At 43.1% G+C, this 144,179-nt stretch overlaps 2 protein-coding genes across 3 annotated transcripts; one reads left to right on the top strand and one right to left on the bottom strand.

Annotated features, from left to right (window-relative positions):
- Window positions 1-25,003: 25,003 nt before the first annotated feature.
- Window positions 25,004-74,023, top strand: SPATA7 (spermatogenesis associated 7; the record flags this gene model as incomplete). Its single annotated transcript, XM_056851838.1, has 11 exons — window positions 25,004-25,085; window positions 27,017-27,112; window positions 32,876-32,923; window positions 41,068-41,201; window positions 59,505-59,983; window positions 62,428-62,494; window positions 65,861-65,934; window positions 68,224-68,277; window positions 70,700-70,777; window positions 72,022-72,079; window positions 73,556-74,023. Coding segments are annotated over 11 exons (1,638 nt in total), but the record flags the coding sequence as incomplete, so codon positions are not given.
- Window positions 74,024-84,839: 10,816 nt separating this feature from the next.
- PTPN21 (protein tyrosine phosphatase non-receptor type 21) lies at window positions 84,840-143,936 on the bottom strand. 2 transcript variants are annotated; one of them, XM_056851639.1, is made up of 19 exons: window positions 143,625-143,936; window positions 121,314-121,483; window positions 119,538-119,635; window positions 116,033-116,100; window positions 112,777-112,847; window positions 111,979-112,066; window positions 110,284-110,372; window positions 109,585-109,672; window positions 106,627-106,706; window positions 103,297-103,398; window positions 101,886-101,946; window positions 99,723-99,810; window positions 96,484-97,937; window positions 92,712-92,849; window positions 91,342-91,563; window positions 89,418-89,546; window positions 88,862-89,096; window positions 87,621-87,781; window positions 84,840-84,977 (listed from the first exon to the last, which is right to left on the bottom strand). In XM_056851639.1, the coding sequence occupies exons 1-19, from the start codon at window positions 143,802-143,804 to the stop codon at window positions 84,849-84,851; spliced, it is 3,651 nt and encodes a 1,216-aa protein (XP_056707617.1). In that variant the 5' UTR covers window positions 143,805-143,936; the 3' UTR covers window positions 84,840-84,848. The 2 variants fall into 2 exon arrangements, with proteins under 2 accessions (XP_056707617.1, XP_056707619.1); XM_056851641.1 differs by lacking the exon at window positions 103,297-103,398 and having other exon boundaries at window positions 99,723-99,807.
- Window positions 143,937-144,179: the final 243 nt, after the last annotated feature.

The raw sequence follows: 144,179 nt of genomic DNA, 5'->3' as shown, positions 1-144,179 counted from the left end.
AGGCTTAATATGTGCAAGTAGGCAGCTGAAGCTGTGCATGGTATTGAGGTAAATAATATTCCATTAAGCCTCTATTAAAGGAACAGGACATTTTTCTCCAGGCTTGTTGGAAACCCTAATCTGATGAGCCTGTATTGAATTTGTATCCCCTGATGTAGCTTGTTTATTTTAAAAGGTTTATATCATTTTGCTAGTGTATATGTAGTTCTGAAAAATATTAAAATTATAGTATTTTAGAGCTAAATTGTATGATACAGTGAAAAATATAGACATTTGGGATACTTTAACTATAAAAATGTGTTCTTGTGGTAGAAGCAGCAACAAAGCTTGCTTTTGGTTGTAGAGTGGCTCAAACCATTAGGTGAGGAGCTGAGCTTCTAGCTCATTTCTCAACCCCTCAAGCTGGACTCCATTCCTGCTCCATGGATAGCAGGGGTGTTTGGATGGGCAGGCTCCTATAAGACAGCAGTGGCAAGACAGGATATATTATTTATGATTGTGTCTCCTTATCTTTCACTCTCACATCCCTTCCCAATTCAAGGTGCCCCCATTGTTTCTGCTGGCGGGGGAGAAGAGTGCTATTCAATTCTCTCAAACCCAGATTCCTACCTGCAAAGGCTTGATCATATTTTGATGCTCTTGAGGAGTTCTTTTGGTCCTTTGAGTAGGAAAATACTGACTTGGAAGTAGGGTTGTCAGCTGGCTTGGTTCTGGGACTGAAACAGCCGTGGTCGCTCTGGTAGATGACCTGCCAGGAGGGAGTGTGACTGTTGGACTTCTCAGCCGCTTTCGATACCATCAATCAGGGTATCCTTCTGGACCACGTTTTCTGGTTGGGACTGGGAGGCACTGTTTTGTAGTGGTTCCAGTTCTACCTAGAGGTAGGAAGATTTTGCCAGGGGACTGCTGCTCAGTACCTTAGTCTTTGGCCTGTGGGGTCCTGCAAGACTCCCTCTTGTCCCCTATGTTTTTCAACATATCCATGAAACCTCTGGGAGAGGTCATCTGAAGATTTGGGCTGAGGTGTCACCAGTATGCAGATGCCACTCAGCTCCATCTCGTGCTTCTGGCTGATCCCATGGAGGCTGTAGAAACCCTGAACTAGTGCCTGAAGGCAGTTTTAGCATGGATACAGGCTTATAAACTGGAATTTATGTTGTTGCTGCTTTGGACTATTAAGGTACCTCGCAGGAATTTGTATTCAAAGAGGAGAGGGGTCTAGCTATGGTGTTTGCCCTGAAAATGGAAAGGTGTTGGGAGAACATCCCTTATCTGGGGGGCAGCCCAAGGCGGCTTTATAGAAAACTAGAGTTCTGTGGTTGGTCTGTCACTCCTGGAGATCCAATGCCTGTTGTAATTCGGACCCCCCTTCTGTGCTGGGGTTTATGTTCAGTCCAGATTTCCCGCCCCCCTTTTTAACAGTGCCTGTGTGACAACTGAGAAGTAGAAAAAAGTAAAAATAAACCCACAAGTTTGTAGTAAACAAAAGTAGATATTTTCCACTAATTTTTGGATTATTATTTTTTTGCAATTTTTTTTATAAGAAACATGCAAGAAATTTTAAAAAAATTCCAAAATGATGACTATTTTTTGGGGTGCCTGTTGAATTAAAATCATGATATTTTGGGATGCCACCAAAAAGTTTGGGAAACCCTGCCTTAATATGTTTCCAGGGAACCTCTGGAACACAGTGTGAATGTGCGGACTGTATCTTGCCTCAGTTGGAATGCAGCTAAAGATATGAAAGGAATAAAGTTTCTGAAGTGCAGATGAGTTAATTTTTCCTTCTTCTCCGGGACAAGTTTTAACATATGCATGATTCAGAATGGTTTTCCACAGAAGGAAGCTCAAACACTCCACTGAAACCAATCGCATTATCGACAGACCCATTTTATTGATGTTTATGCACTAAGATAATTTATGTAAACCACCTTTATTATTCAGAGTTAGTGGTGTGCACTGGGCTGTTATCTCCAGATGACTGCGCTTGGCAAAAATGGAAAGAGTAATAAAATAGCAGCCTTATTGCTAATCATTGACACACAAATGTGATCTCACGGTGGCAAAGGAGTCTGTTCACTTATTGGCTGATTACCTGTGATATTTATGGTGTGAATAGGGGACATACGTAGCTCTCAGTTATACAATAAAAACCCTGTTGATATTTACATTTTAAAAAATACTGATTACATTTTCAATAGTGGTACTGCTCAGCAAGATTTTTGCAGTAACACAGCTATAAAGCTCCTGTTAAAAACATACACGATTACCATCTCCCAAATAAAATCATTCATTGCAAAGTAAAAATAAAGTGTGAGCTAAGACTAACAGTGAAATCCTGAAGTGGGGGAAACGGAGCGCCATAGGAGCCAACATAAATCCTCACTGGCATGCGTGCCACTTTGCACTGTGATAAGTGGCACAGGCACATGGGGCACTTATGCTGGCGCTGGTGAGCAACGCAGCAGTGTAGGCCTTGGCCACTGGTGCTAACGTGTGGGCAGTGTGTGCTCACATCGGTATGGGGGCGGGGGCTTCCCAGGGGCAGAGCTTACATTAGTCAGCTCCCAAACCCCTTTCAGCCTGGGAATACCCCTCTATGCTGCAGAATTGCTACGCCAGCAAAATAGCTGGCATAGCCCCATGAAACTCACTGGCAGACTTTAATGGGGTTTTTGGGCATTTTACATTATTATTTTTTTCCTCTCAGGAGGCAGTGCGGCTGCGCTGTTCCCGGCCGGCAACTATCTACCCTCCCCCTTCAGGAATGGGCTGCCCATCTTATTATCAGCTTAAAGAAAATTCTTCCATTTAAAATAATACACAGAAGGGCTTAGATAGGCTTCTGCTAATGGAAGCCACACAGAAATCCCTTTCCATGTCCAAGACAGTATAACCCGCCAAACAGATGGATTCTGGCCATCCTTGAAGGTAAAAGAGAATATGTGTTCCTAAAGATAATGCTGGATCTGAGTTCAGGGCTGTGTAAACCATACAAAACATCTTTACAGTGCAATCCTGTGCAGAGTCTAGTTTACATAAACCTAGTGGAGTAACTCTGCATAGGATTGCACTGTTAATCATACCCAGAAGCCCAAAGAGAAGTACTTACATCTGCCTAGGCAATTTTTACCAGACACTCCAAATCTGGCACCATCCAAACTTTTGCACTGGAGAAAATTCTGCGTTTTGTATTCTTTTGAATTGTGCTCCTCCTCAAGATTAAACTGATCACTGTAGTCAGATCAAGAAGAAAGGTACTCAGGGACAAATTGCCTACTTGTGTGGTTTTGTTTGTTTGTTTGTTTGCCTCCCTAGTCAGCTTGTGGCTTGCCTTTCGTGTTTGATTTCTCTGCAGGTATTTGCTGTTCAAATATTAGCTTTCTGGTTGAAGAGAACCTGCTGTTTGTGTCGTCCTGTGGTTTGAAGTGGGAAGGTTGATGGGAAGAATAGGGCGGTTTAAACTAAAGCAATATTATGTCTTCAGATCAGTTTTCTACCTTTTAACAGATTTATATATTGACTCTGTTGGTGTTGGAATTGTGCAAGTGGATAGGCAGTTTTGCTGGATGTTTTGTGTATGTGAATGTGTATTTTTGGTCAGTGACCATAATAATAATAATAAAGTTTCTATCTTTTATGCTCTTAAGACCAATATTCAGAGTAAACATCAGGTGTTTTAGGATAAGCTATGTTCTCTATAGTCCAGAACTGCATCAGCTTGGCAGTCAAGTGATCAAGGAGAGACATCTCCTCTTCCTGAGAGATTATTTTAATGCATGTACCTGAGAAGACATTAAATTGCCCTGCTGAATTTAGTAAACTATTCCTTGTCCTGTTTCCTCCCCCCCCCCCCCCCGGCTATCTATATATCTCCCATAATTGCTTCTTGGTCTATTCTACAGCACGTCCATTCCAGCTCTCACCTGTCCTGGTTTAAATTATATGGACTGTGATTAGGATATGGTTCAGATGAGAACAAGCCTGAATGATCCTTCCTCCCTTTCTCCTCCCCTCACACACAGTAATCCAGTGAAAGATGGTTTTTGCAGCCAACTAGCTTGTCATTATGTTTGAAACATAAACTATGGTTTATGCTCTTTCCTGAAAACTAGGACACTAAACTTTGCTATAATTCTGGTTTGAAATCCTAGTTTGTGGAAAAGAAGCAAACCCTAGACCAGGGGTGTTGAGCTCATTTGTTACAAGGGCTGGATATGACATAAATGTTACTTGGTCGGGCCGGGGCATGCCTTGACAGCCCAGATTGGGACTGGAGGGGGTGGCTGCCTAAGCTGGCTCGCAGGCCGGATAAGAGCTCTCAGGGGGCTGGATCCGGCCTGCGAGCCTTATGTTTGATACCCCTGCCCTAGACTATAGTCCTTTTCAGATATTATGTCCACGCATACCAAGAGCCTTGAAACCACGCATATCAGGAGCATGTGCTACCTGCAATGCTCCCAATACACGTGGTCACCATGGTTGACATGTGCATTTTGCATGGATGTACAACTTTCGTATGTGGAAACCAGAACCCTGGAAGATCCAGTGATTGGTTTGCACATACCAAAGCTGTATGCTCATGCAAATTACACATCATTCTGTTCAGATAATGTGGTGACTGCATTATTGTGTGTGCAGTTGCTAGGCTCCTGATACACATGATAGACATTACACCTGACAAGGGCTTAAGAGCCAGGCAAAACATCCTATGGCTTGTGATAAAAAAGTCTTTGATTAGATCACCACACATAGTAGAAGAGGAGAGAGTGTATTAGCCCAAGGATCCGATTGATTCATTCACATAAAGATAGGCCATAGTTTTACATGTGAAAGATGTATTTGGCTCTTTGCCTGCAGAATGAACTCTGTGCTGGTCTGCTGTCTTGACTCTGGCCATCTGTAACTTTTCCAGCTGCCAGAATCCAACCCTGACACCCTGCAAGGACCAAAGCATTTGCCTGAATGTTTTAGTTTTAGGAAACGTTATCCAAATAGTCTCCCACTATTGTGAAGTATCCTCTATCACTTCTGTAGTAACTTTCACCCAGATCTTGATGCCTTATTTGTGCCACTGAGTCTTGCACTTACTTTGGCTCAGAGAGTCATGCTGTTCTTATGCGTCATTAATTTCACCTTTGTCCAGCAGAGTACTTGTCTGCCCTTCCGTACAGGACTGCCCTTCCTGACCTCCAGCAGACTCATTTATCTGTAGCTAATAAATCTGCCTCCAGGACTGTGTTCTACTACTACTAGACTACTGTGAGTTGTCTCAGCCTGCTCTGTGCTTCTAACTACACATGTGCTTAACACCAGCTGCTGATTCAGCTACTGCCTGAACTAACAACTGTGCTGCCTTCTGGACTTTTGTGCAGGCCTCAGCAAGTACATCTGTGGGCCAAACTAGAGGATAGCGTGACCCCGAATTTACCACAAGGCTGCTGTGCCATTTTAGAGCCTTCCTGATGCTACCTTGGCAGAGGGCAGCCAAGCTGGTCTGCAGTGGAACAGCTAGATTTGTGTCCAGTAGCACCTCAGAGCCCAATAAGATTTTGGGGGTATGAGCTTTCAAGAGCGAAGAAGAAGAAGAGTTAGTTTTGACATGCCGACTTTCTCTACCACTTATGGAAGAATCAAACCAACTTACAATCACCTTACCTTCCCCTCCCCACAACAGACACCCTGTGAGGTAGGTGGGGCTGAGAGAGTGTGACTAGCCCAAGGTCACCCAGCTGGTTTCGTGTGTAGGAGTGGGGAAACAAATCCATTTCACCAGATTAGCCTCCGCCGCTCATGTGGAGGAGCGGGGAATCAAACCCTGTTCTCCAGATCAGAGTCCACCACTCCAAACCACCGCTCTTAACCACTACACCACGCTGGCTCTCTGACAAAGCTCTCTGAAAGCTCTCTGACAAAGGGAACTTTGTCTCTTGAAAGCTTATACCCCCCCCCCCATCTTGTTGGTCCCTAAGGTGCTACTGGACTCAAATCTAGCTATTTTAGAGGCTGTGTTTTTAACTTTTAAAATCTCTGTGGGGGCCCAATCCTGTTGGGGACTGCAGCATAGGGGTATGAGGGGCTCCTGTCTCCCCCTGCCAGACCATTTGGAGCCCTTCATCCTCCCATGCCAGTCTCTGGCAGGATCAGGCCCTCACAGCGATTTTAAAAGTAAAACAAACAAAACAGGCTCTAAAATTGCGCTGCAGCCCCATGGCGGACTTGGGGATGTGGTGTCGTCTTGTTTGGTCCTGAGACATACCTCAGAAGGGGTATTTTGATGGGGATGACTCTTGTCCCAGCATGATCGATGCATGTGGTATCGTGTTGGACCTGTTCCAGAGAAACCCGAGCTCAAATCTGTTAGCAGTGAACTTCACTGAGTAGCCTTGGTCAAGTCATTCCCCATCAGCCAAACTCAACTTACAGAGTTATTGTGAGGATAAAAATTAGAGAGTTACATTTATAGCCATGTTGAGCTCCCTGACAGAAGGGTGTGTGATAAATATATGATACATGATTATGAAAAAGGAAGCACAGCTTGCCTATTGGTGCCTTACAAAGGGAGGTAAAGCCCTATAAAAAGTGGAAGGTCAGTCCTTTGTCCTGACACTGGCCCTCAACAAATCATTGCATGGATTTGAAAGAGCTGGCCAAGTAAGCCTGCTTGGCGCAGTGGTTAGAGTATCGACCTAGGATCTAGGACACTCAGGTTTGAATCCCCACTCTGCCATGGAAGCTTGCTAGGTAACCTTGGGTCACTCACTCTGTCTCAGTTTAACCTGCCTCACTGGGTGGTGGTGGTTGTGAGGATAAAATGGGAGAGAGGGAGCAGTGTTGTAAGCCACTTTGGAGAGAAAAGTAGGCCATCACACACATGAATAAATAAATAAATAAATAAATGTTGCCTCCTAAATCATTCTACACACACATATTTTTCAAAAGAAATTTAAAGGAGACATTTTTTCTTTTTCTAAGAATTACAAATAATTCCAAAAGACAACATCCCATTTTGAGAATTCTGGTTCTAAGGAGCCCTTTTCTAATACTCAGAACTTTGGAATTACAAATAAAAATGGTGAACATTTGAAAGGTCATGTATATTCATTCGGCCAGTTATAGACTTGAATTAGGTTTTGGTGCTTTGCAAATGGCTTACCTTGCATTTTACAACATCTGTTAGCTTGTTGCTTTAGATAAATGAGAGAACGTATAATCCTCTTTGATAAACATATTAGTAGTCAGCAGTCCTTATCTATATAATGGATTATAAAGATTTTTAATGCGTGGCAAAAACTGATACCTACCCTCTTAAAACTTTTTTTTCATAGTATTGCAGTTTTTCTAATGACATATAGCTAAACTGAAAGCATAGCAAGATTAAGATTTCATTTTTGTAACTCTGAATACAGTTTGTTGAATAAATTGGACTGCGTGATATTCTTGAGGAAATAACTGAATCCTAATTCTGCAAAAGCACTTGATGCACTGAAGATAATTATGCACATTATGCTGGTTATGGTGCAGCCAAATGGCATCTTCTGCACTGCTGGTTGTGTAATGTGTGTGGAGGATGAAAGTGCACAAAGAGGAATGATAGTGGCTATATAGTAAAAAGAGGGAAGGTGGCATGCTATAGCCTGATATTATCAGATCTCAGAAGCAAAGCAGGGTCAGCCCTGGTTAGTATTTGGATGGGAGACCACCAAGGAATACCAGGGTTGCTGTGCAGAGGAAGGTACTGGCAAGCCAAATCTGTTAGTCTCTTCCCTTGAAAACTCCATAAGAGGCCACTATAAGTCAGCTGCTACTTGATGGCATTGGGGAGAGGCTGTGGCTCAGTGGAAGAGCATCTGCTTGGCATGCAGAAGGTCCCAGGTTCAGTCCCCGGCATCTCCAGTTAAAGGGACTTGGCAAGTAGGTGATGTGAAAGACCTCTGCCTGAGACCATGAAGAGCTGCTACCAGTTGGAGTAGACAATACTGACTTTGATGGACCAAGAGTCTGATTCAGTATAAGGCAGCTTCATGTGTTCTTGTGTTCACTTTACACACATACATGGTAAAACAAAAGCTTTGCATGCCGAAGGGCCTGGGTTCAGTCCCAGGCACTTCCAGTTTAAGGTTTTCAAATAGTGTGTTTTAGGAAAAATCTTTCTTCTTGAGACTTGGATAAACTGAACACCAGAATTTGTTCCAGAAAATAGGCATGTTGTGGACAAGGCTTGGCTAGAATCTTTCTTCGTGATGTTTAGTATGGGGAATCATTCAGTCACATGTCTCTCTCCGTACCTGCAATAGAATTGGTCCATCCCTCCCCCACTTGATGTCTGAATTGGTATGACCCAGAAACAAGTTTGCTTCCTAAAAACTGGACATAAAAAGAGCCCTGGTGAATCAGACCACTGGTCTCTGACTACTGGTCCACCATCTTCTTTCCTACAATGGCCAAAGAGATGCCCTGGAAGGCTCAGAACAGAGGTCAAAGCCTTCTGATGTTGTTGCCTCATTACTATAACTCAGGGGTCCTCAAACTTTTTAAACGGGCCTAGTTCACTGTCCCTCAAACACTGTTGGGGGCCGGACTATAGTTTGAAAAAAATATGAACAAATTCCCCGTGTGTGTGGGGGAGGAGGCGGCGGCGCCAGGGGGCTCTCCTGAAAAGCATCCTCCTCCCGAGCCCGGACCTTCCCCCTTCGCTCTGCGGCTGGGGCTCGGCCTTCCCTCGGCAGACGCGGCCTCGCCCCTGCCCCGGCCTCCCTTGTGCTCTCCGCACGCACGCACAGAGGCGAGTTAATGGGGAATAAAGAGGCTGGAGTCTGCAGCAAGTGCCTGCACCTTACAAATGTAGTGGTTAAGAGTGGCGGTTTGGAGCGGTGGACTCTGATCTAGAGAACCGGGTTTGTTCTCGCTCAGAGGGAGAAGGGCATCTTCATTATGGGTGTTTCCTTTTCCTCTTATCTCGGGAGGCAGGAACCAAATATTTAAATTTTTCTGACCTCTGAGGGTAAACGCCCCCTTGTGATCAGTTCTATTTCCTGCCTTGAACGGGAGAGCAGCCTTCTAGCAGCTCTCTGCTACAGAAATAATAGAGAAACCTTAACCTTACTTATTAGACCTAAAAATATTCTTATTTTAACAAACCTAAACTTAACCTAACTAATCTACTACTCAATTCTATTTACTGTCTTAATTTTCTGCCTATTCTCCTCAGAAGGGTCTTTTCCCGCCAAAAAAAAAAAAAATGGCGGATCGGCATCAGGACAGCTATATAGCGCCTGCCAATTTAGACCCTAGCCTGCTAGTGGCCTTACCACTACAATTAGATGAACCCTCGGACAGTCACTCTGGTGACCTGAGGACCAAAACTCAAAAGGGAAAGGCAAAAGCGGCAAGAACGGCGCAGGCAAGTACAAACAGCTTTGCTCGACCGCTAACAAGCGCGCCAAATGCCTGCTGCAAAACGCACGCTGCTCTGCCGCGCCTGAAAGACGCGACTGCCAGATCGCAACAGAAAGCGGCCGGGAGAAAACAGCGGCGGTAGCCGCTCCTCCCACACAGCATGAACGGGGGAAATGAAGGAGGCTGGCGGCTCGCCTTTTTGCCTCGCCCGCCGTGCTCCGTCCTTAGGCGGCTCGCCTATTGTTATTCAAGGACGGGAAGCAGCGGGAAGCAGCCAGGAGAACACAGCGGCTATAGCCACTTTTCCCACACTGCACAAACGGGGAAAATGAAGGAGGCTGGCGGCTCGCCTTTTTGCCTCGCAATGCTCCGTCCTCAGGCGGCTCGCCTATTATTATTCAAGGACGGGAAGCATCAACGGAGACATCGACTGCCGGTAAGGTGACTTCGCCCCCCCCCTCATAGATGCAGCCTGTTTTACTCCTGTAAGAGCAGAGCTCTCCGCCCTGATTAAAAACGCCTTCTCAGATGGCTTAAGGGCAGTACAACCTCCTTATCCTGCCCCATCCATACAGGGATTGTAGGGATCACACCCTCCAGCACCACAAACAGTAATCTGATTGCTAAAAGGGCAGAATATCAGCCAAAGCAGGGGAACGGCTGTGGCTCAGTGGCAGAGCGTCGGATTGGCATGCAGAGGGCCAATTCTGGTAGTAGGTGATGTGGAAGACCTCTGCCTGAGATCCTGGTGAGCCGATCACCAGTCCAAGTAGTACCAAGAGAGTACGTGCTGGCCAGCCTAAGCAGCGCTGAAAGCTAATTCACGGTCACAAAATTGCCAATTGGTACCCAGACTGTCTATAGTATTTAACGCAGAAGATTTCCTTCTGCATTGGCATAAAAACCTAGCTACTCTTGATCTCTCAGAGGACTCAGAGTGGGAGAAAAGACTCCAGATAGGTTTGTGCCAGCGCTTGATTATTTCTAACTCTGTTGAAAGCAGAGCGGGAGAAACCAATGGCACCCATACAATGCTCCACAGCCTCTAGGAAGCCTTTATATTTGGTTTATCGGTGCTTCTAAAATTCTAAAAGTGCCTTCAGTAGAATCACCTGTCACTGCCTTCACTCCTTCATCCTTGTTACATGGCCTTGCCATGATTAGGGACCCTACAGATAGGAAGGCAGAGTTAGCAGGCATAAATGCTCAGAGACCTTGGCACTCACTATCAAGCGCTTCTATCACATCTGCCCTAGTATACAGAGTGGCAATAATTTGGACTAGGAAGTTATATCAACTTTTTCCACAGGAAGAAAGAAACGCCTTTACAGGAGTACCCATGTTTTTTGAGAGTGGTATTCTTTCTAACTGATTCGAACTTCGATACCATGCCATATGCAGCTAGGACACTAGCCGCAGCATCAGATGCCAGAAGGGCATCCATGTTTTTTTGAGAGTGGTATCCTTCCAGCTGATTCTACCTTAGATACCATGTCATCCATGTTTTCGAGAGTGGTATTCTTTCTAGCTGATTCCGATGGAGACACTAAAGTCAGTCACACAGGTCCTCAGGGAAAAGCATTTTCTTACATTCTAATACACCCGGCACATTGTTGTTTCCTTCGGTTCCCGTACAAGGGACACCTCTTCCAATTCAGGGCCTTACGATTCGGGTTATCATCGCCCCTCCTCGAGTATTCACCAAAGTTCTGGACACACCAGTCACATCTCTGCGCGAGGAGGGCGTGAGAATGCACCCTTCTCAGACATTCTGATTTGCGCAAGCTCAAACTAGCAGAGCATAGATCATTCAGAGAGAGTTCTGAAGAGGTTAACAGAACACGGGTCATAATCAACTTCAGAAAGACCCACTTAGTTCCATCCCAACGATTGAGAGAGATGGGGGATGGACATAGACACACTGACAAACTCCTTATACCTTCCAGTGGACAAAAATCCACAACATTTCATCTCTAGCAAAGAAAGCGATTAATTCCCGGTCGCCTTCTCTAATGTCCCTGACCAAACTGAAGGGTCACATGTCTGCATGCATTCCCGCAGTTCAAGGGGCACGCTTACGAGCAAGACCTCTTCAATGGTTCTTAAGGCCGTACCAAAGAGACATACCAAGGAAGAAGTGACAGAAATCTCATCCTGACCGATGAAGTCAGATCAAGACTAGTATGATGGTTTCAGTCTCAGAATTTGACGAAAGGAAGTTGGTATCTCCGTCCAACACCAATTCAAATCTTCACGGACGCGTGTCTATCAGGTTGGGAAGCCACACTCAAGGGACAATGGCTCAAGCAACATGGACTATCAAGAACAGAATCTTCACATCAGTGCCCTAGAAATCAGGACGATCCTCAGAAGCGACTACATTTTTCCTTGGGCCGAGTCCAACCTCTCATCAAAATCAGCAGAACATATTCAGGGCACAGTCAACATACAAGCAGACTGGCTCAGCAGACAGGACATCAGCGAGGCAGAATGGTCTCTACATCCAGAGGTCTTTCAACTTATTACTCAGAGATTCGGCACGCCACAGATTCATCTGTTTGCATCCAGCATCATCCACCAGCTGCCAAGGTACTATTCCATGTACCGTCAACAGGGGGCGGAACAAATGGACCTCTTAATGTCACCAGGGCCACACGAACTACTGTACTGGTTTCCCCCCTCCCTCCAAGGGTATTGAGAAAGGTACGACTTCAAAAAGCATCAGTCAGATTCATAGCTCCATATTGGCTGCGACGACCGTGGTTCCCATCTATAATTCAGATGTCCATACAGAACCATTGGAGACTTCCAGACAGACAAGATCTCCCTCTACAAGACCCAATATGCCATCCCAATCCAGGGTGGTACAAACTGACCGCATGGGCACTGAAAGGAGATGACTTATAGCCCTAGGTTATAGCCCGGTGGCCGTCACTACCATATTGACAACAAGGAAGCCATCAGGAGGGACAGAGCTTAGGGCTAGCTACCTGCACTCTACAAAGGCAACTGGCATCTATAGCTACCATAGTACCCAAGGTATCTGGATACCGCTTAACCAAACACCATCACATAAAAGCCTTTTTAAGGGGCGTCAGTTATTTAGCTCCTCCTGTTAGACACAGGTTCACAACTAGAGCCTGCACACAGCTTTGACAGCACTCACACAACTACCATTCGAACCAATCACTGAGATAGGACAAAATGTAGCTGCAAGTTTCACAGGGAGCAGGACATAGTGCTTACATCTTCTGCACTAACCCCAAGAATCCTAAGGAGAAGGCCTGGCACTAGCTAGACCTAAGAAGGGCACTACCTGTTTACATTTATCTTACTAAAATTATTAGGAACTCTGACTCCTTATTCGTTCATATCTCACCACCTGACAAGGGCAAGCATATGTCCAAGGCATCCATTAGTAGGACCATCACCTTATACATAACACAGGCTTATAGAATAAGTAACCTACCTGCTCCTGCGGGCGTTACTGCCCACTTGGGAAGAAGTGCGGCTACTTCAGCAGCCTTCGACTGCCGTGCTTTATGGAAGAGATATGTAAGGCTGCAACTTGGTCCTCAGTGTCCACATTTGTGAGACACTACAAATTAGATCTATACTTGTCAGCAGATGCCGCCTTAGGCAGACGAGTACTGCAAAGTATACTTCAGGACGTCTAACCCTCCCAAGGGCGGGGGACAGCTCTTGTATGTCCCATAATGAAGATGCCCTTCTCCCTCTGAGCGAGAAAGAGCCTTGGCTACTTACCGTGAAGGCTTCTTCTGCTCAGAGGGACGAAGGGCATCTTGCCCGCCCAGACGTCAGTAAAATATAAATAAAACAAATAAAATAAAATTACAGGTAATCATGGTTACATCTAACTTCCAGTTGACATTCAATTCAAGTTAAACGCTGTTTGTTGGTTCATGACTTATAGTTATCCTAAAGGTTCATCGTTAATGTTTATTAGGAACTTATTTCTTGTATAGAATTATAACTAACATGTTTCTTCAGTCTATCTTAAATATATAAGGCTCGGAAAGTCTTTAACTGATCACAAGGGGGCGTTTACCCTCAGAGGTCAGAAAAATTTAAATATTTGGTTCCTGCCTCCCGAGATAAGAGGAAAAGGAAACACCCATAATGAAGATGCCCTTCGTCCCTCTGAGCAGAAGAAGCCTTCACGGTAAGTAGCCAAGGCTCTATTCCCCACTCCTCCACGTGAGAAGCGGAGGCTAATCTGGAGATATGCCCAGCTCCCCTCCCAAGGGGCCCCTACAATTACCTCCAGGCCACAAGGATACCCCCGGGAGGAGAGAGAGCCCCGAGCCATGAGAACGCTGCCTGACTGCAGCCAAAACAGGAACGCCAGGGCCACGTTGGGCTGCATCGTGGAGGGCCCGAAGGACTAGGTGCAGCTGCATGGAGCTCGAGGAGGCCAGGCCCAGCCAGGCCACAAAGCTAGGCAATGGGAGAAGTCTCCCGGTGGGGCGTGCTGCGGAAGAGAAGAGGGGTCAGAGCCCAGGAAAGGGGGTTTGGGGCCTGGGAGGAAGAGGCAAAGGGGGCGACTGGGCGGCGCGCGAGGTGGCAAGACGCCGCGTGCACCCAGGAAAGGGGGTTTTTGGCCGGGGAGGGTGGGAAGGGGGCGACTGGGCGGCGCGCGAGGCGGCAAGTCGCCTCGTGCTCTCAGGAAAGGGGGTTTTGGGCTGGAGAGGGAGCAGGGAAGGGGGCGACTGGGGCGGGAGGGAGGCTTCCGGCTGGGCGCACGCGGCCAGGAAGCCCAGAAAAGCTCTGGGGAGGGGGGCAAGGGGGGACTGACTTTCTCGGTCCCCGGGCTAAACAAAAGCCCTCCGGGGGCCGGATCCAGCCCGCGGGCTGTAGTTTGAAGACCCCTGCTATAACTGGTATTTACAGAAGTACTGTCTCTAACACGGAGGTTCCATTTAACTATCAAGTTTAGCAGCCATTGATTAACCAATGAATCTTTCTCATCTGCTCTTTGGAAGATGATTTTGTGGCCAAGCCATCCCTCCTTCAGAAGTTCTAAATTGGAAATGCAAACTGTGTCTTGCTTCATTAAGCAAATATCCAAGGAACATGTTAAGTTACAAGCCAACAGTTTCCTTTGGCTTTGTCCCCATAGACTTTCTTTTTAGTGTTCCTTCCAGGAATCAGATTTGTTGGCAAGATTCTTAAAATTTTTCTTGTCATTAAGTCTGTTCAAGCCTCTTTTGCTATATGAGATTTTAGCCAAAATAAACTGCTCTTCAGTAAAGGTTCTTTGCCAGGCATACAAAGCCCTGGAGAAGCAGATGTGCTGAACTGGTAGAACAAAGAAGTCTGAGTGTTAGACAGGTGTGGACTCATTTTATGTATTAATTGAAATATTTATAACCCACCTTTCCTCATGGGTCAAAGCAGCCAATTAACCTCACATTGAGGAAGGTGCGCGCGCGCACACACACACATCTCTGCTTAAGATTGCACTGAAAGTCGGGGGGAAAGCCAGTTATTCAAGGGATAATAGTGACACAAAATGCATCCTAAATTTCTCTATCTCGGTTGTTTCACACCTAGGGTTGCCAGGTCCCTCTTCGCCACTGGTGGGAGGTTTTTGGGGTGGAGCCTGAGGAGGGCAATGTTTGGGGAGGGAAGGGACTTCAATGCCATAGAGTCCAATTTCCAAAGCAGCCATTTTCTCCAGGTGAACTGATCTCTATCAGCTGGAGATCAGTTGTAATAGCAGGAGATCTCAATCTAGTACCTGGTGGTTGGCAACCCTATTGACACCTGAAATTAGTTTCTCCCCCTTGAAGCTTTTCAAATTTTATTTATTTTATCTATTCAAAATGTCTTACAAGTAAAACAGTTTTTAAAAGCTCTTATAAAATCCTTGCATAGTAAAGGCCACATGTGATTCATTCACAAAAATACTATTCAGAAAAAGAGAAAGGTTATTTATTTTACATAATTTATGTACCACCTTTCTCTCCAATAAGGACCCAAAATGGCTTCCGCTATTCTTGTCTCCACTGTTATATTCTCACAGCATTCCTGTGAGGTATGTCAGACTGACAGTGTAATTGGCCCAAGGAGACCCATCAAGCTTCCAATGCTGAGTGGGTTTTCAAACCTGGGTCTCCTAGATCCTACTCCAACATTTTGACCACTACATCAAGCTGGAAGCTGAGAAATCTTTTGCTATAGACTAACTAATAGAGCGAGGCCTAGTCCCTACTATCCTGAGCAGACGTCTGCTTGTGGAATGGGACTCTACTGTGCCTCCATGTCCCACTCCAGCCCCTAAAAAGTCAATCCTGAAGGTGTTTGCTTTTCCTCTGTTCCCTGATTTTCCTGATCAAGGCAAAAAGCATGTGCGTATTTAATGTGCTGTCAAGTCACAAGCGACTTATAGCGACCCCTGGTGGAGTTTTCTAGGCAAGTGAGAAGCAGAGGTGTGGTTTGCCATTGCCTTCCTCAGCAGAGTCTTCCTTGGAGGACTCTCTTCCAGGTACCGACTAACAACCCAGCTTAGCTTTCGAGAGCTGATGAGATCAGGCTATACAATACCATTCTACATCCCTCAGAAAGCATAAGAGGTGAGTAATTAATAGACAGTGTAATACATCGTATAAACTGGATTTCACAATTACAGAACCCTGCGCTACTGACAGTATAATGCATTCCTTAAGCTACAGTATGGAGGAGTAGGAAAATAATGTTGCCTAAGAATTCAGATGCAATGAAAATTAAAACTTAACTTTTTTTTCTTTTGCCGTCAAGTCACAGCTGACTTACGGCGACCCCATAGGGTTTTCAAGGCAAGAGACGTTTAGAGGTGGATTGCCATTGCTTGCCTCTGCGTGGGCTGGGGGAGTTCTGAGAGAACTGTGACTTGCCCAAGGTCGCCAAGCAGGCTTCATGTGAAGAAGTGAGGAATCAAACACAATTCTCCAGATTAGAGTCCCGCTGCTGTTAACCACAACCACAACAGCATGCTGGCTCTCAAGCAGAGTTACACCCTTCTAAGAAGAAGAGTTGGTTTTTATATGCCGACTTCCTCTACCACTTAAGGGAGTCTCAAACTGGCTTACAATCACCTTCCCCTCCCCTCCCCACAACAGACACCCTGTGAGGTAGGTGGGGTTGAGAGAGTGTGACTAGCCCAAGGTCACCCAGCTAGCTTTGTGTGTAGGAGTGGGGAAACAAATCCAGTTCACCATATTAGCCTCCGCCGCTCATGTGGAGGAGTGGGGAATCAAACCCGGTTCTCCAGATCAGACTCCATCATTCCAAACCATCGTTGTTAACCACTACACCACTCTGGCTCTCTAAATCAATTTAAATCCATGGGCTTGGAAGAGTAAAACTATACTTTGGCTGCACTGTTGGATTGCACCTTAGGTTGGGGTGGGGCTCATTTGGAAGTACAGACAAAATTGCAAACGGTCCGCAAATCCATCCAGCTTGGGCAGGTGTCTGCCTTTCTCTCACCTGTGCCTTTTTCTGGGCTCATCTCCATGGCAGCCATCCCCCCTCCACTTCTGTGTTGGGTCCTCTGGGCTTACCACTGGGAAGCAGGGTTAAAATCAAAATACAAAACCATCCAGTAGTAGTCTGTGAAGGACTGAGAGCTAATTGTGCATCTAAGTGAATTCCTTCTTCATTTCTGTTAGCAAACAGATCATTCTTGGCCATGACACCAGTAACTCCAAACTACGCAAATATATGAAGCGTTCTTATACTTTGGGTACCCAAAAGGTTGGGTGAAATAAAATGCAATTAAACAATTAAATGTATTTAGTACAAAGGGTTCATGTATATATTAAAAACAAGCCCTTGGCAGCAAATACAGGATTGATAATCTAAAACTGGGTGCTTATTCAAGTTATTGGTATGTACTATCTGCCCTTTAGCCAGACTTCCAATCTCTGAAAGCTGCATCACAGCCATCACATTAAATGACACAGTGTAATAAATAAGCAAACATACCTTCTGTAGACTGAATGAATAATGTCTTGCACATATATGTGTTACTACTTTTCCAATGTATGCAGATGTTGTGATAAATAAAATACAAACCCATTTAAAAGTGTTAGTGAATTCATAGTCGCTTATTGTCATTACGTATTTTCTCAGTCAATGGATTCTAATAGTACACTATTATCATGTGGGCCGGTGAATTTTTTTTATATTAAAAAGGGTCCTTGTCCTCAAAAAAGTTGGGGACCACAGGTGGGGTTCTGCCACAAAGCTGAAACACAAATAGGTAGTGCATATGTTAATATGGCACACAGAAAATTGTTCCTGCCTTTTACCGAAAGGCAAATTTGTATTAAAGTTTATAGTCAGCATTGTGCATGCAACAAAACAATTGGAGCAGCACCTTTGTTGAAAACGCACAACGAGAAGGCAGATGGAAGGAGGTATATAGGATACCAGAAGTATGTAAATTGTAAAAAGAACTGCAAAGTAAATAGCACAAAAATGTGTATGTGTACGTATGTGTGTACATCCAAATATTAAAGTTAATATGTAAAAAATAAAGGTAAATTCGCCTTTTTAAATGTATCAGTGGAGTGTATGAGAAGTGAAACTTCAAGTAAATAAATAAATTTTATTTGCGGCGAATATGCCAGATAAAACAGAAACTGACCATACAGAGTAGATGTTTACAACCAAGGCCAACAAAATTAGGAATCACCCAATTTTACACTTCCACAGATTAGGGAACATTGAGGCAACATAGCATCATTGCTACAGCACAATATTTTGCAACCTGGGTGGTGATTGGTGAGCTGTCTCCCAGCAGAAACCTTTTGGCCCATTCACCCTCATCAACAGAGCCCATTTCCCTAATCATAGGGTCAAGAAACATCAAGTAATAGTTGTGGGTACAGGAAGGACTTGAGCCGTCACCAAAAAAGGTACTTCTGCTGTTTTAATGTTAGCCAGATCCCACCATGTCCATGAAGACATTAACATTTGGAAACACATTTGCTGTCACAGCAAGGTAATTGTTATTTATATTAATGAGTGGGATAAATCCCTGCCAGAATAGTTTGCAACAACATAAGAAGAGCGAGGGATATTGAAGAAGCAAATTCAGAGTTCAGGAATGTTCCCTTTACAGATATGCAGCCAAGTGGAAAGAATGAGCCTGTAAATTTTCAAAGGAAAAATTTCAGTACGGGTGCTAAGAATGTAGAGTGTGGGGGGGGGGGCAGGAATTCACACTGTACTTCATACTCTATTTGTATCATGCTGAATTTTCAAATCTCATAAAGGAAAATTATATGGAAGGCATCAGTAAATTCCCCTCCCCATATGTATTGATGTAGCTTTGTTTTTACTGCACTCTGTTTTAAGTTGTCCGATCGCCAGGAAAATAAAGCAGATGCATGAACTGTACCCATTGTGTGGCAGCTGGGTCCCGTTTTTTGAGAGCCCAGTGAATTCATTTTTCATGACTTGTGGTAACGAAACAATGCTTGGACATATGGATCTGATGCCAAATTATGTGTTTTTTCCTGATTTTGTAAACCACCTGAAACATGGTTAGAGGCACATGCTACTTCCTCTCAAGTCTAAGCAATTCCAGAGCTTAAGGTTAAAATGTGTCAGCACTGCTTTTCTTGTGTCCATCATCTTGAAAATGTTCGGCCAGTGTACCTCTGCTGAAATCTGCCCACAGGCATAACCAGAACCTCAAATGAAGAAACTTGCACAGTTCAGATACAAACATTGTTTCTCAATGTGCTTCCAGAGGAGAGCCTAAGGGCTGCTTCCTGTAAAATACACTTGCACCTTTGAGGTGATAGCAGAGTACAAAATACATGCATGCTATGCAAGTTATAAAATTCACGCACATGGCCGTTTGGTGCTGGTCCCAAATGCAGGGTCCCCGTCTTTTCCTTATTATAGCTTACATGTTTCAAAGAAAACAGTAGAATGTACAAAAATGCATACTTTGGAAGTTTTATTTCATGTTATACCTTCAAATCAATGGCACAGCCATGGGCATCTGCATGGCTCCACAGTATGCCAGCATTTTCATGGTGGATCTAGAACAGTGTTTTCTGAACTCCTACCCATTGGTACCTCTCCTTTACTTGAGATTAACTGACAATGTTTTCTTTGGACTCATGGCAAAGAAGCCCTTTAAAGATTTCACCAGGCTTTCAACAACTTCTACTCCACCATCCATCTAACTATGGATTACTCTGAATAAGAAATATACTTCCTAGACGCCACAGTACTGACACACAAGGGACACACAAGCACTGCATTATACTGGAAACTGACAGATCAGCAAACATATCTACATGTCTTCAGTTACCACCCCAACCATATCAAACAGTCCATTGTCTATAGCCAAGCACTATGCTATTGTCGCATCTGCTCCAACCCCTCAGACAGTGATACTCACTTGAAGGATCTACAGCAAGCATTTTTGCAACTACAACATCCTGCTGATATGGAGGAAAAGATTATTGGAAAGGCCAGAATGATACCCAAGCACAGCTTGCTACAAGACAAGCCCAAAGAAAATGACAATGGAATTCATTTCAATCTGGCTTCAGACCAGGATTTGGAACATAGACTGCTTTGGTCTCCTTCGTTGATGACCAATATTGAGAGCTAGACGGAGAATGTGACCCTGCTGATTCTGCTGGATCTTTCCACAGCCTTCAGTATTATCACCCATTTTATCCTACTGAGCTGCCTCTCAGCACTGGGACTGGGGGCACCGTGTTACACTGGTTCAAGGCATATCTGAGGGGGTTGCTCTCCAGAGATGGTGCTAGGGGATTCTGAGGGATTTTGGTCTGTCAGGTTCCTCATGGTTCAGTCTTTTTCCCATGCTATTTAATATCTATGTGAAGCCACTGGATAAGTTCTGAAAATAAAAGGGGGAGAGATGAATGTGTATGTGAGTTAGAAAAATGAGGAGTGAGAGAGCCCCACAGGGCATTCCTCAACTCTTACTCATGATTTGGAAAGAAAGTACCATGTTGATCTCTCTATCACACCTTTATTCTGCCCTTCAAGGAGCTCAGAGTGGTGTATGTGATTCTCCTCTCCTTCATTTTTTTTACTCAAAACAACCCTGTGAGATGGAATGGTCTGAGAGCGACTGGCCCAAGTTCACCTGGTGGGTTTCATAGAGAAAGGGGATTTGAATCAGGGTCTCCCAGTCTTTTCTCTAACACTGTTCATGGTGCCATCAGTGCAGCCACTGATGGAAGATGTGCACACACACCCTACTTGGTAAATTCCCTGAAGAGTCAGTTGAGCTTTTGGCAAAGAAGCTCCTATTAGGAGAAGACCCTCAGCTTATGCTCCAAACTGCCAAGTTCTGCACTGTTGCTATTACAATACGCAGAACTTTATTAGAAAATGATTGTTAGAATATTTTACAATTTTATCAATTTTAAGATGATAATTTTAACTAGGGGTTGCTTTTATTGATCTTATACCTTTATATGTATGGACAGTCTGATTCTGCGGTGCAAAAATACTGAGTCCGGAATTTTTGATATGTTGGCACGTGATTGATCAGTCGACCGTATTAATCCATTTGAAGTTGTATTTGATGGAAGATGTGCAGATAAAACTTCTACAACTGTGAGGGTTCAGACTGGGAAAACATTAACTGGTTAATCTCAAGGATTTTTAGTGTTGGTTCTCAAAAGTCTGAGAAACCAGCTGTAAATTATTAGTGATTTAGTGCACTCTGTACAGCAATTTCCCATACACGGAAAGCAATATGTTTCTCCTAAGTTACCCTTACAACAATATGTGGTGCAGGTTACTGGGGGCTGTAATATGTATAATTTTATATCAGCAAAAAACATATTTTATATGGGTTCAGTATTACTCCTGAAGTTAACAATTCTGATGTCTGTGTATGCAGAATATGAAAATTGTGTCTTCATGTAAAAGAGATGAGATGCTGCTCAGGATTGTAAACAGAAAGGAGACAATGTGGTCAAAGGCCAAGATTACAGAGTATCTCCTTGGGGAGTTGATTGCCTTCTCAGGGACTCGTTTTAGAAGAGCCACTTCATACCTAACCGGTCAGCAGGAATTGGAAAGAGGACCTTGGTCATCCTTGCCAGGAATGTTACATTCAAAAGAGGGGTTTTTTTGTTTTTGTTTTTAGGATCTAGGTCTTGATCTATATGTTAATGGACAAATGGCAGTCAGACAAAATGGGTTGTTGGAGTTAAACTTCCACTAAGGGAAGTCCACAGAAACAGATCTTCCCAAACACTGTTTTCTTCCAGCAGCCAATTGTCCCCTCCAAGCCACTGTTAAGAGTCTGGAAACCTTCCTTCGCAAATGCCATCTGGCATGGGGGAATGGCGCTGCAGAAAGGCCAGCAAATTGGGCAAAATTGTCTTTCCGCTCTTGGGCAAGCAGACTCAAGCTCACGGACCTTCACACAGGAGGGAGGGAGTGATTTCCCTGTTTTCCTGCATACCCCTTCCCCATGGTGGTAATTTCTTTTGATGGCAATTTGGATGTAACCCATAAAATAAATAATAAATAAGACTGTCAGCAAGACCTGGTTTAAATTGGACAGAGAATCAGATGGTGAATTGTCAGAAGGCTCCAAACACTGGGGGGGAAACCAAGCAAGATTCTGATAATAGCTCTCAGTATATCCAAAGGAAGTTGGGGGATCTAGCAAAGAGGATGCTCACAAACAGGCAAGGTGATCATACCAGTAACACAAGACTGCCAGTCAAAATGCAGAACTATTCTTTAAGATAGTTACAGCAACAGGGTGGATTTGGCACCTAATATTTCCTTAGTAAGAGCAAGTAATATAAATGCAGTTGAATTCTAGTGTGGTAGAATTCAACTATGCACAGTACTTGTTGCAGTATATGAAGCAGCTCAGCCAGTGGTATAGCATGCAGCCTAATTAATAAATGCATAACAACTAACGGGTGCGATAATTCTTTCCGACTTTGGTTGAAACTTCCTAGGGAATAGATGGAAGCTTTCTATAGCCTTTTTATTTTTGGCTTTGTTGATGTAAAATGGAACCTGCGTGCTTTTTGTGAACAGTAAAAACCTGTGAAAGGGCTCTCATAATGGAGTATCTCATCTTTAAGTAGTTATTAAGATCTCACAGAGTATCTAAAGAGGTAGCCAACGTGCAGTGCAATCCTATGCAAGTAAGCCCGTCGAAGTCAGCGGGCTTAGAGTGGAAGGAACTCTACACGGTATTGTACTGTTAAGTCTTTTTACAGCAACAAATGAAATGGGAGTCTTGCAGTACCTTAAAGGTTTTAGTGTGGAGTACATTTTTTCTTGATTTGATACCAAGGGAGAGGGAAGTTCTTCCTCTTGTGGAGGTGATGAAGAGTGATCAGACAGGTAGGAAGAGAACAAGCTGAGCACACAGCTATCTAGGCTGTGAATGTAGTCAAGCAGGGTCTAGTGACTGATTGCACTGAATGCAGAAAAGAGATAAAGAAGAATGAAGACGGAGAAGGGTCTTTTGATTTGGCAGTGAGAATATTATCAGTGATTTTTGCAAGGGCACCTCCAATGAAGAACAAAGAAGCTTCGTTGTAGGTTGAGAGAGCATAAGAAAACAAGAAAAGCCATGCTGGATCAGATCAAGGCCCATCAAGTCCAGCAGTCTGTTCACACAGTGGCCAACCAGGTGCCTCTAGGAAGCCCACAAACAAGACGACTGCAGCAGCATCCTGCTTCTGTCCCACAGCACCTAATATAATAGGCATGGTCCTCTGATCCTGAAGAGAGTAGGTATGCATAATAACTACCCTCTCCTCCATGAACATGTCCGCTCCGCTCTTAAAGCCTTTCAGGTTGGCAGCCATCACCACATCCTGAGGCAGGTAGTTCCACAATTTAACTATGCGTTGTGTGAAGAAATGCTTCCTTTTATCTGTTTTGAATCTCTCAAGAGTCAAGTTTCAGTGAGGACAGATAGTTGAGAAGAAAAGACCATAGATGGTGACTGTTACTAGGGTGATGGAGTGGCATTTAAAGACAAGGGAAGGTGGTCTTCATTGTGCATTTTTGTTTTGGTTTTTACATTGTCCTATACTTTTGTAATCCAGACGTATATCTCTCTTTGTTGTTTGCAGGGTGAAGAAAAATCCATGATTTAAAAAAAATATATTTAAATTTAAATCAGATTTTTAAAAAATAAAATGCTTTTAGAGGAAAAAATCTATCTAAAGATAGCTTAAATAGTTTTCTATTTAAGATACATTATAGTCCAAAGATTATTCATCATGAAATAAGGATTCGTTTTTAATTATGTAGCATGAGGCTGTAAATTCATGCAATATTTAAATTTTGTGGCAAATGAATTCAATTAATCCAGTCACAATGTCATGCTCTTCCAGAGGTTTCTGTAAAATTATTTTGGGCAATTTTTCTATCTAGAAGATATCACAGATGCTTGGTTTTGCAGTTCTCAAAACTATGAAATTTGTATATGTAGAGATAACATGCCTCTTCTTCACAGCAAAAACATTACAAAATAAAATACAGAGTTGAGAAAAAGACCTTAATCCCACTGTTCTTTTGCAAATCTATGTACACAGAATCAACCCCTTACCCCTTAAATGCTAAATTTCAAGAAGTTAAATGAATTGAAAATTCATTGATTGTTTGGAGTGTTTGAAAATTGATTGTTTGGAATAGATCTGCACAAGGAGCTAAGTGTGAGGAGGGAGGGGCAAGCAGTAAAAATGAAAGTAAACCTTTTGAGCAAAATATTCCACAAGTCTTGGGATCTTTGTGTGTATAGCGTGAGGGGGAAAATCATATTATTATCATATTCTCTACCTGGAGGAGAAAATCAGTAATGGCAGCAGGCTGTAAAAGAGACCCAGTTTGGCTGGCAACTGGCAGGAGATGGAGTCAGGGAAATGGGGTGTGCTGGCACTGCACATAGCATGATGTCACTTCTGGGGGGGGGACCGGAAGTAACATCACATCACTCTAGTAATCGCTGGAAGTTACGGTATGCCATGCCCAACGCCTGTTTTTTCCCCCACTGCCACCACTCAGAGAGGTGGTAAGAAGAAAGGGTTGCCAGCAGGAGATCTTCCGCCATGGTGGGGGACCTAGCAATGCTACTCGTAGCCTAACTTCATTGAGATGCTGTGAGGATAAAATGGAAGAGACCAGTATTTGTAGCCCTGAACTCCTTGGAGGAAGTGTGAGATAAAATGTTCTTAAATAAATATGAAAATCCTGCCTTTCAGATAGCTCATTAGAAACAGATTAAATCTGACCCCTGCTAAAGACGGTTTTTTTATAGTGGTTTGAGGCCTCCAGTTCATGCTAGTACATGCCAACAATTAATGAAAACAGCTATATTAGCAGAAGAGGTTCCTACATATTCATCTGTCCTGTTCTGTGAATATAATAGCATTAAATTAAGGTCACCTCTCATGTAATTTGATGATCTTCCCACAAACTCATGTTTCTCACAATCAGGCAACCATAATAAAAATAGAATTGGTTTTAAAGACCTACGTCTTGGCTTCCTGCCCTTGTTGAAAGCTGTGTTTTTTTCTTTCTAACTGCTTATTTTTTTATTATTATTATTAAAGTGATCGAATACCAAGCCATTCCTAGGTATGGACCTGCAAGCCCATTCAAGGGACATTTAAGTACTAAAAGTAATGGTAAGTAAATTGCATACTGTTCAAAATAAACAGATTTCATAAAATAGCTTCCCACTAAAAATATTCATTCTGTGGACTACAAAAACATTGTCTGTTACTGTGATAAGACCTCAGTTAATATCTTTCAGTACGAGGATGTTAGTCAAGTTAAAACTTAATCCATTGACTAGCATTTAAATAATTAATTAATTAACCAATTACATAAATAATATAATATCACAATTCATAAGATAGCTGATGATGAACATGGCCACCTGCTAAACCTCTGGGCCTTGAAAGATGACAAACATACAGCCTCTTGTTTGAGAAAGAAGAAATTCAGGTATTGCTGTCCCACACCATTTAGGGCAGGGGTGTCAAACTCAATTGTTACGAGGGCCAGATATGACATAAATGTCACTTGGTCGAGCTGTGCCATGTCGTGCCAACACATATTGAGAATGGGAGGGGATGGCTGCCTTGGCTGGCTCGCGAGCTGGATAAGAGCTATCAAGGGGCCTTATGTTTGACACCCCTGATTTAGGGGTTTATAGGTGAAACCCAGCATTTTAAATCATTCCCAGAAGCTAATTGGGAGCCAGTGAAGCTGTGCTAAACCTGGTGTAATGTGGTCAAAGCGGATAGCGATTCCACCATCTTACCAGTTAGGTGATCGGTGTTTGCAGTCCTAGTTATCATGAAGTGTGTTACCAGCATTTCCAGGTTACAGTCCTTTAACCTCTTTCCTCCAAGGTGGTCACATTGACTTCATAATGGGGCTATTCTGGAGTAGGTGCACTGAGGACCTCAGTGTCATATGCAAGGCTGTGTTTTGCTGCTTCAGCTGTTTAGAGCTAGACATCTCCCCAGTGTTGATCAAATGGCTCTGTAATTACTGCTTTGCTCGTTCATGGCTTGATAACTGAAGGACTGCATTCCAATGTGAGTGTTGAGTTAGTTAATGTGTCTGTTTTAAGCATTTCCATAGCTTTTCTACTGTCTGCTAGGGCTGGTCTGCTGGGCCTTTGTGGACTCAGAGAATTAAAAAAATCATTGTAAAAGTCTGGAAACGGGCGGAATCTGTAGAGATGGACTCTAAAGTAATGGTGGCTTTTAAGAAGGCTTGCTGTTGGTTTTGTGGAACCCTGGAGGACAGCTGAAATCTGTCTACTTACCATTCAGATTCTGAAGTCTTGGCGACCACAGTTAAAACTAATACTTGAAACACTGAGGACATTGAAGAAAGAATTATCCTAAGTTGAATTAAGTGTTAAAAAATAAGTCAGGTCTTAGCTGAGACTGACATGATGGCCTCCTCATCAAATACCCCATTACTTGAGAAGAATTCTCTACTGGAGCTCTAAATGTTGTTGGCCAAACCAATTATTTAATAGTTCTGTTTTAATTGCCATTGAGCTATTCTCCTTTCTTAAGACGCTGCTTCTGCAGAAAGGCAAAACTGATGTAAAGAGGGCTCTAATTCTGGAATGCAGTCCACCAGGGTGTTCTTCTGTACAGGCCCCAATGGCATGAATGGAAGCTATGCCAAGAGCTGGTGGTGAAAAGTGCCATCAAGTCACAGCCAACTTATGGCGACCCTGTAGGGTTTTCAAAGCAAGAGATGTTCAGAGGTGGTTTGCCAATTGCTTGCCTCTGGACTTTCTTGGTGGTCTCCCATCCAAATACTAATCAGAGCCGACCCTGGTTAGCTTCCAGGATCTGACAAGATCAGGCTAACATGGGCCATCCGGGTCAGGGCATACCAAGGCTTACTTACAGTTTATTCCCATCATGCCACTTACTAATTTTGGTGCAGGACAACTTCCTGCCCTTTGTGGTCTTTTCAGTGCCCACTTGTCATCTTTGTACTTCCTTGTTCCTGCCCGCTTGTTCTGCTGCCGCAGGTCAGTACTTCTGACTTTGTAATAATCATGTGTATTTTAATTTTGCAGCTTTCTGCATTGACTCCTCCTCCCGCAGACTAAGTAACCAGTACCTGATCAGGGATCATATGGCTGTTCACTACAATAAAATCCTTTCAGCCAAAGGTAAAAACGTACATAGATGAACTCTGTGCAGACAGTTCAAGTTCTATTGTTTATTAGTATGTGCTTGTTTTTCTGGAATGCACATGTAGAAAGGCCCTGAGATACTCCTTTTGGATTATGTGCCAAGGCTGTTTAGCAGAGATGGCTAACCTTTCGGACAAGTATATTGCAAATTAAATCCTAAGTAGGAGAGAGTGCCACTCTAGAACCGCCTGCGCTACACGTCAGCTATGCTACTGTATTGTTCAGGCTGTTCAATACTGTGTTTGTACTGAAAGTTTAGCCCTTCCCTTATTCTCCCCTATCCAACTTATCTCCTCCTTGCATGCAACTGTTAGCCATGAGTGCAGTTTTGCTTTAAAAATGAGAGATTAAAAATAATCACTGACATTTAAAACCTGCCATTTCAGAATTTAAAGTGTCCACACTCACCAACATTTGCCAACATTTGGTAAACTTAACCAGTAGTTCTGATATTTATGCATTTTGAGGATACCCCTCCAAATAAAAGCAAAAATAAAAGTGCCAGACTGAATGCAGCTTGTACTAATATATCAGCCTAAAGATCTAGTATCATTAAACTACATCATTTGCCATTTCTTGGACTGGTGAGCAGATATTCATTCTTGCACTGCTCCAAAGACGGTGATGTATCCTAATTAATAACTAGCACAAATTTGCTGCCGTTAATTATCCTCTTTTTAAATTGCTTCAGTGCTGTTTCATTTTTACTCTGTTCAATTCTCTCTGTTTATAATCTCTTATTCCAAGTTGTCCCTCTCATAATTAGGAACAAGAGGAAAACAAGTGCATTGTCAGAAAAAAGAGAACTTTAAAATATATATTATCAGTTTTATGTCTGTGTATATTTATTCATCGGATTTAGTAGGGCTGCTTTATAGCTAAATCATTCTGATTTTAATCTGTAATAGAGAGATAAATAATTGTACTTGATTTGTTTAGTACAGTTTGTTTAGTCCTTCCTTCAAGGAGCTAAGGGCAGTATACATTAGTCTCTCCTCCTCCATTTTACCCTCATGAAAGCTCTGTGAGGTAAGTCTACCTGCCCCAAGGTCACCCAGCAAGTTCCCATAACAGAGTGGGGATTTAAACCCAGGTCTTGCCCAGCACTCTGACCGCTACATGCACCCTGCTGACTTATTCACAAGTCTGCCTTCTGTGGTATAGTTAATACATTTTCCATTAACGTAAAATTCAGCACTGAGTTGTTTCATTCAAGTTACTAGTTTTAGCAGTCACTCCAAACTACCGGTAGTATCCGAATCAGTTAATTTCCCCACATAAACCATATACATTAACTTTGTAATCCTCCTGCTACTGCCTGCTTTACAAATTTATGAAAGCCTTTGAGCGCATGAACACATGAAGCTGCCTTACACTGAATCAGCCCCTCAAGGTCAGTATTGTTTACTCAGACTGGCAGCAGCTTTCCAGGGTCTCAGACAGAGATCTTTCACATTAGATGCTGCCTAGTCCTTTTAACTGGAGGAGCTGGGGGATTGAGCCTGGGACCCTCTGCATGCAAGGAGAGGCATTTCCTTTGATCCACAGCCCCCCACCAAAAAAACAAGATTGGCAGCAGCTCTCCAAAATCTTTGGTAGATGCCCTTCACATCATATACCACCTGATCCTTTTAACTGGAAACACTGAGAATTGAACCTGGGACCCGCTGCATAGCAAGCTGATATTCACTGAGCCAGAGCCCCTGGCCCCTGAGTACTCTGCTTTTATTTAATTTCTATGACCAAGTGTATCACATTTCTACTTTTTAAAAACACAACTGGATTAAATAGCAGTGCACATTATCATTGTTATTCATTTGATTCGTTATAGTCCTGAAATCAATCTTGCTCACCACAGCTTCTCTATAGTAGATTGCTCAAGGCCAGTCAGTAAGTTCACTATGAATTTCAACCCAGTTTCCCCATACCCAGTCTTAACAAAGTGGATCACACACCTATCAAGCGTATGTATACAAGATTTTTATAGCTCATTGAACATCACGGTAAAATAAACCAGCAGATGGTTTTATTGGTTCTTGAGAGTTCACCATCCATCTGCATGCTTCACGGCTCTCATTTAATTCCAGGCTCTTGATGAACATAAACAAACATTAGCTTGCGGTAGACCTAATGCCAAGCCACCGTTTGCTGCCGTGTGAACGAGCTACGGGGATCCTCTTGCTCGCATGCTCCCTCCTTCCTCTCTTTCTCTTCTACTGGTGTGCCATGAGCTAATTAGTATTTTCCTCTTTCATGCCAGACTGTGGTTTGCCCTTAGATTTCATCCAGGAAGCTATGGCTTGTGTTTTTTCTGGCTCCCAATGTACTATCTATTTTGTAGGTCCAACACAGACCATCCTTGGCCAGCTCTGATATAACAGCAAGCTGTGGTTTGCTGGAAAAGTGCAAATGACTAATTAAATTCCAGCACAAGAGGGAGAGGGAAGTGTGAGCACACAACTCGAAGATAATCTCAGGCATGTTTATGTAGGATCAGATTATTTTCTAGCATTATGTCTGCCCTTGTAGAAGTTACGCCTGATGTAAGTTCGTGCTATTATGTGACATTAGAAATCTGAGCATTTCATTTCTGAAAAACAAGCTTCTAGCCTAGTTAAATTGTGGAACTCTCTGCCCCAGGATGTGGTGATGGCTGTCAACTTGGAAGGCTTTAAGAGGGTTCATGGAGGATAGGGCTATCCATGGCTACTAGTCAAAATGGATACTAGTCATGCTGCATACCTATTCTCTCCAGTATCAGAGGAGCATGCCTATTATGTTAGGTGCTGTGGAACACAGGCAGGATAATGCTGCTGCAGTTGCCTTGTTTGTGGGCTTCCTAGAGCAGGGATGGGGAACCTCAGGCCCGGGGGCCGTATGCGGCCCCTGAGGACATTTTTTGTGGCCCTCGGGAGCTCCGGGACCCTGCCGCGGAGGTGGAGCGCAGGGCTGCCCTCCCCGAGGGTGTTCCTGGGGCTGCGCCTTACAGGGGAGCTGTGGTGCCCTTTGGACCTCTTCTCGCCGACTGTTGGCTGTTGGTCGGCGAGAGGAGAGGGGAGGGATGCTTCCCCCAAGGCTGCCCCCTACAGCCGCGGCATGCAGGAACGCTGCGGCACATTGTAAGCCCCTCTCGCTGCCTGTCGGCTGTTGAGCAGTGGGGAGGGGGAGAGCCCGGCGGCTCCCGGCAGCAGAGCATGCATGTGGGAGCCGATCGGGCTTCGGGGCGGGGGGCTTTTGTGGACTCTGGGGGGAGAGGGTATGGTGACTGGGGCCCGGTCGCGCAGGGCTCCGTGCACCGGCGTGTGTGGGGGCAGGGAGGCTGGGGCCTGGTCGCGCGGGGCCGGTGTGTTTGTGTGTGTGGGGAAGGCTTTTCTCTTTTCTTCCTCTTTTTCTGTCACTCTTTCTCCTTTCTCTCCCTCTTTTTCTGTCTCTTTCTTTGTCTCCTTCAGTCCTTTTCTTTCTTTCCCTCCGTCATTTTCTTTCTTTCTCCCCTTCTCTCTATTTATTTCTCCCTTTCTCTCTCTTTCTCCCTCCCTCCCTTTTCCTCTTTCTCTGTTTTCCTTCCTCCCTTGGTGATCGACTGTGGTCTGCACCCCCCTGGCGCCTGGTTTGCTCGGGCCCACCGCTGGCTGCCCTCCCGCCTGGGAGGGGGGAGCGGGGGCCCCTGCAGGTCTTCTCTGTGTGGCCTCCCCTGGGGTTGCCAACCTCCAGGTGGTGGCTGGAGACCTGGCAACCCTAGCCTCCCCCCCCCACTGGGAGCTCTACACCTGGTATGGCCCCTGAATGATGTCATAAATGTGCAAATGGCCCTTGGCAGGAAAAAGGTTCCCCACCCCTGTCCTAGAGGCACCTGGTTGGCCATTGTGTAAACAGGCTGCTGGACTTGATGGGCCCTGGTCTATTCCAGCATGGCTTTTTTATGTTCTTAGCCTTTGTGAGCTAAGTAAATTATCAAGTGACAGATGCTAGAAAAACAAATCGAAAAGTGCCAGAGGACTACTTTAATTAGGGCAGTGCAGCCAGTTTACCACATTTGTTGCAGCAGTTCCTGAAGATGAAGTCCTGGCCCTGAGACAAAAAGCTGCTTGCACTAAGAGAGACCTGAAGAGTGCAGGCATTTTCTGTTTGCCACTTCTGGTGTACCCTGAACCCTTATCTCCATTATGAGAGCATGCTAGGAGAGAGGATACCTGCCCAGGTAGCAAATTAACCTGATTGAATGATATACAGAGAATGCCATTGCAGAGATCAGTTCCCCTGGAGAAACTGGCTGCTTTAGAGGGTGGACTCTATGGCATTATACCCCACTGAGTTCTCTCCCTTTTCCAAACCCTGCCATCCCCAGTCTCCACACCCTAATCTCCAGGAATTTACCAATCCAGCGCCGGCAACCCTAAATCCAACCTCCAGAGGAATACCAGCTGACCTCTTTCCCCACCCCCTTCCAATTGCCAAGCTAGAGACAAAATGAATGGGTGGAAAACTGGAGTCTGTATCTTCAGAACTTTCTGGTAGTCCACTTTAGAATGTGGTGGTGAACACCGACTTGCTGTCTCGCGTTACATTCTCAGGCTGAGCCTCCAGGAAAAATGCTAATTGCTGACCAGGCTTGAAAAGCTGTAAAATGTGTTTTCCAGCAAGATCTTAGATCACACACCGACCAGGCACGAGAATTAAAATTGAGTGTGCTGAATTCACAAGTGTCATTTGAGCTCTATGCAGCTGGCTATCTGTGTAATTTTGTTGTGGGGGGGGGGGGAGAAAGTGGTAGGATGTTGTGTTAATGAGCTTAGAACTAACTGGGTGCATTGAACTCATTGGGTCCAAGAACACCTATTTGTGCTGGATTGTGGCCAGACTAATGGTGCTGGATTGTGACCAGAATAGAGCTGTTTTTTCCCCAGTGGTACAACACTACATTTTCTGAGGGACTCATTGCTCAAATTATCTCCTCATTGGGAAGACAGTTCCCCCCCCCCAATGCTGCTTTGGGTACCAGAACATCTAATTAAGGCTTTGGTCCATATTTAAATGCTTTGCTTGATAAACAGGCTATTAAAGCATCTCATCATTTCAGAAGGGGCTGATTCAGGAGGAGTATTGGAAACTGCATGCGTAATACGTACTTATACCATTAGAATATGTTAATGTGGTCAATCTGGTGTCTTTCCTATGCATCACTGCCTATATTCACAGAAACTGCTTTATGTATAGGAATAGTCAAGATTCAGTACTCATTAAAGCAGGGGTGTCAAACTCAATCATTACAAGGGCCCGGATATGACAAAAATGTCAGCTGGTTGGGCCATGCCTTGCCAGCCTTATGTTTGACAACCCTGCATTAAAGCCTTGGAACAAGTCAAAAGATCCCTTATTGAGTATTATTACTTCAGGAACCAGTATACCCAGAGCTGTGGTTTCAGGCCGCCCTGTTCTTTAGCTCAGTTACACTTTTCCATAGATGCAAAAGTACAGGGCAGTTTTCATTTACAAACACTGTAAACATGGGTCTTAATTAAAAAAATATTTTTCTAACATTTACTTGAATCTGTAAAAGCAAAAAATGTGCTTGTGAGAATAGAACAGAATATTTAAAAATGCTGTCAGGCTTTCATGGTTCAGTTACAGAGGTTTTTATTTTGTCAGAGGCGCTTTTATGGACATTTATAGCCAAGACAATTGTAAATTTTAAATAAATTAATTCACTTACTTTTCATTTTTGTGTTGTTTTGCTTTCAGCTGCTGTAGACTGTTCAGCACCAAAAAGCAGGCTAAACAGCATAAAACGTAAGTATTGCTGGGAACTGTCTGTCCTTTAAAAACTTCCGTAGAGATATGTTATTACTTCTTAACTATTAACTGTGCTGAGTTTCATAGTTTTACATTGACACCTAATGCTGTTCCTGCCCTGTAGGGCACAACCTTCCACCATCACCGAAATGAATTTTTCGTAATTTTACTAAATTCCTCAAGTCTTTTTTTTATTTTTTGTTCCCCACCCAATTTTCTCCATTCATTTCTAATTGGTCTGGAACCAACGTGTCTTAAGAACTGTTTGCTCACCTATGAAACTGACTGTCAGATCAGATTTATATACAAGGTCCTTACTTCATTACTACTTCTTTTGGGAACTAAGCACTTTTTAGGAACTAACCATCATGAACTGTTTGGAAGGAGAATAGAACACATCCATAGGCGTAACCTGCCCCTGAAAAAACTTATGGTTACAAGTTTTAAAACACCCCAAATACCCCCAAATAACCCTTTCCTCGGTTAAAATGCCTACAGCCTATACCCCCATTAAAGGCCTAGCCAGTAAAATGGCCTTCCAGATACTTCCTAAACATTTTAGAGATAGTGCCGTACGCACTGTGAAAGATGGGCAAAGGCCCTGCCCTTTTCTGTGTACAACCAATCCTTTTTATGCCTTGTTGGAGTGTGTGAAGAGCAGGAATCAAGGGCCCATGGAACTTTGGAGGAACTAGATGGGAGCTGACAATAAAAATCCGTTAAACTGCTGTTTTCAGTCACCCTGGGATTTATGCCACAGGTGTTGGTTTAGGAAATCTGAGGTCTCAGAGTCTGGCTTCTGAGGAGGCAATCTAATAAAGTGTGGTTTGTAGGAGAGGCTCACACTTAAAATTTAGTTTCTCTGTATTTGTGGGTCAGACTAGATGTTGGTTAAAAGGTCACAAGGAGTCCTAACTAGTGACTTGGGGAACACAAGATCCTGAAGAATGAACCATAACCACTTAAGGATTACAATAAAAGTCCATAAGATGGCTGATAGTTGCTCTCTGCCTCTAAATTCATAAATTCATTTTATGAATAATTTTCCTACTGAATGTGCTCAGCTCAAGCTGTGTGATACAACTGTAAATGGTTTTAAGCCTTTTTGCAAAACAGTGTTTGAACCCCTTCCAAAGGAAGGAAATAATAATGATCTCTGTAGTCTGGAAATCAGTTGTAATTCTATGAGATCTCCAGGACCCACCTAGAGGTTGGCACCCCTATGCTACTCTGTCCTTCACAATTGGTGGTAGAGGTGGGATTCATCCAAAAGAAATTTTTCCATTTTCTTAATGGCTGAAAATAGCATCCTGGATCAGTCAAGCTAACTTTGTGAGGTAAAATTTTCACATAACTCCTCTGAAAATGACAAGGGGACATGAAGAAGTAACTGAACAGGCTGAGGGTGATGGGATTGAGGCTGAAGTAACTTTAAGGACAAAACAGCTGGAAACAAAGAAAGTAAAATTAGAAACTGAAATGGCTAATATAGCTCACGAAAATGAGATAGAGAATTAGAAATAGAGAATTTGGAATCCCAAGGTTAAGAGAGCAGGAATGAGAATTGGAGTTAGCTCAGTTAGAACATAGTAGACAGCAGATAGAAAGAGGGAAGTTCAAAGAAACCACAAGTTCAGGCTGCATAGGCTGCAAATGGAGGAACTTCTTCCAAGGGCAGAGCTTAGCCAAATTGGTGGGGTTACCTCAGAAAGATGTTAGAAAGTTCCCTGAATATCAAAAGGGGAACAATTTATTTATCTTTGACAGAGCTTGCAATGATGTTGGGGTAGCAGATAAGTTACAATTTGAAAAGTGGCTCCATCTCTGGGCATCAAGCAGTGCAATCCTAAATAAAGTTATACCCAGTTACAACATAATCCTAAACAGAGTTACACCCTTCTAAACCCATTGACTTCAATGGATTTAGAAGGGGGTAACTGTGTAACTGAGTACCCAGCTTGCTGGGGGTAAAGGGAAGATGACTGGGGAAGGCACTGGCAAACCACCCTGTAAACAGTCTGCCTAGTAAACGTCGGGATGTGACGTCACCCCATGGGTCAGGAATGACTTGGTGCTTGCACAGGGGACCTTTAACTGGGATTACACAGAAAGTGCATCTGTCAAAGGAGTACATGCTAATCAGTTTTTCAAATTAACAAGGATATTCCTGCTGTTATCATACTATGCATGTATTCAAGATGGGGTTTCGGTTATTTTGTGGCTATTTCTGTATATCCACTGTAATTAAATGCAGCATGAGTACCATATCTTGATGTGGTAACAGGGCAGCCAAAACGATCTTCTCCTTTGTAGACAAAACCATTCCTCTCTTTTCTCAAAGGTCCAACTACTTGAAAACAGGCAGCCCATTCCTGAAGGGAGGGTGTAGATGGGTGGCGACCGGGAGCAGTGCAGCCACATCCCTCCTCAGAGGCTTCCCGGCTGCCAAAAAAACAAAATGAGCATTTTATAGTCATTTTATAGAACAAAAATTCCCCCATAGAGCAAAGCAAGGCTATACCACCAAAACACCTCAGCTCGAGGGAGTGGTCCTGGGGCGAAAAGGGTTTGGATGCTGATTATCGTCAGCTCCACCTCTTGGAATACCCCTGGAAGCCTCTCCCACACAGCAGCATGGGCTTTCCCTTCTGGGAATTCCCTGCTGGCGTGGCTGTGCTGGCGGTGGGGGCCAGCGCAGTTCCATGACTCCCCAATGCTGGCGTTTTTGCCCCCGGGACAGCATCGATGCCACTTTATTCCACAATAAGGTGGTACCTACGCCGGTGCAGAGTCACACTGGTACCTAAGGAGCTTCGCGGGCTCCCCCCTTTCAGGAATGTATGGTAAGGCATTTAAGTCTTCTTCTTCTTCTTTTAAGGGTTTTTATCTCCTTCAAATTCAATCCCAATTTTTTCTTTCTGCAGTCCCTTACTACATTTTGGTCACAAGACTCCCTCAGCCACCACCATTGGCTTTGGGGTGGGGGAGGTCTGAGGAAGAAGAGTTGGTTTTTATATGCCGATTTTCTCTACCTTTTAAAGAGAATCAAACCGGCTTACAATCTCCTTCTCTTCCTCTCCCCACAACAGACACCTTGTGAGGCAGTTGGGGCTGAGAGAGTTCTGAGAGAACTGTGACTAGGCCAAGGTCACCCAGCAGGCTTCATGTGGAGGAGTGGGGAAACCAACCGGTTCTCCAGATTAGAGTCCACCACTCTTAACCACTATACCACGCTGCTGAAGGAAGGCAAAGGCAGAGAAAGATCCATCTTCATGAAACAATCATGGTATCTCACCTTTCATTTCTAAAAGGTGGGCAAATAAAAAAATCACTGTACTTTAAGTGACTACCCTTGGTGACTTAAATTGAATAAACATGGCCTTTCATTAAGGGAGAACCAGTACGATGTAGTGGATAGAGTAGTGAATTGGATTTGAAGTTGGGAGACCAGAATTCAGGTCCCTTCTCACAAAATAGCTTTGGACCAGCTGTTGTCTCTGTCTTATCTGCCTCACAGGTCATTGTGAGGATAAAAGCGTAGGTTATGAATGTCATACATAAATAATAAGGTTAACCATATACCTTATTATTTATCTGTGACATTGATATCTCATTCTCTCCTCTGCAGTTGCTTCCAGACAGATCCTAGTACATGTAAATATAGCTGCATATGTGGTTCTTCCTGATACCACATGTATACATAACATGTCTCCCAAGGAGCATATGGAATGCCTAGTAGTTCCATAAGGGTAGTCATGATAGTATCTTGCACTAGTCTGGTGTCGTCTTGAAAGCTAACGAAATTTTTATTCCAGGATAATAAGAGCCCACTTTCAGACAAAATGAGTGAACCCTCAGTTTGCATTCTTTTTATGTCCAAAAGCAGCAGGGATAAGGGATAATGAAAGTCACAAGTTTTGTTAAGATACAGATATAGTAAGATGAGTATCCCAAGTCTTGATTTGATTCAAGGGATACCTAGTACCCACAAGGCTTATGGTTCTTTTGCAACCCAAGTTTCATAAGGGACTCTTCCTTTTGTACCAAACAGGAGCGATCCTAAGCCAGTCTACTCAGAAGGCACTCCCATTTTATTTACTGGGGCTTACTCCTAGGAAAGTTTTCTTAGGCTTGCCTTTAAGTTGCTTATATGGCTTGTACAAGATAGAGAATTTCCTCCTTTTTCCTCTTTTTTTTTTAAGAAAACGATTTGTGACTGTTTTTATTATTGTTGGGCTGACTAATGGTTTGCAGCTAGGGTCCCCCTGTTATTTTTCAAAATCAGTCAATGCTCATAAAATGTTTCAGCCCTGAAGGGCTTGTGATGTATTTCACAATAAAGAAAAATGTTATCAGGAGAGAATGGCAAGGTGTTAACCTTTACATAGGAACCAATAATGAAGAAAGCTTGCATTTCTCTTGGATGCCCCAGCTCTGTTTTTTCTCTGAGCATTTTATATGTAAAGGTAGGTGGAAAGTTCTCTGTACTATTTTTAGGTATGATTTTGAGCTATGCTAAAATACACTGTTTATCAATGAACTTTATTAAAAATGAACAGAAAATTTCAGTCAATCAAAAAAAGAGGAACATGTCTAAGAGGAACATAAGTCAAGCAAGCAAGAACAAAAGCATGTTCAAAACCGAATATTTTCACCATTCTCCAAGTAATTTTAATGTTTCCATCTCTTTAACACCTGAGAACAATAAGGCTGTGTATAGGTGATTTGCTTGGTAACTAATGTGTTCGTTTATTTTACATAACTAATGATTTCTGTGTCCCTACATCATCTACTTAATGTAACCCAACAGGTGTTAAGTTAGTATATCAAAATTAAGAAAAGACTTGCAGCTCTTGCATTTCTGGACATTTGGTCTCACTTTTTGCAATCTTTTGTAGTCAGGTATATTTGCAACTGATGAAGTGGGTTCTAGTTTACACAAGTTTGTGACATGATATGTCAGGTGGTCTTTAAGATGCCCTATGATTCTTTGTTGTCAAAATTTGCAAGAGACTAACTGGAATATGTCATTTGGGTTGGTGCTGTGTTGGATGTCAGATCCAGTGGAGGAGGAGGATAATGATGATCCTCCTCCTCCACCACCACCCCATCCACTCAATTCTTTGTGTCTGTTGTAACCATGTTTCAAAGTAACCTGAATACTCTCTTGAGCTCATTGGGAGAACCTGGTTTTAATCTGGTATCTCAAGGCAAGTTTAGGATTTTGCAGGCTCTAAGTGTATTCGGCATGCATGCTTAAAAGCAGATCCGATTCATTTAATTAGGACTCCCAAGTAAATATTGTAGGATTATAGCCTTTCTGCCCAATTTTCTGCAAGTTTACTCAAAAGTAACTTCTACTGAATTTAAGTGGGATTTATTTCTAGTAGATGTGTTTAGGCTTGCAGCCAAGTTTATAAAATAGCAAGATATCCATTACCTTTTTCTGGTTTACTTTTTTAGATGGTTTATTGACATCACATTGGCACTCCTTAAGAAACAAACATGATACTCTGGTTGGCACTGTCTCTGAACAAGTGAGCATGTCTTTCACGTAGGGTGTATTTAATTGCAGCTGTTCTTGCCCAGTGTTTTAGCCAGCAGCAAAGCCGGAAAGCTGCCATGCTAAAGACAGTACCAGGCATGCTCATGTGGATTAGATCAACCTGACTGACTCAAAATAGCAGGTGAAGTTTGTCATATCTAAGCTGTGAATCACTGGAAGCCCATTGATTGAGACCAGTGGGCCAGAGGAATTCGGTGATTGCTGAATGTATGACAGAAACATGCCAAAAACTCTGCCAAAGAAGACAGGTGTGGATGCACATGGCTGGGTTGCACAAGCTGTGAAGATCCTTTCAGCTTGGCAGGTTTTCTGCTGAGTATATTCAGAGTGCATCCTGGACATTGGGATAAGAAAGATTAAGGGAAAGAAAGTCTCCTGCTGTGGCAGATAACAAACATTTTGAGAAACTGGTCTGCCAGTTAAAAGACATCCATATATCTTTCTTGATCTTCCTGTAACTATAGGTTCCCCATCATATGCTCTTCCCTGTAACAGTTCATACTGGTGGTTTTATATGTAGCCTGTATTCCAGGCCCAGTGTTTTTGTCTATTTTATTGTGTACACCAAATAAATATTTTACTTTATAAGAATTTTTAGTTTCCTGCTCAACCCTTCGGTTCCCAGCATTCATCCAACTTCAGTTCAGTTGTTTTGTGCCTCCCCTCCATCAGAGGTAGGATCTGGCTATAGTTATCCAAACTACAACAACTTGAATGTCTTCTCTAGTAGGAAAATTCTGTCCGCAAATCCTATAGAATAATTTGTGATGTATGTATCTCCCCCTACATTGTCACAAGGATTCCATAAGAAAATATTGGGGTATGCTATACCCACTGACCATTCAAATCAGCTTAACTAAATAATAGGTTAATAGCAATTGGTTTTTCTTGATTATTCAGACAATGGTTGACAAAAACAATATGTGATTTTCAGAATGTACATGTGGTGCTAGCTAACTATCATTTCAGATTCCACTTATGAAAATACAGTAACTGTTTTTTTCTAACCAGCTCTAAAATTCCATTTGTATGAAACTGGATAAACACTTGAAACAGTTTTTTAAAGTAGTTCCAAATATAAAAGCTATTGTTTTAATATAATGTTTAAATATAATATTGTGCTTCATCTAGAATTCTGCATATGCCTTTTTCCCACATGCTGTCCCATACATTTAAGAACAAGATAATGTATCTGATTGCAAACGCAACAGCAAGAGATGAAGCCAAAGCGTTACCAGCAATTTAATTAACTTACATTCATGTCATCATTAATAGAGATGATTCACAGATCACTTTACACAAGTCTGGCCTCATTGACTTCAGACACATTAGGGCAAAATCGGTGAATCACCCCCCACTGTAAGGTTCAGAACTTTGATTCATTTTACAGGAAAATCTTTTTAATTTCTCAGAAATAACTGATAGCCTTTTGTCTTTTTGAAATTATCATTAACAAGCACTGAGCAAAACTTTCTGGTTACATTAGGTTGAAAGAGACATTTCTCTTTCAAAATATGGTGCCAAGCTGTATACTTAATTTGTTAATACAGGTGGGAGACCCACAAGGACTTGCACAGGGCATCTCATTTTCCCCTCTACTACTTCCTCTTTCATTTCCCTGAAAGCCCGTGTATCCTCTCCCCTTTTCCTGCTTTCTTCTTTCTTTCCCACACACCAACCAACTTACCTTTTTCTGCTCCCCTATCTTCAGATTTCCCTCTTTCCCTCCCCCAGCAGCCTACCTGGGAAAACTGGCCTAGTTATGCAGTGAGGAACCTACGAAGACTTGTGAGGGCATACACTGCTTCTCATGCTATGAGGTAGAACACATGCATCAAAGTATCTGAACCAATTGTTAGTTATAACGTTGGGAACCTAAATGTCCACCACTGCCAGTAGGATAGTTTAAGGAGACACATTCTAAATGCTTTTGATTGTTGTTTATGGTCAATTATGAAGATGTTCATGAACCATCAAAAGAAAGATCCAAAGATAGGCAGACACAACTTATAGATTTCAACAGTGGTCTCAGTTCCACTGAAACATTCTGGAATAAATTGTTTAAAAATGTAACAAGGTAATTGAAATTGTTTTAAATCGTTTTCTCATTTGCTACATTTCAGCTAGCCTGAAATCCTGATTTAAGATTGTATGATCCATGTACTACTTTGTTATTCTGTCATCCATCCAAGGAGCTCAGGGTGGAATACACAGCTCTCCCCACCCCACTTTATTCTCACAACAGCTTTGTGAGGTAAGGTTAGGCTGAGAGGGAGTGACTGGCAAAAGGAGGTTTGGGGGAGATACAAACCCTGATCTCTCGTCCTGCTCTGACAACTTAACCCCCACTATATCATACGTACCCTCAATAATAACAGTCATTATGGTTCATTGTTTGTTTTTTAAAGCAAGTTTATCTGATCAGCAGGGAAGGACCACATGCTGAAGCAAACAGATACCTGAAGACGAATCCCTCTTCTCGTCGCTGAGCCTCATCATCACCCTGTAATTTAACTCCAGAAATAATCTTAATAAGATTATCTGTATTTATTCTGGTTTATTATTATTTTTTCAGTGTCAGATCAGCAAAGAAGAGAGAAGCTCAAGAAGGAAATAGAAAAGTGCGAGAAGGAAATGAGCACATCCAAAAATGCGTCCCGATCCAGTTCTAGGGAGAGTAGACGACCACTGTCAGCCACGTACAGAAAGGTGGGTCTGACAGGATTTCAAAAACTTCACTACCGTTGGTCGTCTTGTTTTCAGTTTGTTACTGAAGAGATTATAATGGGTTGGATCCTATTGTAGTGCCAGTGGAAGCTGTTGGTGGAGGTGGAATTTTCCAATATCCTCTTGTATGTGTATAAAGTATATATAAAACATAAATGAATTTGGGTCCCATCCCCAATATATCTAACTATGTAGATGCAAAAATTCCAAAATATTCCAATATACGGAAAGATCAAAAATATGGGCTATTTCTGGTCCCAAGCAATCTGGATAAGGGATACTCAACCTGTATTGCCTTTTGGGGCTTGCATATGGCTTCTGGGAGAAGTGGGAGGAAGGAAATTGTTACTTTGAAAAGTCTTGGCAAACAGGTGAGGTGCCAGAAGATTGGAGCTTGACTTCTATACCAGGAAAAGTGTTCGAACAAATCATCAGTCAGTCAGTCCTTGAGCATTTAGAAAGGATGGATCTGATCACTAAGAGCCAGCATGGGTTTCTCAAGAATAAGTCATGTCAGACTAATCTTATCTCCTTTTTTGAGAAAGTTACTACCTTGCTGGATCAGGGGAATGCTGTAGACATAGTTTATCTAGATTTCAGTAAGGCTTTTGATAAGGTTCCACATAGTATTCTAGTTGACAAATTGGGAAAATGTGGGTTAGATCCTATTATTGTTAGATGGATCTGCAACTGGTTGACAGATCATACCCAAAGAGTGCTAGTTAATGGTTCCTCATCCACTTGGAGAGAAGTGACTAGTGGAGTTCCTCAGAAATCTGTGCTGGGCCCTGTGTTGTTCAACATCTTTATAAATGATTTGGATGAAGGAATAGAGGAGATGCTTATTAAATTTGCAGATGATACTAAATTGGGAGGGGTAGCAAATATGGTAGAAGACAGAGCCAAGATGCAGGATGATCTTGACAGGCTGGAGAAATGGGCTAGAACTAATAAAATGCACTTCAACAAAGACATATGTAAAGTTCTGCATTTAGGTAGGAAAAATCAAATGCATAATTATAGGATGGGGGAGACTTGTTTGAACAGTAGTGTGTGTGAAAAGGATCTTGGGGTCTTAGTAGACCAAACACTGAACATGAGTCAGCAGTGTGATGCTGTAACTAAAAAGGCAAATGCAGTCTTGGGCTGCATCAACAGAAGTATAGTGTCCAGATCACACGAAGTGATGGTATCGCTTTACTCTGCTCTGGTTAGACCTCAACTAGAGTACTGTGTTCAGTTTTGGGCACCACAATTTAAGAAAGATGTAGACAAGCTGGAACGTGTCCAGAGAAGGGCATTAAAGATGGTGAGGGGTCTGGAGACCAAGTCCTATGAGGAAAGGTTGAAAGAGCTGGGTATGTTTAGCCTGAAGAGGAGAAGACTGAGAGGGGATATGATAACTATGTTCAAGTACTTGAAGGGCTATCATATAGAGGAGGGTGCCGAGTTGTTTTCTGTTGCTCAAGAAGGTCGGACCAGAACCAACAGGTTGAAATTAAATCAAAAGAGTTTCCGTCTAGACATTAGGAAGAATTTTCTAACAGTTAGAGCGGTTCCTCAGTGGAACAGGCTTCCTTGGTAGTTGGTAAGCTCTCCTTCCCTGGAAGTTTTTAAGAAGAGGTTAGATGGCCATCTGTCAGCAATGCTGATTCTGTGACCTTAGGCAGTTGATGAGAGGGAGGGCATCTTGGCCATCTTCTGGTCACTAGGGGTGTGGAGGGGGGAGGTAGTTGTGAATTTCCTGCATTGTGCAGGGGGTTGGACTTGATGGCCCTGATGGTCCCTTCCAACTCTATGATTCTATGATTCTAGATGAACTATCTGAGCATTGACTGACCATATGGGGAGGAATAGCGGGTATGAATATGCTAACCATGCCCCTCCCTCCATATGATTGCCAAGTCATCTGCACAAGTGGGAGTGTACATACTGATACCCCAGGTTGTGGTGATGGCTGTGAACTTGGAAGGCTTTAAGAGGGGAGTGGACATGTTCATGGAGGAGAGGGCTATCCATGGCTACTAGTAAAAATGAGTACTAGTCATGATGCGTACCTATTCTCTCCAGGATCAGAGGAGCATGCCTATTATATTACGTGCTGTGGAACACAGGTAGGATAATGCTGCTGCAGTCAACTTGTTTGTGGGCTTCCTAGAGGCACCTGGTTGGCCACTGTGTGGACAGACTGCTGGACTTGATGGGCCTTAGTCTGATACAGCATGGCTTTTCTTATGTTATGTTCTTATACTTCCTCTATGTGTTCGCTCCATGTAGACAACTGCGATCATGTGGAGGTGAGGGTTGGCCAGCTCTCTCATGCCTGCTCTTCCTCCCCCCACGGTCAGTCAATATGTGAACAGATTGTCTGTATGAGTCCCTTGTCTCTGCCCTGTGTAGTTCGGTCTGTACAGTGGATTAATAAATGATAAATAAATTAATACAGCACATTAATAAATGAGAAAGATTTGCAGTATAATCCTAAACAAAGTTACATTTTCCTAAGCCTATTGAGTTCTGTGAACTAAGAAGGGTATAACTCTGCTTAGAATTGCACTGTTAAAATTAATGCTTGACTGTCCATCTGTGCAAGTTAAAATTAGTTAGCTTTGGTTGGATAGTGTCCTTCATTATGAAGACAATATGAATGAAAAACGTGTTGTCGTTCTTGTTCATGAGCCTTGTATGAACTTTATGAATAATAACAATAATTTATGAAGAACAATATTATTTTCATAGCAATGAGAGAGAATTGACAGGATTCATTTTGGGTTAAAAATACACACGGGGTATATCTTGCATCCAGCTGCTGTATAATGGTGGCCATTAGCTGGTAGATTCTTGCATGACTACTTTGTAGCTGACAGGGTGAGTGATGAGACTGTTAGATTGCCGGATAATAACCGTGCTTTGCATTGTTGTGTGACAAGTGGTGGCGGTGGACATACGATATGCAGAAATTTTTTTTGTTTTGCTTTGAAGAAAAAGGGAAGGGCTTGTCAAATTAACGGTATCTTTTACACACTGTTTTCTTTCACCAAGGTTGTTGTTGCATCTTTCTTAGCCCTTAGATGAAATTTCTCTGCAACTCTCACTAACAGGCTACCAGGAGGACTATGTGAATTTATGAGATTTGCGATATACTGGGTTATTATGAGACCTTTGTGAGAACTAGAACATTAATAACTTTTTCTGTTCAACCCAATGGAGGTAGAACAAAACAGTAAATGCCATTTCAAAGGCAGGACTGTGTGTTTACTTGGAAGGGAGACCACCAAGGAAGACTCTGCAGAGGAAGGCAATGGCAAATCACCTCTGCTTCTCACTTGCCTTGAAAGCCCCTTGCTGGGGTTGCCATACATCAGCTGTGACTTGATGGCACTTTACACACACAAGCTCATTAGGTTAAAAGCACGATTGCTCATAGGCATGTTGTTTGGAAGGCTGGGCTCACATTGTTAGTTCTTAATTTTCTTCTCTGCTAAGCTCTAAAGGTCTTGCTCATGTGGCTTATGTCTGTCTTAAACCTATTAATTACTGCCTAGAAAAGGAACGTTTGGCTCCTAAGTGTTTTGTGCTGATTGTAGAGAGTTGGCAAAAACACAAAGAGCTAGAATATTGCTTTCACTTGGATGGGATTAGGCCACATGGCTCTGAAGCTGTTTTAATCAGCAAGTCTCCCAGTGTTGAGAAAACAACTCTTCAGGCCTACCCATTCTTCACAAAGGGTCTGACTGTTTAAAGGGTCAGACAAGTTGCTCTGTTGCATGGATGTCTTCCACAATGTTTTCTTTCCCATTTTACCCAGAGCTGCCCCATGAAACTATAGTCTCAAACTGAAGAACATGGAAAGAGGAGGGAGGGGATAATATTATCTCTTTCTCTGCAGTCTGTTTTCCCCCCATATCAAAATCCCACTTTTCCTTTGCCTGTCTTTGCCTTGTGGGAGGGAAAAGGAGCAAATCTGTGTCATGTACAGTTTGACTCACAGTCAGAACAAAGAGGGTTGCTTGCCTACAAGTAGTCAGTCTTGGACTTGGCCTGGGGGTAGGGATCAGTGCAGTGCTATGAGACCTTGAAGGAAGAGTCCTCAGCTCAGTAGTGTATGTGTTTCCACTCAAAGGATGTCAGGTAGTGCAGTTAGGAATGATGTTCACCCAAGATCTTGAAGAGCTGCTGCTAGGCTGAGTAATAAATACTAGGCTAGCTGGTGCGAAGCAACTTATGTTCATATTTATCTGTTTTGGATGCTTTAAAAATAGGTTGTCCTGTCTTGAGGCAGGGCGCTGGATTAGAGGGGCGGTGGCTCAGTGGTAGAGCATCTGCTTGGCATGCAGAAGGTCCCAGGTTCAGTCACCGGCATATCCAGTTAAAGGGACTAGGTAAGTAGGTGATGTGAAAGACCTCTACCTGAGACCCTGGAGAGCCACAGCCGGTCTGAGTAAACAATACTGACTTTGATGGACCAAGGGTCTGATTCAGTATAAGGTGGCTTCATGTGTTCATGTGTAGATGACTCAGGCCTTTCCAAATCTGAGATCACCGTTATTCCATGGCATGTTTTGAGGTTAATTGCTGGTTAGATCTTTTGAAAAATATGCACGATGCAGAGCTGAGCCCCATTGGTTTCAGTGAATCAGCACAAAGGACAGTGTGCTCCATACTACTCTAATGAGGTGAAGATACATTTAAGAGGGGAGTCAAGGAGTCAGGCCAGGTGCCTTGGAGAAAGGCATGATACCCCCTGACTAGCAGATTGGTTGGAGAAAGACAGAATAGATGCAAATAGGCTTGGAGCCAAGAGTTTTGCTAGGAGGCTTCTTGTGTCAGTTGGGTTCCCTAACGCTTTTAGGCCTGTGGGCACCTTCGGAATTTTATTTATTTGCAAAATATATACCCGCCTTTCTGCCCTCTTCAGGGCCACCAAAGTCGCTAACGGATTAAAAATATACACAATAAAAACATCTCTTTAAAAACATTAACACCAAGTAAAACACACAATTAAAACCAAGTTGCAATAAAATATACACACATAAAAGTGAGAATTAAAATATAGGGAAGGAAGGAGGGATCACTGAAGGAACACCAGACAAAACAAAAATATCTTCACCTGCTGGTGGAAGATGGCAGCAGAAAGATACAGGCGAGTCTGTCTGGGAAGAGAGTTCCAGAGTCCTGCAACTGAGAAGGCTCTCTCCAGGGTTGCCACCCATCTAAGGTGGGGTGGGGGCACCCAAAGCAGGACCTTGGAATATGACTGAGTAGGTTTGTAAGGGAGTAGGTGGTCCTTCAGCTATTCTGTTCCCAAGCCATATTGGGTTTTAAAGGTCAACGCGTTACCTTGAATTGTGCACAGAAACAGCTCAGGAGCCTGTGTAGTTGGGCCAGGACTTCAGTGATATGGTCCCTACGATGCACTCCTATCAACATCCTCCCGTAGAATTCTGCACCAATTGAAGTTTCTGAACATTTTTCAAGGGCAACCCCATGTAGAGCGCATTTTCTTGGTATTTTCTTTCTTTGTTTGTCTTTCTTCCTTCCTTCCCTCCCTTCCCCCCCCCCCCGAAGGTGCTGGAGCACTGCGTGAGGAAGCCAAGCTTTTCTCAAAACCAGGGAAGGAAGTGCTTGACTTGCTGGTGATGCACCTGGGTGGCTGAGGGAGGGGGTAGAGATGCTGGGACAGGAAGTAAATTGCAGTGTTTTACTTCCTGCCTCGACATTGGATGAATAAATGTGGTTTGTCCTATAGCTTTCCAGCCAGCTGTGGCTGCAATTGTTGTTTTTCATTTCTAGTTTCACTCCTACATTTTAAATTATTCCATCTATTGATCACTTAATGATAATCGTACATGTTATGTGTGTATGTGCCTAAATACTGGTTTTTTAATCGTTTATTGATTTGTTATCCCCTAGATCTGCATCTAACCATTAGGAATAATGGATAACTATCTTAAGTGTATATATTAAAATGCCATGTCAGGAGGAATTGTAAAGGAGCACTAAGTTTATGCTGCCAGAAAGAATAACATAAGCAGTTTTGGCATGTTTATTTATCATGTGTAACTGTGAGATCTGAGTTGTGCTTTTGTTCAATTTGTATTATAACAGTAAAAAAAAGTTAAATCTCTTTTTAAAGAAGTTTTTGTACACTTTTAAGTAGATGTGCTGGGGTGCAATTACTTACTGCATGGCATTGATCTTCTTTATAAGGCTGTTTCTTGGCTGTTGCAGCCAGGAAGTAGATGATAACAAATCTTAATAACCAAACAATAGACAGAGAGGTGGTAAAATGAGCACAATTTATAAATCTGTACTATATAAATCCCTTTTACTGTTATGAGCCACCAGTGATGAACGAATAGGCTATTCAGGGCTTCGTTGCTTTCATCTTTTGGTACTTTGTCTTTTATTCACAGATAAATACCTTTTCCTAAATAGCTCTGACAAAATCATACAAATTAGTCCATCTCTGCATCGACTTATCCACTTGACTTCTTTTTTTTAATGTATTCATTGGCACTGTTTCCTCCTGTGTAGCGATGAGCCTTGTATCTGTGTTCCCTCATCTTCCACGGTGCCTTGAGTTTGCATGTATTACGATCATTATTATTGAATAGTGCAGTGATGTCCAATATCCAGCTATGCGTGCTATACACATAAGGCTAGATAGGATCCCTGGGCTGTCCATTCAATATCTCAGCATTGACATACATCAGCAAGGGCATTTTCAGACAGATTCTCTAGTGTTAATCAGCAAATGAAGTATTGTTTTCATTGGGAGGGAAAAAAACACTTTGATTGAGTGGTCTCTGGGAAGCTTGCCCCCTGCTGTTTGTCCCTGTATCTGATATTCAGAGATAGTATATCTCTGAACATGGAGGTTCCATTTAGCCATTGCGGCTAATAGCTACTTGTCATTCACCATGCATTTCAGAATGTTTTGCTGCAACTGGTATAGCTGTATAGTGCTACGGCAGTAGCACGCTATTTACATTTATTTATTTGTTGCATTCCTATCTTGCCTTTCTTCCATGGAAATTAAGGTGGCACGCACAGAGGTCCTAGGAAAACTGCAGGACTCAGACTTGCTTAGCTTCAGGCAATTCTATGGTATCCTGTGCCTTCAAACAGTGCCCTGGGACACAATACATAATGGTTTAGAGCAGTGGGACTCCACAGCTCATGGAGAGCTACACTCTCAATTTCCATCAACCAAAAGAACCACATTTGCTTCCACCCCTAGCATAATGCCTGCACCTCATGGAGGCTCATAGCTTACCCATTCCTTGGGCAGTAGCAGTTTCAAGGTGGGAACCAATCATCAACCAGAAGCACCACTGAGCAAGGCCCTTGGCCACTTTCCTGCAACATGGTACAGGTGCCATATTGAAGAATTGTTGTGGTATGCTGACAGCCATAGGCTACCCTAGGCAAGGTGTTCAGGACGAGCTAGTGTGCAAGGATGGAACACTGCTGTATAGCCAGAGACAAAAGGGCTCTCCTGGCCTCCATTTTGTGTGCCATGCTTCAGAGCCGACTGGGCAAAGTCCAGGCTTGTTTACATGTTTCCCCTTGGGAGAACATCTGGAGTTCCTTGAAACACCAAGGGACAAATAACAGGCCTCTTCAGCATTTCTTTAGCTCTCCTGCAGCAGATAAGACACACTTTTCTAAATCTTCTCAGGAACAGAACTCCATTCAGAGAATCAGGATGGACACATGCAATCTCATCAAGTTGCTACCCCTTCCTCTTGCAAAATAGAGTCTCCCCAGCTAATTCCCCAACCAAAAGGAGAGACTATCTAATTAGGGTAACAGAATGGTGCTCAGAAGAGCCACAGGTGGCATGTCAAAGAGCCACATGTGCTATCCTAGCCACTGAGTATCACTGGTTTAGAGGATTCTTGCTGCTTTCATTACACTGAATCTATGCCAGACAGAAAAGAAAGACAGCTAATTTTCAGCAGCATGAAGAGCAGAGTCGTTTACAAATGCAAATGGCAATTACTTCAAATAGGTATTTAGCTTAATCAAAGGACGTTTAGACACATCACTTTCACATAATGCTAATATATTAAACACTCCCCCCCCCCAAAAAAAAAACCAGGAACCCTAATCTATAAAATCCTCACATGTATCAGTGAGCTGTAAATGAGGACCCTCTGGAACCATCACCTGCACAACAGATTGTAGACGTGATCAACTCTGACAAGGTTAGTGCATTTTTAAGAGTGATGGGGAAAAGGAGGAGATCAGTCCTCTGAAATTTACATTCCACATCACACCATACCTTCTGAGTATGAACTTACGTTGTCAGACCACTGTGAAAAATAAACGGGAAGGCCCATCAATATCGGATACTGTTTTCTGATAAAACTCTAGTAACAAACCTTTCATCCATCTTTCTGGTAAATGATCCACAAGAACTTGCATCATTGTTTAATTTGGGATTTTAAAATATATATGGAAATAGTGAGCCACAAGTGCACGATTGTTTCACAGCATGACAAATGATGTTACACTTTGAGTTAGCAGCAAATCAGTCTTTTAACTTCTCTTTTTGTAATGCCGGCATTCAAAAAGCAACCTAATTACGTTGGCAAAACGACAGCTGTGCCCTTTGCCTGTTGCAATTCATCAGGTTAAGCAAGTGTTACAAACTTCTGTTCGATAAAACATATCCTATTTGTGCAGATTGCGATTTTTTCCCCGTTAAGACTGTATCAGGAGGCTGAGCAGAGAGTCAAAGCTAGGAAGTTCTGTGGTTTGTTTTGTACTGTCAGGGTTATTCAATAGCGTTTCCCCAGCTTGTGGGGATCTGTGTGAAAGATAAACACATTTCTATTGAAGGTTAGCTGTTGAGTTGAGTATCTTTCATCTGGTTTCATACTTCGGTATGGATTAGGAGCCATAGAAAGATTCCCCAAGGAACAAAATGTGTCGCCTCGTTTCCAGTTTAGGATTTTCTGTAAATCTTAAATGACTTTCTCCATTTCAAAGTCAGTCAAAGTCTTCAAGAGTGCTGACTTCCCAGTTTTGTGTTGCAGGCAACTCTCCTGATGTCTTCCCATTGTGGGACAATCTGTTCTTCAGGTGGATGTGTGGAAATCAGCCATCTCAAGGTCAAAATACTGCCAGGCAAACATATAACAAGAAAGAAAAGACTGTATCCCCCCTCCCTGAAACACACACATGGTCTCTGAAGTCTTTAATATCCATGCAAAAATGCAGTTCTAAGTAGAATCACATACTTCTTCATCCAGTGAAGTCAGTGGGCTCAGAAGGGTGTAACTCTGTTTAGGACTGCAGTGTATTAGCCATCATAGCTAAACAGAATCTCTGTTTTCGGCACCAGTATAATTCTGGATGCTGAGATGCATCAGAAAGGGTAGGCCAGGGGTCCACAAAGTGGTGCCCATAATACTATGGCGCCCACCGACACCTTTTCTGGTGCCTGCCAAGTGTTTTTAGGAAGTGGGCGGGGCCAGGTAGGGCTTTTGCCCAGCAAGGCTTCTGACTGACTATTGGAGATTTGATTGACTGTGCAGATTTTTTAAAATGTTGCTTTGGCAGCAGCTGCCACCACAGCACAAGCACCTGCCCTGTGTTACTGAAGTTAAGCCTCGGCAATCATTTTGTGGCTGGCCTCACCCTCGTGCGGCCGCCATTTTGCAGCAGCCCTTTTGTTGCTGCGCCCACCATGCCGTGTCAGAATTCCAAATGTGCCCGCAGGCTCAAAAAGGTTGGGGACCCTGGGGTAGGCTTTGAGCTCTACTTGTGGGTCCTTTGAGGCATCTGCTGGACTACATAGACCATTCATCTGATACACCAGGGTTCTTCTTAGGTTCAAACTATAATGTTAACGATTTGTCTAAAAGTCACTTGTGCAAGTAGACAGCTCAGAATGTGTTAGATTTTTCTTTGAGTGATGGGTTGTTTTGGTGTAAGAAACTAACCTCTTTCATTCTTGGGTATTGTGAGCAGTAGTACGCTTGTTATTTCTGGTAGATGGAAATCATTTTTTTTTTTTTAGAGAACGGTGTAAGGTAGTAAGCAATGGTATATATTAGAAACACTCCAGGCATTCTTCCATGTGTAATAGTGAGGAGAGGGCCCAGGTTGTTATCAGTTAAGACAACAATCCTGAGGTGATATTCCCTGAATCTGAATTGTCTACTCTATCCTGATGATGCAGTTCTCCTGTCCGCACAAGAATTGGTTTGAAAAGGTCTTTGCAAACTTTTTCTGAGTACTGCTCTAGGGAAGGTCTTAAAATAAACCATCATAAATCTAAGGTTATGATCTTCACTAAGAGGAGAAAAATACCTCTTTCTCGCTGGGTATTAGATGGTTTTGAGGTTGACCAAGTCAAGGAGTTTGTTTACCTTGGCATTCTGTTTTCCCATAACCTAAATTGGAATGCCCATCAAAAAGCAGTGTCCAACAAAGTTAAACCTGGTGTTGGTGCTATTGTCAACTTTTTTCACACCAAAGGTGGCAAATATATTCCAGGGGCTATTCAGGTTTTTAACCTGAAAATTACCCCAATTATCCTCTTTGGTGTTGCCATCTGGATAACAGTCATCAATGAATCTATAGATCGTCCACTGCTTCAGTTCTTACGAAAACTCCTAAATGCCCCTCGATGTGTTGCTGGCGTTACTCTTCATTCTGAGTTTGGCCAAATGTCACTTGAAGCTAGGGCGTGGTTGGCCGCCTTTAAACTCCACCTTAAACTGTGCTTTAGCACTGAGGGGTTCCTAGCTTCTCTGAAGCATGACCCTTTCAAATCCTCATGGCAAAAAATCTTAGATGAGAAACTGGCGTTGTTGGGCTTCTCGCAGGATATGTTATCAGATCTTGGGAAAACTGAAGCTTTTGCCAAGATTAAAAGGCGCATTGAAGAGCTCGATTATAACAGCACTACTTTTCGTGCTCGTCGCGTCTGTTCATCCCAGTTCTTCGGAATACCCCCTCCACGTGGTCTGCCTGCCTATACATATTATCTGACAACTCCTTGTCTCTGTAGAGCTTTTTGCTTGGCTAGATTGAATGCTAACCCTTCTATGGTAATGCAGGGCAGAATTCTGAATATACCATACTCAGACAGGATCTGCCCTTGCTCTTCTGGCTCTATTGACTCATTAGCCCTTTTGGAATGCCGCTTTTACGAGGAACTTCGATCACACTATATTTCCCCCCTTTTAATATACAAATCCAATGCCTCTGTGACTGACATAATGCCTTTTTTACCAAGGCTACATTGTCAATGGCAAGATTTGTTTCAATCCTTATATCCCTCCAACACTAGATATATGCTGCTCAAGATCAATTGATCAAGGAGCTTCTAAGGGATAAAAGGAAAGGAATCTGAATTGTAACTGCTGCCTTTAGATGTCACGATAAACCATAGCTTGTTTAAATCAAGGGTTGCCAACCTTTTTTTTTTTAAGAGAGCTACTTCTGAGTAAAGAAAAATATCCCGAGCTACTACTCCCTCACCCCATGGAATTTTCTCAGGTTTTGTTTTGTCCTAGAAACAGAAGGTGGACTAGGAAGCTCACCTCAAGTAAAGCTATTTGCTAAGCAGCATAGTGAAAATCTTACGACATAAAAGCTTTTTTTATTATTTTTTAAGCCTAAAGCAGACCACCAAGGAAGGCTCTGCAGAGGAAGGCAACGGCAAACCACCTCTGCTTCTCATTTGCCTTGAAAGCCCCTTGCTGGGGTCTCCTTGAATCGACACACATTTCCTAGTTTTAGCGATCCAGAGATGTGGCATTTTCCAATAACATTTTGTTTTTAAAAACCCTGATTTTAACATGACTGTTTTCCCTATAATTTTTCCTGTTTATTAAGGAGTGAATAACTGATTGGGAACTTACGATTAAGGGTCTAAACTACAGAAAGGAGAAGTGCTTAAGACTTTTTGCACCAACTGATTTTTCACACCCTCTACCACTAAGGCTGTTTACTCCTCAACTGCATTTAGTTTTGAGTTTGAAGCCAAAATGTGAGGGGGGGATCAGTAATAGTGGGCATTAGCAGTGAAGAATTGTGGGCCAGGAAAAGGTCATACAGCTCTCACCTGCCAGTTCTTTCATCCAGGTTGGGACCCTTGAGCTTTTTTGTGATATCTAATTCCATCCTTGATCTATATTGGTTTGCAGATTTAATATTCACAACTATGGACTTTATTTCTGTTCTCCAACTTCACTGGGCTGTTTGTGCTTTTAGAAAAACAGAAACAGTTTCCAGAATTGTGACAGCTCAGAGGTAAAATGTGAGCCTCATCTCAGCTCTGACGAAGCAATCTAAAGAGATGGGGGAAATGAACCAGAGCTTTCAAAGGCATTTGAAAGTAGCTAACTTTTCAGTTGAAACCAAGCTAGAAGTTCTAGTATGGTATGAAACTGCCTCATCTGCATTTTGATGGCATGCCTTTCAGGCTACCTGTGTTTTATCTCATGAAATGAAAGAATCTGAAGATCAGAGGAGGCAGAAGGGAACAGAGTAGGAGGAAGAGGACAAAGGAATGACATTTCTTCAGTAGTGGAATCTGAGTTCTTGGGCTGGTTTTTATTATTTATTTATTTAAAACATTTATATCTTGCCTTTCCCCAATGGCTCAAGGCAGCATACAATACATACTTGAAAACATCAGGTAACAGTAAAACCACAATTTCCCCTTCCCAACCTAATAAAATGCCTACGATTTACACTCCACTAAAAGCGCTGGCAGATTGAACAGCCTTACGAAAATGTGCTAAGGGTGGTGGCCTCCTCGGGGAACCTATTCCATAAAGTGGGAGCAGCCACAGATAAATCGCAATCCCTTGTGAAGAAGAAGGCAAGCCCAGACCTGTCACAAAACAAAAGCAAGCAACCCACTTCAGGGAGCAGAGTTAAAGTGCCGCTTTCCTTCCATTGATGTCAGTCTCTTTGTATCAGGGAAAAAAAAGTCTCAGTCGAGACCAGAAGGGGTCATTTTATCTTATGCTTCAGACACCAAAACGACATTGATGGCTGGCTAGATGTTGTGTTCACTACCCAGATTGTCTTCCCACACCCAGGCCATATCATTTATTTTACTAGCTTTAATATAATTCGCCACATGAGTCAGAGCCCTTGCCCGGTGAGTTTCCTCACCAGCAGATGGCAGTGCTCATAGGCATGGAAAATTCGCTGTCTGACAACTTCAAACAGTATGGCAAGCTGTACTTAACAATGTGGCTGGCCAGTGGGAAAACTCACCACACCAATGCCAGTCCCTTGGTGAGTATAATATATAGACTAAATCTAAGAGAACCTTTCCTCTGAATTTTTTAATTGAATGGGTAGCTACCAAGGGGGGATGTGGAATGGTATAGTATAGCCTGATCTCGTCACATCTTGAATGCTAAGCTGGGTTGGTGCTTGGAAGGGAGACCTCCAAGGGAGACTGTCCTGAAACCAGCAGATAACGAGGGCTGCAGGCAAAAAGCATACTCAGTAAGCATAGTTATGTCAGAGTCCAAGGCATCAACACAAGTGTGGGCTGTGCAAGTGGTGAGTCAGGGTCAGTCAGTCCAAGAAGTCAGGATACCAAGAGTCCAAAATACAGCAGAGATAACACAGCTGATGCACAGGGTGGTTGCAGTGAGTTTGCTCACACAACAGCCAAGTCTAATTTACTGCTTAAATAGGGCCTTATCTTGCTGGGATAGCAGAGGCAGCTGTTGCTAATTAGGCTGTTCTGGCATTCCAAGTCAGGTGGCATGCATCAGCCTTGCTCTGCCTCATGGCTGCTGTCAGGGAGTGATCTATGCTGGGCTTGCAGTTGGCCACTCCATCGTCTTCCTTGCATTTTTAGTCAAAGCTGTCTTCTCAATTGCTCCAGAGGCATTGGCGAGCCCTCCGGTGACACCAGTCGTTGCTGAGCCTCAGGCACAGCTGGAGTCTCTGAGCTGGAAGGCTGCAGACACAGTGAGACCTCTTCTGCCTGCAGCTGTTCCTCTGTTCTCTGACTGAATCCCTCTATTTCGTCTGAGGAGGTCTCAGTAGGTTGACCTGTGACAAAGGGCGAAAACGCATGGTTGCTTTAGCCTCATTTATTCCCTGTTTCAGCCAGGATTCAGTCAGGATTGAACGCATGCGTTTCGCCGAACGTGCGTTCGGTCCTGGCTGAATCCTGGCTGAAACAGGGAATAAAGGAGGCTAAAGCGACCATGCGTTTTCGCCCAAAGACTCTGCAGAGGAAGGCAGTAGCAAACCACCTCTGCATAATCACTCCACCAGGGGTCGCGACTTGGCTGCGACTTGACAGCACTTTACACATACACATTTAAAAAGGGGTGGGTGGGTTTGGTCAGATCAAAGCCATAGCCATGGAGGCCATAATGTCACCTGTGTAATCATCACAATGCCCAGTGGAAATGCAGGTTCGAACGGGATATAAGAAGTGTGCAGGGCCTTTCCAAATGCACTGACATCAGAGAATAACCTATGGTTGGTACGCTAGGCCTGCGAAGATCTTGCCAGTAGAGTGGGCCAGCAGTCTACATATCTAAACTGCACTGAAACTCTGTTCTCGGTCCCCACCATTAGAGATATCCTGTACATTCAGAATAACAGCATGATAAAAAGTTTCCTAATTCCACTTCAGAGTGCAGATGGGGGATTGCATGTTCTGACATTGCCAGAAGTAATAAAGAAAAAAAAGGACTGTACACTGAAAATTAGCATAGCCCAAGAGAGAGCTGAGCTTGGACTTTTTTCCACAATATGCTTATTTTGTGCATTCAGGGAACTTTTTTTTTCTAATGGGAGAGGATTAAAAAAATGCAGTCTCTCTACCTGCATTGTAGATAGTACAGTCCAGGGGTGAAAAGACATCTGCAGAACGCCTTGTCTAATCTCCAGAGCCTCTGTCACATAATTTGGAAATAAGCCTTTGCACGACTCCTAGTATAGTTCACATTCTTAGACACGGACTTGATGTCATTTTTTTTAAAGCTCTGCAGAAAGCTATTATTTGGAGCAGATGCAGCTCAATAATAATTTACAGGTTTTGCATGCAGAAACTCTCAAGTATGATCCCTGCTCAGGGCCGTAACTAGGTGGGGGGCGAGGAGGGCAGCCACTGCCCCTGCGGCATGCAGAGAGGGCGGCAGAACTGCCTCCCCTACCCAGACCACTCCTCCTGTAGGAGAGACAGTTCTGCTGCCCTCTCTGCATGCCACGGGGGGGCAGCTGCCCTCGCCGCTGCCCCCCCCCCAGGTTACAGCCCTGTCCCTGCTATCTCCAGTAGCAGATGCTGGGAAAGCATCTGCCTGAGCCCTTGGAAGGCTTCTGCCAGTCAGAGCAGGCAATGTTGAGCTAAATAAGTGATAGTGTCAAGAAGCTGGTCCTTTAAGCAGTTCCTTGTTCAAAACAAACAGTTCAGGCTGAGGCCTAAAAAGGTGGAAATCTCTCTTTCACTGAAATTTAGCAAGCTGTTTGCAACTTCAGAGACTTAGATAAGGGAGATGGGTGGAGAAACCCAGGTGCCGTCCATACCACTGAGCATAACAGTTCAAGGAGAGGAAAGATGGAGAGTACATTCCATCTAGTTTACGCCTGAGATCATCTAGCGCACTGGTTCCCAACCAGGGGTCCGTGGACCCCCAGGGGTCCGCGAGAACTAAATTAAGGTCCGCGAAACAAAGTTATAAACCCATAATAAATTAATATTTTCAATTAAAAGTTCTCTATTATAAAATATATATTCAAATATTATTCTAAGTTTAATGTTTAACTAACAGTTATGATTAAAGTTTATTTTCAAATTCTCGGAATTTTTATTTTGAACCTTGGGGTCCCTGCACCAAACAAAAAAGTTCTAGTGGTCCCTGGTCAAAAAAAGGTTGGGAACCACTGATCTAGTGGGAGAGAGGTCTTGCTAAGGGGACTTGGCATAGCTGCAGAACGCCTCGTCTACTTGGCAAGTTCCTATGACCACTAAGCCTCCCAATATTGGTACATCATTGATGCCCACACATCTCCAGCTTTGTCAGGATATCTCTGCATTACATTGTCTTAGGGACTTAGTTCCTAGATAGTTTCTGGATAGTACTGTAAAGCTTTTATAGACGGATGGAGGTGAAGGAAAAGAAGCAGTAGGTCCATACCCTTATCAGAGCAGGACCAAGAAACATCATCATCTTTCCTGCTACCCATTTACTTAACAGCAGTTGCATCTGATTTGTATTCTAACAAGGACTTTCATTATACTGCTTGCTAACAAGCATGTTTGCTGTTGCTGCCCTAATGTAGTGGTTCAGCTCCAAATTGTGCTGTAGTCGTGAAATTAAGTTGCCTCTTGTGGAACGCCACCAAAGAACAGTTGATTTCCACCCCAGTAACTGTATTAACACTCTTTGCTCACCACTGACATATAAACCATTTCAACATGTTCTCAATTGACTAGTCAATTTGTTTGTGGGATTTCTGGAGAAATAAATGGAGATGTAATATGAGAAAAATACGAGCAATTTTTTTCTGGAATAAAAAATAAATTTTCATACTAGCGCTGCAGCATAACAAAGATCAGAAAAAACATTTTCTGTGGGTTGACAATATAAAAACTGTGCATTTACTGAAGCAGATTATTGGCATATGGATTAATGGCACGGTTATTGTAAGCCCTAAGTGCAATGTATCATCGTCATCTTATATTTTAATAGCAAAGTTGGTCAAATCTGAAGATACTTAAATCTGATGATTGAAGCCGTGAATGGGCAAGACAGATCTTTCTACAAACCTAAACAACACCCTAGGTTTGCAGAAAAATGTGAACTCTAAAAAAATACATTGGGGGATTTGAAAACCCCCAAAATGATAAAGGAGGACCTGTAGCTTTAAGAAACAGATTCCCTCAGTTGTTGTTGCTAGCCAACTACCGTATTCCAGGCTTGGAGTTTCTGTGAGTGAAATACAGGAAAAGGGGACAGGCCCTTTCCAGGGCTGTTCTGGCCTTTGTGGGAGGACTCATCCATGCCAGGCCTGGGAGTATGGTTGCCAGCTCCAGGTTGGGAAATTCTTGGAGATTTGGGGGGGGGGTGAAGTCTAGGGAGGGCAGAATTGGGGCGGGGGCTCAGCCAGATATAATAGCATAGATTCCACCTCCAAAGCAGCCATTTTCTCCAGGGATACAGATCTCTGTTGTCTGGAGATCAGTTGTAATTCTGGGAGATCTCCAGGGCTGGTAACTCTAGGCCTGACAGCAACCACTGGGTGAAGATGGCACCCAATTTGCTTGGCTCAGCTAGACCTAGCTGCTTGCTACTGTTCAACAACAGGAACCCTATGGAAGGCAGTGTGGTGTAACAGTTAGAATTTCAGAGTAATGTCTGGGGGACCCAGGTTCAAATGCCCATCTTGCTGTGAAAGCACACTGGGTGATTTCGGGCCAGTCACATAGTTTCATCCCAACTGACCTCACAGGGTTTTTGTGAAGATTATAAGGAGAAGAGATGAATAATGTAAGCTGCTTTGGTCTCCAATGTGGAGAAAGGGGTATGCATGAAGTAATTAATTAATAAGTATAGCTGAAGATGGGAAGCAGATAAAAGGTAGGTTGGTGAATTGCTGAGAAAGAGAGAATGAGGCAGGGAAAGGGGAGAGGATTTGGGGGTTGCCAGGGGAGGGAAAGAGGAAATAGTGTGGGGAGAAAGATACAGGATAAAATGAGGTGCCACCCCACAAATACTTGAGAGTTCCCTACCATGCAAGAGTGCCTGGTGGCCAGCACCATACAATTGAGCCACAGTTTTCCTTGGTATAGGCTGATGTGGGGTGAGAGGGAAAGCTTAAGACAGGAGGGCAGATAAAGCTAGGTTGACTGTTGGGTGGGAAGGAGATACGGTTGCCAACTCCAGGTTAGGAAATTTGTGGAGGTTTGGGGGGTGGAGTCTGGGGAGGGTGGGATTTGAGGAGGGGAGGGACCTATAATGCCATAGGTATAATGCCATAGATTCCACTATTAATTTTTATCCTAGGAACAAACTTTCCGAGTATCAGAAATGGCAGGGAGGGGGACAAGGAAGATCCTGTAATCGTTGCACCCACAGATCATGGTATCAAACCCATGGAAACCGACATGCAATTTTATATATTAAACGAATTTTGATCTTTCCTTTTTACATCTGCCCAACCTCTATTTTTTCACAAGCATAATTTGCTTACTGCTTTTTAAATCGTATATTTTAATAAAAAGATGCAGCACTGTTACTGTGGAACTTCATTGCTTGTGTGTTTTTTTTTTAGAACCAGGAATCATTGGAAGCAGAAAGCAACACGGAGCTCCCCTGTGCACCAAACAAACAGAAGTATGTGTCCGGTTCCTTGGCTCCAGAGAGGCACATCACAGACTTCCCTGATACTGAAAAATATGCCAGAAAAACTACTCCAAAAGATTCCAATATCTCAGTCTCGCGCTCAAGTATAAGTACAACAAGTCTGCAAAGATTGCACTCCAGAGTCTCCTGCTGTTCTTCCTCTGACAGCATCGTGAACTGTTATCCTCGTAAGGCCCCAAAGGCTGAATCCAAAGTACAGAGCGGGGATCTCCTTGACAGACACTCAGAACGTTTTACCAAGAGCCAGCAGCCGTTCACACCACGCACTTTAAAATCAGACACCAAATCCTTCCTGTCACAGTACAGATATTATACTCCAGCCAAACGGAAAAGCAAAGACACTCCAGTACAGCATGTGGAAGTGGAAACGCAGACTGACATAAGCAGGTGAGGAAACTTCTTCATGAGGTCAAGGGCATTCATTTTGGGATCTTTCTTATGGTTCATCCTGCATCTGATTGCTGATTTGCACAGTCTAAATTACAGCGGCATACATGTACCCTTCCCCCATAATTTAATATGTGCACCTAGGATGTTTTGGAGGACTTTGATTCATAGGGTAGTATGCCACATGCATATTTCTTCGCTTGAGCAGCCAGTTTCCATGATCCTTACATCTTTGAGATACAAGGATCATCAAAAATCAAACTGGGTCAAATCAAAAATCAGCATACATGTACCCCTCCCCCATAATTTAATATGTGCACCTAGGATGTTTTGGAGGACTTTGATTCATAGGGTAGTATGCCACATGTATATTTCTTCGCTTGAGCAGCCAGTTTCCATGATCCTTACATCTTCTTTGAGATACAAGGATCATCAAAAATCAAACTGGGTCCACCCAAATTAGAACTTCACATCAAACAAGTGGGAACAAGAGGGGTCGTTACCCCACTGCACGTACATATTTCCGTGAGATCTAGGCCTAACGTGGTTCTAATTGGGATATATTCGTCCTGTTAGTATTAAATAATATTTACAGTGCTTTGAAGTCAAATTGTATTTTTTCTTACACCATTGGAAGAGAGGTTGCCATTTGCAGTTCTCCTTCTGAGTAACTAAGATGACCCAGTTTTTGTTATGTAGCGTGGGCAATACACGAAGAAAGGAGACGGCATTCCAACAGCAACGCTTTATTAAGAACAGGCAGAACAGAACTAAGTACTGTGATCGGACCCCTGCTTTTATGCTTGCTTGGCCGCCTGCGCACCCCCCCCCCCCAAGTCCATGATTGGGGAAGATAACCCCAGTAGCCAATAGGAACATAGAGTTCAGGAGCCCGGGAATTGTTTCCCTTGAAACCATTCAGTAGGAATTGTTTCCCTTGAAACCATTCAGTAGGAATTGTTTCCCTTGAAACCATTCAGTACATTTGTACATACTCAACAGTTTTACCCAAGTAGTAGAAAAGGGCAAGAGTCCAGAAAGTTCATACCCTACCAGAAAATATTTTTGTTAGTCTTTAAGGTGCTACTGGACTCTTGCCTTTTTCTACTACTGCAGACAGACTAACACGGCTACCCACTGAGTTTTACCCAAGATCACTTTGTGAGTTTGTCAACAAGGGTGACTCCTATTCTCTGAGGTTCCCAGGCCGGCATGCTAACTTCAGATCCCCCTTGGCTCTTACATTGGCATGCATACTTAATGGGCTAGATCCTACCAGCTTTTCTGCTGATGCAAGAAGTCCCTTTATGACCCTCCACTCCGGCTATGCTAGGAATCATGATATGAGGGGCGAGGAGGCAGTGAAGAGGGAAATAGGGCAAGATGGCCCTTCCTCTTTCTTGTGCCAGTAGAAAAGCTGGCTGGATTTATCTCGGGGTGAGTTAACTCAAACAAGTAGAATGGATTTGGATTTACACAGGTAGAAATAATTCCCAAATATAGCCTTTTAAAAAAAATATCCAGTGTTCATTTTTTAAGATTGTGGGTAAAAGAAGTTTCTTGGAACAGGGAACTAATATTGTGTATGTTCAGGTGGGTATTTCTGCTGTTAACTGCCATGGACCTTAACTGATAGTCACTAAGCATTGCTGTAACACATCCTCTGTGTAATACTTGGTACTTAGTTATATAAATGGTAAACATTCACTGTTTCGGTATTTTATTCATTTCTATTGACATTAATCGGAGAACACACATGAACACATGAAGCTGCCTTATACTGAATCAGACCCTTGGTCCATCAAAGTCAGCAGTTCTCCAGGGTCTCAGGCAGAGGTCTTTCACGTCACCTATTTGCCTAGTCCCTTTAAATGGAGATGCCAGGGATTGAACCTGGGATCTTCTGCATGCAAAGCAGATGCTCTGCCACTGAGCCACAGCCCCTCCACACAGTACCAGTGCCTGGAGACAGTGAGCCTACAAATAGGAAGTGATTGTCATTGTAAGGTTATTTCCAGTGTGCGCACATATGCACTCATGTCTGTTTCCTCCAAAGGTAATACTGACTCTTGACAGCCAGATGGGTTGTTGAATGGCCACAGCGCCAAGTTAATACTAGCAGTTCCAAATGTTGGAATTTGCTTGCAAGTTGAGGAACCCTCTAGTTCCAGTGCATTTAATGCCATGCAAGAAGCTGGTTGTGGTCATATGGCGAGAGCTAAACCAATGGTTTAGATTTATTTAGAACACTGGTATCACACAAAGAAGGGAGCACCAGGTGTTGCCTTGGGTGTCTAAAAGGGTTAGAATGCCCATGAGATTTTCTAGAAGTTAAAATGGTGCAATAGTCTATTGGACTGTGGATTCTGAGAGACCTGTCTGTATCTTTTTTTAAAAATTGGTGTAGTTTTGATCTGTCTGTATCTTTTTTTTAATATGTGTAGTTTTCAACTTCAATCTGAAGAATTCGTAAAACGAGATGTGGCTGACTTTCAGAAGGTGATAAAGGAGGTAACTCAAATGATATGTTTAGATGTTTTGCATCCAACGAGACACATGTAGCAGGCCCTCCCTGAGGGCAGTTAATTTTTTTACTTGATTTATGTCCCGCAATATTCCTCAGTAGGGATCCTAAGTGGCTTACAGTGCTCTCCTCTCCTCCATTTTATCCTCACTGCAACTACATTAGGCTGAGAGGAAGTGACTGGCCCGAGGTCACCCAGCAAGCTTCCATGGCAGAGTGAGGATTCAAACTCAGGTCTCCCAGATCCTAGACTCGCATTCCAACCACTGCACCATACTGGCTCACTGGATACATATTCACTCTTTGACAGGGAGCTGTTTGGTAGATGTTACAGCAATAGCACACAAGCCTCTTTCCTGTGGTGCCGCTGTAGCATTTAAGGGCCGAGCACAAGATGGGCAATGCTCAGGTCCTCCCCCACGTTTGTCTCCTGACCAGGACCAGGACAACTGCGGAGAGGGAAAAGATCCGTGCAATTGCCACCATAGTGCCATGTCTTTAAACATTACAGCAGCACCATGGGATGAAGCTACAGTTAGGTAAAATGCTAATGTGTCATATTTCTCTACACTTGTGTTAAGCTTAAGCAATGCTGGATCTATCTGGTCTATCTGGTCAGGCATCCTGTTTCCCACAAGTGGCCAGCCAGATGCCCCAGAGGACCGACCTACAAGCAGGGCTTGGAGGCCAAAACCTTCCTGATGTTCTTGTCACACGGCCATAGCTAATAGCCGCTGAAGGACATGTCTTCCATTCCTCTACTTCATCTAAACTAGTGTCCTTGAAGTCAATAAATTAATGCTTCATTACGTGAAGAAATACATCCTTTTGTTTGTCCTGAATCTATTTCATGGGTTACTCCTAAGTTCTCATTTTGTGGAAGAGGTTGAAAAGTTTTCTCCACCCCATGTATAATTTTATAAACCTGTATAACAACCCCTCCCCTTAGTCTGCACTCACAAGCACCAAACTCTTGTGCCTTTCCTCATAGGGAAAGGTGTTCTAACATCCTGATTGTACTAGTTTCCCTTAGCAAACATGGGGGAAATACTCATGGAAGTCTGCAGATCTCATAATGCAAATTTTCTTTTTTTTTTCTTCCCTTTTTTGGTTTAAACTAAAGACTAACAACACAGGGTAAACAAGACAGGAAACGAAAGACAGTAAAAACTATTTTCCTAGCTACTGCACACAGAGCAAAGCTACTAGTGTGCCTTCCCCGGCAAGGCAGGAACGAAAAGTGGAAGCTGAGGGCTTTCCCGCCAGAGAGACAGAAAGTTTAGATTAGGTCCTGCCTCCCCAAGCAAAAGGGCGGGAAAACCCAAGCTTGCAAGATGCCCTTCCCTCAGAGCGGGAATGCAAATTTTCTGTGCAATAATATTACTGCTGTTGTTTGAATAGAAATTTGACATATTCTGTTCATTGCATGGGGCCATAACACAGCTAGGTTGCATACTACAGAGTCTTACAGAAATCAACATAATACAAAGTCACTGGATTGAAGCGTGTAACATTTTCATATAGGAAAAATTGAACTGGAGCTTGTTTTCATGTCTAAAATCTCTAGATTTTCAGGGAGAGGTTGAAAGTTACCTCTGGATTTTCAGTACATTTTAGAAGTTAGCCTGCACAACCAGTAGAATTTCTGACATGTAGTTATGGTGATGGGGGATGCTTTACCTCTTAGGTTTCTGCCCTAATGTGGAAGGCACAGAGTTTGTCAGCCAAAAGTTAGCAACCTGAGATAGAAGCCACAATCCAACTCAGTGTTGGGTGCTCTAACAATTCAATCATCAGGAGAGTTACATTCTTCTAAGTTTATTGAAGAGTCTATTAAAAAGATTTATCCATTTACATGAGTAAGCTTTACTCGTTTTGGTGGAGAGCACTTAACAGTGCAAGATTGTGAGTTCAATTTTTTTTCAGAATCTGGTTTTTCATACATTCTCAGATTGCAGAGCGCTAATTTCTTTATTTTAGTTTTAAATAGACTTCCTGCCCTTCTGCTTGAAAAGGCTTTTAAGGTGCTCCAGTACAATTTAAAAACCATGTATGATGACAAGCAGTTAAAAACAAGCATCAAAAATATGAATTCTCCATAATTCTTTTAGTCTTATCTGTGACATTTTGCCCAATATATATTTCCACACAGCACAGATTGTAAAATCATCACATGCGAGGGAAATGAACACATTAAAAAGACATGTTCACTGTCATTTATAATTTACGTATGTGGGACCAAGAAGCCTGCAGTTGGGTGCTTCCTGTTGTTTGTTCAGATCTTTAACATTACACTTTTGTCTTCTATAATGCACACGTGTGTGTATAAATGTGTGTAACCAACTTCACACATATACAGTGTGGTAATACTTGTCACAGAAATGTTATCATTGTTTAAAACAATGACTTTCTTCTGAGCAACCTGAAGGGGCAGCCACGTAACCACGAATACAATCCTTCTACGTGGAAAGGAATCCAGATAGAGTTCTGCTGAGGTCACCTCTCCCTCACCCACACATGCTGTTGGGTTGATGCTCCCAGCCTTTTCCACTCCTCTGCTTCACAAATAGTGACTGAGCAGCCTGCTTCTCTCTAGGTCCCCAGTGTTTGGATGTGTGTGTGCATGTGTCGGTGCTGTCAAGTCACAGCTGACTTGACCTTGTCGGGTTTTCAAGGCAAGAGCCGTTCGGAGGTGGTCTGCCATTGCCTGCCTCCGCATAGGCTGAGACAGTTCTGAGAGAACTGTGACTGGCCCAAGGTAACCCAGCAGGCTTCATGTAGAGGAGTGGGGAATGAAACCTGGTTCTCCCGATTAGAGTCTGCCACTCTTAACTACTACACCATGCTGGCTCTCGTGTCTGGCAAGCCTATACTCTTTTTTTAAAGCAAAGAAATAGTTTTATTAAAATGTTTTGTAATATACCGTCGATGGACCAGCTTGTGTGCTGTGGGCTACAAAGAGGCATACTGGGGGAGAAAATGCATGGTCGCTTTAGCCTCCTTTATTCCCTGTTTCAGCCAGGATCAAACGCACATTCGGCGAAACGCATGTGTTCAATCCTGGCTGAATCCTGGCTGAAACAGGGAATAAAGGAGGCTAAAACGACCATGCGTTTTCGCCCTGTGAGACCACTGTCTGTGAAGTGCAGGAATCCCTCATGTGTTTGGTTTGAGCATTTTTGCAGTAGTCCCAGCACAGAAGCAGAAGTTAACATGGGCAGGAGGAGGGAGGTTCTTAACAGAGTACAAATCCTCCCACACCGGCTCCCCTTTTTCCTGCTTTCATTCCTTCCTTCCTTTTCGTATCAATTATAATAGATTTGTTTGTTTATTTAATTCTCTTCGTGTTACAGGTAGAAGACTCAGTATCTGCCATGACAGATAAGCGTGATGAAATGAAGGCATTTTCTCAGTTCTCCTCACCAAGGTACATGAAATTCAGAGGAAAATATTCATATTTTCTCTCTCTCGCCTTGTGGATGAAGGTGGTATCGTTGTTGTTTTTTTAAACCATTATCAGCTGACAGCATTACATCACGTCCGGGAAAAATCTGAAAGTGATGTCAACCCACTCTAGGAATTGCTGGAAATGCTAAGATAAGCCGTAGATTTTCCAGCAATTCCTAAAGTGGACTGATGTCACTTCCTGATTTTCCCTGGAGGTGATGTAATGTCATCAGCTGCTGGCTGGCAACCCTAAACAGAGAATTCAGACCAGGCTCTGTACTATGTGATCAACTAAGCTGAAGCTTGCTGTTTTAAAAATTGATACTAATTTGTAAAATCTCTTGCATTTGCTCTCATGGATGATTGAATTACACATGGATCATGAGCACTTCTTATGCACAACTTGTGAGCCTCAACAGAGCCTCTTGGCCTAGTATAGTTGCTCACCAGGTGCTTCACAGTCCCTCTGGTTTGGCAGTTCCACACTGGCTACAGCATCAGGATATTGAACGGGCCTCTGGTGAACCAGCATCCTGGTTGATAAGCTGCTGAGGTTTACTACAGGTGGAGAAGAAACCAATGACCGTTTGGCACAAATAATCCGTGAGAGGTTTTTGTCTGTGGTAAAAATTGTTGGATAATGAACCAAGAACAAGATGGGGGTGAAGGGAGGGATAGCTGGATGAGTGTGGGGTAATGAGGTTAAGAAGTTTAAAATGTTAGCAGGTTGAATTATCTCCATTCAAGAATATTAAAAAAAAATATGGACTGGAAGACTGAAGCCAATCCCACAACGGCTGTGTTTCCAGAGAAAGAGAGACATGCCTAAGAATACACCCTGACTGCCGGTCCCCTTTTCCTCAACCTCTTCAGTTTTGTTAAACTCTCCTGTTCCTATACAGTGCACTCCACTGCTAACATGGCTGTGACGTCACACACAAATTTTAAAATAATACCGCTTTCTTCTTTTGAGAAAGTTGTGCCTTTTATATCAGCTTTTACCTCACACAGCTGAGGCACCTTGCTGCTCTGTCCCCTCCCCCCCCTGCTTTGCTGAACATTGTGCGTCTTTTTTCCAATAAGCCTCTTGGATTTTCCACAGAAACAAATGTGTGCGTTTGCGTGCTCACTTTATGGAAGGCACAGCAGGCCGTTGTGCAGTCAGTTCATGCTCCGTCTTGCAAAGAGCACAAAAACATCAGAATCAAAAAGATGTAGTGAGAGGCATATTCTGCAGCGCAAGAGCTGTATGATAGGTGACCTGTAAAACCAGTGAATCAAAATCCTACTTTAGTATTTCCCACTAGAATCTGGGGATATTGTAAATTCAGAAGCGTATAGAAGTCGATGTACTTTTCTTCATTGAGAGGCAGCATTGTTGGAAGCAGTTTTTCAAATTACCTGTTTTTATTCTCATGATAGCATTATTATGTAGAACACGGTGAAGGCTTTTTTGTTGCATAAATTCTGTGTGATAAGATGTTTCCAATCTAGATGTCTTAAAGTCTCATATACTTAAGCCCATAAGAAACAGCCGCACTGGGCCTTTGAGACATAGAACCGTGAATATCTAATAGACGATCTTACATGAGCAATTTGCCTGCCTCCAATCAGTAAAGAAATCCAGGAGAGCACATGAACACATGAAGCTGCCTTAAACTGAATCAGACCCTTGGTCCAACAAAGTCAGTATTGTCTACTCAGACCGGCAGTGGCTCTCCAGGGTCTCAGGCTGAGGTCTTTCACATCACCGACTTGCCTAGTCCCTTTAACTGGAGATGCCGAGGATTTAACCTGAGACCTTCTGCATGCCAAGCAGATGCTCTACCACTGAGCCCCTCCCTGTAAGTCCCAAGTTCTAATCCCCACTTAGCCATGAAATTCTCCAAGTGATTTTGGACTAGTGATTCTCTCTCTTAGCCTAACCTACCTCACCAACTTGTGAGGATAAATATAAAAGGGGAAAACCAATGAGCTCTTTGAGGAAGAGCAGGATAAAAAATGTAATAGCGTCCAGGTGTTTACTCAATTTTACTTTCGGGGTAAAGTCACTGTCCAGATCGAAGTCAGATTTGTCATTCATTCTTCACACAGAACTCTGGGAAATGTAGGTCTTTGAAAGGGCCATAATAGAATTCTTATCCACGTCACCCAACTATAATTCCCAAGTTCTTTCGGGGAAATTATAACAGACTGATATGAAACTATTATGTTCACAGTATAGAACATTCCTCCATGTCTGATTTCTGTGCTCCCAATTATGACTTAGGGTGACTTCTCCATGTTCTGGGCAGTCCCCAATGATGAGAAGAATTCAGGCTGAGTAAGTAATGCTTTTATTTCAAGAAAATTTATTTTTCCCTTTATTTAATTGCTCAATTGCTATCCTGCCTGTCAGCCCAAGGCACAGTACAATGATAAAACAAACCATTTGCAAATATTAAGACATCATTATAAAAAACTAACCACAGAATATATGGAATGAGTACATGACATTATCAGACATTCAGTCAACTCAAAGGCTCCCCAAGGTAGTTACTGTGGACACCTGGTTCCTATGATCTTGGGCTATCAACAGAAGTATACTGTCCAGATCATGCGAAGTGATGATATCGCTTTACTCTGCTCTGGTTAGACCTCACCTAGAGTATTGTGTTCAGTTTTGGGCACCGCAATTTAAAAAGGATGTAAACAAGCTGGAACGTGACCAGAGGAGGGCAACAAAGATGGTGAGGGGTCTGGAGACCAAGTCCTATGAGGAAAGGTTGAAGGAGCTGGGTATGTTTAGCCTGAAGAGGAGAAGACTGAGAAAGGATATGATAACCATCTTCAAGTACTTGAGGGGCTGTCATATAGAGGATGGTGCCGAGTTGTTTTCTGTTGCCCAAGAAGGTCGGACCAGAACCAACGGGTTGAAATTAAATCAAAAGAGTTTCCGTCTAGACATGAGGAAGACTTTTCTAACAGTTAGAGCGGTTCCTCAGTGGAACAGGCTTCCTCGGGAGGTGGTAAGCTCTCCTTCCCTGGAGGTTTTTAAGAAGAGGTTGGATGGCCATCTGTCAGCAATGCTGTTTCTGCGACCTTAGGCAGTTCATGAGAGGGAGGGCATCTTGGCCACCTTCTGGTCACTGGGGGTGTGGGGGGGAAGGTAGTTGTGAATTTCCTGTATTGTGCAGGGGGTTGGACTAGATCACCCTGGTGGTCCCTTCCAACTCTATGATTCTATACTTCTGCCCAAGCCTATCTCTATCCAAAAGCAAAGAGCTAGTCCTGGTTTTATGTTACTTTAGTGGAGCATGAGGTGTTTTAGAAGAATCCAGGAGGCATCAAATGTGTGTTTAGGGAGAATCCATTTGAAAACAACTGCCTCCATCATAGAATGATACTTGGTACGAAACCTGACCCTGGCTTTGGCCAGGGAGGGAGGGCGAGAAATTGCAAAAATAATTAAATAAATAAATAAATAAGCCTCCCAATTTTGTGATTGGCCCCATTTTGTGATGGCCATCTACTAACTTTTTTCCAGACACCAAAAGAGCCCACTTCTTTGGGACCCCTGCTCCACAGTTTGAGGGGAAGCCAGGGAAATAGTGGTAAGAAGCCTGCCTTCATAGATTAAGGGGCAAGTTGTTCCTTACTTTCTTGTTCCGTGTTTGTTTTCTAGACGGGAGAACCACCTGAGCTGTGGAATGAATGATTGGAAGGTGCTCTAGGAATGCAACTTGCTCTTTCAGTATTGAAACATATTGTCTGAACAGAATGCGAAGTAGCTGGAAGTTTTCCAAATATAAGTGATTAATGTTAGATCCAACTGAGTACTTGCCAAAGCTATTAAAGGTGTTTGTGACTCTTGGCACACATACCCCACCCCACTATACCTACACACACGCACACACACAGAGAGAGCATCTCCTTTTAGAGACATTGTTTGATTCTATTCCAGGAAATGTAGCAGCACATTAACAGATTTGCATGCTGATGGCTGATGGCTTCTATTAAGTCCTTGTGTACTTCATTACTTTGAATCTGCTTGCTAAATAATGCTGCTACTGGTTCTTGTAGGTTATCCGGGCTGTGTAACCGTGGTCTTGGACACAGCCCGGATAACCTACAAGAACCAATGAACTCTGACCGTGAAAGCCTTCGACAATGCTGCTACTGTTTAGATACATTAGCAATGAAATTATTTTCCTGTTACCTGAGATGTTTTGTCTTGTTTCACTAAGCACTTAGTAAAAACGGTATAGAAATTACCTTTACCTTGCTGACAGAATGGCAAAACCTCGTGTGTTACTCCAGATATAATCATGCTTAATATGTGAACCAGTTACATAAAATACTGCAGGGTATCTTAAGCATCAGTGCTATGGATGAGGCCACCAACCTTTTTTGATCTGGAGGCAGAAATCAAATCATATTTATTCCCTAGAGTAATGATTAGTTTATCTCATTTTTATCCCTCCCTTCCACCACTGGTCACAAAGCAGCATACATCGTTTGCCCTTCCCCTGCCCTGTCCCAGGTTTTGGTCAGGCACTGAAACTTCACATATGCATCTAGAGAGCAGCAAATTCAAGGCAAAACCTGCCATTCATAATTGGTCATAGAGACCACCGGATGTCCTCATGACTAGCTGTTTTCCTCTGATCACAAGACTATTAATGGCCAATGTCTTCGTCTCTACTACAATTTGATAAATATCTTTGCTTGGAAACTGAACATAGATTTTTCTGTTATCTGTGCAGAGAAGAAGAACTTCTGTATTTAAGTTTCATCCAGGACATCACAGATGAGATCCTGAAACTTGGATTGTTTTCCAACAGGTTGGAGGTTTTGCATTTAGTCATAAATCCTTGCAGTGGTGATGTGCGTAGCCTTATAAGCAGCCATGAGCTAAAACGAAGCAATTGGGGCAGATTTATAATCCTCATTGTGCTGCCAGTGCTGGAGGAAGAAATACTGTCGGCAGTACTCGAGAAACAAATCCAACACGTCGCCGCTTGTGTTTGCTTTTTCCATTCTTCATCCTCTCAGCAGCCAGAGCCCGAAAGCACACTGTCAGTAGCATGGCCCAGCTGCAGTTGGAGGGAAGAGCAGCATCAACTTGCCCACAATCCCAACGTATGGGGAGGTGGGCAGTTTGAGTGAATGAGACCTGTTCCCAGCCTAGTATCAAGGGTGTGTGTGTGCCATCAAGCCACAGCTGACTTATGGTGACCCCCATAGAGTTTTCAAAGCAAGAGACCTTCAGAGGTGGTTTGCCATTACCTACGTGGGCTGAGAGGGTTCTAAGAGAACTGTGACTGGCCCAAGGTCACTCAGCAGGCTTCATGTGGTGGAGTGGGGAATCGGACCCTGTTCTCCAGATTAGAGTCCGCCGTTCTTAACCACTACACCACTCTGGCTCTTACTATCAAGAGTGGCCCAGTAAACTAGGGCTAAATCTTATCCCCCCACAGCCACAGCATATTGCTGAGCTCTGTGACAGAAACAGTGGTTGAGAAATTCACCCAAGAAGCCATAGGCTTAGACCTAGCATATTTCCAACAAAAGACAAACCATATTTATTTGTCATGGTGGGTAGCCGTGTTAGTCTGTCCATAGCACCTTAAAGACTAACAAAATTTCTGGCATTTCTCGCATATGAGCGTTCACGAGTTGCAGCTCACTTCTAATATTTTTTTGTATTTATATTTATATTTATTTTATTTGGATATTTATATCCTGTTTTTCGCTCCAAATGGGAACTTGGAGCAGATGGCAACATTGTGCTCCCCTCCTCCATATTTAACCATACCAAAACAGTCCTGTGAAGAAGGCCAAGCTGAGGGAGAGAGTGACTGGCCCATAGTCACCCAGCCAGTTTCCATGGCAGAGTGGGAATTTGAACTCCAGTCTCCCAGATCCTAGCCCACCACTCATGTCGCTACGCCACACTGGTTTTTCCATATCCATCTGTTGTGTTTTTTCAAAGAATGTGCAGAAATGTTGGCATAATTTAGCATTTAGTTTTCTGGGGGGGGGATGATTTTTCTGCGTAACACTCTAATTCCAGATTCTTTTTCAGGGCTTTGGAACGGTTGTTTGAGCGTCACATCGAACAAAATAAAAATCATCTCAATGAGGTCTGTCCTGTTTGTAAAAGTCACAAGTGCCGAGTATATGAAAAATTCAAAGAGGGCTTCCAAAGGGCTTTCAGGGAGGGGGCAGAGCTGTGACTCTGTGGTAGACCACATGTTTGCTATAGAGAAGGACCCGGGTTCAATGCCTGGCATCTCCAGACCAAGAAGGAGGGATCAGGCGTTGAGGAGAGCTACTGCCAGCTTGTCACCAAAATTGTGCTAGGTGGACTAATAAATGGTCTCGTACTTCATATAGGGCAGCATCATACTTTCAAGCAACATCACTGCTAGTGCCTATGAACCTTTTTTTGAAATAGTAGATTAGTGTTCTCTCACACACATGCATGCACACAGTTTCTGTCTCTCTCCTCTTATAACATGGCATAATCTTAGTACCTGTTCAGAATTCCTAGTGAACTTATCATTTGTCAATATATCAGAAGATTTGAAGCTGCCTTATACTGAGTCAGACCATTCATCTCTCAAGATCAGTAATGCCTATGCTGACTGGCAGCAGCTCTCCAGGGCCTCAGGTAGAGGTCTTTACTTGATCTTTTAAACTGGAGATGCTAGGGACTGAACCAGGCATCTTCTGCATGCAAAGCAGATGCTCTGCCACTGAGCCACTTCTTGAAGGAATCCATTGGAAGATGCTGTTAATTGATTTGTATTTAATTAGTCTATTATCTGGTAGTCCAAGCTCATTTATGAAAGCAAAATCTTTTAACTCTTTAAGTTTAGTTTATAGCAACAACAAAATAAAAATACAACAGCAGTAGTACATCGTTGTACGGTCGAGGCCTCACTTCAAAAAGGATGTGGACAGAATCGAGTGGGTGCAGAGGAGAGCGATGAGGATGATCAGGGGCCTGGAGACCAAGCCCTACGAGGAAAGGCTGAGGGAGGTGGGAATATTTAGTCTGGAGAAGAGGAGGTTGAGAGGGGACATGATTGCTCTCTATAAGTATTTGAAGGGCTGTCACTTAGAGGAGGGCAGGGAGCTGTTCCTGTTGGCAGCAGAGGCTAGGACTAGCAATAATGAGTGTAAATTGTGGGTGGAAAGGTACCAGTGGGATATTAGGGAAAAAATGTTAACAGTAAGTGTTGTTTGACTATCGAATCAGCTCCTAGGCAGGTGGTGAGCTCCCCCTCACCGGCAGTCATTATGCAGAGGCTGGACAATCTGTCAGGGTTGCTCTAGTCTAGGCTGATCCTGCATTGAGCAGGGGGTTGGACTAGATGGACTGTACGGCCCCTTCTAATTCTGTGATTCAATGAGTTCTATGTTTCAATACTTGGTCTATTATACATCGGTGCTTTTTACAGAAATCATACAATTATAATTTCGTGGGCATTGTTTACTTCATGATGCCCCCTTCTCCACATATTTTAGAAAAGGCATAACCTTCCTTTCTTAAGCAACACCATCTTTTTTTGTTTATAAGCAGCTCTGGCATCGTTTCTTCTTTTAAACCTTAGACCAAAATGCGCCATCTGTTGGAGATCCTGAAGGAGGACCTGGGCTGCAACCAAGAGAAAAAGGAAGGGTTTGACTCCTTGGGTCTAGTTCGGAAGGAGCCAGCAGAGCATCTCCAGCTCCCCCACAAACCTCATAGGCAAAAAAGCGAGGAGTTTTTAAAGGCAATGGATTTATTAGCAAGCGAGGCAGCTCCATCGAGACCCCCCGCATGCAGCGATGCATTCGAGAGGGTGGAGGGCAAAGATGAATTTTCCAAAGGTCTAAACGGCTCCTTGAATGCAGGGCTGGACCTGCCCTCTTGCCCGGCGCATGACGAAAGCCCGGCCACCTCGTGCACCTTGCCGCCCACACTCAATTCAACTGCCTGCGACGCTGACTTCGAAACCAGTGAGTCTTTGCAGGACCTCAGTGAGCTCCAAGAAAGCATGGTGGAATCCCTTCGCGTCACCGCCAACAACGCAGAATGAGCCAACAACTAGCAGCAAAGCACCAAGAAGCCAGCAGCGTAAAGATCTCGGACGTTGCTCATTCAATAAAATGCTAGCGAACCATCTTTCCCCCCCTGTTTTGGATGCTCATGCAACCTCTTGTACATCAGGTCCTAGTATTATGAATCAGGCTTTAGCGATTGGAGCACTTGCACACACTGTAGAGGGCAAGAGGTACATTTTTGTAGAGCTCGGCCGCATGCGATAGCATGTCTGCTGAAAGCTCAAAACATAGAGGTGGTAATTATATATATTTTAAAGGCAGGAGTGATGATTTATAAAACTGTTTATAATAAATGGATACAACATTTGCAATAGTCAAAACTGAGAGTCAGTGCATTCATATGCCGTCACCGTTGTCAGACACTAAAGCTTTATCTAGTTCTTTGTGGCAATTCTGATATGCTCGTCCAGTGATTACTTGCGTTTAGGGGAGCTCCAGTGGGCACCCAGACATGTATGTCATAAGAGCTGCCCTGTTTGTTTAGAGGGAGACAGCTCTTGCTCTGCAACATACCTCCAAAATAGATGAGCGCAGATCAGCTGATAGGAGGGGGTGATTCCAGGCACCCACTTCCCGCCTCTCATAAACAAATTAGCAATGGTGACCAACTGTTTGGTGGGAGAGATCTTTTCATGCAAGAGCACAGCCTGCTGTTTTGTATGTGATCAGGCCAAGAAATAGTATAAACCAAGGACAGCAAGATACTTGAAGAAGAGTTGGTTTTTATATGCTGACTTACTCTACCACTTAAGGGAGAATCAAACCGGCTTACAACCACGTTCCCTTCCCCTCCCCACAACAGATGACACCCTTTGAGACAGGGGAGGCTGAGAGAGCTCAAAGAGAGGTGTAACTCGCCCAAGGTCCCCCAGCTGGCTTCGTGTGTAGGAGTGGGGTAACCAACTCAGTTCACCAGATTAGCGTCCACCGCTCATGTGGAGGAGTGGGGAATCAAACCCAGTTCTCCAGATCAGACTCCACCTCTCCAAACCACCGCTCTTAACCACTACACCACGCTGACTTGAGAGCTGTTCCAGTCTCTCCTAATTGGAACTGAGCCAACAAGTGTGTATTACTGCACAAACTGTAACCCCCCTACCTGAGTTGTCAGAATAGAGATACTGTCTACTCACAGTAAGGGCACGTGCCCACTCTCAGGCTTAGCAGTGGCATCTTATGTTCTAAGAGCGAAATCAGCCAAATCTTAGGATACTTAAATCTGGTGTCTTGACCCAGCTAGGCCTGGCTGCTTGCTACTGTTCAACAGCAACCACCCTATGAACGCCAGTGTGGAGTAACAGAGATTCTACAAAACCCAGGTTCAAATCTCCATCTTGCTGTGGACGATCACTGGGTGATAACTTTTGAGAGTATGATGGATAAGGGGGGTAAGATAAAAACTGCAAGAAATTAAAGATGAAAGAATATTCAGTGGCTACTATATCATTAAATGGCTTCGATAATGAAATAACATTAAAAAAGGGTGGATGTGTAAGAGAAAGGACAACTTATGAACGTTTAATAACGGGAGACTCGGCACACTTGTATGGGAAAATTTATAAACTTTTATTACAGCTGGAAAGGGAAAGAAGAAATAGTGGGGGAGGGAGAAAGGAGATGCCTCCCGCAAGTCCTTGCGGGGTCCCACTTGTTACATATATCAAATCCAAAGAAGACATTGTAAAACGTGGAATCTCATTCACTGTGTGTCATTGAAACTGAGCAAATGTTTTACTATACTTTGATTACGAGTCGGTAGAAGATAAGATGGTTGTGCGGGCCTAATCTAATGCAAAGACCACCTGGTGGCCATACCTACTGTAAAAAGTTTTTTGCCTGTCCCTATCTTCATTTAGTCAAGTGACACATTCCCAATTATGTGGTGGAAGAGCTCCCTCTGTCTTTTAAGATGGGAAAGAGAAAAAACTTCCATTGAAACCACTCATTTTGTGCCCTTATTTTAATATGCAGTTTCACTTTTTCATTAAGGCTGCAATTACAAAATGCCATTTCTAATCCATCTCTATTATGGGATCCATGTGCAACTTACAATGCATTTGAGGAAACAGTGGTAACATTTTTGTCTCGACAAAGGGAATGCACGTGCAGCACCTGTTAACTAGCAGTACATTGCTAAGGAGAGTTACTCCAGTCTAAGCCCATTCATTTCAATGGGCTTAGACTGGAGTAACGCTCCTTAGGAATGCACTGTAAGTATGCCAGCTGGAAGTCATAGTACTGATGGGAAAAGCTCCTGTTCTGTGAATACTGAGTTGGATGAAGACTGATGTTTCTATGGGTGCAAGGGTTTTTGGTCATGGGGGGAGATTTCCCTATCTCCCGTGGCAGTTCAGACTGTTCTCCCCCCTCCCTGAAATTTTTGTTTTGGGAGTTCCCCTCCCAAGAACAGGATTATGAAGGTTATTTGGGGTAGGAGGTGGGAAAATTTGGTCTGCAAGAGGAAATCCTTGCACCTGCAGAAGTGTCTAGTCGATCCAAGTGACTAAAAATATCTGTAGTGTCAGCACACGGTTCAGATATAGGCAACTTTTGCATGGCCCATCTGTCCTGGGAAAGAGCTAGATTCAAATCCAGTAGCACCTTAGAGACCAGCAAGATTTCCAGGGTATAAGCATTCAAGAGTCAAAGCTCCCTTTGTTAGACTACATATCGTAAATTAACACTACATTTTAGTCTTCTTGTTTACTTTTAGGGTCATGAACTTGCTGTTAATTTGATGGACAGCAAACCCAGCCAAGAACCTGATATTCAAAAATGACCACTCTTCAAAATGTTGTAATTGGACTTTTGATTTTTGAGATTTTCCAGGATCCTGTGCAGTCCAATATTTCATTGTGTTCAGCTTCATCTTTCGATGAGGATTTGTCTCCTTAAGCAGGGCTACTAGTAAGTGCTCAGAACTAGTGGAACATGACTATAGGTGTGGAAAGGGGAGTACGTACATCAGCCTCAACTCTAAATAAAAGTATGGGGTTTTCCCCCAAAAAAATCTTCCCATCCTTATATATCAAATTTGTAAGCACTTAGTGAAGTTCTAAGAATGGCTAGGAGAGATGAGGCATTGTATGTATCTCTTAATCCCCAATTCCTTCATTTGGGATACCACAAACTTAGGGGCTTCAGCATGTTGGTTTCACTGCTATAATAAGGCACAGGACCACCATCCATTTCTACAAAAGAATGGAGCTGGTTCTCGCACACATGTGGATCATCTGTCTATGAAATGAATGGAGAAGTCATTCTTGCAGAGAAGCCTCATGCATACATTAAAGTTCCTTGATGCAGAGCACTATCTGAAGATAGGAGGGGCAGTCCCCTCCCCATTTTATTTTTTCATTTATATCCTGCCTTTCTCCCCAGTGGGGACTCAAAGTGGCTTACATCGTTCCTCCACCTTATCCTCACAACACTCCTGTGTGGTAAATTAGGTTGAGTGTATGATTGACCCAAGGTCGTTGCGGCAGAGCAGGGACTGGAACCTGGGTCTCCCAGATCCTAGTCTAACATACTAGCCACTACACCAAACTGGTTCCACTCGTCCTAGAGTTTTGTGTTTATAGACAGAAAGGGAGTCAGCTAGCTGCTTCAGAACAGTTATCAGTATCAGCTGGGCTTGATAGATGCTTTCCTTGTGAGAATTGTATCTCAAGTGCAAATCTTAATTTATAATCTCAGGATAGGTGAACCCAACTCTGTTCTCAGAAGAATTTAGTGCTTTAAATTTACATAGAGAACGTGGCCCCCACTTGAAGATCACAAGTAATCAACTCAGAATAACATCAGCCATTAACAGCAAACCTTTCAAAGTCTTTCTCAGTTGCTTTGTGTGTCAAATGCAGGTACCTCAAAAATATGTGACCGTATATGTAATACCAAGTATAGGATGAGAGGTGCTTGGCTTTATATTGGGTACTTAAGTTGGGTACTTATCTTGAAAATAACTGGAGATGCAATTAGAAATTGAACCAGATGGGGGCTGGGTGGGGGGGCGGTTAGCACTGCTACTAAGGCCTAGTTCTCACCAAGATGATGAACTTGTGTCTGGATTTTACTAATTGAGACAGCTTGTGAGGAAAACATGATTGAATTCCTTCTCATAAAAAATTAGGCTAGGTGCCTTATCCATAACATGTTATTTTTCTATGTATAGTATTGGGGTGGTGGTGGTAAGGGAGCATTTGCCCTGATTTCAGTGGCCCAGGCTAGCCTAATCTCATCAGATCTCAGATGCTAATCAGGGTTGGCCCAGGTTAGTACTTGGATGGGAGAGGAAGTCTAGGGTTGGGTGTAGAGGTAGGCAATAGCCAACCAACTCTGTTCACCACTTGCCTTGAAAATCCTTTGGGGTTGAGGAGAAGAAGAAGAGTTGGTTTTTATATACCAACTTTCTCTACCACTTAAGGGAGACTCAAACCAGCTTACAATCACCTTCCCCTCCCCGTAACAGACACCCTGTGAGGTAGGTGGGGCTGAGAGAGCTCTGAGAGCTGTGACTAGCCCAAGGTCACTCAGCTGGTTTCATGTGTAGGAGTGGGGATATGTGAATACAGCCCCCAATATCCTGAGTCCTCATTATGATGCAACAGACAAGAAAATGCAGGCTGAGATCCAAATGTCAGCTATCTGCCACTTGTGGAAAGAGACTCTCTCCCGGCTTGCAGAAAAATTGCATAGCAAGTCTTGTGGGCGGTGTGCTGAAAAGGTGTGTCATTCCAGGGTTCAGCTGGCAGCCACTGTTAGAAATAAATAAATTAGATAGCAGTACTTCTATGAGCTGGGCAAAAATAAAGTAATTTTTTAGTCCGATTGTTTTCAAACTGAAACTACTAGAAGCATTTTGGCTGGATCTTGTCCTGCTGTACACGTTATGTCTCTGACAGCATGATTTATATGAATGTGTTTTTACCTTTTAAAATATATTGTTCTTTCAAAGGTCATTTATGCTTTTTTCATTCCTGAAGAGAAAAATATGAAAGAAACCTCATCAACAGCGTTACCTTTTCACATACTGGGGAGAACAGAATCTAAGGTCAAGTTCTCTAGGAATTGCCAGAAACTCTATGGTAAAAGCAGTTTCTGGTGATTTCTAGAGCGACATTGACATCACTTCCGGGTTTTCCCCAGAAGTGATGTCACAACAGCAATTTTTCAAACAAACAAAAAAATCTCCCATCACCCAAAGGAGTAGTGGTAGAAAGGGCAAGTTGCTGTAAGGCGGTATCCTGCCATAATGGGAAACTTGGCAATCCTATGCAATCCCCACATTTATCCAGGTACTGGTCTCTGGGTTCATTCATAAAGTGAACACAGGGACAGGCAGGATGTGCATGCGTTCACTGTAAAATGCGGACTACTTGTGAAACTGCCAAAACCATCAGTTTAGACTACCAGTGCAATCCGAAGAAGGTCTACTCAGAATCCTACTCAAGTCTATTCAGAAGGGGTTACTCCCAGGAAAGAGTTCTTAGGAATGCAATCCTATGCAATCCCCACATTTATCCAGGTACTGGTCTCTGGGTTCATTCATAAAGTGAACACAGGGACAGGCAGGATGTGCATGCGTTCACTGTAAAATGCGGACTACTTGTGAAACTGCCTGTGTGTGTGTGTGTGTGTGTGTGTGTGTGTGTGTGTGTTAAGTCCCGTCAAGTCGCTTCCAACTCATGGCGACCCTATGAACGAAAGTCCTCCAAAATGTCCTATCTTTGACAGCCTTGCTCAGATCAGTGAAACTGCCTAGCCTATTCTTAAAGGAATAGCTTCCTGCTCTCCTAGCCCAGGACCTACGACTAGCAGTGCACGGGGGCATATTTTTAAGTGCGATATGAAAGCTTTGGAGAGGGAATAAACAATTGGGATTATTTATTTTGAACATTTATATGCTGCCTCTCCCAAAAAAACTTCACAAAATAGAGCATGGTAAAATCATAAAACAGCACAAATTAAAATTAGATCTGTAACACACACAAACACCTTCCCTCATCTCAGTGTATTATAGGCTGCTGAAGATTCCCTTTTCCTCTTATCCTAAGGAGCCCAGGGAGTAGAACAGACAATGGTTAGGATCCAGCCTAGCTTTTCTACTTTAACCACCCAGATCATGGACAAAAGCCATATGGGACCAAGACAGTGGCAAGAAAGTGAATCGAGGAAGATTGAGTAAAAGAGCTGGCAGGATCCAACCCAGTTAACTAGGATCAGAGAAAACAGGTAGGGTTTTTAAAATTAATCCTCAACAAGACTGTACCTTGAAGGGGTGGTGGAAATCAGGACCCTTAGACCCTTGACCTGCCTGGCAGGAGTGTAAGGTGGCCATAACTCTCTCCCCTTCAGGATACTATATGTTTGATTTAGCCAGGGCTCCCCTTACTACCGGCCCTGTGTTCCGTACCTTCCTGTACAACAACATTCATGGCTCAGTGTTTCTTGGAATGCTGATAAGGAGGAGTTGGTTTTTTAAAAACAAAATTACAAACCCAATATTTTTTTAAAAAATATTTGAAATATTCTTTCAAGTATATAGAACCACTATCTTGTGGGCAGGCCAGCTTTGCTACTGTACTGACAGGCACAGAACCATTGAATTTGTCATTATTGTTACGAGTGGGGTACTCGGAAGGACTTGTGGGGGACACATATCTAATTTCCCTTCCATGTCCTCTTTCCCTCCTCCTGGCAACCCCCATTCCTCACCTCTCCTTGCTTCCTTCTCTTCTTCACACCCACCAATCTATCTTTTCTCTGCCCCTCATCTTCAACTATATTTATTTGCTTCATTTATACCCTGCCTTTCTCCAGGAGGGAGATCCCAAAGCAGAGGACCCAGTTTCCCTCTCATCCTTTTTATCCTCGCAACCACCCTGTGAGGTAGGTCAGGCTGAGTGTGTGGGACTGTCCCAAGGGTTTCCTGTACAACGTTCATTACAGTAACGAAACAACTAGGGTATAAGCACTTCAAATATTTATTTCCATGGCAAAAATAGACTGTGATATAATCCATTTCACATATATTACATATCAAAGTAAAACAAGCCTGTCTATCAAATACAATTTGTACATTGTTTTACAAACCCATTTCAATTGTACAGGAATTAAAGCTTAGGTGATTATACATTTTTACAGTATTGACTGAAGAAGAGACAACGCGCACACAGTAAAAATTTTAGCTTGATACTAGAAAAAATAATACTTGAATAATGACATGTGCTACTGTAGAAGCAGAGTACTAATCTGTATTCTGGCACCAAAAGAGAGAAAATTAAAGGCAAGATCCAGCACCTCTTTTGCTTGCATAGAGTAAATCATAAAAGTAGCCAAGCACCCATTTTGGCCAATGGGATTTTGAGGCCTTGGAATCTAAAGATACCCTTGCAGGATCAATTTTAAAAAAACAACCCTTCCTGCTCAGGGCAAATTAGCCCTTGGGGTAAGGGGTGGGATAATCCACATGTTGTCAGAGTGGAGAAGCGTAGAACAGAGCCTCTTCCTTATGGTCCAGTCAGGGAGAACCACAACGGATGTGCAAATCATATGGATCATTCTCATGCAAACATTATTCAGCCCCTCAGGAGGGCAATACCAGCATGGCAAGGAACCACATCAATTGCTCACGCCACACAATTCCTCCATAAAATCAGGATAGGAAAAGCAGAGAAGGAGACAATGGGGAAGCAACTCCCACACCACTGTAGTCACACATGAACCAGGACTAACTGCCAATCCTAAACCAACAATGAAGTTGGTGTTTTGGCCCCAGGAGCAGTTCAGAATAGACCCCTGAAAAGAATATCAGTAGACCATCTTAGACAAAATTATCTTGCCTCTCAAATGAAAACAAAGTTCAATTTCCTAACCAGCCAAATCTCTCCCAGAAACCTACCATACTGTTTCAACCTCTGAATGTTTTGGGATATTCTGATGAAATAAAACAGTGTGCCATTTTCCCTTTGTAGGCTTTTTTCTTCAACTGTGCTTCAAGAAAGATTTTAATGGGGTTAAAACAGCTGCAGACACATGATCTCTCTCTCTCTCTCTCTCTCTCTCAAACATGCATGTAAAAACTTACATCCTATATCCAGTACCCTCTTCACTTACTATAAGCCTTGCTTCATTCTCTGGTTTAAAAAAAAAAAGGCTTCCCAAGAAAAATCAACCAAAGCAGCTAACTCCAAAAGGAACTGCAGGATTATTAGGGAAGGCCCCGGCCCCATCTCTCATCCATAAACAGAATGGCTGTCCATCAGAGAGAAGAACAGTTGGTTTTTATATGCTGACTTCCTCTACCACTGCAGAACACTGCTAAGTCCCTCTGTTATCTTTAGATCTGTCCCTCTATATCCCCATCTATAATTTAGTTCTGACCCAGTCATGGTTTGAGGAGAAAGCTAGATGTAGCATTTTCAGAGTCTATGTTAGAAGTTCCAAGAAATTAGCTAGAATGCCACACCTCAGTGGGGTCAACTGAAGAAGCTGCTGTTGATATTGGGGTGGATCCTATACCTATCCCACCCCTCCAATGAACAAAGTTAATTCATTAAAATATTTATAACCATATCTGGAGCCTTGCACCAGAAACAAGACATTAATTTGGCTTAACAAGACATTAAACTGGCTTAACAGCCTCAAATATACAGCTAGAGGTGCTTTGAGGCAAGTTATTTACCCTTGTGGCATTCAAAGCCATTATAAGTTTTATTGTATGAGCACCTCTAGAGAATCACTACCTAACCACAATCCTCTGACTTCAGCCTTTTATGCATGGGTTGTTTCCGTTGGATATGCTGCTTTCTCAATGCACAGTATTTGCAATCGAAATCTCAAATCACTCTGCACCGGGGTCCGAAAATGACCAACACTCGCCGTGAAACTGACCAAATAAGCAGCCTCATAGGTCGTTTGTGATTATTTCAGCACTGTTGCTAGTCACAAACAAAAAAACCCTGTTTGATCAGGCTGAGGTCTAAAACTGAACACTTGCTGTGAAACTGACCAATAAGCAGCCTCATAGTATTCCAGCTTCGAGGGGAGGGGTTGGATGAGGGGGAAAGACAAGTGGGAGGGAGAAGCGAGAATGGGCGTGGGTAGAAAAATTGACAAGTATGCACAGGACCAGCTTTTGATTTGGAATCGAGGCAAACATTAAACTCAGGGTAAAAGAGCATCCACAAAATGCAGGGGAAAAGTGAGGAGAGAGCGAGGCGACTTCTAAGGGTCGGAAAATACATGCATAATGAAAACAAAGCCCCAAAGTATTTGGGTCTTGACTGTGAAGGAAACAACCTGTGCATAAAAGACATTCATGATAGTCACCATGGGAGGGGGAAGACATACTTTTTTGCAAACAACAGGTATGCCTTCATATGCTTTTACACCCCACTTAGGGCATTTGCCTTATCTTGGCCTCCATAAAGAAGTGGACAGACCTTACAAAAAATATGCAGTTCCTTCTAATCTCATCACCTCTTCCTGGAAAGAGTAGTTTTAGAGGTTTCGTCTAGGAATCTGTAAGTGGACAGAAATTGAGTCAAGGATTGTACTGTAATCTTTTCTTTAAAAAAAATCCTTGTTTGGGAATATAAACTTTCCACAAGAACATGTAAACTAGCAAGGGCGCCTGCCGTTTCCTGTCTCAAACACAACCTCTCTAGTTACCAATAAGCAATGTCCTACTTTAAAACCAAGTCCTCTCACATTCGCTTCACCTTTAAAAAGCATTTCCTCGGATTCAAAAAACCCTCAAGAATAGTGATGGCATGCTCTCTTGTTAGATGTATCAGGCTAAGAAAGTGCTTAATGATCACTTCCATCTGCTTTGATTTCAACCAGAAGTAGCTAACCATCTTCTAAATAAGCAAATCATACTGCACTTATATACTGTACTTCATCATTTGTTCACCCTGGTTCCTTCTGAAACCAGATCTCATTCTGTAATGTTTTCCCCCTTTTTGGCAACGTTATCACCCCCTTAAATCTTAGCTCGGTGGACAAAAACGCCAGGTGTAATCATTTCTCATTTTATGACTTACCCTTTTTCCTGCCATGACAGTGCTCGGGCTTATTTTACTACATTCAACGCTATATAATCTATTACCTGTACAATCTCTTCCCATTTCCTCCTCTCGCTCTATACAAATCTTACCCCAAAGAACTCAAGACCCTCCATTCCTCACATATATACAACTGCGCTGAAATATTGTGCTTTCTGTAGCCTTTAAGAAAAGTACAAGAAAAGGAACCTAAATTGCCAGAAGTGCTATTTTTAAAGGTGTATTGCAGCTGTTGGTTCCAATGTGAATCAGGGCAATCCATGGGTATAAAGGCGCACACCTTATTCCCCCATATCTACAAACACACAGACATAATTTTAGGGTTTTCCCCTCTCTAATCTGCAAGTGATTTTTTTTTAAATTGAATTAAAAAAATAACCCTCCATGATTTTCGATGCGGCACAGCACTGTCTTGGTAGTGTCAGCACTTGGTTTGCCTACAGTAACACAGTCGCAAAAGTACATGGAAAACACAGCATACCAGTACATGTACAAAAAGCACACACTCCTTCCTTTTTTGTTTCTGCTATAGCTGGGCATGAGCAAAGAAAGGAGAGCCCATTTGCTCTTGGACTTGCTCTACAAAGGCCGAAAGGATGACCCTGGATTTGCACTCAGCATCTTCAAACCATGTCAGAAAGGTCATTCCACACAAGTTGCGTCCTCAGGATCTCCCCCACAGAAGCCAAAATTCTGCTTTGTAAACTCTTGCAAATAGTGGAGCGGGGAAGGTTTAAATAAGCCTCGAACTCTTAAGGAACTGAAGAAGAACTCCATAGACGAACGTGTATTGGCACAACGTCTGCACCATCATCATCCTCTGGTGTCTCAACATATCCAACATTCTCGGGACGTCCAGTGGCTAGAAGGAAGACAATCAGATTGGAAAATGGTCAACAGGCTTTTGCTCCAGATGCCCAGATTACAACTTCTCAGCAACAGTCTGTTTCACCGAGCCACGCAATACCCTTCACACTGAAAAGACTAAATAACACGACGACATGAGACGCCCAAACTTTCAATCGTTTTGTCTGTGTAATTCCCAGATGGTCCACCCAGCTCTGGAAACTGCTCGTTGTCAGAGATGGGAGCTAAACAAAGTGATCTGGCTAACATCAAAGACAAGAGGGATCAACAAAGCTCAGTCTTCACAGAGATGTTGCTAGGCTTCACTGTACAGTTGCTATGGAGGAATGCTGTACCGGGGGGGATTCATATCCATAAAATCTCTTGCAATCAGATACTATACAAGGCCAGCATCAGAGCTGGAGTTCTCATGCAACTGCTGAGGTCCTGGGAAAAGCTCGCCATTGGTCAAAGCCCCATGCTGTTGCATCCCATTGTCATTCACTCACCTGCTTGGACAGGTGGGTGAACAGTAATGTTGGCAAGCAGCAGCAGCTACTGCTGCTAGTCCATCAGCTCATCCCTCTAAGCAATAATGGCGATTAGGCCTCCTGGAAGTGAGGGGAGAAGGGCTGTGGCTCAGTGGAAGAGAACCGCTTTGCATGCGGAAGGTCCAAGGGTCAATCCCCATGGTTTCCAGTTAAAAGGACCAGGTAGTAAACGATGTCTACCTGAAACCATGGGGAGCTGCTGCCAATCAAAGTAGACAGTACTGACCTGGACAGATAAATGGCCTGCCTCAGTATAAGGCAGCTTCATGGGTGCTCTGTTCCTGGCAGCTCGGGCAGGCGGCAGCAAGCCCACGGCAAGAAGAAGGTCCACCAAGGGCATCTTGCACGAAGGCTCACCCAAGCTTGAAGCAGGCACCAGCAAATGGCAACTTACTCTTGCTGCCAACGAAACAGGTCCTATGCCTTCAACTGAGTGTGGATTGAGACTCCTTTCCTTATGTCTGATTAGGCATTTTCATGAGCAGCCTGAATCGCCCCCCACCAGCCCAACATGTCAGAGCTTTGAAGATAAGCAGGGTCAGCCACAGTTAGTATTTGGATGGGAGACCACCAAGGAAGACTGTGGTGGCTATGCAGACAGGGCTGGATTAACCATTAAGCAAAATAAGCACGTGCTTAGGGCATCAAGGGAAGGGGGGGCACCACAGAAATTTTCCATTGCCGGATTTACCATGGGCCAAATGGTAAACTGCAATAGGTGCAGCTGAACCAGGGTCCACAAAATGTAGGAGAAAAGTTTTCAAATATAAATAAAGTGGAAGTATACAAAAATAAACATTATTTTCCCTCTTACTGTAAGTTTTGTTTCATTTCGAAAAATAAAATTTTATTTGATGATTTAGTATTATTGTTTATATTTTGAATTACATATATATGAGGGCACCAACATCTTTTAAGTGCTTAGGGCCTCTAAAGGTCTTAATCCAGCCCTGTATGCAGAGGAAGGCAATGGTGAACCACCTCTGCTCATCTCTTGCCTTAAAATCCCCATGGTCCTGGGGTTGCCATCTAACTTGATGGCGCACGGTTATTGTTTTTAGGGGTTTTCATAACATCCAACAAATACATATAGTGGTTATGCTATATAACTTCCTTCAGTCAAGCAGAAATTCCTAGGTCAGAAAGACATGACCCAGATCTGCACAGCTTCAGCAACATCTGACCAACTACTACTGGGCTTGCAATAAAACAGAGAATGGTCAGATTTCAGAATGGGGCTCAGGAATGAGCGCCTTGAGAATCTGAAGAATTCATAAAGAAAGTTAAAGGCTGCCGCAAAGCACTTTAAAATGCTTAGGCAATGCCTGGTGAAGTCTCTAAAGATCAAAGGGGAGAGAAGGTTGTTAGGAAGCAGACTCTGTCTTACAGGATTTGCATCCTCAGGAGGCTGTGAAGACTGCTAGTTTAGACAGCTTTAAAAAGTAGCCAATTCATGAAGGACAAGCAAAACCACCAAGTTTTGCATTCAGGAGGTCCAAGTTCTATCCTAGGCATCTTCAGTTAAATGAGTTCAGGTTAGGAAGTACGTTTTTCTGCCAAGACCCTGGAGGACAACTGCAAAGTAAATACTGAATTAAATGACTCAATGGCCCATGAAAGATAGGTCTGCAACTAGCCATTGGGTTGGATCTAGCTCAAAATTTCTACTTGGCCTGGAGCTCTCACACAAGCAGAAATACACAAAAAAACACAGCAAGTGGTCATTTGCGCCAAGCAAAACATATTGTATCCCCACTTGTGATTTTGCTTGAACAAGATCTTGTGCAATTTCTGGGCAGCTAGGTGTTGCTCAAGTGGAACTGTGCTAAGTCCATTTATGTTTCCAATTGCACATCTCTGGAGCTAAGCCCTTAGCTACTGATGCTTCAAGGGAGGAATTCAACAATCTCAGAGGTTAAAGCCAACAAGTGGAAGGAAAGCTACCACCATGATGGTAGGCCAAACTCTACATGTGAATCTGACAAGAACTGTGTAAGCTTTATGGAGGAGTGCAGGACACCCCAAGAGTTATTCCATGAATGATCTGATCACTCTTGCAACATAAGACACCCAACATATCTGCCGTAATTTCAAAATAAAAAAATAACCTCATTGTGTTCCAAACAGGCAATCATGACCTCTGACAAGATGACCACACCAGTTCTTCCCACACCAGCGCTGCAATGCACCAGCAGGGGAGGGTTGGGAGTGGTAGGATCTGCAGTGCTGTTGGTATGGCGCCGTACAGATTGTATCTCTTCCAAGTATGCTGTCCAAATCCAAGGAAAAGACAAAAAAAGTATGAAATTATTTCAAATGGATATCATACTAATAACTAAGCCAAGGAAGGAGAACAGCCAAGCCATCAGAAGTGGCTTAGTTGGTAGATGACTCTTGTTTTCGGTCAAGATCACGGCAATTGTAATAATATAAATCTTACAAAATCTCAGCACAGGTTATATTTTATCATTTCATAACGCCAAAAGGATTCATCATTTAATGAACCACGCACTTCCCAGCATATGCACATTTTTCAAACGGCTGACCATTTTATTTCTACGTCACCCATCAATCCAGGACCATAACAGAGCAATACAATTAAAATGCGGAGGGGTCAGAATTTTTCAAAATATATTTCTGTTTGTAAGCATTACCGTCTATCAATAATAAAACTATTTTTAAAACATTTTTTTAAAAAACCCATGATATCAAATCATCCCTGGTGAATCACAAGACCACTAAAGGAGAGCACGTCAGCTATCAACAAACTAGTTGACCTACCTAAAGAATTTAACAAATGAAATCCTATCTGACTGCATCTTAAAAGCCAGGAAAGAAGTAAGCTTGGTGTGCTAAGCAGGAAGCACGCACAAACATTATACCGTACGCATGGTGGCAGGCACACTCAAGGTCTGTGCATACATAGTTTCCAAAATAGCCTGGGATGGGAAAGAGAGCGTCCAAACTCTACTTTGCAGGCTGAGAATCTGCAGCTTCAGGGAATCCTCAACTTGATAAGACTCTGGAAAAATCCTGGTTTGGGGCAGAATTTGCCCCAAAAAAAGAAAAAAAAAGAAAACCAAACCCAAAAAACTCTAGAATTTTTTTTTGCAGGAATTTGTTCTTCTGTAATCTTCCTACTAATTATTACGAAATTAAATAAGATACTGTAATAAAATGTAAGCAAATGTTAAATTACACAGGTTATGCACTGACTTTGGTGGTTCAGATGTTTGGAGCAAGTTGTTTCTAACGCCCTATAAAAGATGTTTTCTCAAAACCTAGTTCCCATAAAGCAATCCCCGAAGGCATCACCTGACTGACACAAAATAAATAAAATAAAACTTACACAGAAATCCTTTTATGTCCTCCGGACAGCCATGCTCTGGCCAGTCAGTATATTGCAGGTGCCACACTGTTCTCTCTTGCCCGGTGAGGAGGTGCTTGATCTTCAGACCTGTGGTTGCATAGCAACCAGAGTCCGTCCGGAATCGGGTGGTAATTTTGAATCTCCCGTATGTCACCGTATTGTGCCTCGAGCCGAGCCGTGGCCAGTATCGGAAACTTTTCTCTCGGCCACCCTCCTGGAACATCAAACGCATATAACGAAAAGGTTTCAGAAAGTGAATGTTCCGGAAAATTCTACTGCTATTAAAAGAAAAATGATGTGGAATGGTATAGTGTAGCTCAATCTCATCAGATCTTGGTAGCTAAGCTAGGTCGGTACTTGGAAGGGAGACCTCCAAGGAAGACTCTGCAGAGGAAGGCAATGGCAAACGACCTCTGCTTCTCACTCGCCTTGAAAATCCCACCAGGGATCGCTATGTTGGCTGCGACTTGATGCCACTTTACATGGATTGAAAGAAAAAAGGATTTCTCTTTCAGTGAAGAAAGAAAGCACCCACCTCTTCTGCTGTCACCATAGCTATAATGGCAACCCCCTGCTCCCACACCATCTGCCAAAAATCTTGGCATGTATTCTGCAGAGGACCTTGGGTAGCAATATAGTCCCATTCCATGCCCCCAACAGCAACCTGAGAAAGCACAAAAAAAAATGGTTACCGAGTCAGGCATTTATGAAAGTAATTTGATTTGTCATACAAGAGCTGAAAGAAATCAACAGCATTTGGTGATCAAAAATGAACTAGGTGGAAACCATCAGCACATGAAAGCTGCTGTGCTGTATCAGGCCAACGATCCATCTAGTCCAGCCTCCTGTTTCACACAGTGGCCACCCAAATGCCACAAAAGGCCTACAAACAGGGACCAAAATTTGCTGTTACCCCTTACCGTTGATATTCAAATGGATTCTCCCTCTGAACATGGAGGTTCTGTTTAGTCATGGTGGCCAATAACCATAGATAGGATGTGGTGATGTATGCCAACTTGGAAGGCTTTAAGAGGGGAGTGGAAATGTTCATGGAGGAGAGGGCTATTCATGGCTACCAGTCAAAATGGATACTAGTCATGATGAGTAACTATTCTCTCCAGGATCAGAGGACCATGCCTATTATATTAGGTGTTTTGGAACAGAGGCAGGACGATGCTGCAGCAGTCGTCTTGTTTGTGGGCTTCCTAGAGGCACCTACTTGGCCACTGTGTGAACAGACTGCTGGACTTGATGGGCCTTGATCTGATCCAGCATGGCTTTTCTTATGTTCTTATAGACTGTGCATACAACCAATATAGGTCAACTTGCATACTCTGTTCATGCTGCATACTTTCATGTCCAGGCATTTAGCCTTAGAAGTGCAGAATTCACAATGTTAAGTATATGCTAGGGATGAGATAAGAACACGGATAAAGTACTGGTTTGCCCAGTGCCAACTAGGAAGTTCAGAAGATGCCTTCTAAGCCTGGGCTAGGCCAAACACCCTCAGGCAAAATCATAATTTGCCTCTTACACTCAGACATTGCTTTCCGAGAGAAAGGAATGCTGATGGATAAGTTCATACATATGGAGATCATTTAAAGCTTAAATTCCAGAGGGGAAGCTAAATTCACTCTGCTTCAGACAAAAGATGCTTGGTGGCACCTTGAAGACTAGAGTTTAGTGTGGCAAAAGGCTTCAGGGGCCAGAGGCCACTTTGTCAGATGCATTCACGTATATAATGTCTGCACTACATTAAAAGACCATTCAGAAAACCAGGCTTGGCAGGCAGCAGCTTCTAAGCCAATTCCTACCGAGAAAAAACAGAGCCAAAACCTGCTTTCTTTCAGAGCAAAAAGGGCCTGGGCCTTCAAGGATGGTATTTCACAGCATGGGGGAAAGTTTTGAGAAATAGAGAAAAGCATGCTGGAAATACCGCAGGCATTTTTATCGTGTTATCTCGGAAAACGTGCATTCTTCGGTGCTAACACTCATCCACGCCAGTTGAGTTCACTGATTGATTTCTAGCTATAGCATTTTTGGTCTGGTCAGTTCTCATTTTAATAGAAGCAGCCGGGCAGCAGAAGTGATAATGAAAATGTTCCCCTTACTCCTGATAAAAACCAAAAGGTGCTGTAAAGAGCGTTTCTGGACCAGAAACAGGGCTGGCTTCAACCAAAAGTGATCAATGGAGCAATTCTAAGCAGGTCTACTCAGAAGTAAGTCCCATGTTATTCAATTGGCTGTAGAACTAGAAAAGCATCCTTAGGATTACAGCTCAAGTGCACAATCGGGACCTGCTTGGGGTGGCAAAAGATTGTGAGCTTTAGCTTAGGCCAGCCATACATTTCAATGCATCTGTTAGTTTTTGAGGCCTCACAATACTCCTTTTTGTTTTTGCCAAAATGGACTAATGCAGACTACCCCAGTGCATCTTATAACCCTACTTTTGGTCTCACCTTGATATGGGATGCGTTAATATAACCCGTGTTGTTTTCTTTAGTTGGGACCAGCTCTACTCTGGTGTCATCGTAAGGAAGCACATCCTGGAACCGGTTCCGTTCAGCATTTTCTGGGAACCGGGCTATCGAACACTCGCCATCTGTCAGCCTTTTCTTTTGGATACGTTCATATTCGGTGAACACCATGCCTTGTTCTAACCGCTGTTCCAAGCTTTTGCTCTAGAAAGAGAATAGAATGAACATCCCGAGTCTCCTCACAAAATTTTAATCTTCTCCACAAATAGATTGTTGAATAGAGTGATAAATTTAAAAAGAAAAACCCTGAAATGCTTACAAATGACTTCTTTGGTTTTGAACGTTTGCCACTGGTCTACAGGGGCTACCCTAGACCGTGCAGATAAACAGGATGGATCCAAAGAAATGGTAGCTCAGTATATCAAATGACAGCGCAAAGGGACATTAAAAAAATCCATGGAGATCACAGCCCCTCTTCTTGTGAAGCTTGCTGGGGACGGTCACTCCTCCAACCTCACCTACCTCACAGGGTTGTTGTGAGGATAAAATGGGGAGTGAGAATCATGTACACCACTAGGGTTGCTAGGTGACCTCTTTGCTCCTGGTGGGAGATTTTCTGGGTGGAGCCTAAGGAGGGCAGGGTTTGGGGAGGGCAGGGTACTTCAATGCCATAGAGTCCAATTGCCAAAGCGGCCATTTTCTCCAGGTGAACTGGTCTCTATTGGCTGGAGATCAGTTGTAATAGCGGGAGAGCACCAGCTAGTACCTGGAGGCTGGCGACCCTATATACCATCCTGATTTCCTTGGAGAAAGGATGGAAGGGGAAAACACCCCACATTTATTTAACGAATTTTTATCACACCTCTCAACAAAATTTAACAGGAATCCAGTGGCACCTGAAAGACTAACAAAATTCATTCCAGCATAAACTTTTGTGTGAGTCATGCATCTGAGGAAGTGAGCGCTGACTCACAAAAACATATGCAGGGATAAATCTTGTTAGTATTGAAGGTGCCGCTGGACTTCTGTTTCATCTGGCTGCAACAGACTGCAACAGACTAACATGGAAACCCCTATGGAAATTCCCTCTGAGCAAGTCTCCATGACGGCTTGCACAGGGGTGCCTTTGGATTCAACCGATTATCCAACGCAGCACTAACAGGAATTTTAAAAAAACTACACAAATACAGCAAAAATAAAAAGCAGGGGTTTGACACTTCTCTTACACACATCAGAGCTGCGCCCAAACACCGATGCTGCTACTCAGATAAAACGGCAACCTGGATTATGCCATCATGAAAACAGAAAAGAACGTTTGAACAATGGGCACCTCGAGGAAAGCTCAAACCCACCCGTTCGTCGTTTGTGGCCCTGGCAGGTTCCTCCTTTACTTGATCCGGCAGCGGCAGCCGAGACAACGTCAGCCCGTTTAGAGCAGCTAACTTCAAAGGTCCCATTTTTTTGGCTTCAGCTCTGTTCTTTTTCATGACCTGCTGAAACAAGACGCACTTATGAATTCGCAGTTGACAGGACTAGGTCGTACATGATAGATGCAGGCCAGAGAAGAACTGCGGCTGAGGAGGATCGCCCCTCCAGCCATTCTTCTGCGAAGAGGAAACGAAGAGTGCAGCCTGCTCATTCTCTCTCTCAGCTAATAACTTTATACAGACGGCGGCAGCAAAGCAACGTTCTTTCCACCTGGTATGTCTTCATTCCACTTCCGAGCTTTTTGAAACTTCCCAGGAATGACAAGCAGACCTTTGTGGAAAAGAATTTGAGACAAAGGACTCTAAACAACTACAATTAATAGCCCAAATATAGGGCAGGTAGGCCAAAACCTGCACCCAAATTGCTTGGAGTTCGCTTTTGTTTTCATGACTTATTACATTGTTATCCTGCCCGTCCACCAAAGAACTCAAGACGGCATACGTGGTGTGTCACAAAGCGATTTGTGGAGACAAATCTTGGCAATAGGATGTAGCCGTTTTGCTGAGGACTTCTTCATACATTCTTATGGGAATCGATAAAAGGTAGCTCTAGGAACCTTATTTTTTACCATAGAGTTTCTGGTGATCCCCAGAGCTACCCTTTGTCACTTCTGGTAAGAACGTCCCGTAAGTACACAAGGCTGCATTAAAACAAAAATTCCTGCAACACTGTCCCTCAACCTTCCCGCTGGTTGCCAGGCACTGCCTAGCAACCCTATATGTAGGTTAGGCTAAATATGTGCAACTGGCCCAAGATCACCCAGAAAGCTTCCTCCTATGGTTGCTAGTGCAGTGTTGACAACTGGCAGGCGACTGAAGGCAGTTGGGATCGCCATTTGTCCAATGGCACAACGTTACTTTGGGTGCGCCCCAGAAGTGATGTCATTGTATTGGCACAACAGTCTAGGATTCACCACAAACTCTGTTATTTAACCATAGAGTTTGGGGTGAATCTCAGAGTGTCAAGCTGCATGATGTTGTTGCATCTGGTTCATGCTAGAAGTGACGCAGTGTTGGACTGACAGCAAATCCCCCTCCCTCACTTTTCCCTGCTACCCTGTTAAGTGGTAGTGGGAAACATGGGCCCAGGGAGGGAGGTCTCCCAATATAGTAGGAAACCTGGTTGCCCTACTTCCACAGCAGAGTGGGGATTTTGAACCCGGGTCTCTCAGATCCTAGCTCAACACTCTAATCACTACATCAATGCTGGCTTTACCAAAGAGATTTTAAAAATATTAAGTTGGAAATATACATTTTACTACTATCAGGGTTGGGCACACTTGTGGATCCAGAACAGCTTGTGCAAAATAAGTCTTCCTACAAAGTTTACTATTTTGCACAATTTATTCTAATTTCTAGTAGTCATGGGTACGAGGGAAGAAACTATGCGGAGATGGGGAGGCACTCAAACCCTGCTATCTGACCACTGAACAACTTGTTCATTTATAAAATTGTGGAATCTTTGGAATGCATCACATATCGAAAGAGCTATCAGAATATATTTGGTTCTATCTCCTGCTCATGTACGTTCTCTGTGGTGGCTCCCATCTTGTGGAACGGCCTGCCAAAGGAGGTCAGGAAGGCTCCCACTGTACCAACATTCTGCAAAATGTGCAAAACAGAAAAGTTCAGAAGGGCATTCTTGTAATGAAATTAGTAGTTTGTCAGACAGAACGGTCCAGAAGAGCACCTTCATATGGTAGTAGGGAGGGGATACTACATTGCCATAATCCCACATTCTACAGGGCTCGAACTCTGCTAGCCTGTGCAATTTGCTGTTCACCCTGTCATTTAATTTATATTCCTAGTCCTGTTGCATTGGTGTTGGCGTTCAGTTTTGCATTCCAAGTTCTATTGTATGGTTCATTTGCATTGGTTATTGTATATCTTATGCTGTATGTCCACATAGTTGCTAGCATTGTCATCCAATTTTGTACTCCTAGTCCTACTGCATTGTTCATTCGATGTCCTATATTGCTATATTTTCTGATAAGTTGATGATAGCTGCATGTATATTTTCAGAGTCCTTTTTGAATTTATTCTGTGATCTGCCTATGGAAATCTCCTTCAGCAGGTTTCTCACATCTATCAAGCACTGCCCATACATCATCATGAGAGCTAGAAACTTTTTATAAAAAATGGAAAGTTTAGATTTGTTAGGCAGGCAAAGCAATTCTGTAGTCTGTTGACTTCATTTATACCCTGCTTTGCTCCCCAATGGGGACACACAGTGGCTTACAAAGTTCTCCTCTCTTCCATTTTATCTCACAACAACAAACCTGGCCCAACACACCTGGCCCTAGCAAGCTTCCATGGCAGAGTGGGGACTTGAACCTGGGTCTCCCAAACCCCTAGTCTGGCATGCTAGCCACCATAACATATGAACATATGAAGCTGCCTTATACTGAATCAGACCCTTGGTCCATCAAAGTCAGTATTGCGTACTCTGACCAACAGCAGCTCTCCAGGGTCTCAGACAGAGGTCTTTCACATCACCTGCTTGCCCAGTCCCTTTAACTGGAAATTCTGGGGATTGAACCTGGGACCTTCTGAATGCCAAGCAGATACTTTACCACTGAGCCACAGACCCTCCTGTTGGATGAATGCTGAGTCTCCAAATTCTACACATTCTGTGTCTCATTTGCACTCCCATAGAATCTCAACAGCACACAGCCCTGTGTGCAACTGGTCAAATACAGTGAAATATTCAGTTGCCGGAAATCAGGACAATTTTGTTGGCACATCTCTCTCAATCCAGTAGGATATGTGGTCATTCAAACTACTAGCAAAACTGTGAGCTTCATCTCTCTAGGATTGCAACGGTTAAACACACACTTCTTTTTTTCATCTGCAGAAAACTTGGTTTGGATCTAACCCAATGGTATTCACTTCGTGGTTTGCGTAGAGCCACATTTGCAATTGCCACCAACCAAAAGAGCCAGATGAGTGTTGTTTGCCCTGCATGTCGCCTCCCCAAACACCGCCAAGTAGATCAGGTAAGAGAGTGACACTGCCAAGGTGGCTGGAGGAGAGCAAGCTGGCCATGGAGGAAAGAGAGTGAAACCAGCGCCACCCCCGTGGCCAGCTTGGTCTTTTCCCAGATGGCTGTTGTGGCGGCGGTGGTTTTTACTCTCCCTTCTCTGCGGTCAGCTTGCTCTCCTCCTGACAGCTGCCCCAGTGCTCGGACGAGAGTGCTGAGGACTGCAGAGAAGTGTGGGGGCTGTTAGAGAGGACAGGCCCTTTACCTCCATCCCTGATTTCCACCCTGCAGCTTACCTGTCCTCCTGTCCCTTCAATGGTGGCTGTTTCAAGGTGGGAACCACCTGCCAACCAAAAATCCCTACAGGCTAATGACATTGCTTCCTTTCCTGGAACATGGGGTAAGTGCCAAAGTGGAGGGCACAGTGCCCATAAGAGTAACAGGTGGCACGCCAAAGAACCACATCTCTATAACTTGTCCAACCCATTATTTACATTCTTTGTTCAGTCACATACATGTCCAAGTTAAAAACAAATCTTGAGTAGCAGGACCAGGAAATACCTTTGCTTGAAATCCTACGTCAGAGTAGACAATACCAGGCTAAATGAGCTGAGGGACTGATGTAATGCAAGCGGGTGTTTCAGCAGGAAAACTTACCCCTAAAGGAGGCAGACCTTCCACTATATTCTTCTTCCCCGAAAGAAGTTCCGACACAGGTCTCTTCTTGACCGAATCCTTTCGCACTCTGTATCTTGTACACGTTGTTAAGTCAGACTCGGACACAGACGGGGTCAACAGTCCGTCACCTCTCCTGTGCACCTGGGTGTCAGCCATGATAGGAGCAGGGTTCCCCTCTTTTGCCTTCGTCTCAGTGATGTGCAGCTTAGGTTCAAGGATGTGCAAAGGACCAGCAGGTGGAACAACAGAAGTGTAGGGATAGTTCAGCAAGGATTCGGGAGGGTAACATCCCAGGACAGAGGGAAGCTGGGGTTTGCCATTGATGAGAGGGGAGAAAGTTGCCGGGGGCTTGTTTTCCTCTTCAAACTCCTCCTCTTCTTCACTGCTGTGAATCAACATTGTGGCGTCCGAAAGAGACTTCTTATGCCCGTAGTTGACATTTTCTTCCCGCTCATTTTCCTCTTGTTTTGTCCTCTCCAGGAAGACAACGGGCTGAGCCGGAACAACCTTGGGAGGGGCTCCGTCCGCCGCGGATGCTGACATTGTCCTCTCTTTAACCCTCATGGCTTCGAAGCTGTGGGCCAGCCCAGCTATCTCAATACTGTTCCTCTTCTGCAACTGCGCGTGCCGGGCTGACGTCAAGGGCTCGCTCACCTCCTGGAGGGAATGCGCAACCGGCAGGCTGTCCTCCTGAAACGTCTGGACCGAGTGATGGACCCGGCGGGTGATGAGATCTGGATTGCTGCTGCTGATGTAGAGGTGCCGGGACAGGTCCGGAGTGCTATTAGCAGGTCTCGGGTAAGGATAAGGAGGGGGAGGACGGTACACTTGAGTCTTCATGATGTTCGGCGCAGGATAATCCTGGGCTTGCAACTGAACATTTGTCAGCTCTGGAACACTCACTGCTCCGACCACCAGCCGCCTTTCAGCAGGATAGGGGTAAGGGGACTGACTGTGGAAACTATAATTCAGGTTAAACGGGTAGTGGCCAGAGTGAGGCGAGGTGAAATTCGCATGTTCTCGGATTTCAGGCTGGCTGTACACCAAGGCGTCAGGCCTACTGTAAGCATACGAATTGCCAATGTTTAGATTCCTCATTGAATGACTCTGCTTGTCTGAGTGCATCATCCCTCGGTTAAGCTGCTTCATCACAGTTTCGTAATCTGGAGTAGGCCGATAAGAAGGTGGTATGAGGGCACTGTGCCGGTGTGACGGGACATAATCGGGTCTCAAGACGTCGCTGCCGGTAATGCTCGGGTTGGAGGACATTGGCGACGGCTGCATGTAGTGCTGGGGGTTATTCAAAGAGCTGGTGCTGTGGGCACTGTAGACGCTGCCGTTGCGGATCCTGCCATTGTAATCATGAGGGGCTCTATCCAGGCTGGTCTGAGAGTGGCAGTAATAGCCATTCTGAGTATTCCCATAGAGATTATCTGGAAGAAATTAGTCAGCATCCATTTATAGCAACACACAGAAACACCAAAGACAAAGTTAATAACTGTTACTAAAAATGTTCATCTCCTGCCTCACCCAGTGTGTTTGTGTGTTAGTAAGAGCACCACCTCTCTTTCTATGCTAACGACTAAATATTTGACAACTTCTCCAAGGATTTGAAAACACTTGTAGACAGCAATCCGGTGCAGGTCTTTTCAGTATCTTACTCAGGTCCACTCAATGGGTCTTTCCCCCAGGGAAGTGCCCGTAGGATAGCAATGTCAGTGTGCCATTTGCCTTGGGGTATTTGCTATTTGCAGTTCTGCAGTCAAAAGCTCTGCTCACGACCTGAGTTCAATCCCAACGGAAGTCGGTTTCAGGTAGCCGGCTCAAGGTTAACTCGGCCTTCTATCCTTCCAAGATCAGTAAAATGAGTACCCAGCTTGCTGGGGGTAAAGTGTAGACGACTGGGGAAGGCAATGGCAAACTGCTTCATAAACATAGTCTGCCTAGTACATGTCGTGATGTGACGTCACCCCATGGGTCAGTAATGACCTGGTGCTAGCACAGGGGACTACCCCTTTAGGCTGTGGTTACCCAGTAGAGGGGTGTATCCTACCATTTCACTGAGCAAAGTTTATTTATTTAAATATTTATAGCCCACCTTTCCAAGTTTAAAGTCCTTCTCCAACTTAAGGAGTCTTCTTCCAACTTAACTAGCTCTTTCATTGGAGGAACAGCCACTTAAGTTGTAGGAAGAGTCCTTGAGGATAGTTAGATCCACCCCAGTATCTTCTTCCTTGCATACAGTGAACCACCTCTCTGTGCCTAGGCAGCAGGCTTGCAGTTACCACTTGGCACAATGGCTGAGGAATTTTTATTTTTTTTAAAAAAGAACGGTTGAACCAGCCTTTAATCTTTACTAGCCTTATTTTACTTACATACTGCAGCCCTAACGATAAACCACTGCTTGTCATTACATGAATCAGCCTGTGGAGGGGAATTCTCTGCTCATGTGAGATTGTGGAAAACCAGTTTGATGTTGTGTCTGAACACAACATGTATGGTTTGCTGTTCCCTGCAATTCAAGATTCCAGACCAAATTAAAACAGTCTTTGGGATTCTGGTTTCCAAGGATGAGGGTGAAAAATAGTTTGTGGTTTGCCACTAAAAGCAAAAGTCCTTTATTACATTACCATGCACAAATGGAAGAGAGAGGGAGAAGGAACGCAGAATGCATGATTTCTCTAGGCTTATTCATGTAACAGTGAATGATGGTTTGTTATTACATCTGATGCATACCAATGCACTCCATTAAGGACATTCACACCATCATATGTGGATCTCCTGAGTTCAGTCTCTGATTCAGACACCAGCCAAGTGGAGACCCGCTTAGCATTATCAACCTGATAGAATACATTGTCCTCAAATCACTCTCTGCTCTTCCTTCAGGGGGTGATGAAAAGCACCATCAAGTTAAAACCAGCCTATGGTGATTCCACAAGGTTGCCAACACAAAAGACAAACAGAGGTGGTTTGCATTGCCTGCCTCTGCATAGCGCCCCTAGTATTCACAGGTGGCCTCCCATCCGAGTTCTAACCAGGGCCTGCTTAGCTTCTGAAATCTCATGAGATTGGGCTTGCCTGGGCCATCCAGATAAGGGTGCTCTTCCTACTAGAGAATGTAATTTCCCACCACCACCACCACCACCACCAAAGCTCCTTTACAAAATACACTGGCAGTGCAAAGTATTTATATTTCCTGAGCACATCAAACCTTTTACCTTGGGAAGACGTATATGGTTCTGTGTAGTGTCCATTGTAATGTAACTGAGGCGGTGGCGGCATCATATAAGGCTGTGGTTTAGGCTGCTGAAAAGAAATGAGATGTGCATACAGAGCTATTGAAAACGCTCCCTCTTACCCCATTCATTTCAATAAGGCAGATCTGAGCTTTTAAAAGAAAAAAGGAGCAGCTATACCAACTGGTTATCTTAAAATAAATTAATGGGATGACCCTCAATGTTCCCTTGAGAAGCTCAGATCAACATACATACATACATACACAGTTTCAGAGGGTAGCAGTGTTGGTCGGCAGTAGAAGAGCTAGATTCCAGGCCAGTAGCACCTTACAGATCAACAAGATTTTGGGGGTATAAGCTTTTTAGAGTCAAACCACTCTTTGTCAGATATGTACCCACATCTGAGAAACAGAACCCCTAAGCCAGCAAGAAAACTGCTGATTCAGGATATTTTGTCAAGCACCTACGGTCAAATCCTGATCAGCCAAAATCTCTTAGCAGGGAACAGGCTGCATCATCTACCAATCACCAGATTTGCAATATTTGCAGTGAGTTGATTCAGAGATGTAAATATTAGATTATCTAATAGATTCAGTTGTTCTAAAAATCTGCTAGACTATCAAGAGCTCCATTGGACCGAACACGAGAGCTCTCTCATGTATCAAACTAACACTCAAGTCAGAAAATCAGTCAGCCCTGCTCAGGATTACACACTATGATAAGCAGCTCTCCATGGCCTTAGGCAAAAAATGGTTTTCTTCAACACATGCTACTTGAAATCATTTTAACTGGAAGCACCCGGAACTGAACCTGGCATTTTTAATGTAAATGGGGACATTTATAAGAATTTAGATAGAACTCAATAAGCTGAAGTGCTTTAAAGTCTTTGTTTTGCTTGTCTGAACAGTACAGAATCCTTCTAAGTAATATTCCGTTTTTACAAGTGGAGGACTGGCATGAGAGGGGTGGGCACTGGTCACATGTGGAATCTAATGAAAGAGCAAGGAGGATCTATCTTGTTTTGGGCAGGGATTTAGATAAGGGAAACAACCCCCCGTTTGCTGCTTCCCTAATCAATCAGCCCCATGACTGCTGCCAGTCATTGGTATTTCATATTTTTGTAGATAAGGGTAAGAATTAGCAGGAATTGTCGATTTTTACTGAGCTCTATTTACAGCATTAGGGCCACGAGGAAGCTTTGAAGTGTAAGAAATAATCTCAGGAAATGTACCAGAAACCCTAATGCTGTAAATAGAGCTCAGTAAAAATCGACGATTCCTGCTAATTCTTATCCTCATCTACAAAAATATGAAATACCAATGACTGGCAGCCATCACCAATCCCACATTGTGTTCCCTTGTGATCCTTAAAACCACTGTGCCACAATCCTTCCACACCCTTTGTTCAATTCTGGTTCCATGAACCAGATTTTGGGAACTGAATCCAGATTGGGCAGGAGAGACAGGAATCTGGTGAATGAGGGCAGATTGACACTCAACCACTTCTTCTTTTTGAGTAGCCTGGACAAATGTTTTGTTAAAACAAGGGAGACTAGGGTGGTAAACCGCTTCCACATATTAAGAGTGGAACATAAATTAAATGTATACATCTAGGGCGTTGAGGTTTCAGTGGCTTCTTTTAACCTTTCGCATTTATTTATTTGAACACTTTAGTTGACTACTACTACCACTATTCCAGAAAAGAAACAAGTATACAACCATTTTGTTTTGGGGCAGTTTATTAGTCCAGATCCAAATGGTTGGTAACATGAACATACAAATTCTCACCCACTGATAAAACCAAATCGAAAAGGTGATAGTAAACAAGCTCCTCTGTTAAAAATTGAAGGGAAGATATTCATTGGCCGACAAATGGAAATAACATTTATTTGGTATTCCTTTCAGTATTCTGCTTGGGAAAGGACGGATCATCGGTCCTTGGTAAGGAATGGTTGGAGACCAAACTTTCTGCTTGGTTCATGAAAGTCATTGAAACAGCCTCAAAAGAGATTTTGCTACTGAAATAGCGTTACTGGCAAACTACACCAAAATGGTTATCTTTTAGGAAATATCACTTCCTTATTCTTATTAATACTCTTAATTTACCAAAAACAAATTAAAAATAGCTTAAAACTGAAAACCTTACCAGAGATATCCTGGAAGAGGATCGTCTCCTAACTGGATTCACTGTCACCGTCTGAGTTTGTCTACAAAGAAAAAAAAAAAAAGCTTGATAAAAGCAGATTTCAGCAACCACTGAGAGAGAAGTCAGAAATCTTACAGCACTCGATATCCCCAATGCTCACTTCCCACCGTGTTATCTCATGCACATGAGATGTGTACATGTAAGGTAGATATAATCTTTCACAACTGACAGAGAAGATAAAAGCAGATGCAAGAAAAAGCCCATTACTTTAACATTCCTCCTTCATCAGCAGTTCAGCAAGACAGGGCACAGCGGCTTATCTTGCGTGGGTTGCATTCCTATTAGGAATCCAGAGGGGAAAGGGTCTGAATCGCAGAAGTGAAATCCCCACATTTTGTTTCCTCATCAGCCGAATCTTCCTCAAGAGTTATTATTTATCCAGTAGCTGTATTTATAAAGGAACCTGTCTAGATGTCTCACCAGACAATCAAATATGTGATTATCGTCGATGAATCCCCACCCCACCCAAGCACACTCTGAAGAAGTTTTCTCCTTCCCACTTGCTAGATGTACAGACCAGGGGCAATTGAGCTTTCCTTTTAGCTCAATGAACACTGTCACACATCACTGTGTTTCACAGTGTGTAGGGCATGTTGGTGAAAGCGGGTGGGGCCTTGAACGTTTGCATATGCCCCCCACTTTAAGTAAATAGTCCTGATGGTGACATATGATGCATTAAGGTCACATTGTAATGTGGGTGGAGGAAGGAGAGGCATGTATTCCACTTTGAACTCCTTGGAGAAGGGGCAGGATAAAAAGGCAACAGATCGGCCAGGCATGAGGACTCTCCCTCAATTAGCCTACGCCTACCTTGCAGGGTGGTTATTGTGATGATAAAATGGAGGAGGGGAGAATGATGTTATTTGAGTCCCCACTGGGGAGAAAACTGCGGTATAAATATCTAAATAAATACTATGGCCCAGAGGGAAACTGTGCTGGTGGAAACCATTGCATGCAAACGGGAGTGTGGATACAATAGGATCCTTTAAATGAGCAACTCCACAGAACATTTTTGGGCACACAAATTGGTCCTCTTAGACACATTGTCTCTTCACTAGCAAACATTATTTGCCTCATTTCTACTTCACACATTCCTCTAGTAACATCACCAGCCAATTGCAGCTGTAGATTGTTTTTGCTCCTGAAACCCAAAATTAAAGAAAATGGCTCTCTGACCCACTCATGTTTTTTAAAGGTCACGGGGAGAGGAAGGCAGGGAATGGATGCCCCTGTCCAGTGGAACAACAGTGTTGCATCAGGGTAAAGCTGTCCCATTGCAAGCAAACACAGGAGCCGCACAAATACATCGCATGCAAAGAGGATGGAAAAATAATTTTTGTTTCTAGCTCACCCTTTGGGTAGAGAAGGACGAGAAAGGATTGGAAAGCGTGGAAAGGAAAGAATGAGGAAAGATTTCTGAGAGCCTTCCTCAGGCGGAGAGTCTGGGGAGTCTCTAAAGACAAGGTACATGCAGACAAAAAGACTACAATGAAATAGTCCATTCCAAAGAGAGGATGTTTGTTATCCACAGAGGAGATCTCTCAAGAGGTCATCAAATGGGCTTCAGAACAGCTTTCTCCTCATCTCCCTACTTCTACAGGGGAAGGATTCTGTTAGTGTACGACAGGAGGACTTGGGAGGCAACCTGCACGAGCCAGCAGGCATGCAAAGAATCCCTGCTATCAAGTTTCTAGTCCTTACAGTGTGAGAGAAAAAGAACAACATGCATTAAAGAAGAGAGCATGTGCTGTCAAGTTGCGACAAGCTCATAGTGACCTCAACCATGGGGCGCTTAAGGCAAGAGGTGAGCAGAGGTGGTGTCCCATGACCTTCTTCTGCATAGCAGCCCTAGCCTTCCTTGGTAGTCTCCCACCCAAATACTGGCTGTGACTGACCCTGTTTAGCTCCCAAGCTCTGATGAGCTCTAGGAAAACTGGGCTATTTGGGCTGCTGCATTAAAGAAACCAGGAGATAAAACTATCCATATTTCCTCCAAATCTCAGGAATTCTAAGCCCGGTTTCAGTATAAGAGTATGTGTGTGTGTGAGCATCCGCATGTGTATGTGTGTTGATGGGCTGGCTCAGTAGTTTCACCATTTTTGTGCAAGGTGAAGCAGACTATCACAAAGCAATACATGCAACATATTCACTAGAAGCCACTTAGTACCACAGTGAGCATGCAAAATCAGAGGGGGAGGGAAGTGAAATTAACAAGGTGTAACTAGAGTCTGTTCTTTTACACATTTCTTCTTTTACAAATTTTCTTGTATAAACATATAAATAAACATGAAGGAAATGGTTTTTTTCTTTCAACTGCATATGAAGAAGTGAGCTCCAGCTCACAAAAGTTCACGCTGGAATAAATATTGTTAGTCTTCAAGGAGCCATGGAACTTCTGTTTTGTTCTTCTGCAAAGCAAACTGCCGGTGTCTTTTAATATTGGAAAGTGCAAGGGACAGAGATTGACCAATGTGGTTATCAATGCTAACAACCACATTCATAGAAGGAATACCATAATATGGTAACAACACCTGCTTCCCACAAAGGAAGCACTGCATGACATAGGCATGACATGAACCTGTCTTATACTGAGTCAGACCATCGGACTCTCAAAGCCAGTATTATCTACCTCACTGGCAGCAGCTCTCCAGGGTCTCAGGTAGAGGTCCTTCGCATCACCTACTTCCTGATCCTTTTTAAAAAACTGGAGATGCTGAGGTAGAAGACCTTCTACCTGCAAAGAAAATGCTCTGTCAACAAGCAGTGAGCCCTCCCCATGAATCTTACACCCAGCGATAGTGTTCAGGACCCCTGGCTTCTTCCCCATCTCTCACATATTGTATGGTATATCATTCATCCAAGTTTTCATGAAGTTCCCTGACTGCTTCATTGTTATGACAGACTCATGAGGGCTAAGCAATGTGTCTTGGACAAACTGATGAACTACTGGCTGTTTTAAAATAGGAATCGCGGACAAGCTAGTGCCAATAATTTTTGCAACCATATAACATGCACACGTTTGTGTAATGTAAGTGAGGTTGAGGCTGGATTTATACATGCAGAAGAAAAGGTGGAAAAATTTGGCAGAACAGACTACACCTCTTTCAGATTATGTGTTTAAAAGTCACTTTAAAAACCCCTATTTTTTGTTTTATTCGTTTAAATTTCTAGCCTGCCCTCCCCAGCCAAGGCCAGGCTCAGGGCAGATAACAACAACAAAATCATCTGTTACACACACGTGTGTGTGTGTATGTGTAGTTCGTTAGAGGGATAGGGTTTGAACCAGTTCTTTGCCTGTTGTGTTGGTTGTCTATGTGCAGGAAGCGTTTTTTTTTTTTAATATAGAGAAGAATTAATCACATCTACCTCATGCTTATTTTTCAAAGCAAGCAACACAGAATTATGACCGTATGTGCGAGTTCAGTACAATGTTATAATTTGCTGAAGGTAAGTGAAACGGAAGCAAGTAACATGAGCTCTGCCCTGCCAAATCTATTTTTCAAGTTGAGAGCTGCAAATAATATTTTCTAAAAAGAAATCAAACTCTTATATCAAATAAAAAGCACCGGAGCCACACTTGCTCACAGGAGTTGCAAAAGACAGCTAAACTCACAGCAACAGTTTCTGCACCAATGTCAGCCTGTTGATGTGGCAATTCTAAATCAGAGACTTTACAATAACATTTGAAATATCACTATATTAAGTAGTAACCTGGGTGGACTCTATGGATGATAAAATAATAACAACAACAGTCATTTATTTATATGCCGTTCTCCCCCTGCAAAGAAGGCCTCAGAGCTGTTACACATCACCAATACAAACAATATATATAAAACATAAAACACATACACACAAAAAATGTTAAAATACAAAAGACACAACATTTAAAAGATATGGCGCCTGCTAAACAGTCAAAAGCCAGACAACAGGGCCACCTGCAGACGAAGCAGGGGTCTACTCGGGGACTCTCTGGACATGCAGAAAAACATGATTTTGAAAATTAACCAAAAGAAGAAAGAAACTTTGAAAAATGTCCTGATGAGTACTAAATATGCCCCAGAGGGACAGAATGTTGAGACAGCTGAGAGTTCGACAAAGGGGGGAAAAGGGAAGGAAGGAAAAATTAACTATCTCAAGCTCATGTGTGTTAACAGAAAGCTTGAAAGGGAGAAATGGGTGGGGGATTTCCAGATGTCCTCCAACTCCTGTAATTCCTCACAAGCCCCTGGTTTTGTTTTCTCAAAAGTACATTCCAGTGGGCACTACTGCTGAAAATGCAGGGCTTGAGACGTGAGTCAGTGTGAAGTTTCGGGTCTCCTTGCGGTTGGAGAAAAAGCTACCCAAATGATGATGCTGAGAAATGAGGGGCTATGAGCTGCCAATTCAGAAAGAAAACCACTGCAGACATTTTTCCCCTCCATTTACCAATTCAGTCCAAAGATATATTCAGAAATCTAAATATTTTGGAAGTTCATAGTTGCAACAGTCTTATTTTCAGTTTCAGCAGCAGAAGGAAGAGTTCTGTGGCTTCTGTTTTGAACATTTAAATTACCTGCAGTCTCAGGAATAAGCACTCAAGAAGAAAAAGGAAACCTAATTATTTGGGTGACCTCCTCCAACAGTCAATTACAGAATATAACACTGTTTAGAATTAATACGGCGAGAGAAGACTAATACTTACAGGCTACACTTATTTAGTCTATAAAATTTGTGCCTGGCCACACACATCCGCCACACATATTTTGCTGTTTCCATGTCTTCCTATCAAACAAAAGAGATGCATATAAGACTATATGCGTGCATAGATCCTTATCCACATAGGTTTAAATTACTTTCCTACTGGCTGAATACATGGAACTGAGTCAGACCATAATCCTATCAAGGTAAGTACCATCTACTCTTGACTAGCAAGCAGCTCTCCAGGCATCTCAGGGAGAGGACTTTCACATCACTTAGTACCTGATCCTCTTTTAACTGAAGGTGTCAGGGACTGAACCTGGGACCTTCTGCACACAGAGCGGATGCTCTCCCATCGAGCCATGTCTTCTTTCCATTCCTGAGTTGATTTTCAAGGCCAAGTTGCTGGCCCAGTTTGAGCGACCTCCTTGCAGAGGAAAGACTGTGGCTCAGTAGCAGAGAAGATATTGATTTACTATGTAGTTGGATTCGGAACAGTGCTCAGTCTCCTTCTCAAAAAAAAAAATATTGCAGATTCGGAAAAAGTGCAAAAAAAGAGCAACCAAAGGGGCTGGAAGAACTTCCCTAGGGAGAAAAGCTAAAGAGCTTTTGGAGCTTTTCAGTTTAGAAAAAATAAAGATGCTGGGGAAAAGAGAAGAGACACAATAGAGATTAACAAAATTATGCCCAGTCTGGGGAAAGCTGAAACAGAGAACATTATCTGCCTCTCCTAAAACGATTTTTTAAAAAACACATAATGCACAATTAACTTGCTGTCGCAGGATATGGTCATAGCCACCAGTTTAGATGCCTTTAAAAGGAGATTCAACAAACTCCTGGAGAAGAGGTTAACCAAAAACTGTTAGGCATGAAGTACTAATAAAAGGGCCAGTACACTTCTGAATGCTAGTGTTTACATGGTGGGGGGAGTCAGCAATAGGCAAAGCTTTGGCCTTTGCAAGCCTTCGATCCAATTTGGTTGGCTACTTTGGGAAACAGGATACTGATCTAGTTGGACCGATCGGTCTGATCCAGCAGGGCTCTTATGTAAAGTAGAGGCTACACCTGTGGGGAAGAGCACCACCGACTACCCTAGAGTTGCCAGCTCCCTCTTTGCCACCGGCGGGAGGTTTTTGAGGCACAGCCTGAGGAGGGTGGGGTTTGGGGAGGGGAGGGGAGGGACTTCAATGCTATAAGAGTCTAATTGCCAAAGCGGCCATTTTCTCCAGTTGAGCTGATCTCTATCGTCTGGAGATCAGTTGTAATAGCAGCAAATCTCCAGCTAGTACCTGGAGGTTGGCAACCCTAGACTACCCCCATCCCATCGGGAGTGCCTGCCCTGCCTCCTAGACTGCTAGCCATCCGTACACAGATGTAATGTTTGCATAGTGCCTGCATGCGTAAAATCTACTGCGCAGAGGGCCAAACTGAACAGCTGGTGCACAAGCTACATGTAGGAGAACCAGTTGCATGCTTTGTTTGTGTCTAGGCACATGAGATTTTAGGCACGTATGCTAAGGATTTATTCACATATGAACATCCAGCAAGATCTGGTTACTCCCATTGCACACAGGCTCTCCTCAGAGTAAAGGTTGTCTGAACTGAGCACATGAGCAGCGATTATTGCACATCCAGGTTACTCTATGCAATATTAAATCTGCAAAAGACAAAACCGTCCTATCTTTGAAAACTAACAAATGGTGGACATTTATTCCCAATAAAGGCCAGCTTCTCTGACAAATCAGGCACAAGTCAAGTCCAAATCCTGAAATTTTATTTCACATTGCCAGAGTAAGGGTGCCTTCAAGCCTCAGAGGTCATTTCTGCTTGAATCTACAGAGCAATGGAGTGGTCAGAACTACCACCTTCAGAGGCAGACAGGAAACATGGCCTGATTAAATGCCAGAGCGACACCAATGGATCTATCAAGGAAGTGCCAGGCACTCTTGCTTGTGCCAGCTGTGGCATTTCAGCTCACAAGGCCAGCCCACATAAGCGTCCATATCCTATTTTAGCTTGTTTGTTTGTTCAATTTCTATTCCACCCTAAATCCCCGGCCAAGGCCAGGCGTGGAGTGGTAACAACAGAATTTAATAACATATAAAAAATTTAAAACCATAAAAATACATTTACACCTAGATTAAAATTCTAAAAAATACCAATAGGTTCATAAATATATAAAACACAACATAGAACAAAATGGCGCTCATTCAGCACACATCAGGTCCTGAAGACCAATGGAGCAGACAGCGTCCCGCATATAATCCTATTCCAAAGGAGTAATAATCGTATTTGTGCTCATCATGCCAAACTTGCACATACGCAGCTATATGGACCAGCTAATGGGAACAAGTACCCAGAATAAACAAACAAAAATCTCTAGAAGACGCATTATTCCAAGGGAAATGTAAATGAGTACATACCTGGGTTGTACAGCATTATGGCTGATGCACCAGAAGACATGGAAAATAAACCTCCAGACCAAGTGGATGGAAATATTTATTCCTGGTTTCAAGGAGGCCATAAAATATGGTCTTATAAACTATGTTCCTGCTTTTGGTATAATTCAGCCAGGTCCATCTTGCCCACCCAGCTTCTTTCACCTGATTGAGGGTTTATATATGATTTTAACTGGCGCCTTAGATTGGGAATATATAAATTATGGATTTTATCGGAGGTTTTAATAATAATTTATAGATATTATTATGTTTGCAAGCAGAATTGTATATTGTTGTGATTATATTGATATTGATGTAAGCTGCCCTGAGCCCGACTTTGGTCTAGGAGGAGCAAAATATAAATTAAATAATAAATAAATAAAATAAATCTTATCTAATTTAAAGGGAAGCATGTAAAAAAAATTACTTTCCAGATATAAAATCTGAACACAGTGTAAATTCTGATTTTTCCCTTGCAACATATTTACTTTAAAATGCAGAAAAGGAAAGACTCACTCACTTACAGTTTGGAACTGGATCGTCTCTTCTTTGTTTGCCAGCTCTAGTGCAAAAAAGGACTTGTTGTGGGACATATTAGCAATGTCGTGCCACCTACAGAGGGGAAAGGACAGTGAGACAGCTACGCCTTGAATTGTAATTACATGGACCTAAGGAGGAATATGAATTTGCCATACAATTCACTGTAGATTTGCAAAAACTCTTAACTGCTCTGCATTATTTCCTCTTTATGTACCTAATAATCTGTGTGGTTTCTTTTGCACACACAGGGAGTCAAAAGAGTTCAACCAACCAGATTAGACACCTGCAGTTAACGGACAAAGGCATTTAAGCCATAATCCACCACACAAAGATAACAACTGGTAGTGCACATTTCAAGTCAACGGGGCAAAAACAGCTTCACATTAATATGAAGCCCTACACTCTCCAATTCAACAATGAAATGCTACAAATATACCCCAGACATTCCTTACATGAACACACCTTGCCGACTGCATTCTGCTCTGATTGTGACCAACCTTTGTGACCGACCTCTGGCACTATTCACCCCAATCCTTTGTTTACCGGAAAGTTCCCCTCAGTTTATACTCATTTCTGATGGAGAAATAAAATTTTACCTCAGTTGAATCAACATCAGGATCTTGAGAGCACAAACAAGAAAACATCAGTTGAAACGTACCACGATACGTGGGAATTAAACACACCTAAATATGACAGGAGGGCGGCCATTTTTGTGCTTCACAAAGATTCCATCGAGACACGCTCCAATGAATATATCACTTCCTTGGCTGTCCTGGATAATGGCGAGAAATAATGACAATCCTTGAGTTGGTTCCCCTTCAGGAGGACAACAATTTCAGCACTGCAAGCTCACAGTAGTTTCTATATACTTGAATAGTCATACTTTTGTTTCCAACCCCAGTAAACTCTCTTCACCCTACTGCACATATACAAGGACCTACCAGACAACTACAGTCATCTTTGGAAGCCCTGCTTTGGGTACCTCCACCATCTGAGGCTAAATGGGTGGCAATCAAGAAAGGGCCTTCTCTATAGGACTGCCAACCTCCAGGTAATAGCTGGAGATCTCCTGCTCTTACAACTGATCTCCAGCCGATAGAGATCAGTTCACCTGGAGAAAATGGCCGCTTTGGTCATTGGACTCAAATTCAAATTCAAATAACCTTTAATGGCATAAGGGCCATTGGACTCTATGGCATTGAAGTCCCTCCCCTCCCCAAACTCTGCCCTCGTCAGGCTCCACCCCCAAAATCTCCCGACAGTAGCGAAGAGGGACCTGGCAACCCTTTTTCTCAATCCTGACACCAAAATTATGGAATTCCCTCCCCAGGGAGATTCCTCTGTTTCCTTTTATTATTGTCTTCCATCTGCTGGTCAAGATCTTTGTTTTGTTTTGTCTGGTGTTCCCTCACCAAATCTCACTGACTCGTCCTCACATACATGTGTTTATTTATTGTGTGTTCTGTTTTGTTTTCAATTGTTCTTGTGTATTTTTATGTGTTTTTAATCTTGTTTTAATGTTTTTATTGTTGCCACCTTGGGAATCCTAAATTGGGTGCTTTAAAATGTTTTAAAATAAAATGATATAAACAAACAACAGGGCTAGAAATTCACCTGGCTGCAATGATGCTAGGCAGAATCTATATCACCTAATGAACAATCTCCAATTTCGTCCCAAGGTGTCATTATTTTCTTCCACATTTGACATTGGGAAGGCAACTTTCAGGCACATTTTTAATCCCCCCGCCCCCGCCCCCACGATTGAACACTGGAATGATTGTGCTTGGGTTATCTATTACAGGTGCTGGTATAGGGCACAGCAGTTCTTATCCGGTTCTGGCTACAGAACCCTATTTCCCCATTATATTGTCTTTTTTTAAAAAAATTATTGATTTTATATAGTAAAACATACAAAAAAAGAAAAAAGAACAATAAAAACAAAAACAAAAATATATGAATAATAATAATAAAAAAAACATTGTCTGAGTAGACTATACTGACTTTGATGGACCAAGGGTCTGATTCAGTATAAGGCAGCTTCATGTGTTCATGTTTTGGTTTTATTGAACTGTAGCCCAGCTTGAGTCTCTCTTTTAGGCAAAAAAGGTAAGACATTTAAAACAGTAATACTTGCAAGAGTCGAGATCTCTATTTAATATAGATCCTAACCCCTGCCCACAAGTCTCTATTTTCTGCCTACACATGTGTATCTTAGAAGTTCAGTGATGCCTATAGAAATATTCAAACATCTAACAGCTGTAAACAACAAGCCAAAATGCCTTAAGTTTGTGTTGGCTTAGTATAATTTTTTTTTTAATTATGAGCACACTTCTGAATTTACAAAGTCATTGCAATTATTTTCCGCAAATTAATCTTACCTTTGCAGGATAGCTCTCTTCACCATAACCTTCCATTCTCTCAACCTCTTGCATATATAACATCTCTGCATCAGGAGGCATGAGACCTCTTCAAAAACAACAACAAAATTGATTAAATAGCTAGTTTCTTGGGGCAGATGAGGCAGCATATTTAGCCATGGAGGTCCACTTTTTTTTGTATGTTTCCCACCATGCCCAAAGAATGTTACTGTAGCTGCAAAAATGTGATTCTTCTCCAAGCAAAATACAGATGTGACTGCCGCAGGATAGCGCCCAAGGATTGTAAGGAGCCAAGATGTCATTTATCTGCACAGTTCTTCCCTGGCCAATTTCTCCAATGAATAAATGTCTGGTATCCCCCCCACCAAGTGCTTGCTGTCTTCTGACATGGGGCCAATGCCAACAGAAAGAATGGATCCCTGAAACCATGGCAAAACAATCAGGTTCAAGTCTCTTGACCATGTGCTCCCTACCTTACCATGGTTATGCAGTTGGTTGGAACCAATACTAACAGTGGTTAAAGCAAACCATGGCTTCCCTTGAACCACGGTCTGAAAAAAACAGTTGGAGTGGTTTCCAGTTCTGAGAAATTTGGTTAGGCCTTAACCATGATTAATTTCAATGCTGAAGAGCCAGGTGTCATGGTTAAAGAGGGGAGGGAGAGAATAGAACCGGTTACGTTTATTTCAACTTTGTCTCAATCCAATTCTTTATTGGATGAGGAACCAGCATCAACATATCAATGTTCACTTAGCAACATTCAGTCCTGAAGCAGTGTCAGAAAGGAAGAACCTTTACCTGTACTTCTGATGGAGTAAGGCCACTTTCTGGGTTGCTTCTTCCAGAATTTTTTCATCTTGCAACCAACCCTAAAGAAAAAAAGGGGCGGGGGGAAGAAAGAACCCAAGATTACTTCCAAATATATGCAGTATTCTAAACTTTAATTTAAAAGGAGAAGAGAAGAATGGCGTAAGCTGCTTTGGGACCCCACCGGGGGGAAAGGTGGGATATATACATAAACATAAGTCAAATTAATGCAGTAGAATAAATAATAATAAACTGCACCCCTAATTAAACTAATTCAAGCTGCAGAGGGCAGGGCAGAATTGTCAGAGAACCGTTTGTACACAACTTCTTAACTGAGTGAACACTGCACCATATTTACTCAAAAGGAAGAGGACATTTTTTACCTTTTTTGGCTTTCTAAAAAAAGGGTAAGGTCCAGCTGCTTGGAAATGTCTCCCTAGCGGCGCTAGTCAGAAAGCAAGCCAATTTGTGAGGGACCAAGAATAATTTATGTGAAAGCACAGACAACCTGCAGCCAAGACCACCAGTGCCTGCTATTCACTATCTGTGCCATCCTAAGCAGAGTTACACACTTCTAAGTCCACTGGAGTCAATGGGCTTAGAATGTTGCAACTCTGCTTAGGATGGCACTGTATAGGGACTGTTTTATTCGACGGTTGATAATACACTAAGGAATTCTATTATGGATAAGCAAGAGTTATTCTGAGGAACTACTTTGAAACAGGGAGAGAGCTGCAGTACGTCATTTATCTGTTTACTCTGAAGTAAGATCAAGGGCTTAATTGGTCATTGCCAAGAATTTATCTTTGAGAAAATTACGGAATGGAAAAGGACCTTCATGTCTTGCCAACAGTTCATCTGTGAAAGGACTTCATCTCAAAGAATGACTAAAGAATGGAGGAGGAGGTTTGACTTCTGTAAAACCAGTAATAACTTTGGTTATGTACCTACTTGTTTATTGGTGTCAATTTGTTTAAATAAATGATGTAATTGGTTTTTGCCTTACAGCCACGTACTTTGTACTGTGTTTATACTTCTGGTGTGGCTTTGCTACAGTATTTTTGTCATTACTGTTTGACACACCTGCCCTGCCCTGCCATAACTTGACCTTTTTGCATCAGAACTGAATGACGTTGAGCATATACGGCAGAAACCTCACAGGGTGTTTTGCTGTTTGAGAACCCTTGCTGCTTGACAAATTGTTAAACTTTAGCACTCAGAAGCACTACAACACTGACAAATTTGGGCTGCTACTTAGCAACCAAATTTGGGCCCCCCAATAAGTGGAACAGGAAACAGAGGACACAGCTTTAGGTGGGGCATTTACATTTCCCCCCTGTATTTGTAGGTTTTGATTTTGATAGTAATGCCATAATGAGCCCTTGTGATGAGACAGAATAAAAATTCAAAAACCCTTTCTGAGGTGGAAAACAAGCAAATTATTAATGAACAAGTGAGAACCTGCAAGAAATTGTGGGAGACGTCTCATCTCCCCCTCCTCCACTATTTCTTCTTTCTCTTTCCTGAAAGCCCCCATAGCCTCTCCTCTTCTCCTGCTTCCTTCTCTACTTCCCAACCAACAGCCAACCTATATTTGTCTGCCCCTTTGCCTTCAGCTTTTCCTCACCCCTCCCTGGCATCTTCTAACTAGGAAAATGGTGGCCCAATTGTGAGGTGCCAGATGGGTGTTTTTTTCTAGATTTTTAGAAAGATCTGTCTTGCCTGCTCACTGCTCCAGTCACCGGATGTTAAGTGTCCTCAGATTTGACCGACTTGGCTAGTAGAATACACAAGTGGGAACCTGCAAGAAATTTCAGGAATGGCTATCACATTCCCCCACCTTTCCTTCCTCCTCTTACTTCTTTCACTCTCTCTCCTTCCCACCACCCCTTTTCTATCTCTCTCCCCCATGCCTGTCACTTTCACTCTCTTTTTGCCCCTCCATACCATCACTCTCTCTTTCTGGCCTCCATCACTCTCCTGACCACCCGGCCTCTCTTCCTCCCCCACTACCACAGCGGCAGTGGTGGCTCTCCCCACCACCCGTTTCTCTCCTCCCAAAGCAGCAGTGGCAACTCTCCTAGGAGAGTAACTTTTAGGGCTTTTCTGCAAACCTGAGGGTCTCTCAGTGTGGGCCTGATCCGCAGATTTAGATATCCGCTGAGCTGCCCACACTTGAGAAACAGATACACTATAGTAGTCTATAGAGATGTAAAAGTCCTGGAAATTTTGAAGCCATGGGGGAGAAAAACACATTTTCTCCCTGAAAGAATTAAGCAAAACAAGAAACGTGGGGGGAAGTTTTAAATATGTGCAGCACTTATTTCCCTGTCAAGCCTAAAACTATTCTGTTAATTTAACAACATAAAAGCGTCGTTTAAAAAAAAGAGTATAAATTGTATATCATGCCATGGAAGCTCGCTGGGTGACCTTGGGCCAGTCACACACTCTCAGGGGTGTTGCAAGGATAAAATAATGAGAGGAGAATGATGTATGCCACTTTGAGTCCCCACTGGGGAGAAAGACGGGATATAAATGAATTAAATAAAAAATAAATAAACATGGAATTTAGAAGTATAGGTGACTGAAGTAAAATTGCAAATAAAATCAATACTGAAGTGAGAGAGCAGCAAATTGTTTCACCCAATTCTATCTTAGAACATTCCTCTCATTCCAAAAGAACTTCATGGAGTTTTTTCAGAGCACACCCAAATTTTCCAATATTTGTGACAGAAAAGGGAAAACTGGAAAAAAAGACCTTAGACATTTTCACTATGAGTAAAACCTTGTCTTAAGAAAGCATTTTACTTATTTGAAAAGATTTTTTTTTTTTTTTTTTTTTTTTTAGTGTTCCCATCAGTTTTCATGATAAAAATTCAGGGGGGGAAATCCTCAGACTTCAGTCTTATACATACTGAGTTAATAAACCCTGGTCTTAACAAGCCTTTCACTAATCATTGACTTTTCCCCCCACTGCTCCTCCAAAATTTCCCAATTTTGTCATTTTAAAAATTAGAAGGTCCTCAGAACCCCTCCCCTCATTTTTCTGTTTTTTTCCCTGGACCATCACATCTCTAGTAGTCTAGTGATTAAAACCATCCATATTAATATATAAGATACAAACAGCATAATAGACATGCCAAGTTTTTTTTTTTTTTGTTTAATAGCAATAGACTCCAGACAGTTTCCCCTTCCCTTTAGTAACCACTTTAAAATCAGTATGGGAAATAAATGGAACAATTCTTACCACAGGAAACAAGGCAAATCTCTGTAGAAACTCTTGTGATTCATACTGGTCATAATCGCCAAAATCAGCTTAAAAAAATAAGAACAAAGGCAAGGATTAAGTATTTATAACAATCAGACATTTTAACAATCGTGTGGTAACAATGAAGGATAATAATTTGAATTATGAGTAACAAAACATTCATAATCTATGCAAAGCTCTCTTGATTGAAAGCTTCCTGAGGGCTCTTCTCTAAAGAGAAAGTACTTATGCTACGAAACAACAGAGAAGCGCAAGAGGATACGTCAATCCTATGATTGGCTTACCTAGGGGACTATCATTGTGTATAAAGGGATTCCAAGCTTTTCTTCCCACCTGTGGGGGCTACCATATTAAATATATTCGCAGTCACTCAGAATAACTTTCCCTTTGCTTCCCTCTTACTGAAGATACTGCTCGTCACACTCTGCAGCCTAACACGGTTGCACATAGGGTTGCCAGGAAATGTTGAGGGCAGAGCCTGAGGAGGGTGGGGTTTGGGGAGGGAAGGGAAGGGACTTCAGTGTCATACAGTCCAATTGCCAAAGCAGCCATTTTCTCCAGGGGAACTGATTATCGGCTGGAGATCAGTTGTAATAGTGGGAGATCTCCAGCTAGTACCTGGAGGTTGGCAACCTTAGTTGCGCAGGGTACAATGGATGGCAGGCTTATTTTTCCAAACTTGAGGTATTGGGATAAAACTAGACTTGGCGTTATGCTGTTTATCCTTAGAGCTCTTCTCTCCTATCCAGATATCTGGGGAGTACTTGTGGATACTGAATGCCAAGCCAAAAGCATTTTTATCATCACATGCTCTTATGCGCTTAAAAAAGAAGAAGGTTGGATTCAACAGATGGCCAATGCAACACCATATAACTTAGCATTGGTTCATAAACGCATGCTAGAACACCCGTTCTTTGCCACGTCAGTGTCATTATCAAATATGAAAATAGCTTTAATTTTAACGATCCCTAGTTACAGAACTCCTTCCACAGCAATTTGCCCAAATCCAGGCCTGAGCACAATTCATAAAGTCTACCTGCTTTGGCTGGTCTTTGCTCCGGTTTAATACATTGAGAAAATGCGGGGAAATATAATGGATTTCCAGAGCAATCCTAAACAGAGTTACATCTATAACTATAACTCTTTCTATGCCTATTGACTTCAACAGATTTAAAAGGCGTAACTCTGCTTAGAATTGTGCTATTAAGTGAAGTTGCATAGCATTCTGCTGATCTTTGCATTGTTACCTGTTGTGTGAGCCTAGATATAGACAGCATTGCAACTTATCTTTCCCCCTGCACAGACTACCCATTGTACTGCTAACATGTGCATGCAAATTCCTTGTTTAACAGACTGCTCTCTCAGTCTGAGTAAGAACTGCAGAAACTAAAAGAAGGGGGGGAATTCCATCTAGAAATAGGATTATAGAAAAATTCCAGTTAAGTCAGCAAACACCAAGATATTTTACACTTCCTAAAATGTAAAAGAACAATTAAAACAAGTATTTATTCAATGAGTGCTATTAAAGTTCCAGACAGAACTAAATAAAAAATATGAAAGAATGTTGTTACATAAACAAGCTATTTCTATTCATTGGTTAGAGCTCATTGACAAACAACATTCTTGGCAGGTCTTTCTCAGCATACGAGATTATCATTCTTAGCAAGTAAAGTCAGGCAGCACAATAAAATGGACCAGAGGCTTGGAGCTCCATATCTCGCACTCAACGTTGTCACTGAGCTATCAGACACCAAATGCTACTAGGTTAAAAGCAACACACTGTCAGTTCAGCTCAGGGCTGGCTCAAGGTACTTGCCCAAGCAGGTGAGGTACATCACACATGAAGTTGACTTATACTGAACCGGACCCTTGGTCAAGTACAGTCCACTCAGACTGGCAGCGGTTCTCTAGGGTCAGACTTCTGCATTACCTACTGCCTGGTTCTTTTAACTGAAGATGCCAGGGACTGAACCTGGGACCTTCTGCATGCAAAGCAGAAGGTCTTCCACTGAGCCATAGCCCCTCCACCACATGTCAAACAGGGAAGATGAGCCCCTAGGGAGCAAACAGCGTTGTGGGGCCTGGCTCAGACCTGGGTGGCAATGGCAAGGGCCAGGGAGATAAAGGTAGACCTGTTGCCTCTTCCAACGGTGACCACAAATGGAAGAAAGATGAGCCCCAGCAGTGGTGGGACTGTTCTAAAAGATATATCACTTCCTCCTGTGTCATAGGCAGCCGGGAGGAAGATGAGCTCCAACAGTAACATACCCTCTCCCTCCCCCTCCCCCCCCTCCCCCCCTAACCTACTTCAAGGATTGTTTCTGGGAGGATAACGGAGGGGGGGGGAACAAAGTTGTAAGCTGCTTTGGAGAGAAAAGCAGGGTATATTTTTTAGAAATCAGTACAGGAAGGCTAACAAATTCTTAAATAGTCACTTTATGTAACCTCATCATTTCTACGAGTGGCCCCACAGTATGCACAATCTAAAAGCCCGGATGTAGGATCTAGCACTGGGAACATATGGCCACCAAGTTCAAAACAGTCTGGGATGTTAGGACACAAGAAACTTCAGAAGCTGTGAGAGACGGCTTCGAGATCCATTTAACACTGCAACTACATGAATAGGCAAATTGTGATCATGAACTCTTCTTATCTTACAGGCAAGCCTTCAGTAAGTCAGAAGCAGCCATTCTCAACAGTACCCTGTGATCAGAACCATAAGGCTTCATTATTCTAAGCAAAATCTTCAGAAAAACACACACACCCAAAATCAGATACTGTCTCATATTTCCAAACCTGGGTGAATGAACCACAGGAAAGTAAGTCTAGACCACTAGCCAGGGTGTAGTTTTTGTTCTAGAAACCCAGGTTCAAACCACTTATCATCTCTGAAGCTTCTAGGTCAGCAATGGGCAAGATCCCTTCCAGCACAGGCTACTACAGGTATCTGAAGAAGTGAGCTGTGGCTCACGAAAGCTCATACCCTGCCAGAAATTTTGTTAGTCTTTAAGGTGCTGCTGGACTCTTGCTCTTTTCTACTGCTACAGACAAACAGGGCTACCCATCGTGATCTATCACAGCCTACAGACACTGTTTTTGGGGTGCTAAAATGCTACTCTGAGACCCTGAACAAAAGACAGGATACAAATGCACCTAAACAGAGAGGTGTTTAAAATAATGGGAAATATTTACAGCACGGTAGGGAACCTGAGGCTTGTAGCTGCCTGCAGTCTGTCAAGGTTTCTTCCCCAGATGAAGGGCTAGTAGCCACAGAATGGGAGCAGTGGGCTGGAGGAAAAACCTTCGCAAACCCCAAGATTATTTAACCCCAGGTTCTCCCACAGAAAAAGTTGGAACGCTTCTCCAGAGGACAAAGCCAGATGTGGCCCATGGGCCTCTCACCGCCTAGCCTTGAAATACAAAGTGTGGATGCAAATTATACAACTTTCCCAGTCCTAAACATGATTACGACTCAGTACCTTACCTTGAACAGCTAGGCCAGCCAGATGAACTGCTTGCTCAAACGTGCAAGGAATGTTTCCTTCCAAGATATCTTTCTTCAATTGCAGGTAATACTGGTATCTATGGGAGGGACACACACACACACACAAAATGTGTGGTATTGCCATGATTACTGTGCCAGGATAACATAGAAATGTTCCATAGCCTAGGAATATATCACGCCTACTCTCATCGGCCAGGAATATATCACGCCTCACCCTCATCGGCCAACCCACTAATTGAGATTAGTGGGTTGCCTATTATTTTGGGTGCGGTGGAACACAGGCAGGATGGTGCTGCTGCAGTTGTTTTGTTTGGGGGCTTCCTAGAGGCACCTGGTTGGCCACTGTGTGAACAGACTGCTGGACTTGATGGGCCTTGGTCTGATCCAGCAGGGCCTTTCTTATGTTCTTATGATTGTAAACTTCTCAGGGACCAGTCTTTCTGTTTGTTAATCTGTAGATCTTCATGTACACTGATGGTACTATGTACATTAATAACAGAAGCTGGAGCATCCACAGCCACTGGAGTGCGGCAGTAGCCCCAAACCTTCAATCCCAAACCCTGTTTCCACACACCAAGTTCTCAAAATATGTAGCAAATTTTTTCCTCTCTTCATAATCCCTCGGCTGCCCGATACCCTCTTGTCCTCATGACTACTGCAAGGTATTACAGATAAACTCCAACTTCCAATCAGCCTAACTGCATTATCTCTTGCTCTGGAGTCTCCCTGTTCTTTTGTCCTCACGTCCCTGCTAATCCCTGCTCGCTTGTCCAACCTATTTACTTTTTTGCTGTCTCCATGTCTAGTTGAATCTTTCACTGCCTACAATGGTGAACTGCCTAGTGGTGTCCACTAGTTCAGGGATCCACCATGAAGTACATTTTATTCTATCATGCTGCTGTGATTTCAGAAACTTAAGAAATGTCTTGCTGATTACAAAAGAGCTATTTAATGAAATGCATAGTTCCATTATTAATTGTTTCAGAGTTTGTTTCCCCTTATTTTAATATCTGACAAACATATACACAGCATTGGCTAAAAGCATCTAGATAACCACTCTAATTGTACAAACGAAGTTATCCAAAGTGACTGAAATGAATGTATGGAGGATTTCTAAGTAACAATGCCAAAACCACCAGCCTTTTGGATCAATTTCCAGTTTACAAAGAGACTTGTCAGAAGGGACCATTCAATGTGAGATTTGAACGATCAAATCCTTTATTCATCTGACTGCAGCAATACACCAAGTTTCTCTTCCCTGGCTTGCTTTTTAGAACTACGACAATCTGCACAGTGAAGAAATGAAGTAGGCAGGAAGCAAATGTTTAGTGTTTCTGGTCTTCAAGATGCAAATTGTGTATCTCCTCCTGTTCTTGCACTCAGATCTTGTGCATTCCTCTTCCCCTGGTGAAACTGCACACATTTTTATTTTGGAAAAGATGGAGAAGCACAGGTGTTTACACTCCCTGCTTCTTTATCATATCCGAGTCTGCTGTTCACACAACACTGTACACCAACCACAGTTCCAAGAAAAATAAATCAATACAATCCCAGCTAGGAGACAGCAAATTCAACACATTTGAGCTAGAGAAAGGAAGATGAGACCAAATGTACTCTCCATTAAAATAACGCAAAGGCATAGTGATTTGGCTGCATTTTCCCTCTCTCGGCTTAAAAAGCACCATGTAATGACTGTTACAAAGTGCTTTGCTAGCATTTCAGAACATGGCCATCAATCATCCTTCTACCACTCACCTGGTAATCTCCTGCTGCAGCTGAGAGACAGAAGGCACATAAAACACCACACCAAAATATACAGTTGGCTCCAATGCATATTTATCCAGCTGCTTTTTCAGAGGCTTATCCAGGTCTATCCACCGGCGTTGGTTTTGCTTGTTGTAATACCACAGGCTAAAATAGGTGATCTGTACGGTGAAGACAGAAAAGGGGAAAGAAGTGGGTGAGTATTCACTTATACGATGAGGCAAACTGCACAAAATGTATGAAGGAAGCATACACACAATATTAAGGTTTCCTCATTCTCAGTTTCATGGAGAATTAAGGGACCAATCAACTGGGAAGCGAGTAGGCCTCTCATATTCAAATTATCAGTTATTTGGAAAGCAACATCAGTGTACATGGTACTCTACAGAGTATCACACAAAGAGATCTGTGAGGACTCACAGTGGAAGAGATCTCATTTTCCTTCTCCTTGCCAGTTCCAATTCAGCTCCTACCCCAAACCTGGCCTTTCTGCTCTTTCACCTCATCCTGTTGACTGCCATCTTAACTGCCACCTGTGTGTGTGTGTGTAAAGTGCCCTCAAGTCGCAGCCGACTTATGGCGACCCCTTTTTGGGGGGGTTTCATGGCAAGAGACTAACAGAGATGGTTTGCCAGTGCCTTCCTTTGCACAGCAACCCTGGACTTCCTTGGTGGTCTCCCATCCAAATACTAACCAGGGCTGACCCTGCTTAGCTTCTGAGATCTGACGAGATCAGGCTAGCCTGGGCCATCCAGGTCAGGGCAACTGTCACCTAGCTGCCACATTTTCAAACAACATGACTGTGGTGTTTCCCAGACTCAAAATGTTACACATCTATTACCTTCTTTAGGACAGGAAACAAACAAACAAAAAAGACATTTCAATGGGTCTGTTTTTTGATTTAGACACCATAAGAATCTAGAGCAATATTTCCCAAATTCTGGATACATAGGGTTGCCGGAGCAAGCCAGGGGTAGCATGTGTGGGCGGATATGGGGGTGGCCATTAGCCAGTGCTGTGACATCACTTCAGCTACTACTAGGAATTTGCTGAAACTCCATCGTAAACCCGTAGAGATGTTGGCAATTCCTAGAGCGGAGCGATGTCACTTTCAGTGGAAACCTGAAAGCGACATCGGTCCTCTCTAGGAATCACCACAAACTTTATGGTTTTACTAAAACATTTTGGCCAATTTCGGGGTGGGGGGGGGCATGGCATCCTTTCCAGATTTTACCAGAAGTGACCTCATGGCAGCTGGATAGCAAAGACACTTCTCAATTAAAACTGGGAACATGTGTCACCGGGATACCAAAAGAAAAGAAGAGTGAAAAAGTGAAAAGTCCTGGGTATGCCACCTCACTGAAAAAAGATCTGCTAAGAGCAACCATTCATCAAGCACAGGTACAACAGGCAGTCTCCTCTGAGGGTGGACACCTGCATCAGGTACGGCTGAATGATCCAACTCCAACTCTAGCAGCAGCCAAGAAGCCAGGTCACAGAAGTCAATCACACTGTGATGCTGTGGGTAGTTTCCTTTCTTGGCAGGTATTTCAGGCTCACAGGAACCTTGGCATATATATTTAAATTTACTTCTTGAGACACTCCAGACATTCTCTCAAGAGGATGCGCTAGCATATAGTTTTATGAATCACTGAACTAATTTGTGTTTCCACATATGATAATGCTTCTCACGCTACCATGCTGTCACCAAATGGGATCTTCATCTTCTCCAGTGATAATACATATAGTTGGCTTGACTTCTACGGCAGCAAATGTGGACTAGTGCTAAGCTTGCAGATCTGTACACAGTTTTAAACTGGTTGTTAAGATATCTTGTTGTTCTGGCAACTGTTGCTGAACAGTCACTGGCCCAACATCAACTATCAGTCATCTCATGAAATAAATGCTCATTTAATCCACACGACTAATTCAAAAAGGAAAACAATTTGTAACAAAGACAAAACCAGTCACAGAATGATCTTATGGGCCATCTTAGCTGCAGGGCACAAATTGTCCATGCTACCAGAATTAAATCAGTACTAGGGTTGCCAGGCAGTGTAGTTGGCATTATGTTCCTAAAGCACTAAAATAAGTTTAGGTGTCATAACCAAGTATTACATATATTTCATTTCCACCCAAAATTTCAATGTTTACAGCCCCCACCCCACCCCTGGGGAAACAAGTTTTAATGGTTTCAAAATGTCCAGAAAATTAAAATCTGAGTGGCATTACTCCAAAGAGGGAATTATAACAAACATCTGCATCTGTTCACATCTTTCTCTTCTTATATCTCCCACTTTTGTAGGTCCCCCACCCCATCCCCCAAGAGCCTAAATTCAGATTGTAAAGTCTTTGAAACAGAAACCAGACTTTTGCTTTTTGTGATTTACTTTGTAGCTAATAATTCTATCGCACAGGTACACCAATATAAGCCAGTTTGATACAATCCGTCCTTCCCCTGTCTGGGTACACAAACATGAGCACTGATATGATCTGTGAACATTTGAAAGCACAGGACAATCTCATTCATCCCCATGGCATTAACACTGATAACGGATTATAAAAATAATGAATGCCAAACTATGAGAACTAGTAAATCCCACCATTTCAGACACGAAAGGAGCTCCCAGTAGAAGCTGGCTAAAATACAACATCTCCCATTCACACACACAGCTCCTTTAAGCCCGGAGCATGTAGGTTTTAACTCCAAAAGCTCCTGATGACATTTGAGCAGTCTAGAATATTGATGGTGAGTGGACTAAAAGAGAATCACATTTTCATCATAGCCAAAGCGATCTACGAACAGCAGCACACAAGATTACCCAACCCTACAGAAATGACATGACATAACTCTTGAAATATGTTAAGCTTCCGAGATTAACACTGCTGTAAGGTTTATTTATTTTAGCAACTTACTCATCATTCAACCAACAGGCAGTAAATCATCCCTAGGCAGAAAGGGCTGTAGATTTTCTACACAATTTCGTTCTGGCTAATTGCTCTCTTTGTTATGTGTACAAAAAAAAAGAGCAAGGGTTTTAAACACTTACAGAACACATAAAATATCAGGAATTGGGGAGGGGCGAGGCTCTGCTCACCCTTAAACTAATATAAGGGATGAAAAAGCCAATATGCAAAAACTGAACAGTAGGTTCAATCTCTAGTACTCCAGATAAAACAATCAAGCAGTAGGTAATATGAAAGACCACTACCTGAGATCCTGGAGAGCAGCTGCCAGTCTGAGTAGACAATACTGACCTTGATGTGCCAATGGTCTGATTCCATATAAGGCAGCTTTATGTGTTCATTATTTATTTCATTTATGCTGTATTTTTTTCACTGAGGCTCCAGGCAGATTACACAATTAAGACACTGAGTCTTAGTTGTATGGCATGTAATATGGTGTTTTTGTCTCTTGCCATGAAAACCCCCCAAAAAGGGGTCGCCATAAGTCGGCTGCGACTTGAAGGCACTTTACAATATGGTGTTTTATGTAAATCAACACTAAAAACACAAAGTCAATTCATAGAATACAGGAATTCCCCACAACACTAATATTTCTAACTGATAATAGCCAATAGGCAAAAAGCAGAGGATTTAATGTAACTTAGGGTCTACTAATATACAGGGCCAATTCAAACATACACTAAACCCAAAAAAGTGCAGGGAAAGAGTAGGGGGATAATCCGGGCTTTGTTTTTCTGCCAGTCCATGCCCTCTACCCTTGTTCGTCTTTCTCTGAGCTTCTATGACAACACAGCAGTTCAGCCAATAGCTATGGAAGGGATTCACAGACTGACAGCCAAACATTCCCTGGCAGCAACTGGTACTGGTGTTAAATATCTTCACGTGGCTTGGAAGTATAGCAATACGGCAATGATGGCACATCATTATGCAGCCATTTTCAAGTTCAGTCAACTGGTAGGGAGGACTATTTGCAGATAGGCTATAGGGGATTAGTAACATGCAACAAATGACCATCAGTTTTTAGCCTATAGCATATATTTAATATGTGTGGAACATATTGACAAAGATATCAAAGCTATTATGACACTTCCACATAGCGCAGAAACTTGAAATTTGGCACACACATAGTCCAAGGCAATCCAACTGTAATCTGCCCCAAATCTAAGTGGTATTGTAACATGAGAATTATCCCCTGCAACGTTAGAGAAACTTGCACTGAACAATCTTTCAAAACCTTGGCTTGTGAAATACTGGACAGCCACAAATTTCTCCAAGATTCATCATGCCAGAGAGAATGACTTAGGGTTGCCAGATCCCTCGTCGCAACCGGCGGGAGGTTTTTGGGGCGGAGCCTGAAGAGGGCGGAGTTTGGGGAGGGACTTCAATGCCATAGAGTCCAATTACCAAAGCAGCCATTTTCTCCAGGTGAACTGATCTCTATTGGCTGGAGATCAGTTGTAATAGCAGGAGATCTTCTATTACCTGGAGGTTGGCAACCGAAGAGTGACTCCTCTTCTCTAACTCTTGATAATACAAAAATAATCTTTTTGGACATAAATCTGGTTTTTCTCTTTTGAGCAACCAGCAACTAAACAAGACTCCTGTAGAATATTTTTTATTAAACAAAGAAGAGATTCTTTTTATTAAGCAAGACAGTAAAAAATAAAGGTATAAAATAATTAACCTCACAGAAACTGTGGAAATGCTTACTAACAAGATCAGAATTCCTATTATTATTTATTCATATTATAATTGATTATAATTGTTTAAAAAAATCAGGTTTTTAGCTTTTTTGTCTGCTTTTAAGGATTAAAACAAAGACCCCAAGTACCCAATCTCCCAAGAGATCTCTGCTTTCTGAGACCTCCATCCAGGGAAATCTGATTTGCTTCTCGCAGGAGTGCTTATTTATAGGGAAAATTATCAATCTTATCTTTCTCTAAATTTGGTTCTCACAATCATGTGACTATTTCTAAATATCTGATTGGTTACTCTAAATAAGAGATAGCAACACAGGTACAAATAGCTAATCAGTAAGTGCTTATGAGCTCATCTGAGGTACCAAGATAAGAAGGCCAATCACAACTCTTAAAAAGCAATTAAGCAAGCCCTTTTCTGTAATTGTTCCAACTAACTGCCCAAGACAAAGGATGGTCAAAACAACAGGTGTGTAATCTCTCATTCAACTTGCAAACTCAGCAAGAAAAAAAGGAATGGCATAATTGCTACTGCAACAGTACGATCTGAGGTGTATTTTACCTTCCTCTTCCCATGTTATATGGAACATTTCAAGGGGAAACTGAAGACAGATGTGCATTGGCCAAGTGTAGTCCCACCCCTCACCTTGAAGGCTGTTGGGATCTTTGCCCCCTTTGGTTTAGTTAGGACCAAAGAAAATGTTTTTCCTCTGATCTTTATTAATCCTCTCCAAGGACTCCTTGGGTTAGGGTTGCCAGGTCCCTCTTCACCATTGGCAGAGCCTGAGGAGGGTGGGGTTTGGGGAGGGGAGGGACTTCAATGTCATAGAGTCCAATTGCCAAAGCGGCCATTTTCCTCAATTTTCTCAATTGACTCAACAGCTAGAGCTTGAGTACTTTTTTCCTATACTGTGGCAAACAAAGAGCTGTGCAAGACATCAACTAGCGGTTTGGAGAAAGGTTTTCATATGATCAAAGATGGCACCCACCAGAAGGCTTTGCTTGGTCTGAGCTTAGATTCTTACAAGTTAATGCCAGCTTATAAATATCTGTCATCTGATATTTCCCTCTCTTCCCGTTTCAGGTAGCTGGTGTGTGTCGAGTAAGGCTCCTAGCCAGGCTGCAAGATCCAGTGCTAGAGCATAATTATGTAGTGGGTATCTTACCAGCCAAACTGTTCGATAGGAATTCAGCAGGTTTTAGCACCCTCATAACTGATACCATTTCCTTTCGTTTCTAAAAACCAAGATGCTCAAGAGAAAAGAGAAACTTCCTTTTTTTTAAAGTGCCAGATTTTGCCTTCTATCAAGTTTCAGCACAGGGTTCTCTGCAAAAACTTGCATAGCAAGCAAAGAGGAGCGCTCCATCTACAGAGTTAGGAAGGGAAACTAATTGTGGTCTGCTTGGGGAAGACTTTAATACAAGCCAAAGATCTTAGAGCAGCTACGGCTTGAGGTCTTCTTCAAGGTCAACTCTAATTAATAAACAGAAGTTCTCCATTTTATGGAGCGTAGGTGGCTCTTCTACATAAGAGCAGCCATGCTGGATCACATCAAAAGCTAGTTGAGCATTCTGTTTCTCACAGTAACAAAGCTAGTGCCTCCAAAGAGTACATAAGCAGGGCATGAAGCTCTCCCTCCTGTTGCCCTCTACAAAGAGCAGTTAGAAGTACAGGGAGAGCGCTGTGGCTCATGGGTAGAGAATCTACTTTGCATGCAGAAGGTCCCAGGTTTAATTCCTAGCATCTCCAGTTAAAAAGAAGAGTTGGTTTTTATACACTGCTTTTTCTCTACCTTTAAGGAGTCTCAAAGCGGCTTACAATGGCCTTCCCTTCCCCTCCCCACAACAGACACCTTATGAGGAAGGTGGGGCTGAGAGAGTTCTGAGAGAACTGTGACTACCCCAGGGCCATCCCGCAGGCTTCATGTGTAAGAGTGGGGATACAAACCCGGTTCACCAGATTAGAATCGGCCGCTTATGTGAAAGAGTGGGAAATCAAATCTAGTTCTCAAGATTAGAGTCCAGTCTGAGAAGACAATACTGACCTATTCTCTACAGTATCAGAGGAGCATGCCTATTAGGCAGTATGGAACATAGGCTGTGGTTGTCTTGTTTGTGGGCTTCCTAGAGGCACTTGGTTGGCCACTGTGTGAACAGACTGCTGGACTTGATGGGCCTTGGTCAGATCCAGCATGGCTTTCCTTATGTTCTTATGCTCACAGACCAATAGTGCAACTGAGTAAAAGGCTGCCTCATGTATTAAACTACCTCTGAACATGATTCCATTTAGCCACTGACAGACCCATGAATTATCTAGTTATCTTTTAAAACCATCAAAGCCAGTGAGTGACCAATGGGTTCAAACAAGGGCCTGGATAAGTAACCTTATACTGAAATTTGAGATACAGTAGTGAATCTTTTTGAACCAACCAGCTCGGTAATTGTGTGGTGGTTTTCCTAATTGCATATGAGAGCACAGTGTGAAATCATAGCTGTTGTTCTAGCAACACTTCTTGCATCCACTTATGCTGGACAATATGCTAAAAGACCAACTTGTGTGGGGTAGCGAAGACTATACTCTTCCCTCTTAGCCGTACCAGATCACATCTTAAAACAGCTTTGGAAAATGCCTTTGCAATGAAACTTGCAGATCAAGGCGGGGAAAAACCTTTCGAGCAGAACCCCAAGCCAAAACGAATCCTCAGAATGGAGGCATCAGCAAGCCCCAAAACATCACAGTTAATCACACCTGCACAGAGGCGTATTCGGTTTTCATATCATTAAGGATGGTTTCTACCTGAAGGGCTATACTTGGTCTGTGCTCTGAATCTTTCATGCCAAACAGGCTCTAATCAGCAAGACAATGGGTCTCAGACACCAGAGGTCATCGGGGTACATTGAAGCTGCCTTCCACTGAGTTATTTCTATATATTCTGGCAATAGCTCTCAAGGGTCTCCAGCTGAGGTCTTTCAACATTACCTTGTGCAAGGCAGATGCTCTGCTGCTGGTCTGGGACTGTGGCACAAGGGAGAAAGAGCCTCTGCCTCTTGCCCCCCATACACCCACAATTTTCCCGAGTGGAAACAGCCATGGGGGCATTATTTGGCCTGATGTGAGGTGCACACCTTGTCTAGTTTGGGCCAAAGACTTTATCAGTAGTGGTGCCACCATTGGAATACCTGCCCCTCCCCCTTGAGATGCCTACTTCACTTTCCTTTAGACACCCGTCTAAAACTTACCTCTTCATCTTGGAACTTAATTTAAGTGTTCTTTCTTCTTCAGCTGTTCTTATAATCAGCTCTGAACCCGAGGACTGTTTTATCAACATTACACGACATTCTATGTTGCTTTTATGCCATGACATGTTTTTATTGACTGGTATTTATTAGCTTGACTTGTGCTACTTGACTTAACAAACATTTTCTAAATAACAGATCACTATGTCATTGATGAAGAGAGGCGGAGGAGCTAGAATGCTCTGGATAAGAACTATCTTCTTTATAAGACTTGACATCAAACTAAAAACACTACATAAGAGGCTGGAAGGTCTGTGTTCAACGTTCCCAGCGGTTCTGTTCTTTGCAAACAACAGCCATGGAGGGACCTCAGTTTGGATTGGGACTACAGAGGACTTAAACCTTTTCCTGCTGAACCGATTTCCCAATATGAATCAGGCCTGCGGGGACAAATATTCAGGCCCTCTCTGCGTTGCCAGTATTACAATTTGTAGGCCGTGGCAGAAATTATGAAAGGGTCCAAGAGACCTGCAATCAGAATACCTAATAATCATTAATAAAACACACAAGGACACCACCCGGAGACCTCAACTCCGTATAATACTATGTGTTTTTATTCTAGGGTTGCCAACCTCCAGGTAATAGTTGGAGATCTCCCGCTACTTTAACTGATCTCCAGCTGATAGAGATCAGTTCCCCTGGAGAAAATGGCTGCTTTGGCAATTGGACTCTATGGTATTGAAGTCCCTCCCCAAACCCCACGCTCCTCAGGCTCTGCCCCCAAAACCTCCCGCCGGTGGCGAAGAGGGACCTGGTAACCCTATTTCATTCATAATATCCTCTACACATTCCTCTACACATAATTAGATTCAAAAGTTACAAACTTTCATTTGCATATGTTTGTGCAACCTGACTAATTATAGTTTCGGTTTTCTTCATCCTCATGTTTTTTTTTAAATCTATGAATATTTATATTGTACTCTCAATATAAGGATAGGTAGTGAAATATGAACATTCTTCATTGCAAACTATAATCTTAGGAAGACTTTCCACCTAACATGATGACATTCTTCCTATCCAAAATATTTTTAATACAGTCACACTCTTTTGAGATCCAAAAATATTTTATTAGTAAGGAGAATAAAATCTCCATTGAATATTTTTTTTATATTACAAGTGAGGACCAGCAAGGATTTATAGGGGGTATCACATTTTCCCCTCCCCTACTATTTCCTCTTTCCTTTCCCTGAAATCCCCAATAGCCTCTCCCTTTTTTCCTGCTTCCTTTTTCCCTACCCACCAGCCAATTTATCTTTATCTGCCCTATCTTCAGCTTTCCCTCCTTCCCTCCTGCTGGCAGCCAGAAAAACTCTGGCCCCGTTGAGAGATGCTAGTTGCCAGGCCGTTTTATAGTGCCAGGCAGAAGGCACAGGATCAGTTGTACAGTGGGGTACATGCAAGGACCTGTGAGGGGCACTTAGGGTTGCCAGGTCCCTCTTCACCACCGGCAGGAGGTTTTTGGAACGGAGCCTGAGGGCGGGGTTTGGGGAGGGGAGGGACTTCAATGCCATAGAGTCCAATTGCCAAAGCAGCCATTTTCTCCAGGTGAACTGATCTCTATTGGCTGGAGATCAGCTCTAATAGCAGGAGATCTCCAGCTAGTACCTGGAGGTTGGCAACCCTAGGGGCACTCCACTTTCCCCTGAATCCCCCTCCCTACATTGATTCCCTTTTCCTTCCTCATGGCAACCCCAATATCTTCTCCCCTTTCCCTGCCTGCTTCCCTTCTTCTCACCCACCCATCAACTAACCTGCCTTTTATCTGCCCCCCCATTTTATGCTATATTTATTAATTGTTACTTCATCTATACTCCACCTTCCTTTGCACATAGGATCAAAAGCAGCTTACATCATTCTTCTCCATTTTATCTTCATAGTAGCCCTGTGAGACAGATTAGGCTGAGAGTATGTGACTGGATCAAGGCCACCCCGTTAGCTTCCACATGGCAGAGCAGAGATTTGAACCTGTGTCTCCCAAATCCTAGTCTGAAATTGGCTTTTGTGGCATGGCTGCTGCTGAACAATAGCAAGAAACTGAGCCTGGGCAAGTGACTGAAGGTCATATGGTAGTAAGTTGTCCAGCGGTTGCTGCAGGGCCTGACTCTGATAAGTCCTCCTTCAAAGGCCAAAACATCCTTGGAAAGGGTCCTGTCCCCTCACTCTGCTTTTTACTGCAGAAACCAAGACTTGAATGCCACAAAATGATTGTGGCCGCTTAGCAACAGACACAGAGGGCATTTGTTTCTTAAAGCTACAGACACTGCTTCTGTTATTTTGAGGGTTTTTTTTTTTAAAAAACAACCTGTGTGTATGTGTTTAACATTTCAGATTTTTTTGCAAATCTTGGTCTTTTCTCAAGTTTATAGAAGGAGCTGTCTGGTTTATTCATGGCCCCAATCTCCACATTTAAGTTTTCACAGATGAGGCCATGTTGCACATTAGACATATTGATATAAATCTCCAAGCATGTCATCACAGCCAACTTATGGCGACCAAATAGGGTTTTCAACTCAACAGACATTCAGAGGTCATTTTCCATTGCCTGCCTCTGCATAGCAACTCCAGACTTCCTTGGTGGTCTTCCATCCAACCAGGACTGTCCCTGCTTAGCTTCCGAGGTCTTGTGTGTGTTAAGTGTCGTCAAGTCGTTTCCAACTCATGGCGACCCTATGAATGAAAGTCCTCCAAAATGTCCTATCTTTGACAGCCTTGCTCAGATCTTGCAAATTGAGGGCTGTGGCTTCCTTTATTGAGTTAGTCCATCTCTTGTTGGGTCTTCTTCTTTTCCTGCTGCCCTCAACTTTTCCTAGCATGACTGTCTTTTCCAGTGACTCTTGTCATCTCATGATGTGACCAAAATACGATAGCCTCAGTTTAGTCATTTTAGCTTCTAGGGTCACAAGTATTAATTCTTTATTGTGGTATGGATGGAAATTGCTGAACTTTGCTTTGTTGCCCATGCCCTCCAAAAAGGTTATCCTTTGCTCTGCAACCCTTAATAGTAGGGAAAGCAGACTTTGTTGGCTTATTCCAAGACTCATGAGGACCCAGTATTTTTGGTTCTGAATATGTTGAGTCATAATCATATAACATGGATATTAGCAAAAATTTGTTTTTGGTTTCTCCATTATTCTTTGTTCTTTAAGTTTTCAAGTCACTGCAATAAATTATGTCACCTCTTAAGGCAACAATCCACAAACAGGTTTGGCCAGAGTAATTGAGTTTAAGCCAATTTTATGTTCATTGAAATCCCCAGTGCAACAGGCTGCAGTCCAAGTATTTTAATTAGATTGTGGGTCACAGCCTAGATAAGAAAATCACAGAGCAGCTCTTACGGTCAGGCCAACCCTGACTTTACCTACTTATTTATGCAGCAGAGACATATTTGTAGAATACTCTCTTAATTAGAACCAGCCAACTGGATGAACAAGACATTTCTCTCAGACACCAGACTTACAGTCGGTGTTCAGATTCCTTCACTGGTGCAGGGGCATTTTAGAAGGCAACTCCCATCTCTGCCTCCAGGTGAACAGCTTCTGGAAACAGTGGCCCCACTCCCTTCATCTCCTCCACAAAATAAATGATAGATCCTCAGGCAGCCATAGAGTTGGAAACAAGAGAAAGATAGTAAAGGCAAAAGATGTAGCTGTAGATCAGGCGTCCCCCATGTGGTGCCCGTGGGCGCCATGGTGCCTGCCAACACTTTTGCTGGTGCCCACCAAGTGTTTTGAAAAAGGGGGAAGGGCCAAATGAAACTTTTGCCCAGCAAAGTTTCTTTTTATATATATATATATATAAATTTTATTAGTTTTGATAAGAAAAACATAACAAATTATAAGTCACATAAAAAGAAAACAAAAAAATACAAAAGGAGCACTTATACTACAGTTTTACATCATCTATTATAATATTATAGAATAAACAGTGCCCAAATACCCACCACCCAGCAAAGTTTCTGATTGGTCACTGGAGATTTGATTGCACAGATTTTTAAAAACATTGCTTTGGCAGCAGCTACCACCTCAGTATAAGCATTTTCACTGTGTTACTGAAGCTAGGCTGAGGCAGCCCTTTTGCGGAGGCACCCACCACACCGTGTCAGAATTCCCAAGATGCTCACAGGCTCAAAAAGGTTGGGGCCCCCAGCTGTAGATAGAGGCAGCAACCATACTGGATCTGACAAAATGACCCATCTAGTGCAGCATCCCGTTCCACACTGTGCTCAAACCGATGCCCCCAGAAGGTCTCCCAGCAGGGCTTGGAGGCCAAAACTTCGCCTTACTGTTGACATCCCTCTGCAATGATATTCAGAGGGTTACTGCCACTAAATATGGAATTTCCACATAGTAATTGTGGCTAATAGCCACAGATGAGCCTATCCTCCATTATCCCCTTTTGAAGCCAGCAAACTAGCAGCTTCCAAAGTAGCGGCATCTAAGGCAGTGAATTCTGCAAGTTAATTACACTTTGATTGAAGAACTTCCTTTTGTCTGTCCTGAATCTGCAGACCATCACCTTCAATGAATGCCTGTAAATTCTAGTACTACGGGAGATGAAGAAAAAAGCTCTCTCAATCCACTTTCTCCACATCATGCATAATTTTATAAATTTCTACCATGTTACCCTCCTAATTGCCTTTTTTCTAAACTAAAAAGCTCCAAACTCCTTACCCTTTTCTCACACGCAAACTCCTTACCCTTTCTTCATGTTCCTTGATCATTTGGGTTACCTTTTTCTGGCACTACAATATCCTTTTTGAGAGCCAGTGACCAGAACTGTTAATAGTATTCCAAATGCAGCCTCAGCATAGTACACCTTTACCAGGGTTTGCCAACACTGGCCATTTTGTTTTCAATCCCTTTCATAATGGTCCCTAAAACAGAATTGGCCTTTTGACCCACTGCTTCACAATGAATTGACAGTTGCATTGAGCTATCCACCATGACCCTCACCATGAACTTCCCTGGTCAGTCACGAGAGAGGGGCTGTGGCTCAGTGGTAGAGCATCTGCTTGGCATGCAGAAGGTCCTGGGTTCAATCCCTGGCATCTCCAGTTAAAGGGACTAGGCAAGTAGGTGTTGTGAAATACCGCTACCTGAGACCCTGGAGAGCCGCTGCTGGTCTGAGTAGACAATACTGACTTTGATAGACCAAGGGTCTGATTCAGTATCATCAATAGATACTGAAAGAGAATTTTTGTCTTATTGTGTACAACTTCACACTTACACTGAATCTCATTTGTCACAGGGTTGCTCACTCACACAGTATGGAAAGATCCTTGTAGCTCTTTATAACTTGCACTAGTCATTTCCATCCTGGATTATTTGGCATCATCTGCAAACTTGGCCATCTCACTGTTCTACCCCAGTTCCAGATTATTTATGAGCGAGTTAAATACTACCTGTCTCAATACTAATCCCTGTGGAACCCCACTGCTTGATTCCCTCTGTTTACTCCTACTCTCTTGCTTCCTGTTGTTTAACCCATTACATTTATTGTTACGGCCATTGGCCAGCATAAAGTAACAGTGTTTAATCCATTATCAAACCTTTTTTGATTCCCTTGCTTATTTTTCAACCTAGGAGTTTCAGTCTGGAGGATAACAGCACATCTCCAACAATAAATTACCTTTCAAACATGGTATTTCCACGTAAAATAACTCTGGGGGAATCTATTGCTCTTAAAATTGTTTGGCTTACTAGTCTCTATACCCTCTGACATACAGAGCCATTCCACCTTAGATATTTATTTAAACATATTTATTTAAAAAAATATTTGAAACAGGCATGTCCCTATATATCTTACATACAGGGATAGCCACATTCCACTGATTTTTTCCTGTTGCACCAGATTCCTGAAGTGTCTGCTCTATCTATGTTCTTGTCTAACATCAAGCGGAGTCGCTGTGCAAGACTCTTCAATATCTAATGCTGGCTTCAGATAGTAAGGACAAGCAATGACCATGGGGAGCCAAATCTAGGCTAGGAAGCTGCACTTGAAGTACTGTGCCTGAAGAAAGCTCTGAGGTATGAATACAGGCAGTCCTGTGTTGTTCGGCTGTCTAGACCTGAGCCTCAGGCCCTGAAACTCACAATTCAAGCTACAGAGTATCTGACAGGAAGAGTCCAATTGAATGCAACACAGATTTGACACTTTCCCCATTTTTTTAAAACAAGAAGTAGACTTGGAAGATTGTGACCAGGAGCAGATAAGTGTGTGTGTGTGGGGGGCGCTCCTTTCCCCTTTGCTATTTATCCACAAGAAGTCACCCACCCCCAGCAGCATTCTCCTCATGATGGAAAAGATTCAGGGGTAGAGAAACCAAGTATGGAATTTGAAGAGTGCTTTCCAGACCAAGTTCCTCGCCTCTGGCCCCGCTTTCTCTTTTCCTCCCAAGGGCCCACAATTTATAAAAACCCTAAACTGCTGCTAGCTGATTCTTTTAACTGACCAGTGTGCCTTATTCAAAGCCTCCACTTGCAACAAGCAAAGCAAACTTCAGTGTTAGTAGGAAAGCATCCCGGAGCTAACCAAAGCACTGACATAGGTGGGCACACTGAATCGCAAATGTATTCAAAATGTCAAAAGCTATTAATTATACAATTGGCAAAAGGGATCAAAATGGCAAAATGCAAACGAGCATTCTCCTACATAGCCTAAGTAGGATGTTAGGCCAGAGAGATTTGTTTGTTTTCTGCGCCTTTGTTCCAGGGAACTGCCAGGAGGTGCTTCGGCACATTTTGTTTTTCCCGAATAAAGAACAACCACAGAGTTTAACAGGTGTTGGCTATACACTGCTGAAAAGCCCCAGGGCTTAAAGAGCAGCTCTAAGCCCTCCACCTTTGAACCACTGCTCACTAATTTACTGAGAAAAGATCCAGGACTATTTAAGCTTCCCAATGGACTGAAAATGTACAGTGAGGGTCCTTTGGCCAGTGACAGCCAAGCATCACAAAGTCATGCAAATACAGCAGTGACCCCTCGGGCACAATGGAAAGTGACTTTGGAAGGCAACTAGCAGGGAAGCTCCAAGTCATTCGTTTCACAGAGGGACAAACTACTTTGAAGTTCCACCGGTCAACCTTCGCTGCACCCATTTGCCACCATCATGCTATACACTGTACCTGTGATACTCGCTCATAGTGGCTCACAGAGAGCTACTATCGCAATTACCATCAACCCAAAAAGCAACATGTATTTCCATCTCTGGCATGAGGCCTACACCTCAGGGAGGCTCAATGCCTCTATGCTAATCTAATTTCTGGCAATTACTAGAGCTATCCTGGTTGTCACTTCCAGCAGCTCTAGGAACCATAGGAACACTCTGGTCAAAACGTCCAGTAAGTAACCGAGATCTTATTTTTCAATTTTTATCCTGAGATTACTGCCCTCTGGACAGTATCTTTTCAACAGCTCTGTAAGGTAGGTGAGGGTGAAAGGGGGACAGGCTCAAAGTCACCCAGCAAGCCTCAAGGCAGAATAGGGATCTGAATTCTGGTCTCCCAGACAAGGTTACCAACCTCCAGGTGGTGGCTGGCAATCTCCCGCCATTACAACTATTCTCCAGGTGACAGAGATCAGTCCCCCCTGGAGAAAATAGCCGCTTTGGAGAGTGGACTCTATGGCATTATGCCCCACTGAAGTCCCTTCCCTCCCCCCACCCTCCTCAGGATCCACCCACGAAATCTCCAGGTATTTCCCAACCCGGAGCTGCCAACCCTACTCCCAGACCCTAGGCTGGATCCAGCCATGTGTGAAGAGAAACAGAAACAGTCTCTTGGTGTGTCCAGAAGTCTCTTTCACAATTCCTTGCAGAAGCAGGGGGAAGGGGGAGACGAGGACACAACAGGCAAACAGCCAGCACCATCTAATTTTCAGACTTCTGCAAGGACTCTTAACACACATGGAACTTTTCTGGAGGATCCAAGCCCCTAGGCTGACACTCTAACCACTACACTATGCTGGCTTTCAGCTTGGGGAAGTTTTCAGTAGGAAAATGGCAAAAGGGAAAGGGTAACTCTTAGCCCTAAGCTGCTCCTCCACTCCTGATCCCAGCTTTTCAAGGTGATTTTTAATTTAAAATAAAAATCCAGTGGGAGACCGAGAGACCAAGGGATGGTCCCCTGTGTCACATCAAGTTTTGCCCCAAGTACAGAATGTTTTTGGCATGCATTTCCTTTGGGAGTGTTTAGTTTCTTGAGCATATTCCAACAGCAAAATATGATTGTCCTCCCTTCCTTCGTCTGTGCACTCTGCCCACACTGATTTGTGGAATTTAATGAAGGCATGTTTACGACTTGGCCTGGGTGTGTCACGAAAGAGCCACATTATATTGACATTCCCTCCAATTCACATGTCTGAAAATACCACAAAATGTGCTTCACAGTAGAACTTTGGGTTTTGGTAACTAGCTTTCCCCAACATCGTGTTTATAACATCCGATGATTAGAAGCACACGCCAAAAAGAAGATGGGCCCGGAGACAGAAAACAGATTGCTCAACTCTCCGTCCTTCACTGCAGACAGGGTGGTTGGTATGTAGCAAAAAAAAACACAGCTGAATTCTACACAGCATTCCATGCTCAGGCTAAATTAATATACACCCGTTTATCCTGAGGAGCGCACTCTGCATAATTTATTCAGGTTTCAAAGCATTTTGAAGGGAAGACAAAACGAGCAGGCGTGGTGGCTGGTATTAGACAGCAGATTTCGGCGGCAGAGAGGCAGAACACTCGTCACAGGAGAGACTCTTCCCCCTCCCACAATCCCAGTCTCATTCTGGCTTCCATGCCTTCACCCAACAATGCACATATGTGAGTAAAGTATTATCTGTAACTTAAGGCGGTCTAGGCACCTTTTGGGGTTGTTGTTTTTTGCAACCACAGAAGATGAACAGATTCCAAATCCTGTGCCAGGTGTCAGATCCCACACTTGAGTAATAAACCATGACGATCCCAGCTGCCTCCGTACTCCTAATCCCCATTATTTCCTGCCACTACTTAATGCTTCAAGACCTCTACCACACCCTCCAGCCCCAAGCATCCCAGTCTCCTTTCACATACTTTCCCTGTTTCCTCTCCTGAGTCACATCCCTTCCGGAACCCTGGCTGCATCGTTGGCCAGTCCTCGGTTTTTATCTCCCTGTCCTTGAGGGACAAGCTCCTATTCTTCCACCTGCAACAGCCAAGGTATCTTTCCCACACAACCTTTGCCAGGCCATCTGGGGAATGGCCCCATTGCTGCTTCTCCTAATGACAAGTAGAATAATGCAGGCAGGTAGATGAACTGCAGAGTGACTGTTCTACATGGTCAGGATTTGGACACATGAAATGTGTACATAAAGCTGCCTTATACTGAGTCAAACCACTGGTCTATCAAAGTCAGTGGCTGTCTGCTTTGATTGTTTGACAAAAGCTTTCCGAAACATCAGACCGAGGCATTTCACATCACCTACTACCTTATCTATCCTGAACTGGATGGTCCAGGCTAGTCCAATCTCGCCAGATCTTAGAAGCTAAGCAGGGTTGGCCCTGATTCGTACTTGGATGGGAGATCTCCAAGGAAGTCCAGGGTTCCTACACAGAGGAAGGCACAGGAAAACCACCTCTGCTTATCTCTTGCCTTGAAAACCCTACGGACCACCACAAGTCGGCTACGACTGGACAGCACTTTCCACCAACCACTCTTGCCTTATCCATTTTTGTTGGAGAATCCAAGAACTGAACCTAAGATCTTCTGCACACAAAGCAGACGTTCCATCACTGAGCCACAGCCCCACCCCACTGAGCCATGACCACATCCCGCACTTTAAATATTAGTTTTGCAACATGGAAGCTCACAGCACAAAGGAAGTATAAGAAAGGACTCTTAGAAGAGACAGATTGGGGTGTTAAAGTGGCCAAGGAGCAAGCTAAACTGAGCAGCCCTAAGGTTACTGGCCACTGTGGGGGCTATTTAGCTCTGACCGGGCCACTAATGATGTGTTACTGCTGGTCAGATCAGAACCAAGCAGTCCCCGCATAGTGCAGATTTTTTGATCTGTACCCTAGGGCCAAGTATGGAATAAAATAGATGATTCATGTGAAAGCTTATAGCCCGCACATTCAACCAAGCACAGTACACCAGCTGGGTTACAAGTAAATTAATCTATCTAGTACATTTTTATCTTGCCCTTCCTCCAAGAAGCTCAGGATGGCATCAAGCAGATTGTTCTCCCACCTCACAACAACCCTGTGACCTGGCGTAGGCTGACAGAGGGAATGATAGGCCCAAGACAGAATAGGAATGTGAATTACAAGGTCCCTAATCCAACACTCTTAAGTACTACACCGCTCCAATATAATAAATACACTGTAAATCAGGGTTGTCAAACTCAACCATTACGGGGGCCGGATATGACATAAATATCACTTGGTCAGGCTAGCCATGCCTTGCCAGCCCAGATCGGGGGGGGGGTGTGACTGCCTCGGCTGGCTCATGGGCCGGATAAGAGCTCACAAGGGGCCGGATCCAGCCCATGGGCCTTATGTTTGACACCCCTGCTGTAAGTAGTAATAAATACAGCCTCTATCTATTGATCTATCTCTGCATATGTAGATATCTACATGATTATCAAAACAACAAGAAAAAGACTTTAAAATCTTTAAACCAGCAAGATTAGCAGCAAATCACATTAAAGGAATTTTATGTATCTTCTGCTGTAAATTTCTTTTAAATACAGGAGAGTGTATTCAAACCAAAACCTAGTAAAAGCAGTATTGCAATTGATTTAACAGAACAGAATAAGAAAAAAAGCTGGATGCTGAAAAATCAAAAACAGGTGCCAGGCAACTAGATAGGAAGGGCATTCAAACTGAGGTGGTCCTATCCTCACAACTGACCACCACCCGTCAGACAATAGGAGGCAGATGGAACAACTGATGGGTAGATTTGAAGAGGATACAATGGCCTGGAAATGTCTAAGAAAAGTTCACACCTTTGGGCAGTAAAAAAAAAAAAAATCTGTTCCTCCTGAACATTGCTTTTAGCACTTATGCCTATTTTCCACACCACCTATGTCTAACTTTTGCTACAAAATTATTTTCCTGCCAAAATAATCCATGCAAGAATGTGTTTTCAGGGGAGGAAAGCCTGTTCAAGTTCAACAGTCTAGTTTGTACTCCTAAATCTGATTTCATAACTTTACTTTAAGGAACTGGTTATCATTTCCCAATATGTTTTAAGAACCAAAAGGGAAAGAAAGTGGATGAAAATTCAGTGAATGAGAGGTTCTCCCGGTCCCAGAAATGGTTTCTCAGAGGGGGCAGCATCTACCAGTAACACCACAAGCCTAAATAGTATCTTCCTCTCTAATCTTTCCTTCTTATCTTGGCTTGAATTGCCTCAACAAACATCTATGAAATAAAATGGGTGGCCATGAGAGATGGTGATACCCCAATGGATTAACTTGGTCTTATAAAGCATTTTCCTCATTCTGAAAGCATTTAGTGGAGGGGTGTTACGTTCTTCCCCACATACCCAATTTTTCCACTGGAAACAAAGTTCTTGGGGCAATGGGAAAACCCTGCCTCCCCCACACCAAGACATTCATATCGCTAGCCAGAGGACACATCCCAGACCTTCGGCTGAACGTAATGCCCTGCAGCTGCTGTTAGGTAAAGCTATGTCACTGCTGCAATCCCTGACAGTAGCAATACCGCTTCAAAAAGTAGGACAACAAGGCAGATTAGGAGAAAATTAAGGGGGCAGCAATACTACTTGCAAATCCAGGAAGCAACAGTGTGAAGAGCAGACATCCACAAGCATGTATAAGGAGCATCAACAATATCTGCAGCCAACACTCCACGTTTCACTGAACACCTAAGGGTCACTTCATAAATAGCTTTTCTCCTACCAGGCGAAACCTCAGGAGAGGAAAAAAAATGGACATTCGACATGACATTTGAAGTGTATTGTGTTTATTTTGTCATGCAAAGACCACCTAATCTGTGTTGCAGCTGCAAAAACAGAACAGTTGTTCTGCTCCCAGATAACAACCAGGTTCCACACTCTGAAAAATTTAACCACTGAAATGAAGCATATTTTGCTCATTTGGGATTGTTTTCTTCTGTTTGTCATATAAATGGGTGAAGGAACACTGCAGATCGCCAGATATTTACACAAACACACACGGCAACCAGTGGAAGTCTTCCTCTCAAACCCAGTTTGGAGTCTAAAATTTCCCTGAGTGTCGGTCACAGGTTTTTAAGCTTATCTCCAGAACCATAACATTAGAACATAAGAGTCCTGCTGTATCAGACCAGTGGTCCAACTAGTCCAGCATACTGTCTCATACAGCGGCAAACCAGTTACTTTGGAGGGCTGACTACAGGGCATAGACACTGAGAACTTCCCTTGATGTTGCCTCCTGGCAATGGTATTCAGAGGTTTACTGCTTCTGAAAGTGGAGGTTCCCTTTAGTCACCATGGCAAGTACCCACTGAGAGATCTATCCTCATTGAATCTAATTCTCTTTCAAGCTGCCTATGTCTGTGGACATAGCTATATCCTCTAGTAGCGACTTCCACATTTTAATCACTTGGTTGTGTAAAAAAGTATTTCCTTTTGTCCGTCCTGAATATACTGCCCATCAGCTTCACAGGATGCCCTAGATTTCTAGTAGTTTGGTAGAGGGGAAAAGTTCTCTGTCCACTATCTCTACTTTGTGCATAATTTTATAACCCTATATCATGCCCCCCCTTAGCTGTCTCTTTTCTAAACTGAGAAGTCTCAGATTAGTCATCCTTTCCTCATAGGGGTGTTCCAACCCCTTAATCATCTTGGGATGCTCTCTTCTGTAATTTTCCTAGCTCTGCAGTGTCCTTTTTGAGATACTGTGACTAGAACATAAGGGTTATAAAACTATTTCTGCTGAAACAGAATACACCAAGAAGGTGGGGAGATTATATCTACCCCCACCCAGCCTGGACACACCTCCAGAAGAGAATGTCCCCCCTTTTTTCTGTGTTGCACCTTTTTTCAGACTGGAAGCCGGTCAGTATGACCACATGTTTCTAATCTATATGAAGACCCTTGTCTCTTTTAGGCTCCTAAAGAATTATATATACACTTGCACTCATGGACATGTATAATTACTTACATACACACAGACCCCAATTTCTTTAACAAAACTGTCACTGGAATGCTGAATTCTGCAGCTGATTTTAAATTCTGCGCTTGCCCAAGATGCACACAGCCCTGTTAATACCCTCAATGGTAGAGCTTAGTTCTTACAAACAAAAGGTCCTGGGTTCAAACACAGAGATCTGCACATATGGGTCTCAGCTCCTGAGACTAGAAAAGACAGATTTTGGGGGAGCCGCTGCCAGTCCAAAGAGTCCAAAGAGACTACACTGGACTAAACGGACGGTGGACCTGACTCAGTGTAACGAAGTTTCACATGTGCATACGCCTTAGTAGCTCTTCTGATTCACACTCTCACTAGAGCATCAGTGCCAAAACAAGTCTCTCTCGTGACATTATAAACTAGGAGCTTTCCAACATGGTTATCTCACATTAGTTTCCTTCCTCGATTCAGCTCAGCACAGGCTGTTCCCTTATCACAAAACAGGATGCATGAAGTGACCATCATTCCACACATCAGAACATTTATAACATTAGGTAATCTTCCCAAAGCAGGAACTACCAATATGATCTCGGGACAGCACCACACTGGGGTGTTTTTATAACACCTCATATTCCTGCATATTTTCAGAGAACATTACGCAGATCGTCCCCCAATGTTCATTTATCATAGCTGATCTGAGGGTTACTGGTGGGGAAATTATAAATGAAATAAATGTAAACAGCATGTGTGTGTGAATCTCTCTCTTTTTAATGCTTCTACCCAAATGGCCTCCAAGCCATGAAAGGTCACACCACAATTAGCATTTTAGACTTTAAAAGTTTTTATTTGGATATTTCTATCCTGCTTTTCTCCTGAATGGAGACCCCAAACAGCTAATCATGTCATTCTTCCCTTTCTCCTTTTTATCCTCACAACAAACACCCTGTGAGGTAAATCAGGCTGAGAATGTGTGACTGGCCTAACGTCACACATAGCAAGCTTCCGTGGCAGAGTGGAGATTCGATCTCCCAGCCCCTGGTCCAACATTCTGACCGCTAACACTAGCTCTGGTTACATCAGCTCCCCCTGCTCCCAAATCTGTTTACCATTTTCACTGGCCTGCTTTTGGGCGCATGAACCCTGACAGAAGAAAATGCATGCTGTCCCAGAGCCTGGGACAACGTAGGGTGAGCCCAACCTAGTGGGGAGACTCGCAGCCGTCTGCCACATCGCCTACCTCTCGGAGTTCCAGCCTCTGTGCCACGGCCTCCAAGCTTTCCTGACCAGTACTCTCCACCGACAGTGTGAACTCCACAAATTCATTGTTAAGCAGTTGGATACGGGCCACCAAACAACTCTTGCTAGACACTGTGTAGCGTCGAGTTCGTTTCAGCTTCAGCCCAAAAGGCAGTGGCATTTTCTTTCCTAGCACATTCACAATAAGTCGCAGGAAACCATCAAGGACAGTCAGGAACTGTGAAGTCCCCAGATAATTAACCAGCGGCGACAGCCATTAAAGACTGGAGAGTTTTCCTCCACGTTCGGAGCAAAGGAACAGACATGACAATCCTGCGGAAGAAGAAAAGAGAGTGGGTGATTAATTTTATTTGATTCATTTATACCCCACCTTTCCTCCCAATGGTGACCCAAAGCAGCTTACAACATTCTCCTTGCCTTCACTTTATCCTCACACCCTGTGAGGTAGGTTAGACTGAGAGAATGTGACTGGCCCAAGGTCACGCAGTGAGATTCCATGACACGAGTGGGGATTCAAACCTGGGTCTTCCAGGTA

Source organism: Euleptes europaea, chromosome 6 (genome assembly GCF_029931775.1).
Source record: "Euleptes europaea isolate rEulEur1 chromosome 6, rEulEur1.hap1, whole genome shotgun sequence".
Taxonomy (NCBI): domain Eukaryota; kingdom Metazoa; phylum Chordata; class Lepidosauria; order Squamata; family Sphaerodactylidae; genus Euleptes; species Euleptes europaea.
The sequence above is the reverse complement of the archived record's forward strand: the minus strand, read 5'-3'. Positions and strand labels throughout refer to the sequence as shown.

What these genes read in the sequence shown, in the direction of transcription:
- PTPN21 (XM_056851639.1), bottom strand. Translation starts at nt 143,804, where the DNA reads ATGCCACTGCCTTTTGGGCTGAAGCTGAAACGAACTCGACGCTACACA. An exon ending in CGTCCTTCTCTACCCAAAGG is followed by an intron (nt 101,947 to 103,296) that starts GTGAGCTAGAAA and finishes TTTTCTTTGTAG; the next exon opens with ACAAACTCAGACGGTGACAG. An exon ending in GGGCCACAAACGACGAACGG is followed by an intron (nt 91,564 to 92,711) that starts GTGGGTTTGAGC and finishes TTCTCTTTCTAG; the next exon opens with AGCAAAAGCTTGGAACAGCG.